This window comes from Heterodontus francisci, chromosome 41 (genome assembly GCF_036365525.1).
Source record: "Heterodontus francisci isolate sHetFra1 chromosome 41, sHetFra1.hap1, whole genome shotgun sequence".
NCBI classification, from domain to species: domain Eukaryota; kingdom Metazoa; phylum Chordata; class Chondrichthyes; order Heterodontiformes; family Heterodontidae; genus Heterodontus; species Heterodontus francisci.
Window position 1 is genome coordinate 37,881,946 of NC_090411.1, and position 144,179 is coordinate 38,026,124.

Sequence of the window (144,179 nt, forward strand, 5' to 3'; positions counted from 1 at the left end):
GAAATACTCAGCAGGTCTGGCAGCTTTTGTGGAGAGAGAGAAGCAGAGTTAATGTTTCAGGTCACTGACCCTTCTTCAGAACCCTTCTGATGCTGCCAGACCTGCTGGGTATTTCCAGCATTTCTTGTTTACATTTCAGATTTCCAGCATCTGCAGTATTTTGCTTTTATTTCAGAGTAAACATCTTCCCACAAAGAAAAAAGGGTGAGATGGCCAAATCTAGAGCTTTATGGATGTCAAGGAGCTTAAAGGGTAAGGTAAGGCAGAAAAGGAAAGCTTATGTCCGACACCAAGAACTCAATACTACAGAAAGCTGAGAGGAGTATAGAAAGTGGAGGGGTGAAATCAAAATAGAAATTAGGAAAGCAAAGCGAGGGCATGAAAAATATTGACAAACAAAATCAAGGTGAACCCAAAGATTTTTTTTATCAATACTCATACATTAAGAGTAAGAGGATAACTAAGGAGAGAGTAGGGTCTATAAAAGACCAACAAAATAACCTATGTGTAGGGGCGGAAGATGTTGGTATTATTCTTAATGAATACTTTGTGTCTGTCTTCACAAAAGAGGGGGATGATGCAGATATTGTAGTTGAGGAGGAGTGTGAAGTATTGGATGTGATAAACATAGGGAGAGAGGGAGTATTAATGGGATTAGCATCCTTTAAAAATTGATACATCACTAGGGCCAGATGAAATGTACCCCAGGCTGTTAAAAGAAGCAAGAGAGGAAATAGCGGAAGGTCTGTCCATCATTTTTCATGGGATCCAGGGAAATGCCACATGGTGGATACAAAATTGGCTCAGTGGTAGGAAACAAAGGGTAATTGTTGGCTGTTTTTGCGATTGGAGAGCTGTTTCCAGTAGCGTTCCGCAGGGCTCAGTACTGGGTCCCCAGCTTTTTGTGGTATATATTAACGATTTGGATGTAAACGTAGGGGGCATGATCAAGAAGTTTGCAGACGACACACAGATTGGCCGTGTGGTAGTTAGCTGTAGGCTGCAGGAAGATATTGATGGTCTGGTCAGATGGGCAGGAAAGTGGCAAATGGAATTCAACCTGGAGAAGTGTGAGGTGTTGCATTTGGGGAGGTCAAACAAGGCAAAGGAATACACGATTAATGGGAAAATACTGAGAGGTGTAGTGGAAGTGAGGGACCTTGGAGTGAATGTCCACTGATTCCTGAAGGTTGCAGGACAGGTCATTAAGGTGGTTAAGATGGCAGATGGAATCCTTTCCTTTATTAACCGGGTTATAGAATATAAGAGCAGGGAGGTTATGCTGGAACATTGGTTAGGCCAATATACTGTGTGCAGTTCTGGTCACCTCATTACAGAAAGGATGTAATTGCATGAGAGGAGATATGAGGGTTTTGCCAGGACTGGAAAAATGGAGCTGTGAGGAAAGATTGTCTCCTTGGAACAGAGAAGGCTGAGGGGAGATCTGATTGAAATGTACAATATTTTGAGGGGCCTGGATAGAGTGGAGCTGAAGGGCCTTAGCAGAGAGGTCAGTGATGAAGAGGCATAGATTTAAAATGATCACCCAGAGGGTGGTGGGTGTCTGGAACTCACTGCCTGAAAGGGTAGTTGAGGCAGAAACCCTAAATTCATTCAAAAGGAGTCTGGATATGCACTTCAAGTGCCGTAGTCTGCAGGGCTACGGACCAAATGCTAGAAGGTGGGAGTAGATTGGGTTTTTCGACCGGCACACATAGGGGCCAAGTGGCCTCCTTGAATTAGAACATTACAGCGCAGTACAGGCCCTTCGGCCCTCGATGTTGCGCCGACCTGTGAAACCATCTGACCTACACTATTCCATTTTCATCCATATGTCTATCCAATGACCACTTAAATGCCCTTAAAGTTGGCGAGTCTACTACTGTTGCAGGCAGGGCGTTCCACGCCCCTACTACTCTCTGCGTAAAGAAACTACCTCTGACATCTGTCCTATATCTATCACCCCTCAACTTAAAGCTATGTCCCCTCGTGTTTGCCATCACCATCCGAGGAAAAAGACTCTCACTATCCACCCTATCTAACCCTCTGATTATCTGATATGTCTCTATTACGTCACCTCTCCTCCTCCTTCTCTCCAACGAAAACAACCTTAAGTCCCTCAGCCTTTCCTCGTAAGACCTTCCCCTAGTAAATCTCCTCTGCACCCTTTCCAAAGCTTCCACATCCTTCCTATAATGCGGTGACCAGAACTGCACGCAATACTCCAGGTGCGGCCGCACCAGAGTCTTGTACAGCTGCAGCATGACCTCGTGGCTCCGAAACTCGATCCCCCTACTAATAAAAGCTAACACACCATATGCCTTCTTAACAGCCCTATTAACCTGGGTAGCAACTTTCAGGGATTTATGCACCTGGACACCAAGATCTCTCTGTTCATCTATACTACCAAGAATCTTCCCATTAGCCCAGTACTCTGCATTCCTGTTACTCCTTCCAAAGTGAATCACCTCACACTTTTCCGCATTAAACTCCATTTGCCATCTCTCAGCCCAGCTCTGCAGCCTATCTATGTCCCTCTGTCACCTTCAACATCCTTCGGCACTATCCACAACTCCACCGACCTTCGTGTCATCCGCAAATTTACTAACCCACCCTTCTACACCCTCATCCAGGTCATTTATAAAAATGACAAACAGCAGTGGCCCCAAAACAGATCCTTGCGGCACACCACTAGTAACTAAACTCCAGGATGAACATTTGCCATCAACCACCACCCTCTGTCTTCTTTCAGCAAGCCAATTTCTGATCCAAAGCACTAAATCACCTTCAATCCCATACTTCCGTATTTTCTGCAATAGCCTACCGTGGGGAACCTTATCAAACGCCTTACTGAAATCCATATACACAACATCCACTGCTTTACCCTCATCCACCTGTTTGGTCACCTTCTCGAAAAACTCAATAAGGTTTGTGAGGCACGACCTACCCTTCACAAAACCGTGCTGACTATCGCTAATGAACTTATTCTTTTCAAGATGATTATAAATCCTATCTCTTATAACCTTTTCCAACATTTTACCCACAACCGAAGTAAGGCTCACAGGTCTATAATTACCAGGGCTGTCTCTACTCCCCTTCTTGAACAAGGGGACAACATTTGCTATCCTCCAGTATTCCGGCACTATTCCTGTCGACAATGACGACATAAATATCAAGGACAAAGGCTCTGCAATCTCCTCCCTGGCTTCCCAGAGAATCCTAGGATAAATCCCATCTGGCCCAGGGGACTTATCTATTTTCACACTTTCCAAAATTGCTAACACCTCCTCCTAGTGAACCTCAATCCCATCTAGCCTAGTAGCCTGAATCTCAGTATTCTCCTCGACAACATTTTCTTTCTCTACTGTAAATACTGACGAAAAATATTCATTTAACGCTTCCCCTATCTCCTCTGATTCCACACACAACTTCCCACTACTATCCTTGATTGACCCTAATCTAACTCTAGTCATTCTTTTATTCCTGAAATACCTATAGAAAGCCTTAGGGTTTTCCTTGATCCTATCCGCCAATGACTTCTCGTGTCCTCTCCTCGCTCTTCTTAGCTCTCCCTTTATATCCTTCCTGGCTAGCTTCCATACTACCTCAAGCGCCCTAACTGAGCCTTCACGTCTCATCCTAACATAAGCCGCCTTCTTCCTCTTGACAAGCGCTTCAACTTCTTTAGTAAACCACGGCTCCCTCGCTCGACAACTTCCTCCCTGCCTCACAGGTACATACTTATCAAGGACACGCAGTAGCTGCTCCTTGAATAAGCTCCACATTTCGATTGTGCCCATCCCCTGCAGTTTCCTTCCCCATCCTACGCATCCTAAATCTTGCCTAATCGCATCATAATTTCCTTTCCCCCAACTATAATTCTTGCCCTGCGGTATATACCTGTCCCTGCCCATCGCTAAGGTAAACCTAACTGAATTGTGATCACTATCACCAAAGTGCTCACCTACATCTAAATCTAACACCTGGCTGGGTTCATTTCCCAGTACCAAATCCAATGTGGCATCGCCCCTGGTTGGCCTGTCTACATACTGTGTCAGAAAACCCTCCTGCACACACTGGACAAAAACTGACCCATCTAAAGTACTCGAACTATAGTATTTCCAGTCAATATTTGGAAAGTTAGTCCCCCATAACAACTACCCTGTTACACTCGCCCCTGTCGAGAATCATCTTCACTATCCTTTCCTCTACATCTCTGGAACTATTCGGAGGTCTATAGAAGACTCCCAACAGGGTGACCTCTCCTCTCCTGTTTCTAACCTCGGCCCATACTACCTCAGTAGACGAGTCCTCAAACGTCTTTTCTGCCGCCGTAATACTCTCCTTGATTAACAATGCCACACCCCCCCCCTCTTTTACCATCTTCTCTGTTCTTACTGAAACATCTAAATCCCGGAACCTGCAACATCCATTCCTGTCCCTGCTCTACCCATGTCTCCGAAATGGCCACTACATCGAGATCCCAGGTACCAACCCATGCTGCAAGGTCACCCACCTTATTCCGGATGCTCCTAGCGTTGAAGTAGACACACTTTAAACCAAGTTCTTGCTTGCCAGTGCCCTCTTGCGTCCTTGTAACCTTATCCCTGACCTCACTACTCTCAACATCCTGTACACTGGAACTACAATTTAGGTTCCCATTCCCCTGCTGAATTAGTTTAAACCCCCCCGAAGAGTACTAGCAAATCCCCCCCCCCCCCCCCCCCCCCCCCCAGGACATTGGTACCCCTCTGGTCCAGGTGAAGACCATCCTGTTTGTGGAGGTCCCACCTACCCCAGAAAGAGCCCCAATTATCCAGGAAACCAAAACCCTCCCTCCTACACCATCTCTGCAGCCACGTGTTCAACTCCTCTCTCTCCCTATTCCTCGCTTCAATAGCACGTGGCACTGGCAACAACCCAGAGATAACAACTCTGTTTGTTCTCGCTCTAAGCTTCCACCCTAGCTCCCTGAATTTCTGCCTTCAATCCCCATCTCTCTTCCTACCTATGTTGTTGGTGCCTATGTGGACCACGACTTGGGGCTGCTCCCCCTCCCCCTTAAAGATCCCAAAAACACGATCCGAGACATCACGAACCCTGGCACCTGGGAGGCAGCACACCAACCGGTGTCTCTTTCGTTCCCACAGAACCTCCTATCTGTTCCCCTAACTATGGAGTCCCCAATGACTAATGCTCTGCTCCTCTTCCCCCTTCCCTTCTGAGCAACAGGGACAAACTCTGTGCCAGAGACCTGTACCCCATTGCTTACCCCTGGTAAGTCTTCCCCCCCCCCCCCCCCCAACAGTATCCAAAACGGTATACCTGTCGTTGAGGGAAACGGCCACAGGGGATCCCTGCACTGCCTGCTGGTTCCCTCTCCTTCCCCTGACGGTAACCCATCTACCTACTTCTTTTACCTGAGGTGTGACTACCTCCCTATAACTCCTCTCAATAACCCCCTCCGCCTCCCGAATGATCCAAAGTTCATCCAGCTCCAGTTCCCTAACGCGGTTCTCGAGGAGCTGGAGTTGGGCGCACTTCCCGCAGATGCAGTCAGCAGGGACACTCTTGGCGACCCCTACCTCCCACATCCTGCAGGAAGCACATTCAACTGCCTTAACCTCCATTCCCACTATTCTAAATTCCCAACAAATCTACTGAAAACCAAAAAAAAAAGTCAAAACTTGTTAGCTTGGCAATCCGACGGACAGATCTTTTTTTTTTGGTTAGAGGAGGAGGATGGGTGGGAGACACTACCCGAGTAGAGGGAAGATAGGAAGGATCAATGCGTGACTTGAAGCATGGTGCAGGAGGGAGGGCCTCAGGTTCTTGGAGCATTGGGACCAGTTCTGGGGCAGAAGGCACCCATTCAAAAGGGATGGGTGAACCTCAACAGGACTGGGACCAATGTCCTCGCGGGGAGATTCACTCGTGTGGTTGGGGAGGGTTTAAATTAAATTGGCAGGGGTATGGACAGCAGCAGTACTCGAAGGGAGTAGTTCCATATTCGATAAGAGCAGATTGAGAAGGACTATGAGGAATATTAAGACAGGTTTACAATGCATGTGTGTAAATGCACAAAGTGTGGTGAATAAGGTTGGTGAGCTACAAATGCAAATATAATGGGAATATGATATAGCGTCAGTAATGGAAACATGGCTTAAAATTAGCCAGGACTGGTTGCTTAATATACAAGGATATATAGTGTGTCAGAAATGATGGAGAAGGAAAAAAGGGAGGTGGGATGGCAGTACTGATTAGGGATGGCATTGTAGTGTCGGAAAGGGAGGATTTTCTTGAGGGGGAAAGGACAGAATTCATTTGGTTAGAGTTGATAAACAAAAAGGGTCTGATCACGATACTGGGGGTATATTCTATAGGCCTGCAAATAGTGAGAGCGAGAGAGATAGAGGAGGAAATCTGCAGGGAAATCACAGATGTGGAAGAACTATAGAGTGGTGATATTGGAGTCCTTTCAGCAATGGGCTTTGTGAAAGGAATCATGCAGTGGTTGAAATGTGACAAAAAATCTTAGCTGACCAGCCAAATTGCAAGTTGACAACTGCCCTGGCATGGGTGGTTCATGCACAGAATTTGCTTTGGATGGTTGGAGGATATAGTCCCTATCTGTTGGTCTATGGGTGGAATCCCAAATTGCCTTCTGTACTTTGCGACAGTCCTCCTGCTCTAGAAGGTAATATAATTAGTTCCATTTCTTTCTACACATTTGAATGCTTTACATGCAGGGAGATGGGCTTTCCTCAAGGCTGAGGTCTCTGAAAAAAATTTGCAGAGCTCTGAGGCATTATATAAAGCCATCTGAAGTGGAATTTAGTTCAGCAGATTTGGTGTATTGTAAAAGAGAGGGCCATTGGGAATGGGAGGGCCCTGGTAAGGTCGTGATGTTAAGACCGTAGTTAACTAGCGTGGAAATCAAACAGTTCAGGTTCACTCCTCACGGTTAATCGGGGTTGATTACAAAATCTCAGAATCTGAGCAATTGATAGAGGGAAAAGAGGCACCTAGTACCTCAAATACTCATGTGTTTTGTGATGAAGGTCCTGAGGCACAGAATATGGTAGATCGAGTTAAATAGTAATGAATCCCAGGAATGCCCAAGGAATAGTTAATAGGTGTTTCAGATGTGGCTCAAAATATCATTATGCAATGAACTGCCCTAAGCAGTAAGTAACACATGATGCGGAGAATTCCGAGGCAGAAGAGATAGATCAAGCGTTGGCTAGTAATGTGAGGGAACATGACGCTCAAGAAAGAGCTATCGCATCCAAAGGACAGTTGCCCTGAGTAGGTACTCGGGTAATATATATTCCAGAGGGGTCGAATAGATGGAGGGTTGCAACAATCGTGGGACGTGTAGGAAAATCTACAGGGAAATTTAAATATTGGTTAAATGTTCAAGATGATGGCCAAGAAGCAAGGGCCATGGACTGGCAGAGTGGGGTGAAAGAGTGGAGGGTAAGAAAGCGCAGTGCAAGTTCTAATATGCAAGGTGATACTTTTCAGAGAGGTGTTTCTGAAACCACCCAAAGAGGCTGCAGATGCAGAAGGAAAACTATGGAAACTGAACAAATGCATCTATGGCCTTATAAATGCTTCTAGGGTATGGTATTTCTCATTGGTTGTGTTCAACTAAAAGCAGATCCTGAAATGTTTTATTGGTATCATAAAGGGAAACTTTCAGGCATCTTCATGATGTACTTTGATTTTTTATGGGGTGGCACTGCAGATTTTGAGAAATATGTTAATATTGGGGCAGAATTTAAAACTGAGAGTCAGGCTTGTGGGGCTTTTAAATATATTGGTTTAGATATTAAGCAGGCTAAGTCGGGAATAACTGAATCAACAATCCTATTTAGAGAGTGTTACTCTCATCCCAGTTAATTGTCTGAGGTCATCACAGAAAGATGATCTGTCTAAAGCAGAGACTGAGCAATTGCAAAGCCTGGTGGGTGAATTAAACTGGTTGTGCTCTCAGACTAGGCCTGATGCTAGTTTTGATGTGCTGGAGTTAAGCATGATGATGAAACGTCCAAAAGTTGAGAATGTCTTAAGGACAAATAAAACATTAAAAAAACTAAATCTGGAGAAATATGTACTGAAGTTCCCATCCTTAGGTGACCCAAAGACCATGAAGCTTATAATTTTTAATGATGCTTCACATGCTAATCTTGCTGATGGGTATTCGAGTGCAGCTGGCTTCATAATATTAGTGATGAGTGAAAATGGGAAATGTTTCCTTTGGCTTGGGAGGCTAAGAAAATAAAATGGGTCGTTAAAAGCACGTTAGCTGCGGAAGCACTGGGTCTTGTGGAGGCAGTGGATATGAGGTTCTATTTGTCAAATATTTTGGGTGAAATTCTGAACAAGGGCCATACTGAAGTTAGGATACCCATTGAAAGTTATGTGGATAACCGTTCTTTGTGGGATGATGTACACTCTGCAAAAAGTGTGAGTGAGAAAAGATTACATATTGACCCTGCTGGTTGGAAACAAATGCTGGAGAGAAATTAAATCTTCAAACTTAAATGGGTAGATGCAAGCCATCAGCTATCCGATTGTTTCACAAAATGAAATGCTAGTACAAAGAAATTGTTCGGGGTGCTAGAGGAGGGGTGTTTCACAACGTAATACTTTGTACCCAATATGGAATTTATTTTTGATTTATTTTGAAATGTTGAGCATGTTGATCCAAGTTGTATTGTAAAAGAAAGAAGGGAATCTGTTAAACTGTTAATTGTATGTCAATGGTTTGAATATATGCAGGTGAAGGAAGTTAATTGGGGTCTTAGTTAAGCACTAATAAACAGACGCTCACTGAGACTGGTGGAGGATTTAAGTGAGGAGCTCCATGTTTGTAATCCTTTTACTCTGCACAATAAATGTGAAACTGAGTAAATATAGGCTCCAGCAGTATCCTTCCATATTGAGCTTTCTGCAATTTAACAATGGTGGAGGTGCCAGAGGATTGGAGAGTGGCAAATGTGACACCCTTGTTCAAAAAAGGGTGTAAGGACAGTCCCAGCAAATACAGGCCAGTTAGTTTAACATCAGTAGTGGGCTAAGGTTATGGAGCCAATAATCAGGGGGAAAAAAATCAATAGACACTTGGAGAGTTTTATGTTAATTATGGAGACCCAGCACAGATTTGCAAAAGGGAGATCATGCATAACTAATCTAATTACATTTTTTTGATGAAGTAACAGAGGTTTGACGAAGGAAATGCAGTGGTTGTTACTATATGGATGTTATGAAAGTGTTTGATAAATTATCACATAAAAGGCTGGTTAACAAAATTTGAGGCTCATGGAATAGGAAGGTCATTGTCCGATTGGATAAAAAATTGGTTTGAGGACAGAAAATAGCGAGTCATTGTAAATGGTTGTTTTTCAGACTGGGAGGTAGTAGATCGTAATGTTCCCTAAGGATCTGTGCTGGGTCCATTGCTTTTCTTTTGGTAGATGTAAATGACTTGAATCTTGGAATCCAGAGTTGAGTTTCAAAATTTGCCGATGATACCAAACTTGGATGTGTGGCAAACAGTGAAGATGATCTGAACTGCCTGCAGCAGAACATTGGCTGGCAGGATGGGCAGACAGGTGGCAGATGGAATTGAATACTGATAAGCGTGAGGTGATGCATTTTGGCAGAAGGAATAGCAAGAGGCAATATATATATTTAATGGCACAGTTTTAAAGAGTGTGCAGAAGCAGATGGACCTCGGGGTGCATGTGCATCAATCTTTGAAGGTGGCAGGACATATTGAGAGAGTGGTTAATAAAGCATATGGAATCTTGGGCTTCATAAATAGTGGCATTGAGTACAAAAGCAGGGAAGTTATGCTGAACCTTTATTTATTTAATTTATTTATTTAGAGATACAGCACTGAAACAGGCCCTTCGGCCCACCGAGTCTGTGCCGACCAACAACCACCCATTTATACCAGCCCTACAGTAATCCCATATTCCCTATCACCTACCTACACTTGGGGCAATTTAAAACGGCGAATTTACTTATCACCTGCAAGTCTTTGGCTGTGGGAGGAAACCGGAGCACCCGGGGAAAACCCACGCAGACACAGGGAGAACTTGCAAACTCTGGTTAGGCCCCAACTGGAGTATTGCATCCAGTTTAGGAAGGATATGAGGGTCCTTGAGAGGGTGCAGAGGAGATTTACTGGAATGGTTCTAGAAATGGGGGATTTTAGGTACAAGGTTAGATTGGAAAGGCTGGGGTTGTTCTCCTTAGAGCAAAGGAGATCGAATGGAGATGTACAAGATTATGACAGGCTTAGCGAAGTTAGAGAAGTGTCAGGCAAACTCCCCCCACCTGCCAAGACTGAGACACACATGATTTCGCCATATGAACATTAAAACTTAAAATTGCAAGACTCTGACTGGAAGGACATTTGCATAGTACTAGCAGAACAAAAGGGACCCAGTTGTTGCTTTACACAATACACAGAAGAAGTGGTCAGACCAATTTTAGTCACATGACTAGCTGGCTGTTGAGATTTGAACTTCCAATAAAGGATTTGAACTCTGAAAGCTCCTGGCTGCTAGTTTGATGAGACCTCTCTCCTGTCTGCCCTCACTAGCTTCGGAAACCATTGAAGACGTGTAAATGCGAAGAGAGAAATGTCTCCTACGTGAACAAGGTTTAAAAGGAACACTAGGCCCCAGTGAAACGCAAGACCATATATTTAATCAAGCTCGAATACAGCGAGCTCGAAGCACAGCAACAAGAGATTGCCTCAAACTGTTCTACTTATTTTTTCTGCTGCTCCTTTCTGTCTCTATTTGCATATGTGTATTGCGTGTGCATGCTAGCGTGGGCGCATCATATATCCGTAGGTGTTAACTGTATTCGAGTTTAAATTTAAGGTTTAATAAATTTCATCTTTCTTCTTTGAACCAAAGAAAGCCTGTTTATGCTAATTTCTTTGCCTTATAATTGGAAAGTTGTGAACAAGGATTCACAAAGGGGGAGCTGAAAACAGTGTGTTTAAAATTAAACCCTGTTACAATAAGACCAGGTGAAGAGAGCAAAAGACTCCTAGACACATTTCTCACCTGGTCGTAACCAGAAAAGGAAAAACTGTTCCCATTAACGAATGATACTAGGACCAGGGGACACAAATTGAAGGTTTTGGGCAACATGTGCAGGGGGAATGCAAAGAAGAACTTTTTTTACACAGCGAGTGGTAATGATCTGGAACTCGCTGTCGACGAGGGTGGTGAAAGCAGAGATAATGACTTCAAAAGAAAATTGGATGGCCACTTGAAGGAAATAAACTCTTTTTTAAGACTGCAGGGATCCAGCAGGGGAGTGGGACTGACTGGATAGCTCCATGGAGAGCTGGCATAGACTCTGAGCTTAATGGCCTCCTTCTGTTCCTAAATGACTGTATGACTCTATGACTCACAAGCTAATTTATTTTTTGACATTGTTGACTGAAAGGTGAATGTTGGGAATGATCTGCAGAGTGCTCATGGCTTTTCTACGAATATTAACATGGGAGTGCAGATTCTTCTCCACGTTCCTGCCTGAAATGGGGTGAGATGGCAATTCTGGCAGCCAGACCTATCACTACCTCTTTCCCAGTCTCTCTCTTCTTGCCGGCCCACAACTAGGACCTCTGCTGGCTGCTTCTTCCCAGCCCATTGCATGCAAATACTGGTGGTGAGTAGCCCCCAGTTCAGCTCCCATCCATTCCAGTTATTGCTACTGCCCAGGACTGCCATGTGGAAGATAAGCCCAGGGTAGTGGTCGGCAATGGAGGGAGATGGCTGAGGAAAGGCTTTCTCTCCCTCCATATACGCCTCCATTCACTTACTTGTATAAGCCTTAGATTCTGCTGAGATACTTTCTTCTTTCTTTCTTTTGGGCCTCCTTATCTCTAGAGACAATGGATACACGCCTGGAGGTGGTCAGTGGTTTGTGAAGCAGCGCCTGGAGTGGCTATAAAGGCCAATTCTAGAGTGACAGGCTTTTCCACAGGTGCTGCAGAGAAATTTGTTTGTCGGGGCTGTTGCACAGTTGGCTCTCCCCTTGCGCCTCTGTCTTTTTTCCTGCCAACTATTAAGTCTCTTCTGCTGAGATGTACATGGCTAAAGCTCTATGGATCTTTGGGACTCAACTGATACTTTAAATGTCTAGGTGTCTCTTCTGATGCTGCAGCAACAGTGCCACTGCAGAACCATTGAGGATTTTCAAGCTGATAGTGGCTAGCTCTCTCTTGCCACAAGTGTGTCAGGAGCCTGTTATGCATTTCCAGTGGTCCTGGACCCAGGGAAACTGGTCAGGGCTGGGGTGGAGTAAGAGTGATGGATGGAGATTCAATTCTTCTTCTACACAACCCCAAGTGGTAAAATCACACACACAATCTTTTATATCCGGCTGAATAGCTAGGTTGAGCCGAGGTTTAATATCTCATTCAAAAGTTGGCATATGCGACAATGCAGCTCCCCTTCAGTACTACAGTGAAGCATTAGCCTAGATTTTGTGGTGAAATTCTGGAGTGGCGTTTGAGCTCCTGACTTTCTGATTCAGGCAAGAGTGTTAACCATTCTTGATCAAGCTTCCAAGGAAACTATTAGAACTGAATCCAGTCATGTCCTCAGGTGATGTCTACACATGCATACTTTCTAATATAGGTCACTGGATGTAGCAACACAGCTTTTTTTCAGCTCTTTAATCCTGAGTTCAGTTGTCATGCCTCTAGTGCCACCCTAGCTAAGATCAGCTAATTCATTAGAGATTGGAATCAAACCTAGGGTCTTCTGATCTGTATGACTTAAATGTTAACGGATTCTGGGGTTAGTAGGAAGTAATATTTTACAGATTTGAGATTATATTCATCTTGCACCATATCCTAGTGGGGAAAGGTGAGAATTCTGTATTTTCACAGATTTGTGTATAGTTGGATAGTTAGCTGGATATTTTTTTCCTTGTGTAATTACTTTCATTTAATGAGACAGTAGGTTTCAGGAGCTCTCTGTTTGTGGAATCCCAGATAGAAGCGTGTGTTAGGATATGGTTTTTAAATACTAATGTTCTACTCCACAATGCTACCTTGCATTCATTTGTTAAAATAATATTAAGTAAGAAAAATAACCATTTTAGTGAGGTACCAGAGGCAAGTCAGTTGCATGGAAATGGACCCTATTAAGGAATCAATGTGGTTTAGACCAGGGTTGTCCAACCTTTCCGCTTGAGGGGCCACGTTACAATTTTTGTCTGACATTGGGGGGAGGGGGGGCCGGTGAGACATTTTCAGAAAACTGAGGGCATTAAAATCTATCTTACTATTAATCAAAACAACAACAAATCTGCAATTTTGTGAAGCTTTAAATGAGAAGACTAATTTATTGACTTACTTCCTGGTCACTATGTTGGATACTGATTTAGTGAGATATCTGGCATTTTTTTGCTTGCACAGTAGTCAGTGTTTGCCTGCACACTTGTAGTGATGCAGAGTATTCTTGATAGATGTCATTTTGTCAGGAGTATTCTTGATCCCCCTCTCTCTCTCTCCCCCTCTCTGTCCTCCGCTCTGCCTCTCCCTCTCGCTCTCTCTCTGCCCCCCCTTTCCCTTTCTCTCACTGTCCCCTCTCTCCTGTTCCCCCTCTTCCCCCTTTCTGTCTCTCTCTCGCTGTCTCTCTGACAGTTGCAAAGAGCGGGAGTGCTCAGCAGATGGTTGATCAGTTTTAAAAAAAAATCTCAAGTCAGTTTCACAGCTGACGGATCCCGACATCGGGATCTGCAGTTTCTGAACTTTAGACCGATTCGGAGTTTTTTTTTTTAAAAGGCCACCTGAAAACCCCAAATCTGTCCGAAGTTCAGAAACTGCTGTTACTGAGGTCAGGATCTGTTAGCTGTGAAACTGACTTGAGATTTTTTTAAAAGCAGGTTTGACGATGTGGAATTTCTCATCTGCATTCATGGATCCCTGGGGAGTATGGAGAACGGCCCCAGGTACAGTTTACATCTGTGGGCTGGATGGAAACTTTTGGCGGGCCGGATCCTGGCCCTTGGGCTGCATGTTGGACAACCCTGGTTTAGACAGTGAGATGAATTGAGAAAATGGGGTGAAAAAGAACTAACAAATGTAGAATATTTGTATTCAACAACAAACATATCCTGTTGGGAGTGAGTGTCTTCAAACATTGCCTTTAGAATAACTTTTAAATTTAACTTTTTTTTTCTCAAGAGAGACAACTGAGCTGATCAACAACATCGAGTGTCTGGAATACACGAACAGGAAGTTGGTAGATCAAAATGCAAAACTACAGAGATCAGTAGAGGGATTTGAGGAAGCAAATGTACGTCTGACTGAGGAAATCTTTGATCTGAAAAGTAAACTCAAAAGGTAGCTTGAAATAGAATGGCTATAAAAAGCTTGTGGTATGGCAGGGCGAAAACGTCCCCTGCCTAAGGCCAGAAAATATCAGTATGAAGAATATGAATAAACATCAGAATTGCAAATGTTTATGTAAGTTTAAAATACAGTCTAACTTCACTATATAGAAACCTGATTCCAATGGCAAGATCCAAATTTTTTCAATGGCAATCAGCCTGACATCAAACAAACAACAACTCAAGCAGAGTTGACTGCACTGACATACATTCAACAATGGAATTCAAGTTGAGGCTGAATGAAAGATAACCAATTGTAGTGTGAATGATATATGCATTTGCTGCCTGATAAGATGTCTTGCAATTCACATACAAACTGCAATGAATCAACAAACGCAAGGAAATTAAAGCCAGGCAACTTGCATGAAGATGGTGAGTAATGTTGTGGTATTGCTTTAAGGGGCATATCTGAAACAGCTGTCCATCACAAGAACACAGGAACAAGAAATAGGAGGAGGAGGAGTAGACCCTATGGCCCATTGAGCCTGCTCCGCCATTCAAAACAATCATGGCTGATCTTAGGATTCAACTCCACCTTCCCGCCCGCTTGCCATATCCCTTGATTCCCTAAGAGACCAAAGATCTGTCTATCCCAGCCTTAAATATATTCAACGATGGAGCATCCACAACCCTCTGGGGTAGAGACAGACATCACTGGGCAGGATGTGATATACAGACTCATGTGATTCCTAAGCACTTGCTGGAAGCAGCCACAGGAACATGAAAAATCACCTTCCCAGTATTGCTGTATATAAATTAGTATCTTCAATAAAAGAGCCAACCGTTCAGATTCACTAATCTTGTCCATGTGATTCCAAAAACACAATATGGTGGCAGCTGGTGATTGTTAGATACTTCAAGTTTCTGCAGATCCTGCAAAGCTGAACCCATCTGCTCGCTACAGAAGCTCCAGAGTGAAATTTTGCTAGTTCATCAGGTTCATCTGCGATCTTTGTGACAGCGTCGAAGTCTGTATAAATGACTGCAATATTGTTGGCGTTGAACACACAGGAGGTCTGTGTCATCGGGACATTGCACATCGCATCAAGATTCTACAGCACCGGAAGCAATCTGTTAAAAGCTGACTCCAAGAGGTGTGCGCTGGACGGGAGTGCCATTTTCGCTGATGGGCCACTGGATCGGGGGCTCGGGGAGGATTGATCTGTCGCTAAAGCTAAAAAGAAAAAAAATTACTATTCCCCCCCCACCACCATTACAAAGCCCTTTTGCAATGGAATTGCACTTTGTGGGCAGGGCTTAAGGATAGTGCATGGACCAGAAGGAGACTGAGTGAGACCGGCGGTGTTTAAAAAGAGCAGCGACAGCGTGCCTGAGTTTTGGGGGAAGAAAAGCCAACAGTGACATCACAGGAGAGCTGCAAGGTGATTGGTTGGTGAGTAGCAGCTGCTAGAATATCTTAAAAAAAAAAAAAATAGGGGTAAGTTGTCTTTTGTTGAAAATAAAACCTCTGGTGATAAGGTGAGTACTACTAAAGTGTTTTTTTTTAAAGGACTTGAGATTGGAGTGGGTAGAACAAGGCCCCTAGTATAATTAGTATTTTTTAATTAAGGCAGTAACTAATTAACCTAAGGGTAAGTCATGGCAGGAGAGCCCTGCCCCGTGATATGCTCTTCCTGCGCTGTGTGGGAAATCAGGGACGCTTACAGTGTCCCTGATGACCATGTGTGCAGGAAGTGTATCCAGCTGCAGCTACTGGGTACCTGCATTATGGAGCTGGAGCTGTGGGTGGATTCACTGTGGAGCATCCGCGATGCTGAGGAAGTCGTGGATAGCACGTTTAGTGAGATGGTCACACCGCAGGTAATGGCTGCAGAGGCAGAAAAGAGATGGGTGACCACCAGACGGAGTAGTAGGCGCAGGCAGGTAGTGCAGGAGTCCCCTGTGGCCATCCCCTCGCAAACAGATATACCGCTTTGAATACTGTTGGGGTGGATGACCTCCCAGGGGAAAGCAGCAACAGCCAAGTTCGTGGCACCACGGAGGACTGTGCTGCACAGCAGGGGAGGAAAAGGGTTGGAAGAGCTATAGTGTCATAGTCATAGAGTTTGTGTCATAGAGAGAGACAGCATTGAAACAGGCCCTTCGGCTCACCGAGTCTGTGCCGACCAACAACCACCCATTTATAATAATTGTACATTAATCCCATATTCCCTACCACATCCCCATCATTGTCCTCCCAACACTAGGGGCAATTTATAATGGCCAATTTACCTATCAACCTGCAAGTCTTTGGCTGTGGGAGGAAACGGGAGCACCTGGCGGAAACCCACGTGGTCACAGGGAGAACTTGCAAACTCCGCACAGGCAGTACCCAGAACTGAACCCAGGTCGCTGGAACTGTGAGGCTGCGGTGCTAACCACTGCGCCACTGTGATAGGAGACTCTATCGTAAGGGGTGCAGATAGGCATTTCTGTGGCCACAAATATCCTGGGGGGGAGATTTGCTAGTGCTCTTCGGGGGGGGTTTAAACTAATTCAGCAGGGGAATGGGAACCTAAATTGTAGTTCCAATGTACAGGATGTTGAGAGTAGTGAGGTCAGGGATAAGGTTACAAGGACGCAAGAGGGCACTGGCAAGCAAGAACTTGGTTTAAAGTGTGTCTACTTCAACGTCAGGAGCATCCGGAATAAGGTGGGAGAGCTTGCAGCATGGGTTGGTATCTGGGATCTCTATGTAGTGGCCTTTTCGGAGACATGGGTAGAGCAGGGACAGGAATGGATGTTGCAGGTTCCGGGATTTAGATGTTTCAGTAAGAACAGAGAAGATGGTAAAAGGGGGGGTGTGGCATTGTTAATCAAGGAGAGTATTACAATGGCAGAAAGTTTGAGGACTCGTCTACTGAGGTAGAATGGGCCGAGGTTAGAAACAGGAGAGGAGAGGTCACCCTGTTGGGAGTCTTCTATAGACTTCCGAATAGTTCCAGAGATGTAGAGGAAAGGATAGTGAAGATGATTCTCGACAGGGGCGAGTGTAACAGGGTAGTTGTTATGGGGGACTTTAACTTTCCAAATATTGACTGGAAATACTATAATTCGAGTACTTTAGATGGGTCAGTTTTTGTCCAGTGTGTGCAGGAGGGTTTTCTGACACAGTATGTAGACAGGCCAACCAGGGGCGATGCCACATTGGATTTGGTACTGGGTAATGAACCCGGCCAGGTGTTAGATTTAGATGTAGGTGAGCACTTTGGTGATAGTGATCACAATTCGGTTAGGTTTACCTTAGCGATGGGCAGGGACAGGTATATACCGCAGGGCAAGAATTATAGTTGGGGGAAAGGAAATTATGATGCGATTAGGCAAGATTTAGGATGCGTAGGATGGGGAAGGAAACTGCAGGGGATGGGCACAATCGAAATGTGGAACTTATTCAAGGAGCAGCTACTGCGTGTCCTTGATAAGTATGTACCTGTGAGGCAGGGAGGAAGTTGTCGAGCGAGGGAGCCGTGGTTTACTAAAGAAGTTGAAGCGCTTGTCAAGAGGAAGAAGGCGGCTTATGTTAGGATGAGACGTGAAGGCTCAGTTAGGGCGCTTGAGGTAGTATGGAAGCTAGCCAGGAAGGATCTAAAGGGAGAGCTAAGAAGAGCGAGGAGAGGACACGAGAAGTCATTGGCGGATAGGATCAAGGAAAACCCTAAGGCTTTCTATAGGTATTTCAGAATAAAAGAATGACTAGAGTTAGATTAGGGTCAATCAAGGATAGTAGTGGGAAGTTGTGTGTGGAATCGGAGGAGATAGGGGAAGCGTTAAATGAATATTTTTCGTCAGTATTTACAGTAGAGAAAGAAAATGTTGTCGAGAATACTGAGATTCAGACTACTAGGCTAGATGGGATTGAGGTTCACAAGGAGGAGGTGTTAGCAATTTTGGAAAGTGTGAAAATAGATAAGTCCCCTGGGCCAGATGGGATTTATCCTAGGATTCTCTGGGAAGCCAGGGAGGAGATTGCAGAGCCTTTGTCCTTGATCTTTATGTCGTCTTTGTCGACAGGAATAGCGCCGGAAGACTGGAGGATAGCAAATGTCCCCTTGTTCAAGAAGGGGAGTAGAGACAGCCCTGGTAATTATAGACCTGTGAGCCTTACTTCGGTTGTGGGTAAAATGTTGGAAAAGGTTATAAGAGACAGGATTTATAATCATCTTGAAAAGAATAAGTTCATTAGCGATAGTCAGCACGGTTTTGTGAAGGGTAGGTCGTGCCTCACAAACCTTATTGAGTTTTTCGAGAAGGTGACCAAACAGGTGGATGAGGGTAAAGCAGTGGATGTGGTGTATATGGATTTCAGTAAGGCGTTTGATAAGGTTCCCCACAGTAGGCTATTGCAGAAAATACGGACGTATGGGATTGAAGGTGATTTAGTGCTTTGGATCAGAAATTGGCCAGCTGAAAGAAGCCAGAGGGTGGTGGTTGATGGCAAATGTTCATCCGTGAGTTTAGTTACTAGTGGTGTACCGAAAGGATCTGTTTTGGGGCCACTGCTGTTTGTCATTTTTATAAATGACCTGGAAGAGGGTGTAGAAGGGTGGGTTAGTAAATTTGCGGATGACCCGAAGGTCGGTGGAGTTGTGGATAGTGCCGAAGGATGTTGTAGGGTACAGAGGGACATAGATAGGCTGCAGAGCTGGTTTGAGAGATGGCAAATGGAGTTTAAAGCGGAAAAGTGTGAGGTGATTCACTTTGGAAGAAGTAACAGGAATGCAGAGTACTGGGCTAATGGGAAGATTCTTGGTAGTGTAGATGAACAGAGAGATCTTGGTGTCCAGGTACATAAATCCCTGAAAGTTGCTACCCAGGTTAATAGGGCTGTTAAGAAGGCATATGGTGTGTTAGCTTTTATTAGTCGGGGGATCGAGTTTCGGAGCCACGAGGTCATGCTGCAGCTGTACAATACTCTGGTGAGACCGCACCTGGAGTATTGCGTGCAGTTCTGGTCACCGCATTATAGGAAGGATGTGGAAGCTTTGGAAAGGGTGCAGAGGAGATTTACTAGGATGTTGCCTGGTATGGAGGGAAGGTCTTACGAGGAAAGGCTGAGGGACTTGAGGTTGTTTTCGTTGGAGAGAAGGAGGAGGAGAGGTGACTTAATAGAGACATACAAGATAATCAGAGGGTTAGATAGGGTGGATAGTGAGAGTCTTTTTCCTCGGATGGTGATGGCAAACACGAGGGGACATAGCTTTAAGTTGAGGGGTGATAGATATAGGACAGATGTTAGAGGTAGTTTCTTTACTCAGAGAGTAGTAGGGGCGTGGAACGCCCTGCCTGCAACAGTAGTAGACTCGCCAACTTTAAGGGCATTTAAGTGGTCATTGGATAGACATATGGATGAAAATGGAATAGTGTAGGTCAGATGGTTTCACAGGTCGGCGCAACATCGAGGGCCGAAGGGCCTGTACTGCGCTGTAATGTTCTAATTCAAAAGAGATCAGTTTCCTTCAATACTGTCATGAGTTTCTTCCCAACCCTTCCGTTTCACAATTGTCATGTCAATTACAGTTTTACATTTACAGCAATTGAGAATATTAACGATACAGTTCGAGGGGTTTCCCATTGATCCAGCCCCTCAGTCCAGCTTGGTGGGGGAACCTTAAACTGTGGTCTTTCCCCATTGAGCCTTTGCTGCGGCTGCCCCAAGCTTTAGTGCGTCCCTCAGCACGTAGTCCTGGACCTTGGAATGTGCCAGTCTGCAACATTCGGTGGTGGACAACTCTTTGCGCTGGAAGACCAGCAAGTTACTGGCAGACCAAAGGGCGTCTTTCACCGAATTGATAGTCCTCCAGCAGCAGTTGATGTTTGTCTCGGTGTGCGTCCCTGGGAACAGCCCGTAGAGCACAGACTCCTGTGTTACAGAGCTGCTTGGGATGAACCTTGACAAAAACCACTGCATCTCTTTCCACACCTGCTTTGCAAAGGCACATTCCAGGAGGAGGTGGGCGGCCGTCTCTTCCCCACCACAGCCAACGCGGGGGCACTGTGCGGAGGGGGCGAGAACGGGTGTGCATGAAGGATCTGACGGGGAGGGCCCTTCTCACCACCAGCCAAGCTACGTCTTGGTGCTTGTTTGAAAGTTCTGGTGATGAGGCATTCCGCCAAATGACTTTGACGGTCTGCTCGGGGAACCATCCGACAGGATCCACCGTTTCCTTTTCCCGTAGGGCCTTGAGGACATTCCGTGCAGACCACTGCCTGATGGACCGGTGGTCAAAGGTGTTTTCCCGCAGAAACTGCTCCACGAAGGATAGGTGGTACGGCACCGCCCAACTGCACGGAGCGTTCCGCGGCAATGTGACCAGGCCCATCCTTCGCAACGCCGGGGACAGATAGAACCTCAGCACGTAGTGACACTTGGAGTTTGCGTACTTGAGATCTACACATAGCTTGATGCAGCCACACACGAAGGTGGTCATCAGGATGAGGGTCACGTTGGGTACATTTTTCCCGCCCTTGTCCAGAGATTTGAACATCGTGTCCCTCCGGACCCGGTCCATTTTAGATCCCCAGATGAAGCAGAAAATGGCTCGGGTGACTGCCACAGCGCAGGAGTGGGGTATGGGCCAGACCTGCGCCACGTAGAGCAACAACGTGAGCGCCTCGCACCTGATGACCAGGTTCTTACCCACAATGGAGAGAGATCGCTGCCCCCACATGCCCAACTTTTGTCGTACCTTGGCTACTCGTTCCTCCCAGGTTTTGGTGCACGCCCGGGCCCTTCCGAACCATATCCCCAGCACCTTCAGGTAATCTGACCTGACGGTGAAGGGGACAAAGGATCGGTCAGCCCAGTTCCCAAAGAACATGGCCTCGCTCTTGCCGTGGTTGACTTTGGCTCCCGAGGCCAGTTCGAACTGGTCGCAGATGCTCATCAGTCTGCGCACGGACAGCGGATCCGAGCAGAAAACGGCGACGTCATCCATGAACATGGAGGTTTTGACCTGAGTGCCTCCGCTGCCTGGGATTGTCACCCCTCTTATGCTCGCATCCTTCCTAATAGACTCGGCAAAGGGTTCAATACAGCAAACAAACAAGACCGGGGACAGAGGGCAGCCCTGTCTGACTCCAGATTTGATCGGGAAACTTTCCGATTCCCACCCGTTGATTGAGACTGCGCTACTGATGTTTGTGTAGAGCAGTTGGATCCAATTGCAGATTCCCTCCCCAAACCCCATTTTGGAAAGCACGTCCATCATGTAGGTGTGCGATATCCTGTCAAAAGCCTTCTCCTGGTCCAGGCTGTTGAGGCAGGTGTCCACCCTCCTGTCCTGTACGTAGGCGATCGTATCCCTGAGTAGCGCGAGACTATCGGAGATCTTCCTGCCGGGTACAGTACAGGTCTGATCGGGGTGAATCACCAACTCCAGAGCAGACTTGACTCGACTGGCTATGACTTTGGACAGAATCTTGTAATCAACATTAAGCAGTGAGATGGGCCGCCAATTTCTGATTTCTGCCCTCTCCCCCTTCTGCTTGTAAATGAGGGTGATGATGCCTTTTCTCATGGATTCTGACATACTGCCGGCCAGGAGCATACTCTCGTATACTTCCAGCAGGTCCGGGCCGACCCAGTCCCACAGGGCCGAGTACAACTCGACCGGTAAGCCGTCGCTCCCGGGAGTTTTACTCGTCTCGAAAGACTCGACGGCCTTTGTCAGCTCGTCCAGAATTAGCGGCTTGTCCAGTCTCTCCCTCCTGCTGTCATCTAAGACCTCTGTGATAGATGACAGGAAGGACTGGGAGGCTCTGCTGTCTGTGGGCTTTGCGTCATACAGCCCAGCATAAAAGGATTTGCTGATCCTTAGTATGTCGGACTGCGAAGACGTTACCGAGCCATCATCTTCCTTCAGGCTGCTGATAACAGAGCTCTCTGTGTGTACCTTTTGGAAGAAGTAACGCGAGCACGTCTCATCCTGCTCGATGGAGCGGACTCTGGACCTGAAGATGATCTTGGAGGACTCCTTGGCAAAGAGCGAGGCCTACTGGCTCTTCACCTCTTGGAGGTCCTCCTTGACCTCGACGCCCATTGACTGCAACCGGAGTAGATTTTGCATAATTTTCTGGAGTCGGGACAGTTCCCTCTGTCTCTCTCTCGCCTTCTGAACACCTTTGTGGATGAAGAACCTCTTGATGTTCTCCTTAATCGCTTCCCACCAGTGAACTGGAGAGTCAAAGAGGGGTTTCACGGTCCTCCAACCTTTGTAATCCCTTTTGAGTTCCTCAACGTTCTCTGGGGTCAGCAGTGTCGCATTGAGCTTCCACGTCCCTCTGCCAACCCGCTGGTCGTCCTGTAAGTGACAGTCGGCCAGTAAGAGGCAGTGGTCGGAGAAGAACACCGGCTTGACGTCGGTGGATCCGACCGTGACAGCACGGGACACAAACAGGAAGTCAATCCTGGAACGGGCAGACCCGTCCGATCTTGACCATGTGTATCTGCGCTGCGCTCCGTCTGCAGGTTTGCTGAAGACGTCGTGCAGTTTGGCATCCTTAACTGTTTCTATTAGGAATCTGGACGTAGCGTCCAGTTTGTTGTCGTCACTGCCGGATCGTCCAGCCGCATCGATGATGCAGTTGAAGTCACCGCCTAGGATGACCGGCCTGGACGTCGCCAGCAGCAGTGGGAGCTGCTGGAAGACGGTCAGCCGCTCGCTGCGTTGTACCGGGGCGTACACGTTGATCAACCGGAGCGGAGCGTTGTTGTACATCACGTTTGCTACGAGGAGGCGGCCGCCCACCACCTCCTTAACTTCGGAGATGGTGAAGTTACCTCCCCGCAGCAGAATACCCAGGCCGGAGGAACGGCAGTCATTACCCCCCGACCAGATCGATGGCCCGTGGGACCACCATCGCGACCACTGCCTGTAGGTGCTGAGGTGTGGTATTCCACACTCCTGCAGAAACAGTAGGTCAGCTTTGACCTTGGCAAGGTAATCCAAGGTTGAAACACATCGCGTAGTAGATTTAATGCTACGCACATTAATGGAAGCAATTCTTACACCCATTTTTTACTAAAAATTAGTTGTTGCTTCCCATACCATTTGTCCTCGCTAGTCCCAGTCCTTCGGGATGTTCCTGCATACCCATCGTGTGCGCAAGCAGTTTCACGTTGGTTGGGCTCAGAAACCCCTCCTGATTTTTCATGCAGGGTTTGTGCCGCTCGGGTGACATCGGGGGGGTCTTGTAGGCAGCGAGGATTGGGTTGTCCTCAGCTGCTTCCATCTGTTCCTCCTCGAAAACATCACAGCTCCCGGTCTCCCGGAGCTCAGGTGCGCCAGACGTGTCTTTGCTCCCGGTGTCTCGGAGCTGAGATGCGTTGGCCACGTCGTTACGTGTGGGGAATTGGGGTTGGGGCACGCCGGGCCCATCACAGCTTCCAGTGCCCGGGGGCTGGGATGCTTTATCATCCATCTCGGAGTTCTGCCGCCTCTTTTGAAGGGGCTGTCGTTCCAGCATTTCCCCGTCCAGTGAAGAGGAGTTGTTGCAGTCTGATTCAGAAGAGAGCCTCCTCTTGCCACTGGTTTGGGTGGTGGCTTTGGGATGTTTTTTCTTTGTGGTTTTCCTCTGGACCACTTGCCACTGACCTGTTTGTCCATCTGCTGCCTCCTCCTCCATTGATTCTGTCTGTGGAGGAGGGGTTTCCGGGCGCTGGGTAGGTGCTGGGTCGTTGGTTTCAGCCGCCTCCCCTTCCTTCTCAGGTTGAAGTTCCTCACTGCGGAGAAGGTTGCTGGTCTCCTTTCGAACAGCGGACGCCTTCGTCGAACCTTCTCCCGGCCTTTCCTTGGACCTTGCCGCCTGAGCATAGCTGAGGCAACGTTTGGGGCAGGTCTTGTAGAGATGGCCTGCCGCACCGCGCAAGTTGCAACACTTAGTCTGCTTACAGTCCTTGGTCTGATGGCCTTCCTCCTTGCAGTTCTTGCAACAACCGTGCTGCAGTTGGCTGCCATGTGACCAGATTTGCCACAGGTGCGGCAAACTCTGGGCTGCCCAGCGTAGACCAAGAAGCCTCGACTTCCCCCGATAGCGAAGCTGGAGGGAGGGTGGATGATGGCTCCACTGGGATCTACCTTCAAGGTCACCTTGACCTGCCGCTTGCTGGTCCAGATCCCAAAGGGGTCCTTGACATCAGTGCTGCTGCCGGCCACCTCGACGTACCTGGCGAGAAAGGTGAGTACATCCACCACCGGAACATGGGGGTTGTAGAGGTGAATGGTCACCACCCGGTCCCGTTGTGACGGAAGCGTGAAGAGCGGCTCCGCTGTGAGGATCGACAGTGGCGCCCGGTCCCCTTTCTCCTTGAACGCCTTCAGGAACTTGATGCATCCTGCCACGTTCCGGAATGTCACGTCGAAGTATCCACTGCTGGGGAAATCCTGCAGGCAGAAGACGTCCGTCGCTTGAAATCCGCAGCAATCGAAGAGAATTTTCTTGATGAAGAAGGTGCGATCGACCGGTGCATCTCCTTCCTTGTCCTTCACGACCACCCGAACGGTGTTGCGCACTCCCTGGCCCGAAGCTCGAAAATTGGTTATAGCCATTTTACTCAAAGCTTCCCCAGGATCAAAAGGCAATGATCATGGTCTCTTCTCAATCAAATAAGCTCTGGTGATGAGGCATTTTTTTTTTCCAAAATATACTTTATTCATAAACATCTGTAAAATTTACATTGCCAGACAGTTTCCAAACAGCACCAAAAAATACAAACATTGCAAGGGAGATCAGTTTCCTTCAATACTGTCATGTGTTTCTTCCCAACCCTTCCGTTTCACAATTGTCATGTCAATTACAGTTTTACATTTACAGCAATTGAGAATATTAACGATACAGTTCGAGGGGTTTCCCATGGATCCAGCCCCTCAGTCCAGCTTGGTGGGGGAACCTTACACTGTGGTCTTTCCCCATTGAGCCTTTGCTGCGGCTGCCCCAAGCTTTAGTGCGTCCCTCAGCACGTAGTCCTGGACCTTGGAATGTGCCAGTCTGCAACATTCGGTGGTGGACAACTCTTTGTGCTGGAAGACCAGCAAGTTTCGGGCAGACCAAAGGGCGTCTTTCACCGAATTGATAGTCCTCCAGCAGCAGTTGATGTTTGTCTCGGTGTGCGTCCCTGGGAACAGCCCGTAGAGCACAGACTCCTGTGTTACAGAGCTGCTTGGGATGAACCTTGACAAAAACCACTGCATCTCTTTCCACACCTGCTTTGCAAAGGCACATTCCAGGAGGAGGTGGGCGGCCGTCTCTTCCCCACCACAGCCAACGCGGGGGCACTGTGCGGAGGGGGCGAGACTTCGGGTGTGCATGAAGGATCTGACGGGGAGGGCCCTTCTCACCACCAGCCAAGCTACGTCTTGGTGCTTGTTTGAAAGTTCTGGTGATGAGGCATTCCGCCAAATGACTTTGACGGTCTGCTCGGGGAACCGCCACCCCTAATTGCCCTTGAGAAGGTGGTGGTGAGCTGCCTTCTTGAATTGCTGCAGTCCTTGGGGTGTAGGTACACCCCAAGGTGTATCTGCCTTCAGAAAATCTGTTAACTTTATCGGGACCCAAAAGTCAATAGCTTATTGACCTGTTCTAATAAGGAGAGTTCAGAAGTCTGGTTTCACAGAGCCACTGGAGCCTTCCATTGTTCCCAGGTGTTAACAACTGCTTGGTCCATTTGCATCTTTCAGAACCACTGACTCCTTGTTTGACGACTCGAAAGTCTGGGAGGGCGAAACCCATTGTTTTTCAGGTGTTACTCCTGCAGTCACTTTTTTTTTTCAAAGAAAGTCTTTGAGCTGACTTGCCCTTCAGCAGAGTGGATGTGAGTTCACCTGACCTTTCACACTCCATCTTAAACTTTTAAAAAGAAACACAATTTTTAAAACATTATAGTATTACAAAGTCCAGCATTCATAACAGTTACCCATAGATGTTAGCAGCAAGGCTATGGAGAGTTACTCAGTATATTTTAAGTGCTTTAATAGAAAAGGGGAGATTTTTCTGTTTGTGATATTGTGCACCCACAGCATGTGATTTTCTGTCCATTGTGGATGGAAATTCCTGATATGTGCTCCTGGTCTGCACCAAAGTAGGGAATTAGGTTCCTGGTGCAGTACCAGAACCTTATTAGCACATTAAAAAGTAGCTTCCATGTGATTTCCTGACTCTCAATCCAGACCTGTCCACTGCTGTTTGTTAAATAATGATGCTTCTTACTCCCTGCAGTTCTCAACAAGTGTTGCTGCATGTAAAATTACTAGAGAATGAACTGGAGGATTTGAAATCCATTGTGAAGACCCTGGAGGACAGAAATTATAAGCTGCATGTTCATAACAGACAACTGGTATGTATCGCGAAATACACATTAGGCTCAAGATTGGTTTTTTTTAAATATTAAGGCTAGGTTACCTTCAGTTTTCTTGCCTGGATTGAATTTATTTGTGGCTAATTTAAAAAAAAAATTCCTTCCCCTCTCCCACTGATTCAGGGGTATGGTACCACAGATAACAGCCATTCTTTATTTATGAGGCTTGATAGTGATTGTCAGCAGGTTATTCAACAGGAAAGAGCATCACAGCTGAACCCAATCTTTTATTTACCCGGCATTCACAGTCATGCTTTCCAGCAGCAGTCACTGGATAGTGTTTGGGTGACTGAACCCTGAAAGATACTTTTTCTCCTTGCTAGCCCAGGTGTTTTGAGACCAGTTGTGGACAAAGATCAAAACCTCAACTGAGATAAGGAACAGAGTACACAAAGAAGACACAGGAGGGAGGTAGTGTTGAGGAAATGTAAGAGGATCTTTGGTAGAAAAGGTGATTAAAACTATGAGAGGGAGAATAGTGTATTATATTTCTCAAATTGCAACTAGAACATAGAACATACAGCACAGAACAGGCCCTTCGGCCCACAATGTTGTGCCGATCCTTTGTCCTCTGTCAAGGACAATTTAATCTATACCCCATCATTCTCCTTTATCCATATACCTATCCAACTAGGTGGACTGAAGTAGTTTCTTCTGAACATATGCATTCCTATGTTCCTTTGAATTCAGTGCAGATTAGGGTATCAAACCAAGTTTCAGATCAGCGTTCCAAAGGTTGAATTTAAACCACAGTTCTTAAGATAGGATTCTCGCTTTTTTTTTATCATTAGATAACATTGACCAGTGATTTGCTCCACCACAAGTTAAAATCCAGCCAAGACAGTTTGAGAATTTGAATTCAGTTTTAAAAATCTGGAAATAAAAAAAAAAGCCGGTGATGGTAAAACATGACAGTAAAGCTGTCAGATTGTTGTAAAACCCTAACTGGTTCATTAATGTCCTTTAGGGAAGGAAATCTGATGTCCTCACCCGGCCTGACCTGTATCTTGTTCCAGTCCCACAACAACAAGAATGTCCCTTATGTGTCCTCTGAAGTGGCTGAGCAATCAACTCAGTTGTATCACCACCTTTTTAGGGCAATAGGGATGGACAGTAAATGCCAGCCTTGCCAGTGATGCCCACCTTCCAAGAATTATTTTTTAAAAATTCGATTTTTATTTCTGAAGTCACAGTTTGTACACTGCTACTGGAATTTTATCCAGGGTTTGTACACTGCTATTGGGAATTCATGCAGGGATTATAATAGCTGAACAGCCCAATTTTCAGACATTAGTGCACTCGTTGAAACGAAAGAAGAGCTTGACCTGCAGAAATGAAAAACAAATTACCGGCATTGGTGGAAGTCAGAATCAAAAATACCAAAAGCTGAAAACTCATAGCAAGTCAGTCAGCATCTGAGGAGAGAATATACAGGTGATATTTCAGGGCTGAACCCTCCATTGGACCTGAAAAATGATTATAGAGACTCGCATGTTAAATAGCCTTAGGGAAAGTGAGGGAAAGAAACCTAAAAATAAGCAACCACAAAGAAAAAATATCTGTGGAATGATTGCTGGTGTCAGGATCTCCCCTCATACAATCTACAACCTACTTTACCCTCACCTCAGACCCATCCCGATGCAAACAGATCCACACCCATCCCCAAACTGTTTCTCTGCCCTGCCACCCCACCGCACATCACCAGTGTTTCCCGCTGCAAAGGAAATGGAGGATGTAGCTCAAGTCTGGGTGACTGAACTCAATGATCAGACCAGAAAGCTATAGGTTAGCCTGGACTGAATTCAAGCACAAGTCCAGTGTTGAAAAGAGTGTCCCAGCTTCCATTACAGACTGGAGATCTCCATTACTTTAGTAATAAAAGCAAAATACTGCAGATGCTGGAAATCTGAAGTTCTGATGAAGGGTCACTGACCTGTTAACTCTGCTTCTCTCTCCACAGATGCTGCCAGACCTGCTGAGTATTTCCAGCATTTCTTGTTTTTATTCCATTACTCGAGTCTTAGCTGTACTTCCTCAGACTTCAGTTTCAAGGACCATGTTCTAATGAACAGCACAACAATAACACCTTCCTTTTATATTGCACTTTTAATGTAGAAGAATGTCTCAAGGTGCTTCTCAGCGTGTATTCAAAAATAATGGACACCAAGCTGAAGAGGAAATATTAGGATAACCAAAATGTAGGTCAAAAAGGTGGGTTTTAAGAAGGATTTTAAAGCAGGTGAGAGAAGGTGATAGGTTTCAGGAGCAGATTTCAGAGTGAGGCCTGGTTGCTGAAGGCACAGTTACCAATGCTGGGCTGAATTTTGTTGTGCTGGCAGGACTCCAGGCACCAGGCTGAAAGGTGGGGAGATTCCCTCAGCCATTTGGAACCCCTGCCCTCCTCCCGGGTGTGATCCTATGGCGCCGGGCCAATTAACAGCCCAACGGTAGGATCCCCGACCCTTTAAAGACGGAATCCCGCCTCCAAGAGCTGCCAGCCAATCACAGGGCTTGCAGCTCAGCAGTATCAGCAGACCACCGGGAGCAGTGGCCACTGCCAGTACTGCACCAGGCCTTGGACCCAGGCCCTCTGCTGGAGACCCGGCACAGACATGAATGAGGCGGGGTCACTGGGGCCAGTCCAACAGACCCTGGCGATTGGGGGTGTGGGGTGGAGCAGGGGAAGGTTTGCTGTGGGGGCCCTCCATAGGCCACAGATTTCCCACGGACGAGGGCTCCCCAAGTCCGCTGGGAGGTCATCTTGTTTACTGGGCGATCTCCCTGTGTGGTGGAGGTCCCCTCCTCCCCTTCTGCTGGCTTAATACCAGTGGCGGAGGGAAGAGGCCCTTAAGTGGCTGCTAATAGACCTCAAGGGCCTCTATTGGCCTCTGGGTGGGAAGACTGTGTTCTGCCCCGACTAAATTTCAGTGTGATGGGAAGGCGACGGGCCCTCCGCCATCCCCCCTGCTTTCTATCACAATTCTATTGACCCCCGCATCCTCGTCTCTGGAGGGGTCATAAAATTCAGCCCGTTGTGTCAGAGAAAGAGGCTGCACAATGAGGCAGAGGAACAAGTGTTTGTGGGTGGGAGAGAAGCGTTTGTGAGGCTGGGGAAAATTTTAGAGATAAAGAGGGGCGAAGTTATGAAGGAATTTAAACTGGAGTCATTGGGTAATATACGATACAGAAGGAGGCCATTTGGCCCATCGAGTCCATGTTGGCTCTCCGCAGAGCAATCCAGTCAATCCCACTCCCCCACTCGTAAAGGCCTGCTCGGGTCTGCAAAAAAAAAAACCCGACCCAAGCCTGACAGAATCACATCCGACCCGGCCCGAGTCCTTCCATGTTTTTTCCCGTGCCCGTCCCGACCTGACCATCAGTTACCTTACATTTTTCACTTTGTTGCTGAACTGCACAAGCTTAAAATAACTAACAAAACCACCTTTCTACTCCAAAAATTAAATTAACAGTGGAGCCACTTACCTGTGATAGAGCGTCTCCGACCTGGCCCTCCCGAGCTCTAATGCCGGACCCGGAAGTACAAACCGAACCGAACCCGACACATGTTGGGTCCCGTCGAGTTCAGGTTGGATAGCAGGCCTTTACCTGCTCGATCCCTGTAGCCCTGCAAGTTTATTTCCTTCAAGTGGCCATCCAATTTCCTTTTGAAATCATTGATTGTCTCCACTTCTATCACCCTTGTGGGCTGCGAGTTCCAGGTCATTACCTCTCACTGCATAAAAATGTTCTTCCTCACATTCTCCCTTTTGTGTCTTGCCCAGAACCTTAAATCTGTGACCTCTAGTCCTAATGGGAACAGCTTTTCTTTGTCTACCTTATCTAAACCTGTTATAATCTTGTACACCTCTATCAAATCTCCCCTCAATCTCCTTTGATTCAAGGAGAACAACCCCAGCTTTTCCAACCTAACCTTGTAATTAAAATATCCCATCACTGGAACCATTCTGGTAAAACTCTGCACACTCTCACATGAAGGAATTTAAACTGGAGTCATTGGGTAATATACGATACAGAAAGAGGCCATTTGGCCCATCGAGTCCATGTTGGCTCTCCGCAGAGCAATCCAGTCAATCCCACTCCCCCGCTCGTAAAGGCCTGCTCGGGTCTGCAAAAAAAAAAAACCCGACCCAAGCCTGACAGAATCACATCCGACCCGGCCCGGCACATGCTTCCTGAAGTCTAGTGACCAGAACTGGATGCAGTAATCTAGTTGGGGCCTAACCAAAGCTTCATAAAAGTTCAGCATAACTTCCCTGCTTTTGTACTCAATGCCTGTATTTATGAAGCCGAAGATCCCATATGCTTTACTAACCACTCTCTCAATATGTCCTGCTACCTTGAAAGATTGATGAACATATACACTGAGGCCCCTCTGTTCCTGCGTTCCTGCACACTCTTAAGAACTTTTCTATTAAGCATAATTGCCTCTCCCTATTCCTTCTGCCAAAATGCATCACCTCACACTTGTCAGTATTAAATTCCACCTACCACCCGTCTACCCATTCTGCCAACCTATCTTTGTCCTGTTGCAGGTGGTTCATATCATTCTCACTATTTGCCACACCTTCAAGTTTATGGTAATAGTAATTTAAGCCAGCAAGGATATGGACAAGTGGAACTTGGTGCAAGAAAAGCTATGTGGAGCAGAGTTTAGGGTGAGCTGATATTTGCAAAGGATGGAGGATGGGGTACCAGCCAGTAGAGCATTGGAATCTTGAGGTGACAATGGTATTTATTTTATTGAGAAACAAAGGTGAAAGAATGATGTCCATCAACAACATTACTATAGTCACTGTTCCTTTGAACGTTTCTGTTAGTCCCCTCAAACTGAAAATATGAAGCCCTGTATGCTTTTCCTTACTATATGGAGGTCAAAACTCATCAGTCACCCACTCATTCTTTCCAAGGACCTCAAAACTATGGAAATCCTGACTCCTATCAGCTAGGCATTCCTCTTAAAAGCTACAGACTTTTTAAAGCTTGGCGTCATCTGATTACTACTTTTTGATTGATTTTCTTCATCTATCCTGATGTTTACTGCCTTGGTGGTGTCCTGTATTATTGGCTTTGCCTTTACCTAGATTTCTCAATTCAAACTTAATTTAAGTATTCAGAATTGGAGTAGATAGGCAAACCTGGCTTGAAAATTACAGATACGATTGAATTTATTCCATAGTATTTTAATAATATATAATGGAAAAACATGGTTTTCTCTGGACAGGAATTTAATGAAATCTTTTTTCAACAGGAAAAGGAAAATCAGAATCTGAGCACAAGGATTTGCCAACTTCAGGAAGAGGTGAGCGCCTGGAAAAGTGGGAGATAGGTCAAGGATATGAGTGTCCTTGAGAGGATGCAGAGGAGATTTACTAGATTGGTTCCAGAGATGGGGGATTTTAGTTATAAGGTTATGTTGGAAAAACTGGGGTTGTTCTCCTTCGAGCAAAGGAGATTGAGGGAGATTTCATAGAGGTGTGCAAGATTATGACCGGCATAGCGAAGTTAGACAAGGAAAAACTGTTCCCATTGACCAATGGTACAAGGACGAGGGGACACAGATTGAAGGTTTGGGGCAAGAGATGCAGGGGGAGTGTGAGGAAGAGCTTTTTTCCATAGTGAGTGGTAATGATCTAGAGCTCATTGCCCACGAGGGTGGTGGAAGCAGTGATAATCAATGACTTCAAAAGGAAATTGGATGGCCACTTGAAGGAAATAAACTTGCAAGGCCACGGGAATCGAGCAGGAGAGTGGGACTGACTGGATAGCTCTGTGGAGAGCCGGCATGAACCCAATGGGCCGAATGGTCGCCTTCTGTTCCATAAATCTCTGACTCACACAATATACAAACAAATCAGCTTGTATCTCCTGTAGTTGGGATGAGTCAGAGGATATGCTATTTTGTAACAATATGGATGGTAGGCCAAATAACACACAATATATTAATAGGGATGCGGATTTTTAGGGCTGGATTTTATAAGCAGCTGGCAGCCCACCTGCACGGACTGCACGTGGCGGCTCATTAACATGCCCAGGTTGCACCGCCTCCCCAAATGACGTGGAGGGGGTGGGCTTGACACCACCGTGATCTGCATCAGGTGACAGGAAAGCAGGTGCTGGCGCCCTATTTAAATAACAGCCAAACCCACATTACTTACAAAACAGAAATACAACCTTGCTGCTGCAGCTGTGAAGTGAAGATTGTTGAGAAACCTGTTGAGACCAAGGTCCCTTGAACATTCAGAAGATGGCAGAGGCGCACTCCAGGGTGGCCCCATGGTTCAGCGATGCCTCCTTGCTCAGTCTCCTCCAGGCTGTGCGGGCATGGCGGGAAGTTCTTTTTCCCAGCGATGGTAAGAAGAGACCCTCCTGCCTGACGAAGCAAGCCTGGGTGAAGGTGGCAGTGAAGGTAGCCGAGGGGCCATTTGCTGGGATTGGGTGCAGTGCCGTAAGAGGGTGAACGATGTCTTGCATTCCGCAAAAGTAAGTGGCACTTTGTTTCATGGCTCTGCTGAACCTGGGTGTCCCCACACAGAGTGGCACATGTGTGCCACTGCCATGCCAAAGACAGGGAGGTCAGGCAGGGAGGAATGACGTTACATGAATGAATGGATGCATGTGTGAAAGAACTACCCTTGTTTGCTGCTCAGAACATGGCACCTACATGACCGGCTCACTCAGTAATGCAGACTGAGCCTTCCTCACCTTTGGGCCCGGCACCCCTGTTGTGACATGTGTTGTGTTGTTGCTATGCTTAATATTTTATTTTTATTTATTTTATTTAGAGATACAGCACTGAAACAGGCCCTTCGGCCCACCGAGTCTGTGCCGACCAACAACCACTCATTTATACTAACCCTACAGTAATCCCATATTTCCTACCACCTACCTACACTAGGGGCAATTTACAATGGCCAATTTACCTATCACCTGCAAGTCTTTGGCGGTGGGAGGAAATCGGAGCACCCGGCAAAAACCCACGCGGTCGCAGGGAGAACTTGCAAACTCCGCACAGGCAGTACCCAGAATTGAACCCGGGTCCCTGGAGCTGTGAGGCGGTGGTGCTAACCACTGTGCCACCTCCTTATCTACCTCCTAGCTCCTCCAGGCAAAGAGGGTCCACAATTCACGTGAGGCAAACAGGACTGGTAGAGGAGTGCTAGATGTACGACCAATGTCACAGGCTGAACAGGAGGCCTTGGAACCTGTGCAAATCCATGTGGACCGTTCCATCGGTGACGTTGAACTCGGGGTTCTGGGTGAACAGACAGCCATTTGATATATACAATGATCATTGTGAAAATTTTATTGTTTGAGACAATGCTGTCAGAATCATTACATGTGCACCATAAAGACTGACATTGTGCTCTTCTCATTGTATCTTGCAGGTCAACACTTCGAATCAACCCGCACCTCTGAGGAAGAGACATCCTCAGAGGATGCACCGTCCCATGACACTCCACACCTTCCACCAATGCAGATACAGTCACCTCGGTGGGAATCCGATCTGCCTTAGAGTCTGGGTCACAAGCTGGTGGGAGAACTGCACACATGCCCGAGCAGCTGACTGAGGCTGAGGCAGTCGAGGCCCCCATCAGTCGGATGGCTGTGGGTGGCCAGGCCCATGCTGAGCCCCGGGCTACTGATGAAACTCTGTTGTCGACAGCACAGAGCATGCTGGAGCTGCAGCAGCAGTCATGGCAGCATAGTGAAGAAGATAGCCGTAGACTCCAGAAAGACATCAATGGTTTGGTTGAGTGGGCAGAAAAGTGGCAAATGGAATTCAATCCAAATAAGTGTGAGGTAATGCATTTGGGGAGGGCAAATAAAGCAAGGGAATACACAATAGATGGGAGGATATTGGGAGGGTGGAAGAAGTGAGAGACCTTGGAGTACATGTCTACAGGTTCCTGAAGGTGGCAGGACAGGTAGATAGAGTGGTGAAGAAGGCATATGGAATGTTTTCCTTTATTGGCCCAAGTATAGAATTCAAAAGCAGGGATGTAATGCTGGAACTGTATAAAACGCTGGTTAGGCCACAGTTGGAGTACTGCGTACAGTTCTGGTCACCACATTACAGAAAAGACGTAATTGTTCTGGAGAGAGGACAGAGGAGATTTATAAGAATGTTGCCAGAGCAGTGGAAGCGCATTTTCAGCATTTCGTTCACCTGCTCAATGGTGGCTCTTCTAGCGCCGTGGCAGACGTTGTACCTTTGCATCACCGGTGGGGTTTCTCACTGGCATCAGGAGCCATGTCTGCAAGGGGTAACCCTTGTCTCCAAGAAGCCACCCTTCTATGTGAGCCAGTTCAGTGAACAGCAATGGTAGCTGGAACTGGCGCAGGATGAAGGTGTCATGGCAGCTGCCTGTAAAGCGGGCACAGATTTGCATGCAGCGCTTACAGTGATCATATACTGGCTGCACATTGAGCGATTGGAAGCCCTTTCGGTTTAGGTATGCAGCAGGTTGCCCGGCGGGAGCCTTGATGGCCATATGGGTGCAGTCTATGACCCCTTGCACCTGTGGGAAACCTGCGATAGAGCCAGATCCGACGGCCCTTTGGACCTGGTTCTCGGGGTCCGTCCTGAGGCGGACATAATCACTGGCCCTCCGGTACAGGGCATTGGTGACCTCCCTGATGCAGCGATGCACTGCTGACTGTGTTACCACACATAGATCACCGGTGGGTCCCTGAAATGATGCCGAGGCGTAGAAGTTAAGAGCCACTGTCACTTTGAGGGCCACAGGTCATCGTTGATCAGGGAACAGAGATATATCACCGCCTCTCTCAACATCCGCAGTCACCTCTTAACACTGGCGCTCAGACATCTGCAGGTATGTCATGCGGGACCTGTAGACGCGTGGCGTTCTATAGTGGCGAGTTCGCCTTGGGGGCTGCTGCTGCTGACGACTGGGGGCTGCCATGTGGGCTGCACCAGTCTCTTAGTTCTGCCTGCGGCGCATATGGCTCCTTATAACAAGTGGATCAGTGAATACAGGGTGTACCACCCCATCTCCAAGTTGCAATTAAAATTGGTTCCGTCACTACTTCAAAGGCATCTAACAGAGCAAAGAATGATGTTGATTAGTACATCAGGTACTTTCATGCATCTGCTATGCGGTGTGGCATGGCATTGCCCGACTTAGCTTCCACTAAGAGTGGTGCAGCATGACCACATTCAGGTTGTATCGGGTTTCAGATTACCTGTAAACGCCTACCATTTATGGCACCCATCCCACACAACGGGTTCCTGGAGTGACATTGTTCCTTCACTCACACAAACATTCAAGGGTGCAGAGTTGCTGCCCCCCCACTTTACAGAGGGAGGGTATGTGGTGCTTCCCTTTATGCCTGCAGAGTTGTGCCCCGGTAATACCATTTCCCCACCCCCCCCCCCCCCACCTCCCTTCATGCATGCAAAGTTGTGCCCCCAGTAATACCATCCCCCTACCACCTCCCTAGACCAATGCAGAGTTGTGCCCTGATAATACCATTCCCTCCCCACCTCCGTACACACGCATGCAGAGTTGTGACCCGTCTTGCAACACTAACCTTCACAGGTTCCAAGCACTGCAACCTCTGTCTCGCCGGCTTTTATTAGTTAGGAATGGGAAGGCACGTGAGAGACGCCTGTTTGCCTGAATATTGGAAAGTGTTTAAGAAGTGGCAGTGGGATGCATAATGCGGCAAGGTAAGTAGCGCTTTGCATATTTAAATTTGTCTTACGTCGCCAAGCAGCGGTGCGGGGGGAGGGGGTGGTGTCGCCACGAGGCTTCGCTTCCGCCGACAATATGGGGCCGGGCCTTCCCGGTGTCGGGTAGTGTGGCAGGCCTCTCCCGGAGGCATTTTCCAGCCGCCAGCACCCACCCCCCCTGCCATGAGCCCCGACATCGGGGGGGTCTGTAAAATCCAGCCCATAATGACTGAATAGATGAAGTGGGATAATTTTGACCATTTCAACATATATACTGTAAGCAGTGGAGGCCAGTTATTTCCCGATGGTGAGTCACCCCTCACTACTTTCATGTCTTTATTAACTAGCCAATTTATCAAAAATGTTTCAATGCTGAGAGTGTTCACCTGTCATTTTGTATATAGGAATAATGCAAATAACAGAAGCAATCTAATCGGGAGTTGAAAATAAGAGGGCCAACATAAATAAAATAACAAGAATTTTTAAAAATTGAGATCTGATATGAGGTTGAAATCTGATATAAAAATATTTAGAAAAAGGTTACACTTTTCTTGCATCTAATGCAGAATGGGAGACTAACAGCTGAGAAAGACTTTGCACACTGGAGAAATGAGGAGCTGGTATCAGAGAAGGTTGAGCTGAAGGTATGTCACTGCAGTGCTAGAAAAAGTGGAAAAAGTCCTTTTTGGTAGTTACTTAGATTAACTTGTTTTTTGTTGCTAGTAAGTCATTGCTGTGCAGTGCCATTTCACTTAAGGGTTCTACTGCTCCTCTGGTGATCCTTGCTAGAAAGTACAAATGTTAGGTGAGGACAGGATTGTTCTGGACTATGATGCTCTGCATGGTCTAATTATAAAGATGTCAAAGCAAGACCCGATCATGTTACAACTTGATAGTCACATTTGTGCACTTCCAGCAATGGTTGCCGAGCAGCAGTTGGGAGTTGGAACCCTCTTCAACTTGTTTTTTTGCTATCTTCTCTGGAAAGGAACTGTAGTGCTGCCCTGGCTGATGCTAATTAACTCAGCAGGTTGAGGATAGAAACTAGTATTTATTTTCTGTGTGGAGTGGTTATAATTAAGATTACTGATTTAGGGTCTCACAATGTCAAATGAATCAAATCAAATCAACAACGAGCACTTTAAAGACTAAAATAAAAATGTTTCTTTTACGCCAGGACTAATATATTGGCTGTTGAAACATTTTGTGACAGTTCAGAATGACAGGTTTGATTAAGACATCTATGAAGGTCCAAAACCAAACTTTTGATCATCCTGTAAAATAAAAATAGAAGATGTTGAGAATACTATTGCTCTTTATCCTTTACAAGTATCAGGGGTTCTCCTGATTGTCCACCATAACTTTGGAAGAACGCCAAATGGCTAACACCATTTCTTGGAGTTTTTCTGGATCACCTGCCTGAACTTGTGGTAAATGATCAGGAGAATGCCCGTGGAAACTCAACCACCATTGTATTCAATTTCTTGACACAAGATGCTACTAGAGAATCTAGTAGGAGTATCTAAAATGTTAATACTCTTGCTTTTAAGGACCAGTTATACGAAGCCAAGAGACTCATTTCTGTTAAGGATGTTTTACTAACCGAGGTGGGTATAATAATGACGTGGGTTTGTTGCAACTCATGTACATTCCCATCGGTTACTTATTATCAAGTTTCCTAAAGTAGATATTGACTAAGTTTATTAATGACGGGAAATAGATTCTAGGAAATCAATATATTGGCAGATACCTGTTTGGCACCTGTAAGATGGAAGTTGGCCGTGGAATTTCGTATTGTGATCTGCTGTGCTTGATCTGGACCGGAAATCTGCCAGTTGCTGTACTGCATTGAGCGACTTTTAGTCATCCAAGCCACATGCTTACAATAGGCACTAGTTTCCTTGGATATGCAAATTGACATCCGATGCTGATTGTAGAATCCCGAATGAGAAATCCAGGTACAAGTAGTGTCGCATATACTCTGCCTGGTTGTATTAGGTCTTAAGCGACCTAACCATCGGTCTTTAAGGAGACTGCTGGAGGCCTCTGAATGAAAGGCCCAAAAAAATGTTACATTTTTATTTTTATGGGCCCAGAAAGTGTGCTCCTCCTGCGTCCACAAAACATTTCCAGCCCTCTACCAGTGCAATCGATTCCTCTCTAGGATTGTCCCTCCCCAGTTCCCAAGACCTGATATCTATGTGAGAACTAGCCAATTTTCTGCCCTACTGAACAGGTGAGCTGGGGTGCCTTAGATTGCTCAAAGCATTTAACTGAAGCCCAAAGCCTTATTTGGTTTGAATCTCAGGCTGGCATGGACTAGCACACAGAGCAATTGCTCTGCTGACTTTGCAAGAACAAGCATGAAAAAAAAAACAGTGGGTAAGCAAACTGAACAAACTAAGATAAAATAAAATAAACACAAATTTAAAAAAGGAAAAAGAAAAAAAATAACTGCATTCGCAGTATTTTGCTTTTATATCAGATTATTTCCATATTAAAACACTTCAGAACCTCTGAAATCTTCCCAAACCCATTTAAGTCCCATGAACAAATCTTTTGGATGCAAGTTGAATTCTTCCCCCAAAATAAATTACTGATGGGGAAAGTGAGTAGAAATGTAGAGAGGAATCTGTAAAACTAAATATTGGATCCACAGATAGAATTCCATTACAGTATTTTTATTATTACCGAAGTTCTACATGTTGCATTTCAGCAAATCAATTGTAAGATGGTTAAATGCATCTGTAAGAGGGTTGCAGGAATGTTTATCAGGTAAGAGGCATGTAAGAATGGTAAGGTAACATTGTATTAATCAGATAAGAGCAGGAGTGGAGAACAATATAGGGATGTGTAAGTTAAAGAATAGAATCAAAGATTTGTTCATGGGACTTGAATGGGTTTGGGAAGATTTCAGAGGTTCTGAAGTGTTTTAATATGGAAATAATCTGATATAAAAGCAAAATACTGCGGATGCAGTTATTCTTTTTTTATATATTTTTTGTGTTTATTTTATTTTATTTCATCTTCATTTGTTCAGTTTGCTTACCCACTTATTTTTAATGCTTGTTCTTGCGGCTGTTCAATTTTTCAGTCCATTAACACCCTATCTGTACTAATGCTTTATCTTTCAACACACCGTTAACATATTGTTTGCCTTTGCTCCACGACCTTCTGGTCAGACATTCTGTGACCTTGTCCTATTTACACCTCCTTTGTTATCTCTTGCCCCACCCCCACTTTACTTGCTTATAACCTTTTACATTTTTAATATTTGCTAGTTCTGAAGAAGGGTCACTGACCTGAAACGTTAACTCTGCGTCTGTCTCCACAGATGCTGCCAGACCTGCTGAGTGTTTCCAGCATTTCTTGTTTTTAAATTGGAAATAATCTGATACCACTTCTTTGACATCTATAACATTGTGTTTCTGAGGCTACTGTCTACTATTATTTTACAGAAAATAAACCAGTCAGAGGAATTGAAATCAACTGTAGATGAATACAATAACATCATTAAGGTAAAATAACACAAAACACAAAGCAACAACGAGCACTTTAAAAACTGAAATGAAAATGTTTCTTTGAAATCAGGACCAATATATTTGCTGTTGAAACATTTTGAGACATGTTCAGAATGACAGATGCCTTAATCAGATCTGTGTAGGTCCAAAACCAAACTTTTGATCATCATCTAAAATAAAAACAGAAAATGTTGAAAGGGTCAGGAAGAGAAAATACATTTTGATAGAGATTATTCATCCGAGTGTTAGACTTCATCCAAATGGATTTAAATGGACCTATTTTAAGTTTGGAAACTTGTTTGGCATTCATCCCGGGTAGAAAATTATTATTTCATTTATATTGCTTTTTTATGTTAGTAGATCTCCCGTGTTGCTGCTCATAGGTAGACTGGGATGTGAACAGCACTATTTCTTGACGATTCGTTTTAATTTACCTGTTTACTTTGTTTTCAGTTCTGAAGAGCATTGTTAGGCACAAACTATCTCTGCTGCCTCTCTTTTACGGGGTGTTCAAGGATTATCTGGGCCAACCAGTAAATTGATTTGCGTAGTATGGTTGAAAATATTTTAATTTTAATAATCATAGAGTTTTTCAACTAGATTTTAAGAACCCACCACCGATCTCGGTGGCGAGCTCAAAAAATGGTGGCCTGTCTCTGCTGGCCACACACCAAAGAGCCACTGCAATCTACTGTGCGGTGGCTCATTTAAATAGCCGGGGTGGCCTGCCCCTACCCATCACGTGGGCAGGCTGTCCGTCCTCAGCAATGGCCTGTGCACAGGTGCTGGGGCCATTTTTAAAAGGCAGCTATGCCCTGCTGGGACATTTAAATTTTTAAAGAGGAAACCTCCAAAGTTAAATAAAGTCACAATGCCTCTTTTCCACCCCCAGTAACAATTACATTATCTATTTGCCCTTTCCCCCCAAAACACCTTTCACATCTGACCTTCCACCCCCAAACTACACAAAGTTTAAGGTTCAACCCTTCACACCATTCCCTAGACCCATTACATTTATTTGACCTGTCTCCCCACCTCCCACACTGACAAACATACCTCCTCCCATCTCCCCGCCAGTGTGGCATCGCGTTTTCCCGGGCAGAGATCTGAAGGCGCGGGAGTGCTGGCCGCCGCCCCGAAGTTCGCGGCGTGCCATCAAGATCGCTGGTAAGTCTATGTTAATTTATTAATTTTATTCATTTGCATACTTAAAGTGTGGTCCTGTTGCCCAGTGGCGGGGTGGGTCGCCACAGAGCCTCGCCACTACCGGGAGGTGGTCCGTGGCTGCCCCCTCCGGAGCCATATTCAGGCCCCCTCCCTGTGCCATGGAACCCGACACCCGGGGGAGAACAAAATCCAGCCCCAAGTTTCTTTTGCCAGTTTTCTTCCGATCATTTTTCTCCTAAAAGTGCTAAATCTTACTGAGATGCAGTTGCACAAATGCCTGTCCCTCTCTTGTGTCTCACCCAATTAACCATGCAGTTCTGTAAATCTGGACCGTGACTATTGTTGGCATCTGTTCTTGTTTTATTTCACTTCAATACTTTAAATATCAGAGTATAGGTACTTGCAGATATAACAATGCAGAATCAGGCCTTTAATGAGACATTATACAATACAATCCTGAATGTGTGTTCAGGACTCACATTTCACAATTCCAGTATGAATACAACTTACAGTGGCTTACTCAACTTTTATACTAATTCTACCTTTGATCTCTACATTCCATGCATACTACTACTAAATCATAGTACATCAAAGGTACATAAAAGTGACATCGGAATAACAACATGGAGCCAGCAAAATGTACTTAAATTTTGTCAATCTATTCTAATTAATTGGTTAGCATAGTTATATTATACTCTTAAACAACTCCATAGTTATCCTGCCCTCAAACTCTTTGGATCATTTTGCTACTAAAAACACAAATATACTATAAAAACAGATTAACATCTTCCAGACCATCAAAGACATGGTTGAGTGAACTTCTCTACTCTCAATCATCAGTAAAGTGATGGAAGGTGTCATCAACAGTGCCATCAAGCGGCACTTGCTTAGCAACAACCTGCTCAGTGATGCTCAGTTTGGGTTCCGCCAGGGCCACTCAGCTCCTGACCTCATTACAGCCTTGGTTCAAACATGGACAAAAGAGGTGAGGTGAGAGTGACTGCCCTTGACATCAAGGCAGCATTTGACCGAGTATGGCATCAAGGAGCCCTAGCAAAACTGAGGTCAATAGGAATCGGGGGGGAAAACCCTCCGCTGGTTGGAGTCATACCTAGCGCAAAGGAAGATGGTTGTGGTTGTTGGAGGTCAATCATCTGAGCTCCAGGACATCACTGCAGGAGTACCTCAGGGTAGTGTCCTAGGCCCAACCATCTTCAGCTGCTTCATCAATGACCTTCCTTCAATCATAAGGTCAGAAGTGGGGATGTTCGCTGATGATTGCACAATGTTCAACACCATTCGCAACTCCTCAGATACTGAAGCAGCCTGTGTAGAAATGCAGCAAGACCTGGACAATATCCAGGCTTGGGCTGATAAGTGGCAAGTAACATTCGCGCCACACAAGTGCCAGGCAATGACCATCTCCAACAAAAGAGAATCTAACCATCTCCCCTTGACATTCAACGGCATTACCATCGCTGAATCCCCCACTATCAACATCCTAGGGGCTACCATTGACCGTAAACTGAACTGGAGTAGCCATATAAATACCGTGGCTACAAGAGCAGGTCAGAGGCTAGGAATCCTGAGGCGAGTAACTCACCTCCTGACTCCCCAAAGCCTGTCTACAATCTACAAGGCACAAAGTCAGGAGTGTGTTGGAATGCTCTCCACTTGCCTGGATGGGTGCAGCTCCAACAACACTCAAGAAGCTCGACACCATCCAGGACAAAGCAGCCTGCTTGATTGGCACCCCATCTACAAACATTCACTCCCTCCACCACCGACGCACAGTGGCAGCAGTGTGTACCATCTACAAGATGCACTGCAGCAATGCACCAAGGCTCCTTCGACAGCACCTTCCAAACCCGCGACCTCTACCACCTAGTAGGACAAGGGCAGCAAATACATGGGAATACCACCACCTGCAAGTTCCCCTCCAAGTCACACACCATCCTGACTTGGAACTATATCGCCGTTCCTTCACTGTCGCTGGGTTAAAATCCTGGGACTCCCTTCCTAACAGCACTGTGGGTGTACCTACCCCACATGGACTGCAGCGGTTCAAGAAGGCAGCTCATCACCACCTTCTCGAGGGCAATTAGGGATGGGCAATAAATGCTGGCCTGGCCAGCGATGCCCACATCCCGTGAATGAATAAAAAAAAAGTTCAGCAGAAAGATGTTTTAAATCATCATTTGCTGATCCCACAATCATCCCAGGTAATGTGAACTCTTGTTCCCATGAGTACTTGCAGAATGGGGAGAAATAGGTAAATGAGTTCCAACAAAGGTAAATGTGAGGTATCACATTTTGTTCAGAAACATAAGGACACCACATATTACTTCGAAAATAAGAAACTAAATGGGGTAGAGGAGCAAAGGTATCTGGGGTACAAATACACAAATCACTAAAAGAAGTGACACAGATTATAAGGCCATTTAAAAAAAAAAAGGCTGCCACAGAAACCATAGAAAAGTTACGGGCCAGGAAGAGGCCATTTAGCATGTAATGTCTGCACTGGCTGAAATAAACTAGCCACCAAATCTAATCCCACCTTCCAGGACCTGGTCCGTAGCCTTGCAGGTTACAGCACTTCAGGTGCAAGACCAGGTACCTTTTAAATGAGTTGAGTGTTTCTGCCTCCACCACCCGATGCGGGCAGTGAATTCCGGACACCCACCTCCTTCTGGGTGAAAAAAGTTTTTCCTCATGTCCCCTCTAATCCTTCTACCAATCACCTTAAATCTCTGCCGCCTGGGAATTGAACTCTCTGCTAGGGGAAACAGGTCTTTCCTGTCTGTCGAGGCCCCTCATAATTTTGTACACAATTAAGTCAACCCTCAGCCTCCTCTGTTCTAAGAAAAACAACCCTAGCCTATCCAATCTTACCTCATAGCTACAGTTTTCAAGCCCTGGCAACATTCTTGTAAATCTCCTCTGTACTCTCTCCAGAGCAATTATGTCCTTCCTGTAATGTGGTGACCAGAACTGTACGCAGTACTCCAGCTGTGGCCTAACCAGTGTTTTATACAGTTTCCAGCATTACATCCCTGCTTTTGTATTCTATACCTTGGCCAATAAAGGAAAGCATTCCATATGCCTTCTTCACCACTTTATCTACCTGTCCTGCCACCTTCAGGGACCTGCACTCCAAGGTCTCTCACTTCCTCTCCCCCTCTTAATATCCTCCCATTTATTGTGTATTCCCTTGTTTGTTTGCCCTCCCCAAATGCATTAGCTCACACTTATTTGGATTGAATTCCATTTGCCACTTTTCTGCCCACTCAACCAAACCATTGATCTCATTCTGAAGTCTACAGCTATCTTCTTCACTATCAACCACTGGCAATTTTTGTGTCATCTGCCAATTTCCCAATCATGCCTTCCACATTTAAGTCCAAATCATTAATATATACCACAAACAGCAAGGGACCCAACACTGAGCCCTGTGGAACACCACTGGAAACTGCCTTCCATTTGCAATAATATCCATCGACCATTTGCCTTTGTTTCCTGTCACTGAGCCAATTTTGGATCCAACTAGCCACATTTCCTGCATCCCAGGGCTTTTACTTTTCTGATCAGTCTGCCACTTGGGACCTTGTCAAATGCCTTACTAAAATCCATGTCGACAACATCCACTGCACTACCCTCATCAATCCACCTTCCTCAAAAAATTCAATGAAGTTAGTAAGACATGACTTTCCCTCAACAAATTTATGCTGACTATCCCTGATTAATCCATGCCTTTCTAAGTGGCAGTTTATCCTGTCTCTCAGAATTGATTCTAATAAATTTCCCACCATCGAGGTCAGACTGACTGGCCTATAATTATTTGGCCTATCCCTCGCACTCTTTTTAAACAATGGTACAATGTTCGCAGACCTCCAATTCTCTGGTACCTCGCCTGTATCTAGTGAGGATTTGAAGATGATCCTGCAAGCATCCACTATTTCCTCCCTGGCTTCCTTTAACAGCCTGGGATACAATCCATCTGGCCCTGCTGATTTATCCACTTCCTCTCTCATTATGCTGATCATATTTAATATTTCACACTCATCCTCTTTAACTACAATGTCTGCACCATCCTTTTCCTGTGTGAAGACAGAGACAAAGTGTTCATGAAGAACTCTGCCCACATCTTTTGCATCCATGTATAAGTTATCTTGTACATCTCTGATAAGCCCTACCCTTTCCTTAGTTATCCGCTTGCTGTTAATGTACTGATCAAACATCTTTGGGTTTTCCTTGATTTTACCTGCCAACATCTTTTCTTGTCAAAGAACAACAAAGAACAAAGATAATTACAGCACAGGAACAGGCCCTTCGGCCCTCCAGATCCTCTCTCTAAACATGTCGCCTATTTTCTAAGGTTCTGTATCTCTTTTCTTCCTGCCCATTCATGTATCTGTCTAGATACATCTTAAAAGACGCCATCGTGCCCGCATCTACCACCTCCGCTGGCAACGCGTTCCAGGCACCCACCGCCCTCTGCGTAAAGAACTTTCCACGCATATCCCCCCTAAACTTTTCCCCTTTCACTTTGAACTCGTGTCCTCTAGTAATTGAATCCCCCACTCTGGGAAAAAGCCTCTTGCTATCCACCCTGTCTATACCTCTCATGATTTTGTACACCTCAATCAGGTCCCCCCTCAACCTCCGTCTTTCTAATGAAAATAATCCTAATCTACTCAACCTCTCTTCATAGCTAGCGCCCTCCATTCCAGGCAACATCCTGGTGAACCTCCTCTGCACCCTCTCCAAAGCATCCACATCCTTTTGGTAATGTGGCGACCAGAACTGCACGCAGTATTCCAAATGTGGCCGAACCAAAGTCCTATACAACTGTAACCTGACCTGCCAACTCTTGTACTCAATACCCCGTCCGATGAAGGAAAGCATGCCGTATGCCTTCTTGACCACTCTATTTACCTGCGTTGCCACCTTCAGGGAACAGTGGACCTGAACACCCAAATCTCTCTGGACATCAGTTTTCCCCAGGACTTTTCTATTTACTGTATAGTTCACTCTTGAATTGGATCTTCCAAAATGCATCACCTCGCATTTGCCCTGATTGAACTCCATCTGCCATTTCTCTGCCCAACTCTTCAATCTATCTATATTCTGCTGTATTCTCTGACAGTCCCCTTCACTATCTGCTACTCCACCAATCTTAGTGTCATCTGCAAACTTGCTAATCAGTCCACCTATACTTTCCTCCAAATCATTAATGTATATCACAAACAACAGTGGTCCCAGCACGGATCCCTGTGGAACGCCACTGGTCACACGTCTCCATTCTGAGAAACTCCCTTCTACTGCTACTCTGTGTGTCTCCTGTTGCCCAGCCAGTTCTTTATCCATCTAGCTAGTACACCTTGGACCCCATGCGCCTTCACTTTCTCCATCAGCCTGCCATGGGGAACCTTATCAAACGCCTTACTGAAGTCCATGTATATGACATCGACAGCCCTTCCCTCATCAATCAACTTTGTCACTTCCTCAAAGAATTCTATTAAGTTGGTAAGACATGACCTTCCCTGCACAAAACCATGTTGCCCATCACTGATAAGCCCATTTTCTTCCAAATGGGAATAGATCCTATCCCTCAGTATCTTCTCCAGCAGCTTCCCTACCAATGACGTCAGGCTCACCGGTCTATAATTACCTGGATTATCCCTGCTACCCTTCTTAAACAAGGGGACAACATTAGCAATTCTCCAGTCCTCCGGGACCTCACCCGTGTTTAAGGATGCTGCAAAGATATCTGTTAAGGCCCCAGCTATTTCCTCTCTCGCTTCCCTCAGTAACCTGGGATAGCTCCCATCCGGACCTGGGGACTTGTCCACCTTAATGCCTTTTAGAATACCCAACACTTCCTCCCTCCTTATGCCGACTTGACCTAGTGTAATCAAACATCTGTTCCTAACCTCAACATCCGTCATATCCCTCTCCTCGGTGAATACCGATGCAAAGTACTCGTTTAGAATCTCACCCATTTTCTCTGACTCCACGCATAACATTCCTCCTTTGTCCTTTAGTGGGCCAATCCTTTCTCTAGTTACCCTCTTTCTCCTTATATATGAATAAAAGGCTTTGGGATTTTCTTTAACCCTGTTTGCTAAAGATATTTCATGACCCCTTTTAGCCCTCTTAATTCCTCGTTTCAGATTGGTCCTACATTCCCGATATTCTTTCAAAGCTTCGTCTTTCATCAGCCGCCTAGACCTTATGTATGTTTCCTTTTTCCTCTGAGCTAGTCTCACAATTTCACCTGTCATCCATGGTTCCCTAATCTTGCCATTTCTATCCCTCATTTTCACAGGAACATGTCTCTCCTGCACGCTAATCAACCTCTATTTAAAAGCCTCCCACATATCACGTGGATTTACCTTCAAACAGCTGCTCCCAATCTACATTCCCCAGCTCCTGCCGAATTTTGGTATAGTTGACCTTCCCCCAATTTAGCACTCTTCCTTTAGGACCACTCTCGTCTTTGTCCATGAGTATTTTAAAGCTTACGGAATTGTGATCACTATTCCCAAAGTAGTCCCCTGCTGAAACTTCAACCACCTGGCCGGGCTCATTCCCCAACACCAGGTCCAGTATGGCCCCTTCCCGAGTTGGACTATTTACATACTGCTCTAGAAAACCCTCCTGGATGCTCCTTACAAATTCTGCTCCATCTAGACCTCTAACACTAAGTGAATCCCAGTTAATGTTGGGAAAATTAAAATCTCCTATCACCACCACCCTGTTGCTCCTACATCTTTCCATAATCTGTTTACATATTTGTACCTCTATCTCACGCTCGCTGTTGGGAGGCCTGTAGTACAGCCCCAACATTGTTACCGCACCCTTCCTATTTCTGAGTTCTGTCCATATTGCCTCACTGCTCGAGTCCTCCATAGTGCCCTCCTTCAGCACAGCTGTGATATCCTCTTTGACCAGTAATGCAACTCCTCCACCCCTTTTACCTCCCTCTCTATCCCGCCTGAAGCATCGATATCCTGGGATATTTAGTTGCCAATCATGCCCTTCCCTCAACCAAGTCTCAGTAATAGCAATAACATCATACTCCCAGGTACTAATCCAAGCCCTAAGTTCATCTGCCTTACCTACTACACTTCTTGCATTAAAACAAATGCACCTCAGACCACCAGTCCCTTTACATTCATCATCTGCTCCCTGCCTGCTCTTCCCCTTAGTCACACTGACTTCATTATCTGGTTCCTTACAGGCTTTTGTTACTGCCTCTTTACTGTCAACTGACCTCAATTGGTTCCCATCCCCCTGCCACATTAGTTTAAACCCTCCCCAACAGCGTTAGCAAAAGCACCCCCAAGGACATTGGTTCCAGTCCGGCCCAGATGTAGACCGTCCAATTTGTAATAGTCCCACCTCCCCCAGAACCGGTCCCAATGTCCCAAAAATCTGAACCCCTCCTTCCTGCACCATCTCTCAAGCCACGCATTCATCCTGACTATTCTTTCATTTCTACTCTGACTATCACGTGGCACTGGTAGCAATCCTGAGATTACTACCTCTGAGGTCCTGCTTTTTAACTTGGCTCCTAACTCCCTAAACTCTGCTTGTAGGACCTGATCCCGTTTTTTACCTATATCATTGGTGCCTATGTGCACAATGACAACTGGCTGTTCACCCTCCCCCTTTCGAATGTTCTGCAGCCGATCTGAGACATCCCTGACCCGTGCACCTGGGAGGCAACATACCATTCGGGAGCCTCGTTTTCGACCACAGAACCGCCTATCTACTCCCCTTACAATCGAATCCCCTATGACTATAGCCCTTCCACTCTTTTTCCCGCCCTTCTGAACAGCAGAGCCAGCCACGGTGCCATTGTCCTCTCTTTGCTTTCCTAATTTCCTTTTTTACTTCACCCCTGCACTTTCTATATTCCTCTAGGCTTTCTGAAGTATTCAGTTTATTGTGACTGTCTTAGCCTTTCTTTTTCGGTTTTATCTTACCCTGTATGTTTCTAGATGACCAGGGGGCTCTAGATTTGGCAGTGCCATACTTTTTCTTTGTGGGGACATATCTACACTGTGCCTGTAGAATCTCGCATTTGAATGCCTCCCAATAGTTTGCCACAGATTTTCCTTCAAGTAACTGTATCCAGTCCACTTTTGCCAGATCACTGCTCAGCCTCGCAAAATTTGCCTTCCCCCAGTTTAGAACTTTTACGCCTGTTGTATCTTTGTCCTTTTCCATAATAATGCTAAATCTAATTATAATGGGCACTATCTCCAAAATGGCCACCCACTGCTACTTCATCCAATTGCCCAGCTTCATTTCCTAAGACTAAATTTGGAATTGTGCCCCCTCTCGTTCGGCTTGTTATGTGCTGGCCAAAAAAGTTCTCTTGAATGCTGTTGAAGAATTTTGTGGCTTCTATGCCCTTCACACTGTTTGTATCCCAGTTGATATTAGGGTAGTTTAAATCCCTGAGTGTTATTGTCCCATTGTTTTTGCACTCAGAAATTTGCCTACATATTTGTTCTTCTCTCTCTCAGTACTTGGGGGCCTATAGTGCATTCCTAGTAGTGTTGCTGCCCCTTTTTTATTTCTGAGCTCAACCCATATGGCCTTATTTGATGATTCATTTAGCATATCATCCCTCCTCACAGCTGTGTTTGCTGCCAATGCTACCACTAGGTGGCGCAGTACTGGCACATGCGCAAATGCAGCCTCATTGACTGAAACGTCACTGTCTGCGACGTCTCTGGCAACTGCCAGTAATAAAGATGGTGCTGCTCAATTTAACACAAAAAAATGAATTGAACCCAAACCCCCTCACCCCTCAATGGCCACAATTGCTGCCTCCATTCCTCCTCCCCCCTCAACAGTACCCCGCTCCCTCTCGCGATCGCCGCTTCTGCTCCCGCTCCCTCCTGCAATCGCCACCTCAATCGCCGCATTCTGTACCCCGCTCCTTCCTGCAATTGCTGCCTCAATTGCTGCATTCTGTTTACTGCACCCGCTTTCTCGCTGCTCCCTCCCGCCGCTCTCAACTGCTCACCGCTCCATCCCGCCTTTCCCGACTCTTCACCGCTCGCTCCCCTTCTCGCCGCCCGGAGAAGCAGCAGAGGGGAGGGAGGGTGGGGGAGTGAGTGGGGTGCTAGTGGTGAGGTGGGAAGCGTGTAGCGGGTTGGAGTGGTGAAGAGTCGGGAGCGGCAAGCAGTCTCAAGCAGGTGGACGTGGGAGAAAACGGCGGGAGGGAGTGAGGAAGAGAAGCGGTGATTGAAGCGGCAATTGCGGGAGGGTGTGGGGTGCTGTTTGAGGGGACGGAGGCGGCGATCGCAGCTGTTGAGGGGTGAAGCAACACTCGGACGTCATTACATGGTGATGTTGATGCGCACATGCGCAGTCCTATACTGACTGGCTAGCAAATGTTTGGACACACTGATGACGGCGATTGCTCTGCATATGCTCTGCGTTGTCAGGAGACCCTCCATAAAAAAAACAAGGATTAAGGTTTATTTTTGGAGGGATAGAATTGAAAAGCAGAGAAGATATAATAAACTTGCATAGAATCTTGGTTAGACTACACTCGGAGTGGTGTGTACAGTTCTGGTTGCCATGTTATGAGTAAGATATAAAGGCACTGGAGAAGATGCAAAAAGAGATATAGAAGGATGATACCAGAAATGCGAGGCTATATCAATCAAGAAAAAAGAGAAGGCTGAGGAGTGACCTAATGGAGATCTTTAAAATTCTGAAAGGTTTTGATGGAGTAGGCGCAGAAGAGACTGTTTTCACTTGTAGGGAAATGCAGAACTGGAGGCCATCAATATGATAGCAAGAAATCCAATAGGGAATTTAGAAAAAACTTCTTTACCAAAATAGTTGTGAGAATTTGGAACTCAGTATCACAGGGAGTGGTTGACATGAATAGTATAGATACATTGAAGAGGAGGTTAGATAAGCATATGAGGGGGAAGCGAATAGATGGTTTTGCTGATGGGGGTAGATGAAGAAGGGTGAGAAGAGGCTTGAGTGGAGCATAAACACCAAGGTGGAATTGTTGGGCCATATGGCCTGTTTCTGTGCTGTATATTCTATTTAATTCTATGTACTATTTGTCAGTGGAAACATTCAAGCCATGTCTGATGTTGTCCACATTCAGCAGCAGTCACGGGGCAGTGATTCGAAGTGAGAACCCTGGGTAATATGTTTCTTTGTCTCGTCCAAGGATGTTGAAGCCCGTTGTAGCACCAAATCTGCAACGTTGGCTGAGACCAGCTAACTCATCACTAACTAAAAGTTGAATTGGGGCCTTCTGATCTATATTGCTCAGCTATTAGCTGGATAAACTCATTGAACCATCAAGGCTGCTCTTTCAAGTTCTAACCTGCCTCACGAGCGATGAGCATCTCCACCTGCAAATGTTGGGACATAATAAACAGTACAATATACCGTACTAATTTCCTGGGAGGATCCTGGATCCCTAATGCTAACTCTTGTGCTAGTCGCGTTCACCACTTAGAGAAACAAAATATTCATGGTGACTGGAAACCTGCCTACATTTACTTATAGAATTCTGTGCCAGGTAACTTGCTTGGCAGACTTTAATTAACAATTAATATATGCTCTTGGTTTTAAATAAATGTTCTTTTACTGAAAACAGGGATTGAAGGAAGAAATAAATAGATTGCAGTATCATCTCACATGTGAAGATTTGACAATGTAAGTTGGACACCATAATAGACATCAGGGTTTGGAAATCCCACAAGGTCAGAGTTTTCACTGTGATGTTTTTTCATTTGCCTTGGAGGTGGGGATGAGTTTACCTGGTGCATATATGCAGTCTAGATGAGCCATTACAGAATATAGTGACCAGAATTGAGCCTTGCAGCAAAGAAAACATGGTCTTAGCAAATAAAGTTTATGGAGTTTACATTTTCAAAGTACTTCCACATTTATAACGAAAATATATCTATCTGTTTATATCTATCCATCTATAATATATTAAAAATTTTCTGTATGTTGTGTTCTTCCTCTTCATTTTGTACTTTGCTTCCTTTTGTGTAATGTTATTTCCAACACTCTGGGGTGTCAAGTCTGGGTATTATTTTAAATCTATGATAGCATTATACCTACCTTTTATTCCTTCCTTCCAATGCAAGGTAACACTACTACTGCTCCAAGTTTCACCTAGGTCTGTTTAGCTGGCGCTACAGCTAAGTTTTTATTTTAAATCTGTATAATTTTCATTTGCAGTCCTATTGGGTAATTTTTATTTGAAATTTATTTAACCCATGCTGCCATTTTAAGCCTGACTACTTGCTGTTCATTTTCATCCCTATGTCTTTTTGTAGGGGGAAGGGAACGGCGGAAATTCCGAGAGGAGTTTGGGTTGAGTGGGGGACAGGGAGTGAATGTAACGGTGGAAGAATAATGTGAGCGGGCAGTGATTGTAATTACAAATAGTGAATGAATATGATCTGAGTGGAGACAAGGGAGGGTGATTTGGAGGGCAGGTTTCCTGGAACCCAGCAATTTGTTTCTAAAAGGGCTTGTACTGCTATAGTTTGGTTATAGTCCTGTAATTGCCTCAAAAAGATGAATTGTCAGTTTCCCATTTTAGTACTTTGGGTTTAGGCAGCTGCGGTGGAATACAAGGGAGGAGAGACTGATGGGAATGGAGACGAGAGTGAGATGTGGTGAGTGGGGAAGAGGATGGGTTGGGATGTGAGAGAGGGGCATGGCTAGACAAGTGATGAGCAGAAGATTATCAAATTAGCATTGTAAAGGAGGAAGTATTGGCTGTATTAGCGGGCTTAAAGGTGGATAAAACCCCAAGCCCAGATGAGATGTATCCCAGGCTGCTACGTGAGGCAGGGGAGGAGATAGCGGGGGCGCTGACATAAATTTTCAAATTCTCTCTGGCCACAGGAGAGGTACCAGAGGACTGGAGGACAGCGAATGTGGTACCATTATTCAAGAAGGGTAGCAGGGATAAACCAGGTAATTACAGGCCGGTGAGTCTAACATCGGTGGTAGTGAAATTATTGGAAAAAATTCTGAGGGACAGGATTAATCTCCACTTGGAGAGGCAGGGATTAATCAAGGATAGTCATCATGGCTTTGTAAGGGGGAGATCATGTCTAACAAATTTGATTGAATTTTTCGAGGCAGTAACTAGATGTGTAGATGAGGGTAAAGCAGTTGATTTAGTCTACATGGACTTCAGTAAGGCTTTTGATAAGGTCCTGCATGGGAGATTGGTTAAGAAAGTAAAAGCCCATGGGATCCAGGGTAATTTGGCAAATTGGATTCAAAATTGGCTTAGTGTAAGGAGACAGAGGGTGATGATAGAGGGTTGTTTTTGTGAATGGAGGCCTGTGACCAGTGGGGTACCGCAGGGATCGGTGATGGGACCCTTGCTGTTTGTAATGCACATTAATGATTTAGACGTGAATATAGGAGGTACGATCAGTAAGTTCGCAGATGACATGAAAATTGGTGGTGTCGTAAATAGTGAGGAGGAAAGCCTTAGATTACAGGACGATATAGATGGGCTGGTAAGATGGGTGGAGCAGTGGCAAATGGAATTTAATCCTGAGAAGTGTGAGGTGATGCACTTTGGGAGGTCTAATAAGGCAATGGAATATACAATGGATGCTAGGACCCTAGGGAGTATAGAGGGTCAGAGGGACCATGGGGTGCTTGTCCATAGATCACTGAAGGCAGCAGCACAGGTAGATTAGATGATTAGGAAGGCATATGGGATACTTGCCTTTATTAGCTGAGGCATAGAATATAAGAGCAGGGAGGTTATGATGGTGCTGTATAAAACGCTGGTTCGGCCACAGCTGGAGTACTGTGTACAGTTCTGGTCACCACACTATAGGAAGGATGTGTTTGCAATGGAGAGGATGCAGAGGAAATTCACCATGATGTTGCCTGGGCTGGAGCATTTCAGCTATGAAGACAGGCTGGGGTTGTTTTCCTTGGAACGGAGAAGGCTGAGGCGGGACCTATTTGAAGTATACAAAATTATGAGGGGCATTGATAGGATAGATAGGAAGAAACTTTTTCCCTTAGCGGAGAGGTCAATAACTAGGGGGCATAGATTTAAGGTAGGGGGCAGGAGGTTTAGAGGGGAGTTGAGGAGAAATTTTTTCACTCAGATGGTGGTTGGAATCTGGAACACACTACCTGAAGAGGTGTTAGAGGCAGGAACACTCACAACATTTAAGAAGTATTTAGATGAACACTTGAAATGCCATAAGATACAAGGCTACAGGCCAAGTGCGGGGAAATGGGATTAGTTAGGACGGGTGCTTGATGGTTGGCACAGGCACGTTGGGCCAAAGAGCCTGTTTCTGTGCTGTAAAACTCTATGACTAAGATAAGCACTAGGGAACAATTAATATGTATAATAATATATAAGATAGCCACCAAGAATTCAAAAAAGGGAGTACCATAGCTGAAGTCAAACTCACTGCACCATGGTGGCTCTGTTATACAGGGGGGAGGAGAAAGATTGTGAAAGCAATAGTGAAAGAGGATTCAATAGTTTGGGGAACCGATGGGCGTTTCTGCAGCTGCAGACGTGATTCCAGGGAGTAATGTTGCCTCCCTGGTGCCAGGACGAAGGACGTCACGGAGTACGAGGAAAGCTTTCTGAGGGTGAGGATGAACAGCCAGAGGTCGTGGTCCATGTCTGTACCAATGACATAGATAGAAAGAAGGATGAGATCCTGCAGTTAAATTTTAGGGTGCTAGGAAAGGAATTAATAAGCAGGGCCTCAAAGGAAGTAATCTCTGGACTGCTTCTATTGTCTTGCGCTAATGAGTATAGAAATAAAAAGATACAGCAGATGAATGTGTGGTGAAGGAGGAAAGGCTTTAGGTTCTGAGGTACAAGGGTCTGAAAGGGTTGATGATTGAGACAATGTAAGGAATACCTCTCACCGTGATGATGTAAGAGATCACATATGAGAGAGACTGGAGGGAGATATAGCGTGGCTTCAGAGAAGTCACACAGACTGGTGTGAAGCTGTACATAATTAGAATGTAATAGAGTTAATATTCAAAGTACTGAAGACTCAGTAATCTCTCTAAACTAGACTAAGTATATTAAGGTGGCAGCAGACAAAGCAAACATACAATATGGTGAACAGCGGTAGCTTTTACCATACAACACCCAAAAGAAATTGAAGGAATACTTAGAAGAAGGCTGACCTGAAAAAGTGCCAAAACTGCAGAACTCGAGAAAAGGCTGTGTGAAAAAGCTCCAGGAGTTGCTCCATGGACGAAGGAGGCACGGAGAGTCGGGAAATCGGATTGTAGAGGCATTCTGGCTGCACCACAGAGGCAGGTAGTCTGTGAAAAAAATTCCAGTCCAGCGATCGCAGGCTTTGAGTCAGAGAACTAAGCAACGATCGAGCATCTTGTGAGCAACCCGTAAAGAGGGTAACAAAAACTTTTGATCCTATCGGCAGTAGACAGGCAGCACAAGGAAAACCAAAAGTCCTTGGTGAGGGCGGATCTGAAATCGACACCATTATACATGGTGACCGGTGTGAACGAAAGAAAAAAAACAAAGAGGCTGCGAATACTCGATACTCTAAGTGAAGGAAGTAAACAGAGTTTAGCAGAAACACTGCAAAACTGCATACAAAACGAGGAGGAAATAAATCCAAAGTCTCATGGCGAGAATTCACAGGGAGAAACTATGACCATAGCGGGAGCCAGTGCGAGGCTCAAAAATGCGGGAAACTTCTGATACTGCGGTGAAAATGTTAAGAAGAAAGTAAACTGCATAGAAAGCCATGGATCTTAAATTCAAATACTAGAGAGGTTTGGCCACATGGAAGGACCAAATAAAACTCAAAATTGGTTACTCTGGTGAAATTTTTTTTGAGATATAGAATTGCTTTCAAATTAGACAGCCAGTCTGAAGCAGAGCAAGTTAACACATTGCTGTGTTTCATTGGAGCAATAGCAGACGATGTTATTGCAAGACAAGGCATTAATGGGACGTCAGCCAAATTTGATGAAGTTTTAAAAGCCTTTGATAGCTATTTCAACCTGAAGAGCAATAAGATTCTGGTAAGGGCAAAATTTAACAAAAGGGTCTAGAAACCAGCTGAAACAGTTGATGCTTTTATTAATGACCTTTACATTCTAGCTGAAGGACCTAAAAGCAGAATTAATAAAAGACTGCATTGTAGTAGGTATTGCTGATGAATCCCTATCAGATTTATTGCAGTCTAAAGAAGACCTCGCCCTATACAAAGCAATTCAGCTGGTGAGACAAGCAAAGGTCTGGAAGAGGAACAGAGCAATCCTGAGAGGTGAAGAAAGACCTTGGTTCAGGAAACCACCGGCCACATTACAGTTCCTTAATCTCTGGTCTGCAAAATAAGCACCAGGAAAGAAGGCACACTGGGGGGGGAAGTGCAAGATGCCATGAAACCCTGCCAGTGCTGTGGTACCAAAAAAGACCCACAGGTGCAAACCGTGTCCTGCAAACAAAGCATAAGGCTTTCATTGTAAGAAAATAGGCCATTTTGGGAAGATTCGCCAGAGTAAAATCTCAAAAAATTTTACCCAATCTAGCACAAGTTACTGAACCCTTACAACAACTATTAATGAAAGCTCAAGAATGGTGTTGGGACGCATATCAGGAGCAAGCATTTCAAAGGATCAAGGAGGTGCTGAATTTGCTGGATATCTTAACACATTGTAATCCTTACTGCCAATCACAGTTGCAGCAGACGCTTCATCTACAGGGATAGGGGCAGTCCTTTTCCAAAAGCAGCCAGATGGATGTTGAAGACTGGTTTATTGTGTATCATGAGCATTGTCTGAGACTGAGACGAGGTACACCGTCATAGAGAAAGAAGTTCTGGCAGTCACATGGGCTTGTGAGAAGTTCTCAGATTATATTATCAGCTTAAAGGTTGTCACAAACCCCTAATTCCCTTACCTGATGAAAAGGAACTCATTAGGATGCCTCCGAGAATCTAGAGATGCCGGTTGATGCTAATGAGGTTCACAGAGGAAATCGGGCAAACAACAAACGACAGCAGATGCATTGTCCAGTGCTCTGTCAACCATCCTACACAACAGGATGTTAACTTTATGAATGAAATTGAATCATATTCTCAGTTCATTGCATCACAATGGCCAGCAAGGTTAAAAATTCTTCAAGAGATTGGCCATGCTCAGATGCAAGATGAGGAGTGCATCCATATCCGCCAATATTGCAAACAAGGTTGGGCGCAGCAGTGTCCCAGTGGTAATAGGATGAAAATCTTCTTTGAGCACAGAAGGCACTTTACAATTGCGGATGATTTACTGATATATAACGAGAGGCTGGTGATGCCGGACACACTCCGGGTAGAAATTTTGGAGAAAATACACCAGGGCTATATAGGTATAATGAAATGTAGAGCACGGGCTCCGTCGCCTTTGTGGTGTCCAGGAATATTGAGAGATATAGAAGAAATGATTTCTAATTGCCAAGTATGCACAGTGCACAGACAGGATCAGAGGGAACCTGTTATCTCAACCCAATTCCCAACCAGATTGTGGGAATGTCTGGGAATGGATCTATTCATGTTTAATGCAAATCCTATCTGATTGATTGTTATTGACTATTTTTCAAGGTAGATTGAGGTCAAATGTTTGTACTCAATGACAATGGAGACAGTCATTTGAGTGTTACAAGAAATCTTTGCAACACATGGTATACCTGACCAGATAGTGTCCGATAATGAAGCACAATTTGCAAATGACTACACCACGCATTTTGCGGAAAACTGTGGATTTGTACATTTTACAAGTTCCCCTAGAATCCTCAACCTAATGGTGAAGCTGAAAGAGGAATCAGAACTATCAAAGCGCTGTTAAAGAAAAATGAAGATTTTCAAACGGCACTCCTATACTACAGAACTACTCCATGGCGATGTGGATTAGCACCATCAGAACTGTTGATGGGAAGGAAGCTTAGAACACAACTTCCAATCCTAACCAAAGAGTTAGGGTAGAAGGGCTAGAAGTCCAGGAGTATCAGAGTTCAAGACAGTGAAAAGTCTTACCGAAAGCAACAAGCCTATCATTATAATAGGAAATACCGTACCAGGGCTGGACTGAAGGAAAAAAGGTATGGGTATGAGACCAAGGCAGAGAAGGAGTAATCGTCCAGAGAGATGAGAATCAACAGAGATCTTATTTAGTGCATAGTTCAGAAGATACTAGAAGAAACAGGAGGAATTGTATTCCTATTCATCAAAGATGTCAGTCGGTCATACATTTGGATGAATCAGATGTTGAACCTGAAATTCAGAAACTACAAACCTCAATGAAGGCCGTCCAAGTCAAGAAACAAGAATTCGGAGAAAGACTACTAATCTTCCGTGTCTGACAACAACATGACAAGGAGAGTTGTAAAACCTCCTGACAGATTGAATCTGTGATGTCAGAGACTTGGGGAAGATGGGGTGGTATGTAAAAATAAAACAAGTGAATGTGTAAATATATATATGGATAAAGACTTGTGGGAGATGTAGTATGAGGGTCTGAAAGGGTTAATAATAGAGACAGTGTAAGGAATACCTCCCACCATAATGATGTAAGAGATCATATGTGAGACACTGGAGGGAGATGCAGCAGGGCTTCACAAATGTCGCACAGACTGGTGTAAATCTGTATATGGTTAGAATGTAATAAAGAGTTAATATTCAAAGTACTGAAGACTCAGTAATCTCTCTAAACTAGATTAACTAGTTATGTTAAGGTGGCAGAAGACAAAGCAAACAAAGATAGGTAGGAAAGTAAGTTGTGAAGAGGATAAAAGGAGGCGACAAAGGGATATTGATAGGGTAAGTGAGTAGGCAAAGATCTGGAAAATGGAGTATAATGTGGGAAAATGTGAAATTGTCCATTTTCGCAGGAAGAATACAAAGCATATAATGTAAACAGCGAGAGATTGCAGAACTCTGAGATGCAGAGAGATCTGGGTGTCCTAGTGCATGAATCGCAAAAGGTTAATATACTGGTACAGCAAGTAATTGGGAAAGCTAATAGAATGTTATCATTTATTGCGAGGGAAAGGCATACTGAAGTTGGGAGGTTATACTTCAGTTATACAGGGCAATGGTGAGACCACATCTGGAGTACTGTGAACAGTATTGGTCTCCTTATGTAAGGAAGGATGTAAATGCATTGTAAGCAGTTCAGAGAAGGCTTACTAGACTAATACCTGGAATGGGTGGGTTGTCTTATGAGGAAAGGTTGGACAGGCTAGGCTTGTATCTGCTGGAGTTTAGAAGAATAAGAGGTGACTTGATTGAAACATATAAGATCCTGAGGGGTCTTGACAGGGTGGATATGGAAAGGATGTTTACCCTTGTGGGAGAATCTAGAACTAGGGTCACTGTTTAAAAATAAGGGGTCACCCATTTAAGAGAGATGAAGAGAAATTTTTTCTCTGAGGATCATGAGTCTTTGGAATTCTCTTCCTCTCAAAAGGCAATGGAAGAGTCTTTGAATATTTTTAAGGCAGATGTAGATAGATTCTTGATCAGGGGGTGAAAGGTTATTGGGGGTAGGTGGGAAAGTGGAGTTGAGGTTACAATCAGATCAGCCATGGCCTTGCTGAATGGTGGAACAGGCTCAAGTGGCCTACTCCTGCTACTAATTTGTATGTTTGTATGTATACAACAGGTTCCTGGGGGATTGGGATCAGTTCTGGGAAAGGTGAGAACTGTATAGGCTAGAGGGGTTGCACATCAACAGGGCTGGGACCAATATCCCTGTGGTGGTTTTCTAATGCTGTTGTGGAGGGTTTAAACTAATTTGGTAGGGGGATGGGCAGAATGATGTAGCATTAAAAAGGAGAAACAAGGTTCACAAAGGATTAAATAAGACAGAGTAAAAAGTAATGTATTAGGTGGGGTCAGGCTAAGAGATAAGGTCTAAATTGGGTTTACATAGATGTAAACACACAAAATATGGTAAATAAGATGCAGGAATATGATGATGTGGCGATAATAGAGATCAGGTTAAAAAAAAGGGCAGGATCGGATACTAAATACTTCTATAGAAGGTGTTCAGGAAAGATAGGGAAGAAATGAAGGGTGGCAGTATTGATTCAATAGAATATTACAATGCTGGAGAGAGCGGATGTCATAGAGGGGTTAAGGACAGAATCTATTTGGTTAAAGCTAAAAAACAATAGAGGTGGCATTACACTTCTACAACTAGTGGGATAGATATAGAGTGTTAATCTGTTAATTGTGTATCAATTGTTTGATTATATGCAGGTGGAGGGTGTTAATTGGGGTCTTACTTGGATACTTATAAGCAGACACTGAGACTGGGGGAGGGTTTAAGTGAGGAGCTACATGTTTATAATCATTTTACTCTGTACAATAAATATGAAACTGAATAAAGATAGGCTCCAGCATCATTCTTCCATAACAAGCTTTCTGGAGTTTAACATGATAGCAGAATGGTTGACCAAAGTTGAAGGTCGGAAAATAGGAATTTTTTTTTCACATAGAAAACTAAAATCTCATGGGCTATTGTGGAAAATATGGCAGAAGGCAAGTGTAAATTGTCAGGGTATGATTACCTTCCAATTGTTCACTGAGTCTGAACCATATGACTTGTGGAAGAATGAAATGGATTTCTGGATACATCTCTACCAAAGAGGAAACAAGGTATGGTCTTAGCATTGTCACTATCTCTCAAAAGTAAAATCAGAAGTAAAGTGGTTTGTGAACTGGATACTCGTCAGTTGGATACTGATGAAGGGTTGGATCTTCTGTTAGAACTCTTGGATGAAATTTACAAGAAATATGACCTATTAAATGTGTATCAGGCATGATTAGACTTTGATAGATTTTGGAAAACAGATAGTTATTCAATGGAGGAATATATCATGGACTTCAACATACTGTATAGAAGATTGAGGAAATTCAATTTGGAAATCTCTGGTTCAGTGCTAGCATTTAAATTGTGAGTTTGTGCTAGGGTATTGCACATGGACAGGCTTCTGGTTCTAACTGGGGTTCGGTTCTTGGACAAAGACACCCTATTAGATCAAATGTCTATGGCCTTAAAGAAATTCCTGGGGAAACAGTCATTTCCGGTAGCCCTGGTAGAACAAAAGGCATTCTGTGGTGACACAAAGAATGGAGGACTTAATGTTTACTAGATTTCGAAATGGTCCAGATACTGGGAGCAGGCATAACTAGAATGGAAGAGTTAAAGACAGAAGGAATGAGGATGAAAGTACCTCTAGCAGATCTATTACTGTGGAAGACAGGATTGGAGCAGCAATCATAGGCGAATGAATCCCAGAAATGCTCAAGGAATAGTTAATAGGTGCTTCAGATGTGACTCAAAATATCATTATGCAATGAACTGCCCGAAGCAGTAAGTAACACACGATGTGGAGAATTCTGAGGCAGAAGTGATAAATCAAGGGTTCGATAGTAATGTGAGGGAACATGACGCTTAAGAAAGAGCTATCTCATCCAAAGGACAGTTGCCCTGAGTAGGTACTTGGGTAGCAACAATTGTGGGAAGTGCAGGAAAATCTACAGGGAAATTTAAATATTGGTTAAATGTTCAAGATGATGACCAAGATGCAAGGTCCATGGACTGGCAGAGTGGGGTGAAAGAGTGGTGGGTAAGAAAGCGCAGTGCAAGTTCTAATATTGGGTCTGAAAGTGACTCTTGCATAAGGAAGCGATCATGTACTGGAGAAAGAGCCTCCAATAATGTGCGAGGGAGATCTTCTAGCAGTAGCCCCGAAAGACATCAAAGTGCGAATGGAGGCCATAACTATGACTCTATGAGGCCATATTTTGAGCAGATTTCACAATTAAACAAAGGCTAGAGAGCATCTCAGAATAGAACTAGAAGCAGAAGTCCTCATGACCATGAAGTTTTAGTGTCCGCCAGTAAACTTGAGGATAAATTAATAAGAGAAGCAAAGCATAAGGAGTTGGAGAGAATTTGGAGTTTATTCTGAGGTGCCAGATAGGGGACAGCCAACCTTGTTACATAGATGGATTTGTACTGAAAAAGTTCTTCCTGTTGGAACTTATAAGGCTAAAACGAGGCTAGTTACAAGGGGTTTTGAAGAGCGACTGGGTGATACCGATGTTAGAGTGGACTTTCCTACAGCTGGAAAAGTAATCTTGAAAATCTTTTTAGCTCTTTTGGTCACATATTCATGGAAGTGTAGATCGATTGACATAAAAGCTGCATTTCTTCCAGGTGATACTTTTCAGAGAGAAGTGTTTCTGAAACCATCCATAGAGGTAGCAGATGCAGAAGGATAACTATGGAAACTGAACAAATGCATCCATGGCCTTAATGATGCTTCTAGGGTGTGATATTTCTCGGTGAGATCTGTTTTGTTGAAAATTGGTTGTGTTCAACTAAAAGCAGATCCTGCAACGTTTTATTGGTATCATAATGGGAAATGTTCAGGCATATTCAAGATATACTTTGATGATTTCTTATGGGGTGGTACTGCAGATTTTTAGAAATATGTTATTAATAAGATTAGGGCAGAATTTAAGATTAGGAGCCAAGCTTGTGGGGCTTTTAAATATAGTGGTTCAGATATTAAGCAGACTAAGTCTGGAATAACTTTAAATCAACAATCCTATTTAAAGAGTGTTACTCCCATCCTGGTTAATCAAGTTAGGTCATCACAGAAAGATAATGAAATATCTAAAGCAGAGACTGAGCAATTGCGAAGCTTGTTTGGTCAATTAAACTGGTTGTGCTCTCACTCGGCCTGATGCTAGTTTTGATGTGCGGGAGTTAAGAACGATCCGAAAGTTGAGTATGTTTTAAGGGCAAATAAAACATTGCACATTTCTCCAGATGTAGTTTTTTTTTTACTGAAATCCCCATCCTTAGGTGACCCAAAGAACATGAAATTAATAATTTTTTGTGATGCTTCACATGCTAATCTTGCTGATGGGTATTTGAGTGCATCTAGTTTCATGCTATGTCCAGACTGGCCAAGAGAGTGTGGGAAAATGGCGCACTGACACGGAACACAAAAGTCCGAGTGTATCAGGCCTGTGTCCTCAGTACCTTGCTCTACGGCAGCGAGGCCTGGACAACGTATGCCAGCCAAGAGCGACGTCTCAATTCATTCCATCTTCGCTGCCTTCGGAGAATACTTGGCATCAGGTGGCAGGACTATATCTCCAACACAGAAGTCCTTGAAGCGGCCAACACCCCCAGCTTATACACACTACTGAGTCAGCGGCGCTTGAGATGGCTTGGCCATGTGAGCCGCATGGAAGATGGCAGGATCCCCAAAGACACATTGTACAGCGAGCTCGCCACTGGTATCAGACCCACCGGCCGTCCATGTCTCCGCTATAAAGACGTCTGCAAATGCGACATGAAATCGTGTGACATTGATCACAAGTCGTGGGAGTCAGTTGCCAGCATTCGCCAGAGCTGGCGGGCAGCCATAAAGACAGGGCTAAACTCTGCAGCACCTGTGGAAGAGCCTGTCACTCAAGAATTGGCCTTTATAGCCACTCCAGGCGCTGCTTCACAAACCACTGACCACCTCCAGTCGCATATCCATTGTCTCTCGAGATAAGGAGGCCCAAAAGAAAAAGAAAGAAGAAGTTTCATAATATTTCTGATGGGTGAAAATGGGAAATTTTGTCCTTTAGCTTGTGAGGATAAGAAAAGAAAATGTGTCATTAAAAGCACTTTAGCTAGGAAACAATGGAGGTAGTGGATATGAGGTTCTATTTTGGATGACATTCTGAACAAGGGACATACTGGAGATAGGATACCCATTGAATGTTACGTGGATTATCGTTCTTTGTGGACAGTGTACACTCTACAAAAAGTGTGAGTGAGAAAAGACTATGCATTGACCTTGCTGGATTGAAACAAATGCTGGAGAGAAAGGAAATCTCCAAACTTAAATGGGTAGATGCAAGTCATCAGCTATTTGATTGTTTCACAAAAAGAAATGACAGTACAAAGAAATTGTTAGGGGTTCCTGAGGAGGGGTATCTCACAATGTAATACTTTGTACCCAATATGGAATTTATTTTGATTTATTTTGAAATGTTGTTTGAACATGTGAATCCATGTTGCATTATCAAAGAAAGAAGGGAATCTGTTAATTGTGTATCAATTGTTCGATTATATGCAGGTGGAAGGTGTTAATTGGAGTCTTAAGCACTTATAAGCAAACACTTACTGAGATTGGGGGAGGCTTTGAGTGAGGAGCTACATGTTTGTAATCCTTTTATTCTGTACAATAAATGTGAAACTGAATAAAGATAGGCTCCAGCATTATCTTTCCAAAACAAGCTTTCTGGAGTTTAGCATAGAGGAGCAAATTTGTAAGGAAATTAGAGTTGCAAGAGCTATAGAGTAATGATAATGGGGGACTTCAATTATCCTACTGTAGACAGGGATAGTAATACTGTAGAGGGGGAAGATTTTCTGAAGTGTTCAGGAGAACTTTCTTGACCAGTACGTTTCTGGCCCAATGAGGAAGGAGGCATTGATGGATCTTGTTCTGGGGAATGAGGTGGATCAAGTGTCAGTAGTGGAACATTTAGGGAACAGTGATCATACATTTAGATTGAAAAGGACAAGAAGCAATCTAGAGTAAAACTACATCATTGTAGGATGGCCCATTTTAGTGGGTTCAGAGTGGATCAGTCCCAAGTAAAATTGGAATCAAAGATTGGCAGGTAAAACTGCATTGGACAATGGTCTGCTTTTAAAGAGGAGTTGGTTTGTGGATAGTCGAAGAACTTTCCCACGAGAGGGAACGGTAGGGCAACCAAAGCCAGAGCTTACTGGACAAAAGAGGGAAAGGGTAAGATGAAACCGAAAAAGGGAAATTATGACAGATGTCAGGTTGTTAATACAAGTGAGAACCAGGCTGAATGTAGAAAGGTCAGGGGGATGTGAGAAAGGAAATAAGAGGGACAAAGAGAAAATACGAGAAGGGACTAGCAGCTAACCTAAAAAGGAATCCAAAAGTCTCCTATAGGTATTTAATTAGTAAAAACGGTAGTAAGAGTGTTGGAACTGATTAGAGACCAAAAAGGAGACCTACATATAGAGGCAGTGGACATGGCTGAAGTACTAAATGAGTACTTTGCACCTGTCTACCAAAGAAGAAGACACTGCCAAAGTCAGAGTGAAAGAGGAGGTAGTTGAGATACTGGATGGGCTAAAAATTGATAGAGGAGGTACTAGAAAGGCTGGCTGCACGTAAGGTTGATAAGTCACCAGGACCGGATGGGTTGCATCTGGGAATGCTGAGTGAACTAAGGGTGGAAATTGCAGAGTTACTGACCATAATATTCCAGTTCTCCTTAGTTACGAAGTTGTGGGGGGGGGGGTGGGGGGTGCAGTGAGGTAGTGCCACAGAACTGGGGAATTGCAAATGTTACATCCCTGTTCAAAAAATGGGTGTAAGGATAAACTCAGCAACTACAGGCCTGAGAGAGCTTTTAAAATGATAATCTGGGACAAAACAGTCACTTGGATAAGTGTGGATTAATTAAGGAACGCCAGCGCGGATTTGTTAAAGAAAAATCTGGTTTAACTAACTTTATTGATGAGGTAACAGAGGGTTGATGAGTGATGCAGTTGTTGTGGTGTATGTCGACTTCCAAAAGGCGTTTGCTAAAGTGCCACATAATAATAGGCTTGTCAACAAAGTTGAAGCCCATGGAATAAAAGGAACATTGGATATGCAGTTGGCTAAATGACAGGAAGCAGAGGGTAATGGTGAATGGAGGATGATATATAGTGGTTTCCCAGGGGTTGGAACTAGGACCACTGCTTTTCTTGATCTATGTTAATGACCTAGACTTGGATGTACAGGGCACAATTTCCAGATTTCCAAAAATTGGATTTATAGTTCACTGTGAAGTGGAGAGTGGTAGACTTCAAGAAGACATAGGCTGGTGGAATGCGTGAACACGTGGTAAATGAAATAAATGTAGAGAAGTGCAAAGTAATACATTAAAGTAGGAGGAATGACCAAAGGATGCAATTCTAAAGGGGATTCAGAAACAGAGATGTGGGGATTTATATGCACAAATCATTTAAGGTGGCAGGGCAGGTTGAGAAAACAGTTGAAAAAGCCATACCGGATCTTGGGCTTTATGAATAGAGGCATAGAGTATAAAAGCAACGAAGTTACGATGAATCTTTATAAAACACTGGTTCGGCTTCAACTGGAATATTCTGTCCAATTCCGGGCACTGCACTTCAGGAAGGATATGAAGGCTTTAGAGAGGGTGCAGAAAAGGTTTACGAGAATGGTTCCAGGGATGAGGGACTTCAGCTTTGTGAATATTTTGGAGAAGCTGGTGGGGTTCTCTTTAGAGCAGAGACGGTTAAGAGGCGATTTGATCGAGGTTTTCAAAATCGTGAGGAGTTTAGACAGAGTAGATAGAGAAAAACTGTTTTCATTGGCGGAAGGATTGAGAACTAGAGGACACAGATTTAGGGTGATTGACAAAAGAATTGAAGGCAATATGAGGGAAAAACTCTTATGCAGCGAGTGCTTACGATCTGGAATGTACTGCCTGAAAGGGGGGTGGAGGCAGATTCAACCGTGGCTTACAGGGTAAGGGTAGGGAAGTGAGACGAGCTAAATTGCTCTTGCAGAGAGCTGGTACTGGCTCAATGGGTCGATTGGCTGTAACTATTCTATGATTCTATGAGATAGGAAGGGGCAAGGTCATGAAAGAAGCGAGATGGAATTGATGGCAAGCACACAGAATTTGTGGTAGAGTTTAAGATAAGTTCAGTTTCTCCAATGTTTAATTGGAGAAAATTGTACTCCATTCATTGGACAATAACGGAGGTAGTCGATGGCTCAAGAAAGGTGGTGGAGATGTGGAGCTGGCTGTCATCACCCTACTTATGGAACAGAAGATGTAGACAAGGGGTTGTATGTAAATGAGGAAGAGGAGGGAGCCAAGGAAGGATTCTTGGGGGACTCGAGGTAACAGTGCAAGAGCAGGAAGCGAAGCTATTGCTGGAGATGTGCTCGCTATGATTGGCTAGGTAAGAGAGGAACCGAGCGAAGGCAATCCCACTGAACTGGGCAGCAGAAGCAAAGTGTTGGAGGAGGATGGTGTAGTCAGGTGTGTCAAAGGCTGCAGAGAGATCAAGGAGGGATAATGCACCAAAGTTACAGTCGTGGAGGATGTTATTTGTAATAGGGCTGTTTCAGTGTTGTGGCAGGGAAGATAAAGAGGCAGAGACATAATTCAGTTCCAATTTTAATGTTTTTCCCCCTATTTTTATATTTCCTTGATAACTTCTTTAGAAATTGCCCATGTAAAACATATCAAGATGTAAATACACCTTTCTACCAGTGGTGGCACTGCAGAGTTTCCACTGGTGCAAGGATGTAATTATAGTGCAACAAGCTTATTTCAGTGTCTTATCTGACACATTAACAGAAAAGTTTTTCTCTTGCTTTCAGGTGTTAAGGAACACAAGCTCCAGCAACTCATGGGTACTTCCAGATTTTTCCTTCCCTTCACTTCCGTCTGACCCCATCCCTTCTTCTAATTTCACCTCTTGCCACGTATTCACCATACCCTCTGACCTTCCCCTTTCTGACTGAACGATTTGTCCTCGCCAAAGGACTCAGTTTTATCCCCTTACGGCCCCACCTCAATGAATTCCGTGCTTGACATGATGTTAAGCTCTTCTTCCGTCACCTCTGCCTCTGGGCTCACTTCTTTGGCCAGGAGTCCTCTCCCTGACCAGTAGAGCCATTCAGCCGACTCCAGTATTCTCCCTCCACCTGGATCTCTCCCCCGGCCTGTTACCCGCTCTTGATTTCTTCATTGAGAACTGTCGGCATGACATCGGTCATCTTAATTTCTCTGCTCCCTACCCCAACCCCCCTCGCTCACTCTAACCTGTCTCCCTCTGAATTTGCTGCATTCTGTTCTCTTGGGTCTAACTGTGACATTGTGATCAAACATGTTGACAAGGGTGGTACTGTTGTCTGGCGAATTTGCAGAGGCTGAGTGTCAACTCTGAGACACTTCTTCCTACCTCCCTTGGACCATGAACCCACCATCGAACATCAAGCCACAGTCTCCAGGGCATTCACTGACTTCATGTCTTCTGGAGATCTGCCCTCTACAGCTTCCCACCTCGTAGTGCCACAGCCTCGAACAGCCTGCTTCTACCTCATTCCCAAGATTCTCACACATGACTGTCCTGGTAGATCCATCGTTTCAACCTGTTCCTGCCCCCACTGAACTTATTTCTTCCTATCGTAACTCTTTTTTTTCTCCCCTTATCCAGTCTCTTCCCACCTACATCCGTGACTCTTCTGATGCCCTTCGTCACTTTGACAATTTCCAATTTCCTGGCCCTAACCGTCTCCTCTTCATTATGGGTGTCTAGTCTCTCTACACCTGCACCCCCCACCAGTACGGTCTGAGGGCTTTCCATTTCTTCCTTGAACAGAGGCCCAACAGAGGCTGAACTTGCTCTCACGTTGAACAACTTCTGCTTCTATTCGACTCGCTTTCTCCAAATAAAAGGTGTTGCTATGGGTACCCACATGGGTCCTAGTTGTGCCTGTCTTTTTGTGGGGTGTGTCGAACATTCCTTGTTCCAGTCCTACTCAGGCTCCCTCCTCCAACTTTTTCTCCGGTACATTGATGACTATTGGTGCCGTTTCCGGCTCTCGCCCGGAACTGAAAAACTTCACTTCCAATTTCCACCCTTCTCTCACCTCACATGGTTCATCTCTGACACACCCTCCCCTTCCTCGACTTCTCTGTTTCCATTTCTGGGGATAGGCTGTCTACTAATGTTCATTATAAGTCCACTGACTCCCATAGCTACCTTGACTACACTTCCTCAAACCCTGCCTCCTATAAGGACTCCATTCCAGTTTCTCCATCTCTGTCGCACCTATTCTGATGATGCAACCTTCACAACAGCACTTCTGGTATGTCTTCCTTTTTCCTGAACCAAGGATTCTCCCCCACTGTGGATGACAAGGTCCTCAATTGTGTCCGACCTACTTCCCGCACTTCTGCCCTCACTCCATCCCCTCCCTCCCAGAACTGTGACAGGGTTCTCCTTGTCCTCACTTTCCATCCCACCAGCCTCCACATCCAAAGGATAATCCTCTGCCATTTCTGGCATATCCAGTGTAATGCCACCACCAGACAGATCTTCCCTTCCCCTCCCTTGTCAGCATTCCGAAGGGACCATTCCCTCCACAGTACCCTGGTTCACTCCTCCATCACCCCCGACACCTCGTCCCTTCCCATGGCACCTTCCCATGCAATTGCAGGAGATGTCCCATCTGCCTCCTTTCTTCTCACCATCCAAGGCCCCAAACACTCCTTCCAGGTGAAGCTGCGATTTACATGTACTTCTTTCAATTTAGTATACTGTATTCACTGCTCACAATGTGGTCACCTCGACACTGGGGAGACAAAATGCTGATTGGGTGACAGCTTTGCGGAACACCTTTCTTCAGTCAGCAAGCATAACCTTGAGCTTCAGTTGCTTGCCATTTTAATTCACCATCCTGCTCTCACACTCACATTTCTGTCCTCAGCCTGCTGCAGTATTCCAGTGAAATTCCAGTGAACATCAACACAAGCTTGAAGAACAGCACAGATTAGCCATCTGGGCTCAACATTAAGTTCAACAATTTCAGACCATGAATGCCATTTTGATTTCTTTTTTACCATGTACCAGTCCGAAGCTTGTTTTTTCATATTTTTGCTTTCGGACAGAGCTGTTCATTATTTAGCCATTAACACACACTCTGGACAAATGTACAGGAAGCCATTCAAGTGGGGGGAGCAAAAAGGAATGTAGTGCTAGTAGGGGATAGTATAGTGAGGGGGATTGACAGAGTACTGTGCAGCCGAGAGCGTTAGTCCGGAAGGCTGTGTTGCCTACCCGGTGCCAGGGTTCAGGACCTCTGCTCAGGGCGGGACAGGAACTAGGAGTGGGAGGGGGAGGATCCAGTTATCATGGTGCGTGTAGATACCAACAACATAGGTAGGACTAGGAAAGAGGTTTTGCTTAGACAGTATGAGGAGATAGGCACCAAATTGAAGAGCTGAACCTCAAGGGTAATAATCTCTGGATTATTACCTGAGCCATGTGCCAATTGGCAGAGGGCACAGAAGATTAGTGAAATGAATACGTGGCTCAAAGACTAGTGTGGGAGAAGTGGGTTTTGGTTCGTCGGGCACTGGCACCAGTACTGTGGAAAGTGAGGGATGTATCGTTGGGATGGTCTGCACCTGAACCGTGCTGGGACCAATGTTCTGATATCTGGACCATTGGGATCTCTTCAGGGACAGATGGGATCTGTACAAGAAGGACGGGTTGCATCTAAACTGGAGGGGCACAAATATCCTGGCTGCGAGGTTTGCTAACGTCACTCGGGAGGGTTTAAGCTAGTATGGCAGGGGGGTGGGAACCAGAGCAGTAGGACAGCAAGTGAAATAAATGAGGGGGAACTAGTAAATAAGGCCAGTAAGACTAAGAGGAAGAGCGGGCAGGGAAATGTTGAGGAGCACAGCGGGACTGGTGGTCTGAAGTGCATTTGTTTCAATGTGAGAAGTATAACAGGTAAGGCAGATGAACTTAGAGCTTGGATTAGTACTTGGAGCTATGATGTTACCATTATAGAGACTTGGTTGAGGGAAGGACAGGATTTGCAGCTAAATGTTCCAGGATTTAGAAGCTTCAGGTGGGATAGAGGGTGTTGTAAAAGGGGTGGGGGAGTTGCATTACTTGTTGAGGAGAATATCACAGCTGTACTGCGGGAGGACACCTCGGAGGCGTCGTGCAGCGAGGCAATATAGGTGGAGCTCAGGAATAGGAAGGGTGCAGTCACGATGTTGGGGGTTTACTACAGGCCTCCCAACAGCCAGCGGGAGGTAGAGGAGCAGATATGTAGACAGATTTTGGAAAGATGTAAAGGTAACAGGGTTGTAGTGGTGGGTGATTTTAACTTCCCCTATATTGACTGGGACTCACTTAGTGCTAGGGGCTTAGATGGGGCAGAATTTGTAAGGAGCATCCAGGAGGGCTTCTTGAAACAATACGTAGATAGTCCAACTAGGGATGGGGCCGTACTGGACCTGGTATTGGGGAATGAGCCCGGCCAGGTGGTCGAAGTTTCAGTAGGGGAGCATTTCGGGAACAGTGACCATAATTCCATAAGTTTTAAGGTACTTGTGGATAAGAGTAGTCCTCGGGTGAAGGTGCTAAATTGGGGGAAGGCTAATTATAACCATATTAGGCAGGAACTGAAGAATTTAGATTGGGGGGTGGCTGTTTGAGGGTAAATCAATATCTGACATGTGGGAGTATTTCAAATGTCAGTTGATTAGAATCCAGGACCAGCATGTTCCTGTGAGGAAGAAGGATAAGTTTGGCAAGTTTCAGGAACCTTGGATAACGCGGGATATTGTGAGCCTAGTAAAAAAAAAAAGGAAGCATTTGTCAGGGCTGGAAGGCTAGGAACAGACGAATCCCTTGAGGAATATAAAGACAGTAGAAAGGAACTTAAGCAAGGAGTCAGGAGGGCTAAAAGGGGTCATGAAAAGTCATTGACAAACAGGATTAAGGATAATCCCAAGGCTTTTTATACATATATAAAGAGCAAGAGGGTAACTAGGGAAAGGGTTGGCCCGCTCAAGGACAGAGAAGGGAATCTATGTGTGGAGCCAGAGGAAATGGGCGAGGTACTAAATGATTACTTTGCATCAGTATTCACCAAAGAGAAGGACTTGGTGGATGATGAGCCTAGGGAAGGGAGTGTAGATAGTCATCTCATTATCAAAAAGGAGGAGGTGTTGGGTGTCTTGCAAAGCATTAAGGTAGATAAGTCCCCAGGGCCTGATGGGATCTACCCCAGAATACTAAGGGAGGCAAGGGAAGAAATTGCTGGGGCCTTGACAGAAATCTTTGCATCCTCATTGGCTACAGGTGAGGTCCCAGAGGACTGGAGAATAGCCAATGTTGTTCCTTTGTTTAAGAAGGGTAGCAAGGATAATCCAGGAAATTATAGGCCGGTGACGTCGGTGGTAGGGTAATTATTAGAGAGGATTCTTCGGGACAGGATTTACTCCCATTTGGAAACAAACAAACTTATTAGCGAGAGGCAGCATGGTTTTGTGAAGGGGAGGTCGTGTCTCACTAATTTGATTAAGTTTTTTGAGGAAGTGACAAAGATGATTGATGAAGGAAGGGCAGTGAATGTTATCTAACTGGACTTCAGTAAAGCCTTTGACAAGGTCCCTCATGGCAGACTGGTACAAAAGGTGAAGTCACACGGGATCAGAGGTGAGCTGGCAAGATGGATACAGAACTGGCTTGGTCATAGAAGACAGAGGGTAGCAGTGGAAGGGTGCTTTTCTGAATGGAGGGCTGTGACTAGTGGTGTTCTGCAGGGATCAGTGCTGGGACCTTTGCTGTTTGTAGTATATATAAATGATTTGGAGGAAAACGTAGCTGGTCTGATTAGTAAGTTTGCGGACGACACAAAGGTTGGTGGAGTTGCGGACAGTGATGAGGATTGTCAGAGGATACAGCAGGATATAGATCGGTTGGAGACTTGGGCGGAGAAATGGCAGATGGAGTTTAATCCGGACAAATGTGAGGTAATGCATTTTGGAAGATCTAATGCAGGTGGGAAGTATACAGTAAATGGCAGAACCCTTTGGAGTATTGACAGGCAGAGATATCTGGGCGTACAGGTCCACAGGTCACTGAAAGTGGCAAAGCAGGTGGATAAGGTAGTCAAGAAGGCATACGGCATGCTTGCCTTCATCGGTCGGGGCATAGAGTATAAAAATTGGCAAGTCATGCTGCAGCTGTACAGACCTTTAGTTAGGCCACACTTAGAATATTGCGTGCAATTCTGGTCGCCACACGACCAGAAGGACGTGGAGGCTTTGGAGAGGGTACAGAAAAGGTTTACCAGGATGTTGCCTGGTCTGGAGGGCATCAGCTATGAGGAGAGGTTGGATAAACTCGGATTGTTTTCACTGGAACGACGGAGATGGAGGGGTGACATGATAGAGGTTTACAAAGTTATGAGTGGCATGGACAGAGTGGATAGTCAGAGGCTTTTTCCCAGGGTGGAAGAGTCATTTACTAGGGGACACAGGTTTAAGGTGAGAGGGGCAAAGTTTAGAGGGGATGTGCGATGCATATTCTTTACACAGAGGGTGGTGAGTGCCTGGAACTTGCTGCCGGGGGAGGTGGTGGAAGCAGGCACCATAGAGACGTTTAAGAGGCATCTTGACAAATACATGAATAGGATGGGAATAGAGGGATACGGTCCCCAGAAGTGCAGAAGGTTTTAGTTTAGGCAGGCATCAAGATCGGTGCAGGCTTGGAGGGCCGAATGGCCTGTTCCTGTGCTGTACTGTTCTTTGTTCTAGTAAACCGTATAACTCGGGAAGTAGAGAGGGCTTTAAACTAAATAAGCGGGGAGAGGGATCAAGCTTGGGTAGATGTGGCAAATCCAGGGGTAGAGTCAAAGCAGGAAAGCAGAATAGTAATATGGGAAATGAAGGTCAGAGAATGGCCGGAAGGGACAGAGAGAAAAAAAACATAAGAGCACACCAACAGTCAAGACTCGATGTTGCAAAGATAACAAAGACAAAATTAAAGGCTCTGTATCTGAATGCACGTAGCATTCTTAACAAAGTAGACAAACTGATAGTGCACATTGAAGTAAATAAATATGATCTGATAGCCATTACGGAGACATGGCTGCAGGATGTCAAGGATTGGGTTCTGAATATTGAGGGGTATATGACATTCAAGCAGAATAGGAAGCTAGGTAAAGATGGCAGGATAGTGCTGTTGATCAAGGATGGCATTGGTGCAGTAGTTGGAGATGGCCTTGGTTCAGGAGATCAGGATGTCGAATCGCTTTGGGTGGAGATGGGGAATAGTAGGAAAAAAATCACTAGTGGGGAGTGGTCTACAGGCCCCTTAACAGCAGTCACAATGTAGGATGAAGTATACAAGAAGAAATATTGGGTGCTTGTGATAAAGGGACAATGATAATCATGGGTGATTTTAATCTACATATAAACTGGAAAAATCAGATTGTCAGTAGTAGCCTGGAAGAGAAGTTCATAGCTTTTGAGAGAGTTTCTTAGAGCAGCACATTCTGGAACCAACTAGAGAGCAGGTTATATTAGACTTGGTATTGTGTAATGTGGCAGGATTAATTAATGACCTCAGATTAAAGGCACCTCTCGGCAGCAGCAACTACAATATGATTGAATTTTACATCCAGTTTGAAAGAGAGGAGTGGGTCTAAGACTAGTATTTTAAACTTAAATAAGGGCAACTATGTGGGCATGAAAACTTGAGCTAGCTGAAGTGAACTGGGTTACTAAGCTAGGAGATAGATCAATAGCGAAGCAGTGGCAGGCGTTTAAGGAGCTATTTCAGAATACTCAGAGTAAGCACGTTCTACTATAAAGAAAAATTCTAAGGGGAGGTCCCACCATCCGTGGTTAACTAAAGAAGTTCAGGAAAAAGCATATAATTATGCAAAGAGGTATGGCAGGTCAGGTGATTGGTCAGAATATAAAGAACAGCAGAGAATGTCTAAAAGGTTAATCAGGTGAAAGAAATTAGAGTATGAGAAGAAGTGAGCTAGAAATGTAAAAATTGGCCATTATAAATTGCCCCTAGTATCGGTAGGTGGTAGGGAAATATGGGGACAGGTGGGGATGCAGTAGGAATATGGGATTAGTGTAGGTTTAGTATAAAATGGGTGGTTGATGGTCGGCACAGACTCGGTGGGCCGAAGGGCCTGTTTCAGTGCTGTATCTCTAAACATAAACATAACTAGAGTTTCTACAGGTATTTAAAAAGGAAAAGAGGAAGTAAAGTGAGTGTTGATCCTCTAGAGACTGAGAATGGGGAGTTAATAGTAGATAATAAGGAAATGGCAGATGAAATGAACAAATATTTTGCTTCTGTCTTCACTATAGAGGATACAAAAAACATTCCAGTAATAGCTGTGAATCAGGAGGTGGAAGGAAGAGAGGAATTTGGTGAAATTACAATCACCAGGGAAGCGGTACTGAGCAAACTGATGGAGCTGCGGGCTGACAAGTCCCCAGGTCCTGATGGGCTTCATCCTAGGGTCTTAAAAGAGGTGGCTAATGAGGTAGTGGATGCGTTGATGTTAATTTTTCTAAATTCGCTAGATTCTGGAAAGGTTCCATCAGACTGGAAAATAGCAAATTTAGCCCCTCTATTCAAGAAGGAGGGGGAGGCAAAAACAGGTAACTATAGGCCAGTTAGCTTGAAGTCTGTCATGGGGGAAGGTGTTAGAAAAATTCAAGGTAATCGGGAATAGTCAGCATGGTTTTATGAAAAGGAAATCATGTTTAACCAATTTATTGGCATTCTTTGAAGGAGTAACATGTGCTGTGGATAAATGGGAGCCCATCGACGCACTGTACTTGGATTTCTAGAAGGCATTTGACAAGGTGCCACAGAAAAGGTTACTGCGCAAAGTAGGAGCTCGTGTGGTAGGGGTAACACATTAGCATGGATACAAGATTGGCTGGCTGGCAGAAAACAGAGTATGCATAAATGGGTCCTTTCCTGATTGTCAGGATGTGACTGCAGGGGTCTGTGCTGGGGCCTCAACTTTTTACAATTTATATCAATGACTTAGATGAGGGGAGCGATGGCATGGTAGCTAAATTTTCAGAAGACGCAAAGATAGTTAGGAAAGTATGTTGTGAAGAGGACATAAGCAGATTGCAGACTGAAATAGATAGGTTGAATGAGTGGGCAAAAATCTGCAGATGTGGAAAGGATGTTTCCTCTTGTGGGTGAGTCCAGAACTAGGGAGTTCCGAAGAAGGGTCACTGACCCGAAACGTTAACTCTGCTTCTCTTTCCACAGATGCTGCTAGACCTGCTGAGTGAATCCAGCATTTCTAGTTTTTGTTCCAGAACTAGGGGGCATTGTTTTAAAATTAGGGATCATCTTTTTAGGACAGTGATGAGGAGAATTTTTCTCTGAGGGTTGTGCGACTTTGAAACTCTGCTTCAGAAGGTGGTGGAAGCGGGGTCATTGAATATTTTTAAGGCGGAGGTGATAGATTCTTAGGCAAGGAAATCACAGGTTATCGGGATAAATGAGAGTGTGGACTTCGAGACACAAACAGATCAGCCATGATCTTATTGAATGGCGGAGCAGGCTCGAGGGGCTGAATGACCTACTTCTGCTCCTAATTCGTATGTTAGTATGTCTTTTCCTACAGCTATTGCTACTCCCTTTGCCTTGTGTTCCATGATATCCTTGTCTTTTAATCTCTGCTACCCTCCGTCCTATCACAGACCTTCCCTTTTGTTCTTCTTTCCCCTCCCCCACCTTCACTTGTTCAACGCCTATTACATTTCTAGCCTTTGCCAGTTCTGATAAAAGGTCATAGACCTGAAATGTTAACTTTGTTTCTCTCTCCATAGATGTTGCCAGACCTGCTGTGTATTTCCATTGCTTTCTGTTTTTATTTCATTTTTTTATTACTTCAGCAGTTCCTCTGTTTCCTACAAAGTAAAGCGAATTATAATTAAAAATGAAAAGAGTAAACACAAATATTTGTAAAATAGATCTATTAAGAGATTCATATTCATGATCAATAATTAATAGAGCACTCGTGACTTATTTGGGTCTTCATTACTCAAAACTCATGAGAATTGAAGAGGTTCTTCTCAAGAAAAAAGAGAAGGACTTGCATTTATATAGAGCTTTTTGATGACCACAGGACGTCCTAAAGCGCTTTACAGTCAATGAAGTACTTTTGAGGTGTAGTCACTGTTGCAATGTTGGAAATCCAGCAGCCAATTCGCACAGCAAGCTCCCACAAACAGCATTGTGATAATGACCGGAAAATCTGGTTTTTTTGGTGATGTTTCTTGAGGGATATATATCAGGATATCGCTTATCTCCTTTTTTCCGTAAACAGAGCCTGTGGCCTGCAGAGTGTAGAATTACAAAGTCCCACTGCTCCTGTAAGAGCTCCAGAACACTCACTACAACTAGAAATAGAAGAGATTCAGCAGGTAGGAATTGTCGATAGAACTCAGAACAATTCACTTTAGACATGTATATTCACTTTAGACATGTATATTTGCCAACCCCAGAACCAAATGGAGGCAGGCCATGGAGTGGGATCTTCACTCAATTTTTCACATTTGGTTGGCTGCACAGAATTTGGTGTCCAGTTTATTTTCTGCACAGTCCAGTGGAAAAACTGGTAATCCAGTTCCAAACCAATCTAGATGCATCTCTCTGAATATGCTAGTTGACGATAACTTGGCTGATGTTGACCTAAAGCTAAAGGAAGATATCTTTGTTTTTCAGAGCACTGGTTGCCTATCTATTTCATAAAGTTTACATATCCATTTTGAGTTTTACATTCCTGGGATTGCCTATGTACTGATGATTGAATTATGCCCAATACAATAGAATTAGAATTAGAATTAGAATATTACAGCGCAGTACAGGCCCTTCGGCCCTCGATGTTGCGCCGATCATCTGACCTACACTATTCCATTTACATCCATATGTCTATCCAATGACCACTTAAATGCCCTTAAAGTTGGCGAGTCTACTACTGTTGCAGGCAGGGCGTTCCACGCCCCTACTACTCTCTGCGTAAAGAAACTACCTCTGACATCTGTCCTATATCTTTCACCCCTCAACTTAAAGCTATGTCCCCTCATGTTTGCCATCCTCATCCGAGGAAAAAGACTCTCACTATCCACCCTATCTAACCCTCTGATTATCTTGTATGTCTCTAGTATGTATAGTATCAGAGCTATAGTACTGCAATAAAACAGAAAATGATGGAAACACATAACGGGGCCCATTAATGTCTGAGAGACAAAAGCTGGGTAATACTTGAGAATTTGGAAGAAATGTTTGCATCTGAACTCTTAAAAGAACGCAATTTGTGGGATATAAAGGCCTAGGCTTTCTGACATTGTCAAAGGCTTTACTGAAGTCCATATAGACAACATCCACTGCCCTTCCTTCATCAATCATCTTCGTCACTTCCTCAAAAAACTCAATCAAGTTAGTGAGACATGACCTCCCCTTCCAAAAACCATGCTGCCTCTCGCTAATAAGTTCATCTGTTTCCAAATGGGAGTAAATCCTGTCCCGAAGAATCCTCTCTAATAATTTCCCTACCACTGACGTAAGGCTCACCGGCCTATAATTTCCTGGGTTATCCTTGCTACCCTTCTTAAACAAAGGAACAACATTGGCTATTCCCCAGTCCTCTAGGACCTCACCTGTAGCCAATGAGGATACAAAGATTTCTGTCAAGGCCCCAGCAATTTCTTCCCTTGCCTCCCTCAGTATTCTGGGGTAGATTCCATCAGGCCCTGGGGACTTGTCTACCTTAATGCTTTGCAAGACGCCCAACACCACCTCCTTTTTGATAATGACATGACCCAGACTATCTACACTCCCTTCCCTAGACTCATCATCCACCAAGTCCTTGTCTTTGGTGAATACTGATATAATAATTACTTTTACATAATACATAGATTTGTTATTAGTCTCAGCCTTGGTACAGTGGTAACGTCCTTGCTTCTGAGTCAGAAGATCTTGATTCAAGTCACACACCAGAGATTGGAGCACGTAATCTAGATTGACACTTCAGTACTGAGGGAGAACTGCCCTATTGGTCCCTCAGCTAGATAAAAAAAAATCCCATGACACTATTTGAAGAAGAGCAGGGGAGGTCTCCTTATGGCCTGACCAACATTTAACTCTCAAGCAACATCACAAATACAGATTATCTGGCCATTTATCTCATTACTGTTTGTAGGATCTTGCTGTGTGCAACTTGGATGCTGCGTTTCCCAACATTACAACAGTGACTGTACTTCTTTGGGATGTCCTGAGAACACAAAGGGCAATATATAAATACAAGTTCTTTCTTAGTGAAATAGGAAAACAAAAAGCAGTTTGGGCAGAAGAGAAGTAGCGTTCGTTGGAGTATAGGAGCTTCTGTTCAGTACCAGCTGAGTGGATAGATGCAGAATTAAGAAGCTACAGCTGCACTATAGTGGAAGGGTGTCATTACAATGTTATAAATCTGTACATAGAAATTAAAATGAAAAAAAGTTGACACAGATGTTTGACAGAGCAGAATAAATGAACTATCCTTCATTCTTCATCAACTTTGCCATGATCCCTAACTTGGTATCATCAGGAAACTTCATTTCCATTGTGTTTGTATAATGTACATTCTGGAATCTTGTATACTGTACACATATATGAATACATATATATAAAACCTTGTACTAGGTTATGGCCATGGCCTGATCTCAACCTGTTGTCTATGTGCCTGGAATGAGAGTTCTAGACACAGAAAACTTCACTTATAAATTCATGAAAGGAAATTATACTCATCGATAACAAACTTGATACAAAGGCTGAGGGATACACCACATCATAGTTGTTGAGCTTAGTTATATGGTGATCAGCACTAGTCTGAATTTTGTGTCACAGTGGCTCTTTTATTACCTCATGTCCTGCATTCTGTGAACTTTACCAGTTTACAATAACTTTCATCAGCTCAGCATTCCAAATATTTGCTGTCACAGTGGTATCAGTAGATGAAAGTTCCTTGCAAGTTAAAAATCTAACCCATCTTGTTCGAGATGAGGATGAAAAATCTCGCCCCCAGCCAGAACTTTTTTTTATTAATATAAATATAAGCATTGGTTCTGAATGTGATTGTTGATTTCTGTACTCCAGAAACATTAGCAATCTAAATACAGCAGTTTGCAATGCTATGACAGCCAATCGCAATGTTGTTAGTTTTATCACAATGATCTGATGCAGGTTTTCACCCTGTCCCAGATTAATCCCTATCACCAATTAAAACTGTTTTTATTCCCCTGGCAGAAGACGGACCTTGCTGCAAATAATTTACCCACACCCCTGTGTGGCATGGCACCGCTTCATGACTCAGCAGGACAAATCAAAGACATTCTGTATCACGTATGTTCTCAACTAAACTGGATGGATTTTCAGGCAATCACTGAGGAACTGGTAAGAATTACTGTCACCTCTGATCCTCCGATTCACTATATAGTGGCCTCTATTGGAAAGTGCACATGTGGATGTTGAGATTGGCTGAAGTCCATCTTATTGTTGTTCATCTTATTGTTACCCACCTCTATGAGCTAATAGCCTGCTCACACTTGTTACGACTGAGGTGGGAGGAGTGCACTGTTCATTCTATTCCCACTTCTCCACAGGTCACAACATATATTTAAATTTTCCACTTACCGATACGGTCAATCATATACTCTATTTTTCCCAAAATAAAACACACTAACCAGGTTTCTTTAAGAAACAATAAAATTATCAGTTTATTAGAAAACAAGCCTTATCCTGCAATAAAGTAAAGCATAAACACCAGATTGAAATATTATAGTTCTATTTTTTACCTTAGCCCCTCACATACACACATACACCGGTTAACTGGAAAAATAAAAGGGATTGTTGTTTAGAGCTCTGTTCCAAAAAAACCACTTAGGTCGAATACTTGCTCATTCTTGAAGAAAAAACAGATGAGATATGTTGTGTTCCAAAACTGGCATACAGTCTTGCCTCCGAATACACTTAGACAGGTCACTGGGATCTTTTAGAACAGTTCTTTTCAGGTGACACTGAGAATTAATTTAGCAGGCTTTTCTTCAAAGACAAGAGACGAGATGATTTGACGCAGTGGACTTCTCAAGGGCTTTTAGAGAGGTGCTGGAAAGCTGAAGTGGTTTGTGGTCTTCTCTCCTTCCTTGGGAATTCTCTTCTCTCCTTGGAAGTTCTCTTCTTCTGCAGGCTTTTTAAAGAGATGGAATGGGCTGGGCCAATCTGGGTTTCTGTCTTTCAGTTTTTTAAAAACTCCAACCCCTTTTAAACTGTTCATTCCCAACTCCAAACAATTCAAAAGTGAAGCCAGAAACAGAAAGTCCACGTTCTGACCTGTCACTTCTTAGCACACACCTTCCCCAGTTACCAGGGTTTCTGTTCTGTTTTTAACCGGAGTCATGTGCCAACCAGTAAATGTTATCAAACAAGTCCTTTCAGTGTCCTCTTGATGACCCTCTCGAAAAAAAAAACTGGTCCAACATTTCTTCAGTTTGACTATGAATGCTCAAAAAATATTTTTAACAAAAACAGAAGTACATTCGTAATACGCTCGTATAGACTTTCACATGAGGCAAAAATATTTGGTTGAACTCCAAGAGAGCTGCTAGCACATATGGAAGCATGCACCAATGTGAGTGAGTAAGGGGAGAAAATTGGGGAAGTATGTCCTTTAGGTATCAAATTCTTTGCTGGTAAAAGCCAGAACTTCCCCACTGTTGCTATTGCTTTGCTATTATTAAACTCCCCAATCCATATTCACGGCCATCCCGTTGACTTTGCCATCTCACGTGGTCTTGCTCGTCCCATCGTATCAATTACAGGTAAGGCCATCTCTGATAACTTCCTTGTATCATTTATTACCCACATTCCCCTTTCACTCCCCAACCCTACCTTCTTCTGTATCTGTCCCTGGGGAAAAAAAATTTAGCCCTCAATTCACTTCCAACTGCACTTACAAAATTCCAACTGTCTAGCATCTGGCCCTCCGTTTGCCTAAGCATTTCTGCAGGTACTGATTTGCTCAACCACACCCTCCCTTCCACCTTTGATGCCCCAGTCCCCAATAAAACCCTGGCTGTTCCCTTGGTACAGCCCTCGTCTCTGCTCCCTTAATTGCATGGGACACAGACTGGAGAGGATATGGCGGACAACTGGTTTAACTAGTAGTGTACCATCTACAAGATGCACTGCAGCAACGCACCAAGGCTCCTTAGACAGCACCTTCCAAACCCGCGACCTCTACCAACTAGAAGGACAAGGGCGGCAAATACATGGGAACACCACCACCTGCAGGTTCCCCTCCAAGTCAAACACCATCCTGACTTGGAACTATATCGCCGTTCCTTCACTGTCACTGGGTCAAAATCCTGGAACTCCCTTCCTATCAGCACTGTGGATGTACCTACCCCAAATGGACTGCAGCGGTTCAAGAAGGCAGCTCACCACCACCTTCTCTAGGGTAATTATGGATGGGCAATAAATGCTGGCCTGGCCAGTGACGCCCACATCCCATGAATGAATAAAAAAAAAACTATCCACTGCTAGATCTGGCTGGACCACTTAAAACACTCTTGGGTCCTGCTCTCATCTGTTAAAACTGTTCACTTTTCCAGAATCATCCTGGAATGCAAAGATAACCCTCGGCTTCTTTGCTCTGCTGCAAACTGTCATCGTCTTAAAACCCTCTCCCCTGTTTCCTCCACCCTCACCTCCAACAATAAGTGCGAAGTGCTCATGGACTTCTTTGTAACTAAGGTGGCGACCATTCAATCAGCTGCTTCTGCCACATCACTCCCTTCAACTAGCCCACCTGGCCAAACTTCCTGTAATGTTCTCCCCTGCCCTAGCCCTGAACTCACATCTTCAGTTCCTCTCCTATCTCCCTTCATACCTTCTCTGGGAGAGAGAGGGAGGAGCGCAGCCCGAGGAGCGAAGGTTCAATAAGCTTGCTAAACCAAACCAGAATCGGAGAGAGAGGAGCACAGCCTGAGGAGCAGAGGTTCAAAAAGCGTGCCAAACCAAACCAGAGTCGGAGAGAGAGAGGGAGGAGCACAGCCTGAGGAGCGGAGCCAGGGAAAAATCGAAAAGTGACGCCACATTCAACAGTGAGAGCAGGGAAACAGAGAGCCGCTGGGGTCAGTATTCAGGTAAGCTTTTAATTTAATTTAAGACTTGAACGATTTATTAGTATATAAACTAAAAACTAAAGCGGATTAAAAAACTAAAGACCAGTCGGAAATTTAAAAAACAAATTAAAACCTAATTAAATAAAATAGATATGCAGGGCCAGGCGATGTGTTGTACCTGCATGATGTGGGAGCTGGTGGACCCCATTGTGGTTCCTAATGACCACATCTGTAGCAAGTGTTGGTTGCTCGAGGAACTCTGGCTCAGAGTTGATGAGCTGGAGTCTGAACTTCGGACACTGCGACACATCAGGGAGGGGGTGAGTTACCTGGACACTGTGTTTCAGGAGACAGTCACACCCCTTAGATTAACTACCTTGAATTGGGCCAGTGGTCATGGACAGAAGGGTGTGACTATGAGTGAGGCAGGTAGAGGGATCCAGGAGGTAGTGTTGCAGGAGCCTCAGCCATTGTCCTTGTCCAACAGGTTTGAGATTCTTGCTCCCTGTGTGGACAAGAGCACAGACTGTCGGGAGGATGAGCAAACTGACCATAGCACCGTGGTACAGGGAGCCATTCAAGTCGGGGGACAAAAGAGAAATGTAGCCGTAATCGGGGATAGTATAGTTAAGGGCATTGACACTGTTCTCTGTGGCCAGGATCGAGAGTCCCGAAGGCTGTGTTGCCTATCTGGATCCGGGGTTCAGGATATCTCATCTGGGCTGCAGAGGAACTTGGAGTGGGAGGGGAAATATCCAGTTGCAGTGGTCCACTTAGGTACCAACGATATAGGTAGATTGAGGATAGAGGTTCTGCTGAGGGAATATGAGCAGCCAAGGGTTAAATTAAAAACCAGAACCAAAAAGGTAATAATCTCCGGATTACTACCTGAGCAGCGAGCTAATTGGCACAGGGTCAATAAGATTAAAGAGGTAACTGCGTGGCTCAGAGATTGGTGTGGGAGAAATGGGTTCTAAATCATGGGGCATTGGTATTAGTACTGGGAAAGGAGGGAGCTGTTCCAATGGGACGGGCTCCACCTGAATCATGCTGGGACCCGAGTCCTGGCGAATCGCATAACTAGGGCTGTAGATAGGCTTTAAACTAAATAGTGGGGAGGAGGGTTCCGTTGCATGGAAAATTAGGAAGTCAAAGTTAAAGGAGAAGGTAGGAGTGCAGGTTAATGATGAGGCTGATTGTTACCAGAAAATAAAAGGAAGGGACTGAATATGTGAACGTCATATTGCATCAAGGAATCATACAAGAGTAGGGAAATTTGGTAATAGAACAAACTTAAAGGCTTTGTATCTGAATGCACGAAGCATTCGGAATAAAATAAATGAGTTAACAGCGCAAATAGAGACGAATGGGTATGATTTAGTGGTGATTACTGAGCTGTGGTTGCAGGGAAACCAGGTTTGGGAATTGAATATCCAAGGGTACTCAATATTTCTGAAGGATAGGCAGGAAGGAAAAGGAGGTGGTGTAGCCTTGTTAGTAAAGGAAGAGATCAGTAGTTCCGCAGTGGGGCACAGTATAAACCAGGAAATACTGGGGGCTTGTAAGAAAGGTACGGCAATAATCATGGGTGATTTTAATATACATATAGACTGGATTAATCAAATTGGCAGGTAGCCTCAAAGGAGAGTTCATTGAATGTATTAGAAATTGTTTCTTGGAGCAATATGTTATGGAACCAACCAGGGAGCAGGCAATTCTAGATTTGGTATTGTGTAATGAGGTGGGATTACTTAATCTCATAATTAAGGATCCTCTAGGGAAGAGTGATCATAGCATGCTAGAATTTCAAATTCAGTTTGAGGGCGAGAAACTGGAGTCCCACACTAGCGTTCTGGAGTTAAACAAAGGTAAGTACATAAGCATGAGGGCAGATTTGGCCCTAGTGGATTGGGCAGGAAGACTAAAAGGTATGACAGTTGATAAGCCGTGGCAGATATTTAAGGAGATATTCAATTCTTCCCAACTAGAATATATTCCAGAGAGGAAGAAAGATTGTAAGAGGGGGAAAATATCCATGGCTAAGCAAGGAAGTTAAGGATAACATAAAGACAAAAACTAAGGCATACCATATTGCAAAAGCCAGTGGCAGGCTGGAAGATTGGGAAACTTTTAAAGATCATCAAAGGATTGTTAAAGTAATGAAAAGAGCAACGGTAAATTATGAAAGAAAACTAGCGCAAAATATAAAAACGGATAGCAAAAGCTTCTATAAGTATATAAAAGGTAAGAGAGTAGCTAAAGTGAATGTTGGTCCTTTGGAGGATGAGACTGGGGAGTTAATAGAGGGGAACACAGAAATGGTGGAGACACTAAATCAGTATTTTGCCTCAGTTTTCACGGTGGAGAACACTAGTACCATCCCAATAGTAACAGGTAACGCAGACGTTATAGAAAGGGAGGAACTTAGAACAATCCTCATCACTGGGGAAAAAGTACTGAGCAAACTATTGGGATTGAAGGCAGACAAGTCCCCAGGGCCTGATGGCCCTCATCCTAGGGTCTTAAAAGGAAGTGGCAGCGGAGATAGTGGATCCATTGGTTATAATATTCCAAAATTCCCTGGATGCGGGAAAGGTTCCAGTGGATTGGAAAAAAGCTAATATAACGCCCTTATTCAAAAAGGGAGGGAGGCAGGAAGTAGGAAACTATAGACCAGTTAGTTTAACATCTGTCGTTGGGAAATTGTTAGAATCCATTATTAAGGAAGTAACAACAGGATATTTAGAAAGTCAAAACGCAATCCATCAGAGTCAGCATGGTTTTATGAAGGGTAAATCGTGTTTGATTAATTTGCTAGAGTTCTTCGAAGCTGTAACAAGCAAAGTGGATAATGGGGATCCTGTAGATATAGTATATCTGGACTTCCAGAAGGCATTTGATAAGGTGCCGCACAAAAGGTTAATACACAAGGTAAGATCACGTGGGGTTAGAGGCAATTTATTAGCTTGGATAGAGGATTGGCTAACCAACAGAACATAGAGAGTTTGGATAAATGGGTCTTTTTCTGGTTGGCAAGATGCAACAAGTGGGGTGCCACAGGATTCGGTCCTCGGGCCCCAACTATTTACAATCTATATTAATGACTTGGATGCAGGGATAGAAGGTAATATAGCCAAATTTGCAGATGTCACTAAAATAGGTGGGATAGTAAGTTGCAATAAAGAAATAAGAACTTTACAAATGGAGATGGATAGGTTAGGTGAATGGGCCAAAACTTGGCAGATGGAGTTTAACGTGGATAAGTGTGAGGTTATCCATTTTGGTCGGAAGAATAGAAAAGCAAGTTATTATCTAAATGGAGAGAAACTTCAGAGTCCTTCGGTGCAGTGGGATCTGGGTGTCCTCGTGCATGAATCGCAGAAAACTAGTATGCAGGTAATAAGGAAGGCAAATGGAATTTTGACATTTATTGCTAAAGGAATAGAATATAAAAGTAGGGAAGTGTTACTGCAACTGTACAAGGCATAAGTGAGACTGCACCTGGAGTATTGCATACAGTTTTGGTCCCCTTACTTGAGGTGGGATGTAGTTGCATTGGAGGCAGTTTCGAGGAAGTTCACTAGATTGATTCCAGAGATGAGGGTTTGTCTTATGAAGAGAGATTGAGCAGTTTAGGCCTTTACTCTCTAGAGTTTAGAAGAATGAGAGGAAATCTAATTAAGGTATATAAGATGATTAAGGGGATTGACAAAGTAGACGTGGAGAGGATATTTCCTCATGTCGGGCAATCTAGAACGAGAGGTCATAGTTTTAGGATAAGTGGTAGCAGATTTAAAACAGAAAAGGAGAAATTACTTCTCTCAAAGGGTCATGAGACTGTGGAATTCGCTACCCCAGAGTGCGGTGGATGCTGGGACATTGAGTAAATTTAAGGAGGAGATAGACAGATTTTTAATTAATAATGGGTTGAAGGGTTATGGAGAACAGGCAGGAAAGTGGAGTTGAGGCCGAGATGAGATCAGCCATGATCGTATTGAATGGCGGAGCAGGCTCAGGGGGCTGAATTGCCGACTCCTGCTCCTAGTTCTTATGTTCCTATCTTGTCCATGAGATCCACCTCCTGCTCCTTCAATATTATTCCCACTAAACTGCTGACCACACGACTTCCCCTCCTGGTCCCAATCTTAGTCGATATTATTAACGGTTCTCTCTCTCAAGGTGTTGTCCCTCTCCCCTTTAAATCTGCTGTCATCCCTCTTTAAAAAAAAACAACCCTTGACCCCACCGTCCTTGCATACTACCGTCCTATCTCCAACCTCCCTTTTCTCTCCAAAGTCCTTGAAAGTGTTGTCGCCTCCCAAATCCATTGCCCTCTTTCCATCTTTTAATCCCTCCAATCGGGTTTCCAGCCTGCCACAGTACCAAAACAGCTCTAATCAAAGTCTCAAATGCCATCCTATGTGATTATGACAAAGGTAAACTTGCCCTCCTCATCCTTCTCGACCTGTCAGCCTGTGACATGGTTGACCTCACTATTCTCCCCCAACGCCTCTCCACTGTTGTCCAGCCTGTTGGGATTGCTCTCACCTGGTTCCATTCTTATCTATCTAATCATAGCCAGAGAATTACTTGCAGTGGCTTCTCTTCCTGCTCCCGCACCGTTAAGTCTGGTATCCCCCCCCAATGATCTATCCTTGGCCCCCTTCTACTCATCTACATGCTGCCCCAGATGACATCATCCAAAAGCACAGCGTTAGTTTTTCACTTGTACGCTGATGACACCCAGCTCTTCCTCACCACCATATATAATTTAAGCACCCCATTTGTTTAGACTTTGAGGTTTCAGAGATTGTCCTCCTATCTGGTTTAAATAAATGGAGAGTCTTCTGACAACGCAGAGCATGCCCAGTAGAATCGCCAATGTCATCAGTGCGTCTGAACATTTGCCAGCTTGTCCGTATGAATCCGCGCGTGTGCTTGGCGATGTCACCATGTAATGACGTCAGAGTGTTGCCTCACCCCTCAATGGCGGTGATTGCCGTCTCCATCCCCCCACAACAGTACCCCACTCTCTTCCGTGATGCCGCCTCAATCACCGCTTCTTTTCCCCTCACCCTCCCGCAATGCTGCCTCAGTCACCGCTTCTCTTTCCCGTGATTGCCTCTTTCCCCTCCCTGCCGCGATGCTGCCTCAATACCGCTTGTCTTCCCCCCCCCCCCCTCCCGTGATTGCCTCTTCTCTTCCCCGCTCCCTCCCGCGATGCCGCCTCAATCGCCGTTTCTCTTCCCTGCTCCCTTCCGTGATAGCCGCCTCAATTATCGCTTCCCTTCCCCGCTCTGCTCTATCCTGCTGCCGACTGCTCGCCACACACTTCCCGGCCCACTGCTCCCCCCCACACCGCCGCTTCTCTGAACGGCGAGGCGGGGAGTAAGTGGCAGGAGGAAATGGCGAGTAGACAGTCGCGGGAGAAAACGGCGGCGAGCAATCTGCAGCGGTGAAAGGAAGCGGTGATTGCAGGAGGGAGAGGGGTACTGTTGGGGGCATGGAGGCAGCGATTACGGGCATTGAGGGGGTTTGGGTTCAATTCAGTTTTTGTGTCAAATTGAGCAGCGACATCTTTGTTACTGGCAGCTGCCTGAAACATCGCAGACAGTGACATTTCAGTTCGTGAGGCTGCATTTGAGCATGAGCCAGTACTGCGCCACCTAGTGGTTGTATTGTTAGCAAAGCAAACGTAGCCTTAAATAAAACACAACAAGCTTTTGAAATGCATTTTCGTTTCTCCCATAGACCTTGTCTGAAGGCAGAGAACATCTTTGTATCATCATTTGGCTAAGACAGTGTAGTGTTGAGAAAACCCAGGCCCAGGAATTTTAAATTGTCTCAGTTTGAGAGAAAATGGAAAGTGGGCAAGCAACCCTTGTACCATACTATACTATATTTGCTGTATACAGCAAAATTCTTTATAATTTGCTAGTGTATCCATCTGGCTGTCAATCCGGTAGCCTATCTGTCCATTAGTCAACCTTTTTAGAGCTATCTTATTTTCTTGCATTCTGTGTTGTCAGATCATTTACTTGTTTGCTAATCTGTTTGTTGATCCATTTCTTTCTGTTGATCCATTTCTTTCTGTCTGTTATTCTGGCTATCATGCCTGATTTGTCTGTTAGTTCATTTGCTATCTGTGCCTGTCTACTTACTTATCATCTTTTACTTGCAGGTTATGCAGCAAGAGGTTGACGAGCAAGCAAAAGGATTTCTGCAGAAAATCAGTGGCCTGTTTCACAATAAGATTGTCTGGGACATGTCAGAGGAGAACCTGGCTCCACAGAAGGAGATAGTGCTGTGTGACTATCAAACAACAGAGAGGGATTCACACATTAGGTACCTAGGTTAATCCATCAAGGCATGAATATTAATGTGGCTCAGTTACATTTTGCTTATGAGAGAGCAAGACCAAATGAGACTCATGATTAATACCTCACTTATCGAAAAACCTGTGTCAAAGACCTCTAATATAACAAGGGAAAAATACTGCGGATGCTGGAACTCTGAAATGAGAACCGAAAGTGACGGAAATACTCAGCAGGTCTGGCAGCATCTGTGTAGAGAGAAACAGAGTTGAGTTTCAGGTGTTGTTGGAGCTGCATTCATCCAGGCAAGCGGAGAGTATTCCACCCCACATCACACTCCTGACTTGTGCCTTGTAGATGGTGTACAGGCTTTGGGGAGTCAGGAAGTGAGTTACTCGCCGCAGGATTCCTAGCCCCTCTCCTGCTGTTGGAGCCAGGGCATTTATATGGCTACTTCAGTTCAGTTTCTGGTCAATGGTAGCCCCTAGGATGTTGATAGTGGGGGATTCAGTGATGGTAATGCTATTGCATGTCAAGGGGAGATGGTTAGATTCTCTCTTGTTGGAGATAGTCATTGCCTGGCACTTGTGTGGTGCACATTGACTCCAGACCCCATGAAGCCTCATGGCATCAGGGCAAACATGGCCTTACCAGCTACTGTCCGTCACCGCGCCCCCTCCCCCCCCCCCCCCACCCCCTTGCCCTTGGCTGGTGAATCAGTGCTTCTCCATGTTGAACATCACTTGTAAGAAGCACTGAAGGTGGCAAGGGCACAGAATTATACTTTGGGTGGGGGACATCATGTCCATCACCAACAGTAGATCGGTAGCAGCACTACTGACCAAGCAGGCTGAGTCCTGAAATAGATATCTGCCAGACTGGGCCTGTGGCAGGTGGTGAGGGAACCAACAAGAGAGAAAAACCTACTCGACCTTGTCCTCACAAATATACCTGTTGCAGATGCATCCATTACAGCATTAGTAGGAGTGACCACCACACAGTCCTTGTGGAGACGAAGTCCCGTCTTCACACTGAGGATACCCTCCATCGTATTGTGTGGCTAAATGGGATAGATTTAGAACAGATCTGGCAGCTCGAAACTGGGCATCAATGAGGCGCTGTGGATTATCAGCAGCAGCAAAATTGTATTCAAACATAATCTGTAACCTCATGGCCCAGCATATTCCTCACTCTGCCATTACCATCAAGCCATGGGATCAACCCTGGTTCAATGAGTACAGAAAAACATAGGAGCAGCACCAGGCATACCTAAAAAATGAGATGTCAACCCAGTAAAGCTACAACATAGGACTACTTGCATGCCAAATAGCGGAGGCAGCATGCAGTAGATGGAGCTAAGCAATCCCACAACCAACGGATCAGATCAGAGCTCTGCAGTCCTGCCACATCCAGTCATGAATGGTGGTCGACTGTTAAACAACTAACATGAGGGAGAGGCTCCACAAATATCCCCATCCTCAATGATGGGGAAGTCCAGCACAATAGTGCAAAAGAAAAGGCTATTCGCAACCATCTTCAGCCAGAAGTGTTGAGTGGATAATCCATCTGAGCCTCCTCCTGAGGTTCCAGCATCACAGATGCCAGTCTTCAGCCAATCCAATTCACCTGACATGATATCGAGAAACAGTTGAAGGCACTAGTTACTGCAAAGGCTATGGGTTAAAGAACAACAAAAAAACAAAGAACAAAGAAAATTACAGCACAGGAACAGGCCCTTCGGCCCTCCAAGCCTGCGCCGATCCAGATCCTCTATCTAAACATGTCGCCTATTTTCTAAGGGTCTGTATCTCTTTTCTTCCTGCCCATTCATGTATCTGTCTAGATACATCTTAAAAGACGCCATCGTGCCCGCATCTACCACCTCCGCTGGCAACGCGTTCCAGGCACCCACCACCCTCTGCGTAAAGAACTTTCCACGCATATCCCCCCTAAACTTTTCCCCTTTCACTTTGAACTCGTGTCCCCTAGTAATTGAATCCCCCACTCTGGGAAAAAGCCTCTTGCTATCCACCCTGTCAATACCTCTCATGATTTCGGACACCTCAATCAGGTCCCCCCTCAACCTCCGTCTTTCTAATGAAAATAATCCTAATCTACTCAACCTCTCTTCATAGCTAGCGCCCTCCATACCAGGAAACATCCTGGTGAACCTCCTCTGCACCCTCTCCAAAGCATCCACATCCTTTTGGTAATGTGGCGACCAGAACTGCACGCAGTATTCCAAATGTGGCCGAACCAAAGTCCGATACAACTAACATGACCTGCCAACTCTTGTACTCAATACCCCGTCCAATGAAGGAAAGCATGCCGTATGCCTTCTTGACCACTCTATTTACCTGCGTTGCCACCTTCAGGGAACAGTGGACCTGAACACCCAAATCTCTCTGGACATCAATTTTCCTCTGGACCTTTCCATTTACTGTATAGTTCACTCTTGAATTGGATCTTCCAAAATGCATCACCTCGCATTTGCCCTGATTGAACTCCATCTGCCATTTCTCTGCCCAACTCTCCAATCTATCTATATTCTGCTGTATTCTCTGACAGTCCCCTTCACTATCTGCTACTCCACCAATCTTAGTGTCATCTGCAAACTTGCTAATCAGACCACCTATACTTTCCTCCAAATCATTGATGTATATCACAAACAACAGTGGTCCCAGCACAGATCCCTGTGGAACACCACTGGTCATACGTCTCCATTTTGAGAAACTCCCTTCCACTGCTACTCTCTGTCTCCTGTTGCCCAGCCAGTTCTTTATCCATCTAGCTAGTACACCTTGGACCCCATGCGCCTTCACTTTCTCCATCAGCCTGCCATGGGGAACCTTATCAAACGCCTTACTGAAGTCCATATATATGACATCGACAGCCCTTCCCTCATCAATCAACTTTGTCACTTCCTCAAAGAATTCTATTAAGTTGGTAAGACATGACCTTCCCTGCACAAAACCATGTTGCCTATCACTGATAAGCCCATTTTCTTCCAAATGGGAATAGATCCTATCCCTCAGTATCTTCTCCAGCAGCTTCCCTACCACTGACGTCAGGCTCACCGGTCTATAATTACCTGGATTATCCCTGCTACCCTTCTTAAACAAGGGGACAACATTAGCATTCTCCAGTCCTCCGGGACCTCACCCGTGTTCAAGGATGCTGCAAAGATATCTGTTAAGGCCCCAGCTATTTCCTCTCTCGCTTCCCTCCGTAACCTGGGATAGATCCCATCCGGACCTGGGGACTTGTCCACCTTAATGCCCTTTAGAATACCCAACACTTCCTCCCTCCTTATGCCAACTTGACCTAGAGTAATCAAACATCTGTTCCTAACCTCAACATCCGTCATGTCCCTCTCCTCGGTGAATACTGATGCAAAGTACTCATTTAGAATCTCACCCATTTTCTCTGAGTCCAAGCATAACATTCCTCCTTTGTCCTTTAGTGGGCCAATTCTTTCTCTAGTTACCCTCTTTCTGCTTATATATGAATAAAAGGCTTTGGGATTTTCTTTAACCCTGTTTGCTAAAGATATTTCATGACCCCTTTTAGCCCTCTTAATTCCTCGTTTCAGATTGGTCCTACATTCCCGATATTCTTTCAAAGCTTCGTCTTTCATCAGCCGCCTAGACCTTATGTATGTTTCCTTTTTCCTCTGAGCTAGTCTCACAATTTCACCTGTCATCCATGGTTCCCTAATCTTGCCATTTCTATCCCTCATTTTCACAGGAACATGTCTCTCCTGCACGCTAATCAACCTCTCTTTAAAAGCCTCCCACATATCACATGTGGATTTACCTTCAAACAGCTGCTCCCAATCTACATTCCCCAGCTCCTGCCGAATTTTGGTATAGTTGGCCTTCCCCCAATTTAGCACTCTTCCTTTCGGACCACTCTGGTCTTTGTCCATGAGTATTTTAAAGCTTACGGAATTGTGATCACTATTCCCAAAGTAGTCCCCTACTGAAACTTCAAACACCTGGCCGGGCTCATTCCCCAACACCAGGTCCAGTATGGCCCCTTCCCGAGTTGGACTATTTACATACTGCTCTCGAAAACCCTCCTGGATGCTCCTTACAAATTCTGCTCCATCTAGACCTCTAACACTAAGTGAATCCCAGTCAATGTTGGGAAAATTAAAATCTCCTATCACCACCACCCTGTTGCTCCTACATCTTTCCATAATCTGTTTACATATTTGTACCTCTATCTCATGCTCGCTGTTGGGAGGCCTGTAGTACAGCCCCAACATTGTTACCGCACCCTTCCTATTTCTGAGTTCTGTCCATATTGCCTCACTGCTCGAGTCCTCCATAGTGCCCTCCTTCACAGCTGTGATATCCTCTTTGACCAGTAATGCAACTCCTCCACCCCTTTTACCTCCCTCTCTATCCCGCCTGAAGCATCGATATCCTGGGATATTTAGTTTCCAATCATGCCCTTCCCTCAACCAAGTCTCAGTAATAGCAATAACATCATACTCCCAGGTACTAATCCAAGCCCTAAGTTCATCTGCCTTACCTACTACACTTCTTGCATTAAAACAAATGCACCTCAGACCACCAGTCCCTTTACATTCATCATCTGCTCCCTGCCTGCTCTTCCCCTTAGTCACACTGACTTCATTATCTAGTTCCTTACAGGCTTTTGTTACTACCTCCTTACTGTCAACTGACCTCCTCAATTGGTTCCCATCCCCCTGCCACATTAGTTTAAACCCTCCCCAACAGCGTTAGCAAAAGCACCCCCAAGGACATTGGTTCCAGTCCGGCCCAGGTGTAGACCGTCCAATTTGTAATAGTCCCACCTCCCCCAGAACCGGTCCCAATGTCCCAAAAATCTGAACCCCTCCTTCCTGCACCATCTCTCAAGCCACGCATTCATCCTGACTATTCTTTCATTTTTACTCTGACTATCACGTGGCACTGGTAGCAATCCTGAGATTACTACCTCTGAGGTCCTACTTTTTAACTTGGCTCCTAACTCCCTAAACTTGACTGTAGGACCTCATCCCGTTTTTTACCTATATCATTGGTGCCTATGTGCACAACGACAACTGGCTGTTCACCCTCCCCCTTTAGAATGTTCTGCAGCCGATCTGAGACATCCCTGACCCGTGCACCTGGGAGGCAACATACCATTCGGGAGCCTCGTTTTCGACCACAGAACCGCCTATCTACTCCCCTTACAATCGAATCCCCTATGACTATAGCCCTTCCACTCTTTTTCCCGCCCTTCTGAACAGCAGAGCCAGCCACGGTGCAATGAACCTGGCTACTGCTGCCTTCCCCTGGTGAGCCATCTCCCTCAACAGTATCCAAAACGGTATACCTGTTGTGGAGGGAGATGACCGCAGGGGACTCCTGCGCTGCCTTCCTGCTCTTTCTCTGCCTTTTGGTCACCCATTCCCTTTCTCCCTCAGCAATCCTAATCTGCGGTGTGACCAATTCACTGAACGTGCTATCCACGACCTCCTCAGCATCGCGCATGCTCCAAAGTGAGTCCATCCGCAGCTCGAGAGCCGTCATGCGGTCTAACAGAGCTGCAGTTGGACACACTTCCTGCACGTGAAGGAGTCAGGGACATCAGCCATGTTCCTGAGCTCCCACATTGAGCAAGAGGAGCATGACACGGGTCTGAGATCTCCTGCCATTTTTAATCTTAAGCTTAAACTTAGTTAAATGAAAAAGGAACGAAAAGTTTTTACCAATCACGATAAAACCAGAGAAATAGAAAAAGCCTTACATTATATACACCCCACCGAGACCTTTTTTTTGGTTAGAGGAGGAGGGCGGGTGGGAGACACTACAAGTGTGGTGTCTCGGGTTCAGAAACCACCCAAATATATAGTGTTTTACTTACCCAGCAGCCCCCTGGCCTCTGCCGAAAACAAAAGGAAATTAAATTTACTTTCAAACTGACCTTCCCAGCTGCTCACTCGCTCGCACTCTGCTCCCGAAAAAGCTGCTGCAATGAAAGGAAAGTTATTTTAAACCGCCCAAATATATAGTGTTTTACTTACCCAGCAGCCCCCTGGCCTCCGCCGAAAACAAAAGGAAATTAAGTTTACTTTCAAACTGACCTTCCCAGCTGCTCACTCGCTCGCACTCTCTGCTCCCGAAAAAGCTGCTGCAATGGTTCTGACAATATCCGGCTAAGGTACTGAAGACTTGTGCTGCAGCACTAGCCGCACCCCTAGCCAAGCTGTTCCAGTACAGCTACAATACTGGCATCTACCCGATAATGTGGAAAATTGCCCAGATATATCCTATCCACAAAAAGCAAGACAAATCCAATCTGGCCAATTACCGTCCCATCAATCTGCTCTCGATCATCAGCAAAGTGATGGAAGGTGTCGTCGACAGTGCGATCAAGCACCACTTAAACAGCAATAGCCTGCTCACTGCTGCTCAGTTTGGGTTCCGCCAGGGCCACTCAGCTCCTGGCCTCATTACAGCCTTGCTCCAAACATGGACAAAGGTGCTGAACTCAAGAAGTGAAGTGAGATTGAATGCCTTGGGTATCAAGACAGCATTTGACTGAGTGTGGTGTCAAGGAGCTCGAGCCAAACTGAACTCAATGGAATCGGGGAAAACTCTCCAATGGTTGGAGTCATACCTAGCATAAAGGAAGTTAGTTGTGTTTGTTGGAGGCCAATCATCTCAGCCCCAGGACATTGCTGCAGAAGTTCCTCCGGGTAGTGTCCTAGGCCCAACCATCTTTAGCTGCTTCATCAATGACCTTCCTTCCATCATAAGGTCAGAAGTGGGGATGTTAGGTGATGATTGTACGATGTTCAGTGCCATTTGTAACTCCTCAGATACTGAAGCAGTCTGTGTCTGTATGCAGCAAGACATTCATGTTTGGCTGATAGGGGCAAGTAAAATTTGTGCCACACAAGTACCAGACAATGACCATCTCCAGTAAGAGAGAATCTAACCATCTCCCCTTGACATTCAACGGCATTACCATCACTGAATCCCCCACCCTCAACAGCCGAGGAGTTACCATTGACCAGAAACTGAACTGGAGTAGCCATATAAATGCCGTGGCTACAAGAGCAGGTCAGAGGCTTGGAATTCTGCGGCGGGTAACCCGCCTCCTGACTTCCCAAAGCCTGTCCACCATCTACAAGGCACATCAGCAGTGTGATGGAATACCCTACACTTGAGTGGATGGGTGCAGCTCCAATAACACTCAAGAAGCTCGACACCATCCAGGACAAAGCAGCCTGCTTGATCGGCACCCCATCCACCAGCTTTAACATTCACTCCCTCCACCACCAATGCACAGTGGCAGCCAATACAAGATGTACTGCAGGAACACACCATGCCTCCCTCGACGTCACCTTCCAAACCCGCGACCTCTTCCACCTAGAAGAAGAAGGGCAGCAGGCGCATGGGAACAGCACCACCAGCAAGTTCCCCTCTAAGTCACACACCATCCTGACTTGGACATATATTGCTGTTCCTTCACATTCACTGGAACAAAACCCTGAAACTCCCTCCCTAACAGCACTGTGGGTGTCCCCGCCCCAGATGAACTGCAGCGGTTCATGAAAGCAGCCCATCACCACCTTCTCAAGGGCAATTAGGGATGTGCAACAAATGCTAGCCTTGCCAGTGATGTCCACATACCATGAAAGAATAAAAAAAACTGTCCCTTTTGTCCACGAACTTGAACTTTGCTGGCAAACTTTTGTGGCACTTTATCAAACGCCTTTTGGACATCCACGTACACCACATCAATCGCATTGCCCTCATCAACCCTCTCTGTTACCTCATCAAAAAAACTCAATCAAGCTAGTTAAACATGATTTGCCTTTATAAAATCTGTGTTGGCTTGCCTTAATAAATGCACACTTGTCCAAGTGACTGTTAATTCTATCCCGAATTATTTCTAAAAGCTTTCCCACTACCGAAGTTAAACTGACTAGTCTGTAGTTGCTGCAGTTTTTTGACCAAGGGTGTAACATCTGCAATTCTTCAGCCCTTTGGCACCATCCCTGCATCTGAGGTGTTTTGGAAGATTATGGCGAGTGCCTCCACAATTTCCATCCTTACCTTCTGCAGCATTGTCGAATGCATCTCATCTGTTATCCTGGTGACCTATCAACTTTAAGTACAGCCAGCTTTTCTAATACACCCTCTCTATCATTTTTTAGCCCATCCAGTATCTCAACTACCTCAGATAGCACCATGGATTCTATCAAGTATGGTGCTTAGAAATAAACATGAAATTGAGGATAAATACTTTAGTACTAAAAAAACATACAATTATTATTACTTCAACTCAATTTGTAACCAAAAGTAATTTTTAAAATGTATATTATATTTGACTTTCAGAAATGGTGCTGCAGAAGAAAATGAACATCCTGCAGCAGAGAAGTGTTCAAATGCTATACTGCATCTAAAGATATTAAAAGAACATCAGTGCAATGATATGTTTGCCACAGAGCAAGAGTCTGGAGAAGGCATGAGCGTTGCAGGAAGGCTATTTAAGGAAATAGAGGTTCTGAAAAAAGGAACTCACAGAAGCTCACTTGATAGGCAAATGTTTGTGGAAGAGGGCAACGTAAATAAAAAAAGCACTGGAGCTGTGCAGGAGTCTCTGAGTGTTACCGTGGAAAATGCTGCAGGCCAAGCAACGGAAACAGAATGGCAGGTGATGTTAAAATGGTACTCGGTGGGAATGGAAATATTTCTCATCAGAGTGAAAGATTTTTATTTTACGTAGAATGTGTAGCATAGGCCATTCGATCCTATCAGTCCATGCTGGTGTTTATGGTCCTCCCATCCTTCCTCATCGAACTCAGTCTGCATAACCCTCTATTACCTTCTCACTCATATGCTTATCTAGCCTCCCCTTAAATGCATCAGTACTATTTACTATATTCTCACCACTCTCTTGAGGATAAAAGGTTCTTCCGAATTCTCTCTTTGATTTCTTATATGGATGGCCTCTAGTTTTGCTGTTGCACCCAAGTAGAAACACCTTTTCTGTCAATCCTATCAAAACCTTTTATAATTTTAAATACTTCTATGCTAAGGGAGAAGGTGGCATAGTGGTAATGTCATGGGCTAATAACCCAGAGACCCAGGCTAATCAGGCGGCATGACTTCAAATCCCACCATGGCAGCAGGTGGAATTTAAATGCAATTAATTAATAAATTCAGTTAATTAATTTGACAAAATATGGACTTGGTGACCATGAAACTACCATTAATTGTCGTAAATAACCCTTAAAATACAGAACGGATCCCCAGGCGAGGCGGAAGCGGGTTCGCCACTATTATGTCGGAGGTTGGCTCCTGTCCACCCGCTGTAAAATTCTGGCCTTTGTGTCTTTCTTCACAGTAGAAGACACAAGTGCCATACCAGAAATAGACAGTAACCTAGGGACTAAAAAGAGTGAGGAAATTAAGGAAATTCATATCAGCAGAGAAAAAGTATTGGAGAAACTTAAGGGACTAAAATCTGACAAATCTCCAGGACCTGATGGCCTACACTTGAGGGTTCTAAAAGACTTAGCTGCGTTTTCCAAAATTCTTTAGATTCGGGAACAGTCCCATCAGATTGGAAAATGTTACACTGCTTTTCAAGAAAGAAGGGAGAGAGATCAGAACTACAGGCCAATGAGCCTAACATCAGTTGTTGGGAAAATGCTGGAATCTGTTATTGAGGAAGCCTTAACAATGCACTTAGAAAAGCACAGAATGATTGGAACAAGTCAACATGGTTTTACAACAGGGAAATCCTGTTTGACAAATTTGTTAGAGTTCTTTGAGGATGTAACTAGTAGGGTAGATAAAAGGGAACCAGTAGATGGAATATACCTGAATTTCCAAAAGGCATTCAATAAGGTGCCACACAGAAAGTTAATTGGCAAGATAAGGGCTCAAAGTAAAGCCTGGCTACCCGACCCGAACCTGACTAGACCCGACTACGTGTGTCGGGTTCAGTCTCTGGTCGGGTTGAAGTTCCGAGTCCAGCATTCGGGCTTGGGTCTGGTTGGGCTGGACGCTGTTTCCGGGAAGTCACGGGATCAGGCTTACCCATGATTCCCCATAACTCCAGCTGCAGGAATAGTCTGCTGCCGGAACAGATGAAGGAAATGCGTGTCGTGTCGGGTGCGAAAAAATTAAAGGGTTCGGGTTGGCTGTGGTTGGGTTTTAATTTTATACCTGAGCCAGGCTTTAGTTCATGGAGTTGAGGGTAATATATTAGCATGGATAGATGATTGATTAACAGCCAGGAAGCAACGAGTGGGCATGAACAGGGCATTTTCAAGTTGGCAGGCAGTAAATAGTGGAGTGCTACAAGGATCAGTGCTGGGGCCTCAGCTATTTGCAATCTATATTAATGACTTAGATGAGGAGACAGATAGTAATGTATCTAAGTTTGCTGATCATACAAAGGTAGGTGGAAAGGTAAGCTGTGGGGAGGACACAGAGAGGTTGCAAAGAGATATAGCCAGGTTAAGTGAGTAGGAAACAAGATGGCAGATGGAGTATAATGTAGGGAAGTGTGAAGTTATGCACTTTGGTCATAAGAATAGAAAAGGCGAATATTTTTTTAAACATGTGAAACTTGTAAGTGTCGATGTTCAAAGAGACTTGGGTGTGCTTGTACAAGGAATGCAGAAAGTTAACATGCAGGTACAGCAAGCAATTAGGAAGGCAAATGGCATGTTGGCCTTTATTGCAAGGGGACTGGAGTACAGAAATAAGAAAGTAATTTTACAATTGTGAAGGGTTTTGGTGAGACCACATCTGGAATACTGTGTGCAGTTTTGGTCTCCACACATATGAAAGGATGTATTTGCATTGGAGGCAGTGCAGTAATGATTCACTAGATTGGTCCCTGGGATGAGGGGGTTGTCATATGATGAGATACTAAGTAAATTGGGCCTGTATTCTCTGGAGTTCAGAAGAATGAGAGGTGATTTCATTGAAACATATAAGATTCTAAAGGGGCTGGGTAGGGTAGACACTGAGAGATTATTTCCGCTGGTAGGGGAATCTGAAACACGAGGGCACAGTCTCAGGGTAAGTGGCCGATCATTTAGGACTGAGATGAGGAGAAATTACTTTACTCAAAGGGTTGTGAATCTTTGGAATTCTCTACCCCAGAGGGTTGTGGATGCTCCATCGTTGAATATATTTAAGGCTGGGATAGACAGATTTTTGGTCTCTCAGGGAGTCAAGGGTATGGCGAGCGGGTAGGAAAGTGGCGTTGAATCTCAAGTTCAGCCATGATCATTTTGAATGGCAGAGCAGGCTCGATGGGCCAGATGGTCTACTCCTGCTCCTATTTCTTTTATCCTTGTGATGGATCTCTAGATATTAAAGAAATTAAGGAATATGGGGATAGTGTGGGAAAACGGCATTGAGGTAATAGATCAGCCATGATCTAATTGAATGGCAGAGCAGGCTCGAGGGGCCAAATGACCTACTCCTGCTCCTATCTTCTATGTTCCTATGCCCATCACCATTCCTGGGTATGTCCTGTCTCACCAGCTTGACAGACTCACCAGAGGTGGTGGCACAGTGGTATACAGTTGGAAGGGAGTGGCCCTAGGAGTCCTCAACATTGACTCGGGACCTCACGACATCTCATGGCATCAGGTCAAACATGGGCAAGGAACCCTCCTGCTGATTACCACCTACCACCCTCCCTCAGCTGATGAATCAGTACTCCTTTACGTTGAACATCACTTGGAAGAAGCACTGAGGTAGGGGACTTTAATGTCTTTCACCAAGAGTGGCTCAGTAGCACCACGATTGATCAAGCTGGCTGAGTCCTGAAGGACATATCTCCCAGACTGAGCCTGTGCAAGCAATTAGAAAGGCAAATGGTATGTTGACCTTCAGCGCAAACGGTTTTGAGTGCAGGAGTAAAGAAGTTTTGCTGCATTTGTATAGAGCCTTGGTGAGACCGCACTTGGAGTATTGTATACAGTTTTGGTCTCATCATCTAAGAAGGATATACTTGCCATAGAGGGAGTGCAACCGAGGTTCACAATACTAATCCCTGGGATGATGGGATTGTCTTATGAGGAGAAATTGAGAAAATAGGGCCTGTATTCTCTAGAGATTTGAAAAATGAGAAGTGATCTCATTGACACCTACAAAATTCTTACAGGGTGAATGTAATTAGGATGTTTCCCCTGGTTGGTGAGTCTAGAACCAGGGGACATAGTCTCAGAATAAGGGGTAGGCCATTTATGGCTGAGATGAGGAGGAGTTTTTTTCACTCAGAGGATGGTGAATCTGTGGAATTCTCTACCCCAGAGGGCTGTGGAAGCTCAATCATTGAGCATGTTCAAGACAGAAATCCATAGATATATGGGTATTAATAACATCAAGGGATATGGGGATAGTGTGGGAAAGTGGCATTGAGGTAGGTGATCAATCATGATCTAATTGAATGGCGGAGCAGGCTTGATGGACTGAATGGCCTACTCCTGCTCCTATGTTCCTATGCAAAAGATGGTGAGGGAACCAACAAGAGGGAAAAACTTACTGGACCTTGTTCTCACCAACAGATGCATCTATCCATGAAAGTATTGGTTGGAATGACCACTGCACAATCTGTATGAAAACAAAGACCTGTCTTCACACTGAGGATACCCTCCATCGTATTGTGTGGCACTATCACAATGCTAAATAGGATAGATTCAGAACAGATCTGGCAGCTCAAAATTGGGCATCCATGAGGCGCTGTGGATCATCATCAGCAGCAGCAGAACTGTTGTCAACTACAATCTGTAACCTCACGACACAGCATATTCCTCATTCTACCATTACCATCAAGCCAGGGGATGAACCCTGGTTCAATAAAAGTGCAGGAGGGCATGCCAGGAGCAGCAACAGGCATACGTAAAAATGAAGTGTCAACCTGGTGAAGCTACAACACAGGACACTTGCATGCCAAACAGTGGAAGCAGCATGCAATAGACAGAACTTAGCGAACCCACAACCAACAAATCAGATCAGAGCTCTGCAGTCTTGTCATATCCCATCATAAATGGTGGTGGATAACTAAACAACTAACTCCACGATTATCCCCATCCTCAATGATGGAGGAGCACAGCACATCAGTGCAAAAGGCAAGGCTGAAGCGTTTGCGACCATCTTCAGCCAGAAGTACTTAGTGGATGATCTATCTCAGCTTCCTCTTGAGGTCCCAGCATCACAGATGCCAGTCTTCAACCAATTTGAATCACTCCACGTGATATCAAGAAACAGCTGAAGGCACTGGATACTACAAAGGCTATGGGTCCTGACAACATCCCAGCTGTACTATTGAAGACTTGTACAGCAGAAGTAGCCGCATCCTAGCCAAGCTGTTACAGTACAGTTACAACACTGGCAACTACCCGATAATGTGGAAAATTGCTCAGGTATGTCCTGTCCAGAAACATGGACAAAAGGGCTGAACTCGAGGTGAGGTGAGGTGAGAATGATTGCCCTTGATATCAAGGCAGTGTTTGACCGAGTATGGTCTCAAGGCCAAATTAAAGTCAATGGGAATCGGGGAAAACGCTCCACTGATTGGAGTCATCCCTAGTGCAAAGGAAGATGGTTGTGGTTGTTGGAGGTCAATCATCTCAGCCCCAGGAAATCATTGCAGGAGTTCCTCAGGGTAGTGACTTAGGCCTATGCAACTTCAGCTGCTTTATCAATGACCTTCCCTCCATCATAAGGTCAGAAGTGGGGATGTTCGCTGATGATTACACAATGTTCAGCACCATTCGTGACTCCTCAGATATTGTGTTCATATGCAGCAAGACCTGGACATCATTCAGGTTGGGCTGATAAGTGGCAAGTATCACAAATACCAGACAATGACGATCTCCAATAAGAGAGAATCTAGCCATCTCCCCTTGACATTCATGGCATTATCATTGCTGAATTCCCATTTATCAACATCCTGGGGGTTACCATTGACCAGAAACTGATCTGGAGCAGCCATATAAACACTGTGGCTACAACACCGGGTCAGAGGCTGGGCATTCTGTGGCGAGTAACTCACCTTACTCCCCAAAGCCTATCCATCTTCTACAAGGCACAAGTCAGGAGTGCGATGGAATACTCTCCACTTGCCTGGAGGAGTGCAGCTCCACCCACACTCAGGAAGCTCAACACCATCCAAGACAAAGCAGCCCGCTTGATCGACACACCATCCACCACCAATGCACAGTGGTAGCAGTGTATGCCATATACAAGGTGCACTGCAGCAACTCTTCATGCCTTCTTCAACAGCATCTTCCAAACCCACGACCTCTTCCACCCTAGATCAAAGTCATCAGATGCATGGGAACACCACCATCTGCAAGTTCCCTTCCAAGCCACACAACATCCTGTCTCGAACTATGTTGCTGTTCCTTTACTGTGAATGGATCAGAATCCTGGAACTCACTCCCTAACAACACTGTGGATGTACCTGGGCATCAAATTCTGGCCTTGCCAGCGACAACTACATCCATTTTAAAACTTACTTTCGTATGATGGGAAAAGCTTATAATAGGATGTTCAGTTTGGCTATCGATTCAGTGACCTCCAGAATGGAAAAATACTAAAGGATGATATAATGGCCACAGTGAGAAAGGATCTTGGTTCAGAAGATCAGGAAATAGAATCAGTACGGTTGGAATAACAAAGGTCAAAAAATGCTGGTGGGAGTAGTTTATATACTCCCTAACAGTAGTTATACTGCTGGACATAGCATTAAGCAAGAAATAATTGGAGCTTGTAACAAATATAATGTGAAAATCGTGGGGGATGTTAATCATCATATGGACAGGGCAAATGAAATTGGTAAAAGTAGTCTGGATGATGATTTTGTAGAATGCTTTTCATTATTCATAAATCAAGGGATATGTGGAGCTGGCTGGAAAGTGAATTGAACCAAAAGAATAGCCATGATCATAGGGCAATTAGGGATGGGCAGTAAATGCTGGCTTAGCCAGCGACTTCCACATCCCGTGAAGGAATAAAAAAACCTTGAATTGGTGGAGCAGGCTTGAGCCGCCTTATGGTCTACTTCTGCACCTATTTCTTATGTACTTAAGAGATGCCAAGTGGAGAAATGAGGTGCCTGCCACAGCTAATTTTTTTCTATTCTTTCATGGGACATGGGCATTGCTGACAAGGCCAGCATTTGTTGCTAATTGCTCTTGAACAAGTGAGTGGCTTGCTAGGCCATTTCAGAGGGCAGTTGAGAGTCAACCATATTGTTGTGGGTCTGGAGTCACATGTAGGCCAGACCAGGTAGAGGTGCAGATTTCCTTCCCTAAAGGACATTAGTGAACCAAATGGGTTTTTACAATCGTGATTGTTCAATGGCACCACTATTGAGACTAGCTTTCAATTCCAGATTTTTATTAATTAATTGAATTTAAATTCCACCAGCTGCCATGGAGGGATTTGAACCTATGTCATTAGTCTGGGCCTCTAGATTACTAGTTCAGTGACATTACCTCTACGCCACTGCCTCCCCCTTTGGCTAGGTTGATGTGATGTGTTCCTTGTTCTGGAACTCATGGCCACAATCGCACTTTAGGTTGTCCCTCACTTTTCTCTTATGGAGCAGTTGGCTGCAATGTGCATGCCCTGTGCAGATTTGGCTGAGTGCTGTCCATTGTCTTCGAGGTTCTTTATGCTGCATGTGTCCCATAATTCCGTCCATCTGGATAGTGGGTTAATACCAATTGCATAAATATTAGCTGCTGTTTCCCAGAAGGACTGGCGAAATTTTAAGTGCTTTCTTGAGTTTTTCAGGTCTTCGTAAATGGGAAGGTCGATGTTGCTTATGACTTTTTCCATTTCACAGAACATAATGGTTTTGCAGCAGATAGCAAATGGGAAAATGTGGGACAGTGCTGGGAGCCACTCAGTTGGAGTGGACTTAAGGGACCTAACCCCATCATCATGGCAATCTATTAAGTCACCCCTCAGCCTTCTCTTTTCAAGAGAAAAGAGATCCAGCCTGTTCATCCTTTCCTGATAGGTGTAACTTAACATTTTATTTTTAATTTCTGTTTTTGAGGATAGTTTTAGCTTGATTTCCACCTTTTATAAATTTATCCCCAATGCCTGTCCATCTGGCTTGATGTATCTACAGCTGAAAGGGTGGAAATGGCCAGTTTCTTGGCTACTGCTTAACCTCAGTAGCAAAGCCACTAGAAGGTGCACAAATTGAGAGTCCCCACAAATAGAAGCTAGGCTTACTTCCATAGCTTAATGTGTGGAGCACTGTCATATTTGATTCTCTTTTTCCTTCCCATTCCTCCTCTCCTGGTGACATTAGATCTTTACTGGGTTATGGTTCTACAGGTTCCTGTTGTCCTCTGATATCTTGTTGAAGTGAATTTTTAATCTGTTAGGATAAACCTCGGTACTGGGAAAGCTTTTAGAAACGATAATCCTGGACAAAATTAACAGTTACATGGACAAATGTGGATTAATTAAGGAAGGCCAGCATGGATTTGTTAAGGGCAAATTGTGTTTAATTTGATTGAGTTTATTGGATGAGGTAACAAAGAGGGTTGGTGAGGATAATGCAGTTGATGTGGTGTACATGAACTTCCAAAAGGCGTTTGATAAAGTGCCACATAACAGGCTTGTCAGCAAAATTGAAGCCTGGCAGCATGGACACAAAGTTGGCTGAGTGACAGAAAACTGAGAGTAGTGCTAACAGTTGTTTTTTGGACTGGAGGAAAATATATAGTGGGGTTCACCAGGGGTTTGTGTTAGAACAAAGAACAGTACAGCACAGGAACAGGCCATTCGCCCCTCCAAGCCTGCGCCGATCTTGATGCCTGCTGAAACTAACACCTTCTGCACTTCCGGGGCCCATATCCCTCTATTCCCTTTCTATTCATATATTTGTCAAGATGTCTCTTAAACGTCACTATCGTATCTGCTTCCACCACCTCCCCCGGCAACAAGTTCCAGGCACTCACCACCCTCTGTGTAAAAAAAACTTGCCTCGCACATCCCCTCTAAACTTTGCCCCTCTCACCTTAAACCTATGTCCCCTAGTAACTGACTCTTCCACCCTGGGAAAAAGCTTCTGACTATCCACTCTGTCCATGCCGCTCATAACTTTGTAAACCTCTATTATGTCGCCCCTCCACCTCCGTCGTTCCAGTGAAAACAATCCGAGTTTATCCAACCTCTCCTCATAGCTAATGCCCTCCAGACCAGGCAACATCCTGGTAAACCTCTTCTGTACGCAATATTCTAAGTGTGACCTAACTAAGGTTCTGTACAGCTGCAACATGACTTGCCAATTTTTATACTCTATGCCCCGACCGATGAAGGCAAGCATGCCGTATGCCTTCTTGACTAACTTATCCACCTGCGTTGCCACTTTCAGTGACCTGTGGACCTGTACGCCCAGATCTCTCTGCCTGTCAATACTCCTAAGGGTTCTGCCATTTACTGTACACCTCCCACCTGCATTAGACCTTCCAAAATGCATTACCTCACATTTGTCCGGATTAAACTCCATCTGCCATTTCTCTGCCCAAGTCTCCAACTGATCTATATCCTGCTGTATCCTCTGACAATCCTCATCGTTATCCGCAACTCCACCAACCTTTGTGTCGTCCGCAAACTTACTAATCAGACCAGCTACATTTTCCTCCAAATCATTTATATATACTACAAACAGCAAAGGTCCCAGCACTGATCCCTGCAGAACACCACTAGTCACATCCCTCCATTCAGAAAAACACCCATCCACTGTTACCCTCTGTCTTCTGTGACCGAGCCAGTTCTGTATCCTGGTTAGGAGCAGTACTTTTCTTTTTCTTGATTTATATTAATGGCCTGGACTTGGGTGTGCAGGGCACAATTTCAAAATTTGCAGATGGCACAAAACTTGGAAGTACTGTGAATTGTGAGGAGTTGTAGAGTCATTAGGACACAGAGGAGGCCATTTGGCCCACCGAGTCCATGCCGGCTCTCTATAGAGCAGTTTAATCAGTCCCATTCCCCTGCTGTATCCCTGTAGCCCTGCAAGTTTATTCACCTCAAGTGCCCATCCAATTTTTTGTTGCAATCATTTGTCATCTCAGCTTCTACCATCCTCTTAGGCAGCGAGTTCCATGTCATTACCACTTGCCATGTTAAAAAAATTCTTCCTCATGTCCCCTCTCTTGCCCAAAACCTTAAATCTATGCCCCCTAGTCCTTGTACCATTAGCTAATGGGAACAGCCTTTCTTTGTTTACCTTATCTAAACCTGTCATAATCTTGTACACCTCTATTGAATCTCCCATCAATCTCCTTTGCTCCAAGGAGAACAACCACAGCTTCTCCAACCTTGAATCATAGAAACATTACGGCACAGAAAGAGGCCATTCAGCCTATCGTGTCTGCGCCAGCTGAAAAAACTAGCTGTCCAATCTAATCCCACCTTCCAGCACCTGGTCCATAGATTTGCAGGTTACAGCACTTCAGGTGCAGGTCCAGGTACCTTTAAATGAGTTGAGGGTTTCTGCCTCCACCACTGATCCAGGCAGTGAATTCCAGACACCCTCCACCTTCTGGGTGAAAATGTTTTCCTCATGTCCCTTCTAATCCTGCCACCAGTTATCTTAAATCTGTGCCCCTTGGTAATTGACCCCTCTGCTAGGGGAAACATGTCCTTCCTATCTACTCTATGTAAGGCCCCTCATAATTTTGTACACCTCAGTTAAGTCACCCATCAGGCTTTCCTGTTCTAACGAAAACAACCCTAGCCTAGGTTAAGTGAGTGGGCAAAGACCTGGCAAATGGAGTATAATGTGGGAAAGTGAGAAATTGTCCACTTTGGCAGGAAGAATAGAAAAAAAGCTTATTATCTAAATGGTGAGAGATTGCAGAGCTCTGAGTTGCAGAGGAATTTGGGTGTCCTAGTGCATGAATCGCTGAAGATTAGTATGCAGGTACAGCATGTAATTAGGAAAGCTAATAGAATGTTATTGTTTGTCACGAGGGGAATTGAATACAAAAGTAGGGAGGTTATGCTTCAGCTATACAGGGAATTGGTGAGACCACATCTGGAGTGCTGTGTACAGTATTTGTCTCCTTATTTAAGGAAGGATGTAAATGTGTTGGAGGCAGTACAGAGAAGGTTTACTAGACTAATACCTAGAATGGGCGGGATGTCTTACGAGAAAAGATTGGACAGGCTAGGCTTGTATCCGCTCTAATTTAAAAGAGTAAGAGGTGACTTGATTGAAACATAGAAGATCCTGAGGGGTCTTGACAGGGTGGACGTGGAAAGGATGTTTACCCTTGTGGGAGAATCTAGAACTAGGGGTCACTGTTTAAAAATAAGGGATAGTCCATTTAAGACAGAGGTGAGGAGAAATTTTTTCTCTTAGAGGGTCGTGAGTCTTTGGAATTCTCTTCCTCAAAAGACGGTGGAAGCAGAATCTTTGAATATTTCTAAGGCAGAGGTAGATAGATTCTTGATAAGCAAGGAGGTGGAAGTTTATCAGGCATAGGTGGCACTGTGGAGTAATCAGTTCAGCCATGAACTTATTGAATGGCGGAGCAGGCTCGAAGGGCCAAGTGGCCTACACCTGATCCTAATTCGTTTGTTCATATGTATGTTCATATCCAATCTTACCTCATAACTACAATTTTAAAGCCATGGCAACATACTTGTAAATCTCCTCTGTACTCTCTCCAGAGCAATTATGTCCTTCCTGTGATGACGTGACCAGAACTGTACGCAATACTCCAGCTGTGGCCTAACCAGTGTTTTATACAGTTCCAGCATTACATTCCTGCTTTTGTATTCTATACCTCGGCCAATATGCCTCCTTCACCACTTTATCTACCTGTCCTGCCACCTTCAGGGATCTATGGACATGCACTCCAAGGTCTCTCACTTCCTCTACCCCTCTCAATATCCTTCCATTTATTGTGTATTGCATTGTTTGCCCTCCTCTGATGCATTACCTCACATTTCTGCGGATTGAATTCCATTCGCCACTTTTCCGCCCACTCAACCAAACCATTGATATAATTCTGGAGTCTACAGCTATCCTCTACACTATCAATCACTGCCAATTTTTGTGTCATCTGCCAATTTTCCAATCATGCCTTCCACATTTAAGTCCATATCATTCATATATACCACAAACAGCAAGGGACGCAACACTGAGCCCTATGGAACGCCACTGGAAACAGTCTTCCAATCGCAAAAACATCCATCGACCATTTGCCTTTGTTTCCTGTCACTGAGCCAATTTTGGATCCAATGAGCCACATTTCCTGCATCCCATGGGCTTTTACATTTTTGACCAGTTTGTCATGTGGGACCTTGTCAAATGCCTTTCTAAAATCCATGTAGACAGCATCCACTGCTCTACCCTCATCAGTCCTCCTTGTTAATTCCTCAAAAAATTCAATTAAGTTAGTAGGAAATGACCTTCCCTTAAATCCATGCTGACTATCCCTGATTAATCTGTGCCTTTCTAAGTGGCAATTTATCCTATCTCTCAGAATTGATTCTAATAATTTTCCCACCATCGAGGTCAGACAGACCAGCCTATAATTATTTGGCCTATCCCTTGTACCCTTTTTAAACAATGGTACAACGTTCGCAGACTTCCAATCCTCTGATACCTCGCCTGTATCTAGTGAGGATTTGAAGATGATCCCCAGAGCATCCACTGTTTCCTCCCTGGCTTCCTTTAACAGCCTGGGATACAATCTATCTATCAGGCCCTGGTGATTTATCCACTTTCAAGGATATCAAACCCTCTCGTACTTCCTCTCTCATTATGCTTATCACATCTAATATTTAACACTCCTCCTCTTTTACTACAATGTCTGCATCATCCTTTTGCTGTGTGAAGATGGAGGCAAAGTACTCATTAAGAACCCTGCCCACATCTTCTGCGTCCACGCATAAGTTATCTTGTACATCTCTGATAGGCCCTACCCTTTCCTTAGTTATCCTGTTGCTGTTAATGTACTGATAAAATATCTTTGGGTTTTCCTTGATTTTATCTGTCCTCTCTTTGCTTTCCTGGTTTCCTTTTTTACTTCACCCCTGCACTTTCTATACTCCTCTAGGCTTTCTAAAGTATTCAGTTTTTTGTGACTGTCATAAGCTTTCTTATTCTGCTTTATCTTACCGTAAACGCTTCTAGATAAGCAGGGGGCTCTAGATTTGGCAGTACCAGCCTTTTTCTTTGCAGGGCATGTCTACACTGCTCATAGAATCTCGCATTTCAATGCCTGCCACTAGTTTGCCACTGATTTTCCTTCAACTAGCTGTATCCAGTCCACTTTCGCTGGATCACCTCTCAGCTTCGTAAAATTTGCCTTCCCCAATTTAGAACTTTTATTCCTATTCTATCTTTGTCCTTTTCCATAATAATGTTAAATCTAATGTAATATGATCACTATCTTCAAAATGATCACCCACTGCTACTTCATCCACTTGCCCAGCTTCATTTCCTGAGACTAAATCTAGAATTGCGCCCCCTCTCGTTGGGCTTGTTGCATGCTGGCTAAAAAAGTTCAGTTGAATAGAGTTGAAGAATTTTGTGCTCTCTGTGCTCTTCACTCAGTTTGTATCCCAGTTGTTATTAGGGTAGTTCAAATCCCTAAGTATTATTGTCCTATTGTTTTTACACTCAGAAATTTGCCTACATATTTATTCTTCTATCTCCCTCCCACTATTTGGGGGTCTATAGTATTACGACCGAGTCAGTCCCACTTCTCCATAGGTCACAACATCAATAAATTTTCCCACTTACCGGAACAGCCACTTAGATGCTCTATTTGTATCCAGAATAAAGCACACCAACCAGGTTTCTTTAATAAACAACAAAATTATCTGTTTATTATAAACCAATAATGAAGTAAATATATACGCGAATTGAGATATTAAAGCTCCATATTTTTATCCTAGCCCTCATACACATTTATATCTAAAAACAGGTTAACCGGGGGGGGAAAAAAAAGATTTTTGTTCACAGCTGTTACAAAGAAATAGAAGGAATAAAAAACATAGTCTAGAAAGATATGGAAGTTCTTTTTTTTGGGGGAGGTATCCCAAAGTCAAATAGGTGGCTGCCAATAGGAATCTTTCCAGCTGAGGTTGATGAACAGTCTGTTTGGGTAGGCGTTCAAAGAAATTCATCTGCAGATGGCTTCACATAGGCCTTCCATCAGGTGTACAGCAATAAAGGGTTCAGTTCCAACACATTCGATGCAAAGGTTCTGCAATCATTCAGGGTTTCTTCAAAATACAGGAGGCAACAACAGTACAACTTCATGTAATCTTTTGCTTTTCAAGAGCAGGGATTCTTCAAAGAGAGATGACAGTGGCCTGGTTTTTCTCCTGATCTGGCAATCCATATGCAGATTCCAACTACAAGAAATGCTGGAGTCACTCAGCAGGTCTGGCAGCATCTGTAGAAAGAGAAGCAGAGTTAACGTTTCGGGTCAGTGACCCGAAACGTTAACTCTGCTTCTCTTTCCACGGATGCTGCCAGACCTGCTGAGTGACTCCAGCATTTCTTGTTTTTGTTTCAGATTTCCAGCATCCGCAGTATTTTGCTTTTATTATATTATTGCAGATTCCAACTGCCTGTTTTAGTCCAAAACCCAGCATCTTTTAACCATTCAATATGAAACTAAACTTTTTCCAAGCAAGTCCCATGGTAATCATAAATTCTGTCTTGTCACAACAAGAATCAGCTCTTAAGTGAAACCCCCCCTACTATGTTCACTTGAAATCACAATGTTTTCCAGTAGTTGTTTATTGGTCAATCCTTTTGTTCACCTTCCTTTTAAAAAAAAACACACAAAATTCAGCAATCTCCAGATGATTCAATGTCCATGAAATTCTTTTCATTGTAAAACTTGGGAATATATATTTTTTTAACACAAAATGGAAATTCTCTTAACAATAGTACGCTCCTAGTAGTGTGGCTGCCCCTTTTCTTATTTCTGAGCTCAACCCATATGGCCTCATTTGATGATTCATTTAGCATATCATCCCTCCTCACAACTGTAATCGATTCTTTAACCAGTAACCTTGTCGCTAAAATTGCCCATCCACTCAGGTAAATGTCCTCTGCATCCTCTTAAGGACCCTCACATCCTTTGTGAAGTGTGTGACCAGAACTGGATGCAGTACCTTAGTTGTGGCCTAACTGGAGGTCTGTACAAGTTCAGCATAACTTCCCTGCTTTTGTACTCAATACCTCTATTCATTGAGCTCAAGATCCCATACGCTTTGCTAACTACTCTCTCAATAGGTCCTGCCACCTTCAAAGATCTGTACACATGAACCCCCAGGTACATTCTTTAGAACTTGCAATTTAGTCTGTATTTCCTGTCCCTTAAAGGCCTGCTCAGGTCTGCAAATGAAACACGACCCAAGCTCGACAGAACCACATCCGACCAGAGCCTGACCTGGCCCGAGTCCTTTCATATTTTTCCCGCGCCCAACCCGACCCGACCACCGGAATATAATCAGCTTTATTGAAGAGGTTGTGCTCTACCTTGGATGGAATCGCTCACTGAAGACTAATGTGGAATGTTTCCCGCCATGACGTCCTGGCTGTCACTGTGTCCGACCCGAGCCCGAATGCCGGACCTGGAAGAGCAACCCAACCCGACCTGAACCCGATACGTCGTCGGTCCCGTCAGGTTCGGGTGGGATAGCCGTGCTCTACTGTCCCTATCACTTCTGCCAAAATGCCTCACCTCAGATGTGTATTAAATTCCATCTGCCACTTGTTTGTCATTCTGATAGCCTATCTATGTCCTGTTGCAGTTGATTGGTATCAACCTCACTGTTTGCTACACCTCCAAGTTTGTATCATTGGCAAATTTTGAAATTTTACTCTGTATTTCAATACCCAAGTCATTTATATATATCAGAAGAAGCAGTGGTCCTAGCACTAAGCTCTGGAGAACACGGCTATCTACCATCATCCAGTCTGAAAAACAACCATTTACCAAGCATGACTTGCTGTTTCCTGTCCTTAAGCCAATTTTTTTTATCCAAACTGACACTGACCCTCCTATTCCATGAGCCTCAATTTTGTTAGCCAGCCTTATATATGGTACTTTGTCAAACAGTTTCTTAAAATCCATATAGACAACATCAGTTGCTTTCCGTAATCAAAATTCTCTGTTATTACATCAAAAATTCAATTAGTCAAGCATGATCTGCCTTTTAAAAAGGATAGTGATAGACTTCAAGAGGACATAGACTAGTGGAATGGGCGGACACGTGCGAGATGACATTTAATGCAGAGAAGTGTTAAGTGGTACATTTTAGTAGGAAGAATGAGGAAAGGCAATATAAAATAAAGGATATAATTCTAAAGGGGGTACAGGAGCAGAGGGACCAGGGGTATAAATGCACTAATCATGGAAGATGGCAGATTGAGAAAGCAGTTAATAAGGCATTTTAGTTTCTGCGCTTTCTAAATAGAGGCAGAGAGTACAAAGGCAAGGAAGTTACGATGGCTGGACAGAGTAGATAGGGAGAATCTGTTCCCATTGGCGGAAGAGTTGAGCACCAGAGGATACCGATTTAAAATGATTGGCAAAAGAACCAGAGATTACATGAAGAAAAACATCTTTACACTGCAAGTGGTTAGGATCTGGAATGCACTGCCTGAGAGCGTGGCGGAGGCAGATTCAATCGTGGCTTTCAAAAGGGAATTGGATAATTATCTGAAGAGAAAAGATTTGCAGGGCTACCGGGAAAAGGTGGGGGAGTGGGACTAGCTGAGTTGCTCTCATAGAAAGCCAGCACAACCATGATGGGTCAAATAGCCTCCTTCTGTGGTGTAATTGTCGTCAGGCAAACCCCCACCTGCCAAGAGTGAGGCACACATTATTTCACCACATCAACAGAAACTTAAAATCGCAAGCCTTGAGTGGAGGTATATTTGCATAATACCAGACAATGGGGGCCCCAGCAGTTACTTCCCAATACACAGAAGTAGACAGACCAGTTTTAGCCACATGACTATGGCTGTTGCAGAGAAGTTGCACTTCCCACAAAGGATTTTTGAAGATGCTGATACATATAAGGAGCTAGTCACATGACTAGCCTGCTGGGCAACTTGGGAGTTTTTTTTGAATTTGAACACCCAAACAAAGGGATTTGAGGCAGAACACCATGTGCGCTTGGAACTGAAGCAAGAACATCTTTCTCCTGCCAAAAAAAAATCTCTCTCCTGCCAGTCTGCCTGCTCATCTCTCAGGGAACTGAAACCATTGTAGACATGTGAAACTCAAAGAGAGAAAGGTTTGCCACGTGAACAAAGTTTTAAGAATATTACTGGGCCCCAACGAAACGCAAGACTATAACTTCAATCAAGGACTAAAGTGAGCTCGAGAAACAGTAACAAGATATGCCTCAAACTGTTCTACCTATCTTTTCTTCTCTTTTCTGTCCCTATTTTGCATGTTTAAATCGTGTGAGTATGCTAGCGTGAGTGTGTCGTATATCCGTATTAAAGTTAAGTTTAAGATTTAATAAATTTCATCTTTCCACTTTAAACCAAAGAAATCCTGTTTACGTTCAATTATTTGCCTTATAATTGGAAAGTTGTGAACAAGACTTCACAAAGGGGGATCTCAAAACACAATGTGTTTAAAATTAAACCCTGTTACAATAAGAGCAGGTGAAGACAGCAAGAGACCCCTAGACAGATTGCTCACCTGGTCGTAACAGAAATTGGGTGCTAGCATCCGGATTGTTACCCACAGACAAACAAGTTACATTGAAGTGGGTAGCCAAATTGTTCCCAATCAAAAAGAGCAAATCAATTCAGGTCTTCTTGTGATTGTGTGTGATTGTATAATAACATGGCTACAACTGAAACGATTGGTCTCCAACCCAGGGTGAAGTAACTTGGGATAAGTTAAAAGCACTGTCTCTGGAGGAGTTGAGGAAAATGGCTGAGCAATGTGGGATCACTATACGTGGCAAGGCTAGGAAATCTGAACTCCTAAGGCTAGTGGCCCTCCATTTTTCCCTTGAATCTGAAGAAGTAGAAACAAGCTTAGAAGCTTGCCCAATCTGAAAGTGAAGCAGAGGGAGTCCCTGACTGTTACTTTTTAAAGAATGAGGTACTGATGAGGAAATGGAGTTCTCCTCACAGACCTGAGGGCCAGGAGTGGACAGTAGTTCACCAGTTAGTGGTGCCACAGAGGTACCGGGGAGAAATATTAAGAAGGGCCCACGAGACTACAGTAGCTGTACATGCCGGTAGACGAAAGACCAAAGCCCGCGTAAGATAGCATTTTGACTAGACAAAATTCCACAAGGATATGGTGGAGTACTGCAGGCGTTGCCACATGTGCCAGGTTGAGGGGAAACTCCAACCTACAGTGAAACCTGCACCCCTAAGTCCTGTACTGGTGTTAGTAGGACCCTCCAGCAGAGGACTGGTGAACTGTAAGGGATTCCCCCCCTCCCTCCGCCAAGAACAAAAGAGGACAGGCAGGCACAATGCTGGAAGAAGTTTAGAAAGAGAAGGGGAAAAAGTGATCCAGAGGGCAGGTTAAAGGAAGTCTGGGAGGAATCCCGGATGAAAACCCCTACCGCCCAGACAACCAAACCAGAAAAATGTGAAAAATTAGACCCCACATCCTCCGATTGTAAATACAGACTCTAGAATCACCCCACCAGAGTTGGTATAGCATTTAGAGGAACCTGCACAGACAAAGAGAGACCTCTAGGGGACATCGAAACTGTGAGGGTGATGCCTCACCTCGTCAAAGGGTCACCTGAAAATGGAGTTAAGTCTACACAAATACCTGCAGGTAGGAGTTCCCAGAGAACAAAGGAGAGAGTAACAGCGACTCCTCCCGCACAGTCAGAGGAAAAGGGAACCACCCATCCCCTGAAGCCAAAAATCTTTGCATGAATCAGGGAGTTCAGGATAGACCAGCCCCCCTACTCACTCTCCTGGGGGGAAAAAAGGGGGAATTAAAACAGCCCTGGCCGCCTAGAACCCACCATTTTTAATGAGCTTCAAGAGTGGTGATTGAATGAAAATGAGTGAGAGAAATACTTGGTTTTCTTTCTGTATCTTATATTTCTCTCAAACGCTATAATGAAATGCGCCGTTTTCTTCAAATCGTATTTCATCCCCCTGGGTGTGGAGGTGTCAGGCAAACCTCCACCTGCCAAGACTGAGGAACACATTATTTCGCCACATAAACAGAAACTTAAAATCGCAAGCCCTGAGTGGAGGGATATTTGCATAATACCAGACAATGTTGAAACAATGGGGGCCCCAGCAGTTGCTTCCCAATACACAGAAGTGGACAGACCAGTTTTAGCCACATGACTATGGCTGTTGCAGAGAAGTTGCACTTCCCACAAATGATTTTTGAAGAGACTGATCCATATAAGGAGTTAGTCACATGACTAGCCTGCTGGGCAACTTGGGAGTTTTTTTTGAATTTGAACTCCCAAAGAGATTTGAGGCAGAACACCATGTGTTCTTGGAACTGAAGCAAGAACATCTCTCTCCTGCCAGTCTGCCTGCTTATCTCTCAGGGAACTGAAACCATTGTAGACATGTGAAACTCAAAGAGAGAAAGGTTTGCCACGTGAACAAAGTTTTAAGAATATTACTGGGCCCCAACGAAACGCAAGACTATAACTTCAATCAAGGACTACAGCGAGCTCAAGAAACAGTAACAAGATATGCCTCAAACTGTTCTACTTATCTTTTCTTCTGCTCTTTTCTGTATTGCGCTCATTTATTTGCCATATAATTGGAAAGTTGTGAACAAGAATTCACAAAAGGGGAGCTCAAAACACAATGTGTTTAAAATTAAACCTTGTTTCAATAAGAGCAGGTGAAGACAGCAAGAGACCCCTAGACACATTGCTCACCTGGTCATAACACTGTTCTATGATTCTATAAACAATGAGGTTAGCATGCCAGAAATTGCAAAGAAAGTAATATTGAATAGGACAGGGACTCAAAAAATTAACATAAGCAAAATAACAGTCATGAAGAAAATAATAGCACTAAAAAATGACAAATATCCAGGACCTGATGGTTTCCATCTGAGGGTTTTAGAGGGAGTAAGTCCGAACGTTGCAGATGCCCTAACTATAATCTTTCAAAGTTCTGTTGATTTGGGAACCATTCCATTTGATTGGAAAATTGCATGCCACTCCACTATTTGAGAAAGTTGAGAGAGTAAGCAAAATACTGTGGATGCTGGAACTCTGAAATGAGAACAGAAGGTGGCGGAAATATTCAGCGGGTCTGGCAGCATCTTCGGAGAGAGAAACAGTGTTAATGTTTATGTCAGGGTGCAGGCCCCACCTGCCAGCCAGACAGTTGGTAGTGAGCTCGCCTCAGCCGGGCCTGGAAGTCACGCAGTGATTTTACGTGACCCAGGCCCTTAATTGGCCTCGGATGAGATTGCCATCCCTCGGAGGCAGGAAGTCCCGCCTCCGAGCTTTCGGCCAATCAGTGGACCAGCAGCTGTCAGTCACAGCAGCACCACCGGGACAATTGGCTGGGCCCTGGTGAGGCAAGGGGAGTAGGGGGGTTGGTGTCGGTTGAGGAATGGGGAGTGGTGTGCAGGAATGAGCTGAAATGGGGGAGGCTTGTGCTGTGGAGGGACCTCTGTGGGGCACAGGGTGCCTGATCAGGAGGACCCCCCCGCCAAGCCCACAAGGAGGCATTTAGGTTTTACTGGATGGCCTCCTGAGCTATTGAGGCGCCCATCCGCTGCTGGTAATATACCAGCGATGGTGGGAGGAGGCCATTAATTGGCCACAAGGGCCTTAATTATCCTGGGGTGGGACTGCCATTTGTCACCTCCCCTGCCGGTCGTAAAATTGCAGCGGGGGCGGGAAGGCATTGGGAATGGCACCCCCTGCCTCCAGACCGCTCCCGCGGGGCATAAAATTCCAGCCATTAATTCTGTTTCTGTCTCTACAAATGCTGAAAAACCTGTTGAATATTTCAGGGAATTGTAGACCAGTTCGCTTAAAATCTGTTGTCGGGAAATTACTGGAGTCTAATTAAGGATAGGATGGCGAAACACCTTGAAATTTTTCAGGTGATCAGAGAGAGCCAACATAGATTTGCAAAGCGTGTCATACCTGATTTAATTTTTTTGAAGAGGTGCTAATGTAGTGGATAGGGAAATTTCTATGGATATTATTTATCTTGATTTCAGAATGCATTTAGTAAAGTCGCTCATAAGAGACTGTTAGCAAAAATTGAAGCCCATAGAATTGAAGGCAAATTATTGACCTGGGTAGGAAACTGCCTGAGCTGCAGGAGACAGAGAGTAGCGATAATAGGCAAGTTCTCTTAATTGACAGGATGTGAATTGTGGTGCCCCACAGGATCTGTGCTGGGGTCTCAACTATTCACCATATTTATTATCGACTAGATGATGCGATAGATAACTACATATCCATATTTGCAGATGATGCAACAATAGGCGGCAGTATAAGCAGTGTAAATAGAAGCATAACATTACTAAGTGATATTGAAAGGTTAAGTGAATGGACAAAACTGTGGCAAATGGATTTCAGTGTAGGAAAATCTGAGATTCCTCCTTAGACTTGAAGAGGAGAGAACAGAATACTTTCGAAATGGTGAAAAGAAAATGGTGAGAGAAGGTCCAAAAAGACTTGGGGGTCTGGGTACACAGATCATTAAAATGCCACGAAAAGGCTACAGAATATAATCAAAAAGGCTAATGGAACGCTGGCCTTTATATCTAGAGGACTAGAATACAAGGGGGTAGAAGTCATGTTGCAGTTAATACAAAGCCCTGAGTAGATCATTGCTGGCGTACTGTGAGCAGTTCTGGGCACCACGCCTTAGGCAGGATATATTGGCCATGGACAGAGTGCAACATAAATTTACCAGAATGATTCCTGGACTCCAAGAGTTAAATTATGAGGAGAGATTACACAAACTAGGGTTGTAATCCCTAGAATTTAGAAGGTTAAGAGGTGATTATTGAGAATAGCAAGAGTGTATAAAGAGAAACTATTTCTGCTGGCTGGGGAGTCTAGGACTTGGGGATAGTCTAAATGTTAGAACCAGACTTTTTAGGAATGAAATTACTTCGAACTGCAAAGCGTGGTTGAAGTTTGGAACTCTTCTCCACAAACGGCAATTGATGCTAGATCAATTATTAATTTTAAGGCTGCATTTGCTGACAACACAACCAGTAGGTGGCACAGTACTGGCACGTGCGCAAATGCAGCCTCATCCACTGAAATGTCACTTCTGTGACATTTCAGGCAGCTGCCAGTAATAAAGATGGCGCTGCTCAATTTATCACAAAAGACAATTTAAACCCAAATCCCATTAATTGCTGCAATTGCCGTCTCCATCCCACCCCCAACAGTATCCCGCTCCCTCCTGCCATCGCGCTTCTCTTTGCCGCTCCCTCACACGCCCATCTGCTTGTTGCTCGATCCCCGCCTTGCCACTGCCTTCACTCAGCCACTCGCTGCCACCCTAGCCGCTTACCCCGCCCTGGCCACTTGCTGCCCGCTCCGTTCCCTCATGGCTGCTCACTTCAGGTCTCACTGCTTCCTCTCGGCTACTCGCTCCTGCATCGCCCTGTAACCGCTCAGCCGCTTGCTCCCTGCCTTGCCACTTCATGGCTCGTTCCCCCCACCCCCCACCCCCCGCCGCTTCTTCCGGTGGCTCAGCGGGGAGTGATCGGCTGAGGGGGGGAAGTGGCAAGACGGGAAGCGAGTGGCCGAAGGGGAAGTGGCGAGGGTGGGAGCGAGTGGCTGGGGGGGCGGGGGGGAGGTAGGGGGAAGTGGCAAGAGCGGGAACGAGTGGCTGAGGCAAGGCAGTTGCGAAACCAGGAGCGATCAGCTGAGAAGGGGAAGTGGCAAGGCTGGAAGTGGGCAGCCAAGGAGGAAGCAGCGAGGACAGGAGCAAGTGGCTGAGGGGGGAAGTGGGAAATTTAAAGCGGCAATTGAATCGGGGATGGTGGGAGAGAGTGGGTACTGTTCAGGGGAATGGAGGCAGCGATCATGGCTCTTGAGGGGTGAGGACATCATTGCGTGGTGATGTCACCACACGCATGCGCACATTCATACTGGCAAGCTGGCAAATGATGCCATGCACTGATGATGTCCGCAATCACTCTTTGCATGCTTTGCGTTGTCAGGAGTCACTGTGTAATTTTAAATCTGAGATTGATGTGTATTAACCACAGCTATTAAGGGATATGGGGCAAAGGTGGGTATGTGGAGTTAGGTTGCAGCTCAGCCATCCTGCATTAATTTGTTTGGGGGATGTGGGCGTCGCTGGCTAGGCCAGCATTTATTGCCCATCCCTAATTGACCTTGAGAAGGTTGTGGTGAGCTGCTTTCTTGAACCGCTGCAGTCCTTGCGGTGTAGGTACACCCACAGTGCTGTTAAGAAGGGAATTCCAGGATTTTGACGCTGTGACAGTGAAGGAATGGGGATATAGTTCCAAGTCAATATGGTGCATGGCTTGGAGGGGAACTTGCAGGTGATGGTTTCCCCATGCATCTGCTGCCCTTGTCCTTTTAGGTGGTGGAGGTTGCGGGTTTGGAAGGTGCTGTTGAAGGAGCCTTGGTGCTTTGCTGCAGTGCATCATGTAGATGGTACACACTGCTGCCACTGAATGTTTGTGGTGGAGGGAGTGAATGTTACAGGTGGTGGATGGGGTGCCAATCAAGTGGGCTGCTTGATGGCGTCGAGCTTCTTGAGTGCTGTTGGAGCTGCACCCATCCAGGCAAGTGGAGAGTATTCCATCACACTCCTGACTTGTGCCTTGTAGATTGTGGAGACGGTGAGCTACTGGCCGCAGAATTCCCAGCCTCTGACCCGCTCTTGTAGCCACAGCATTTCTGTGGCTGGTCCAGTTAAGTTTCTGGTCAATGGTGACCCCCCCGGTTGTTGATAGTGGGCGATTCAGCGATGGTAATGTCATTAAATGGCAGTACAAGGGGCTAAATGTTCATGGCGAGCAACTGGTTTAGTCATTCATCATCACCGCGTAAAGCACTATCAGATTTTTCCTCTGCAAAAACTGCTCACTATTCCAGGATTGTCCTGGAATGCAAGGATAATCCTCCCTTCTCTACTATAAACCATCTTCTTAAACTCCTCTCCCCTGGACACTGCACCATCAAGACCAATATTAGATGTGAGGAGTGAATGGACTTCTTTGTCATTAAGATTGAGCCCCCCCCACCCCTTCCCTAGCCCACTAAGCCAAACTTCCCCTAAGGTTAACTTTTTTTTATTCTTTCATGGGATGTGGGTGTCACTGGCAAGGCCAGCATTTGTTGCCATCCCTAATTGTCATTGACAACTGAGTGGCTTGCTAGGCGATTTCAGAGGGCAATGAAGAGTCAACCATATTGCTGTAGGTCTGGAGTCACATGTAGGCCAGACCGGGCAAGGATTGCAGAGTGTCTTCCCTAAAGGGCATCAGTGAAACAGATGGGTTTTTACGACAATTGATGATAGTTTCATGGCCCTATTACTGAGACGAGCTTTCAATTCCAGATTTTATTTGAATTTAATTGAGTTTAAACTCCACCAGCTGTCGTGGGATTTGAGCCTGGGCCTCTGGATTACTAATTCATTCACATTACCACCACACCACTGACTTGTTTCCGAGCTCTGAACTTACATTTTTCTCTAGTTTCGCTCCTATCAACCCTCATGCCTTCTCCAATCTTGTCCATAAGACCCACTTCCTACTGCTTTGATCCGATACCCACCAAACTGCCAAACACTCAACTTCTCTTCCTGGCCCCCATGTTAGCTGATATTTTTAATGATTTCCCCCTCCTTAGGTACTGTCCTCCTTCCCTTCAAATCTGCCATCAACATCCCCCTCCTCAAAAAATCCCCCTGGCCCCTCTGTCCTTACAAACTACTGCCCAATCTCCAGTCTCTCTTTCCACTGTAACATCACTCACCTCCACTTATGCCTCAGCTCAGCTGCTGCTGAAAACGTCATCCATGCATTTGTTACATGTGACTGTTCCAATGCTCTCCCAGCTGGACTTCCACTTTGCAATCTCGCTAAATTTGAATGCATTCAAAACTCTGCTGCCTGTACCCTAACTCACATCATGTCCCATTCATCCACCACCCCTGTGGTTGCTGGCCTACATTGGCTCTCGGTCGGAGAACACCTTGATTTTAAAAATTCTCACCCTCAAGTTCAAATGGCCTCGTCTTTCCTTATCTCTGTAATCTCCTCCATCCCTACATCTGTTTGAGATTTCTGCACGCCTCCAATTCTAGCCTCTTGCGCATCTCCAGTTTTTATCGTTCCACCATTGGCGGCTGTGCCTCCAGCTACCTAGGCCCTAAGGTCTGGAATTTCCACCCTAATCCTTTTTCCCTTGCTACCTCTTTCTCCGTTAAGATGCTCCTTAATACCTACCTCTGACCAATCTTTTGGTCACCTGTCCTAATATCCCCTTATGTGGCTCGGTGTCAAATTTCATTTTGTTACTGCTCCTGTGAAGTGCCTTGGGACGTTTTGCTATACTCAAGGTTAGAAAAATAAATGCAAGTTGTTGTTGACGGTAAATATCTGTGGGAATACTCAGACCACGTCCATTCTCCGAGGGCAAACAGCTCTGCGGGCCGGTACCTAATGATACCAATAAGGAAACACGTGTGGGCTGAGCAGATAGCGGTGTGCGGGGCTGTCTGCCATGGGGAATCGGAATTGAAGCAGCATTACACAAACACATTTTTCCCCTCCTAGTCTTTTAAATAAGTTACATTGTATTTATGTGAAGATTGCCATTAGCAATTTCTGCTGTTTACTCGGACCGGTCCTTCTAGCTAACTGTATGTTCTTCTTGCTATAGCTTGAGTTTGAGATGTCTCCAAAGCACTGTGCTCTTCATATAGATGAATCCAGTCAGAAAGAGAATAAGACAAGATGTGCCACCAGCTCCATGCCTGTGCGACTTCAGAGAGCTTGTCAAGGTTTGAGTCACAACAAAGGTCAGCAACAAAGTATGTAACCTGACAATAGGAGTTGTGCAATGACTCATGAATATCTCATAAAGAATAATGGAGAGAGTAACAGAAAAATATCAAATACTGAAAATCTGAAAGAAAAAGACAGGTTAACAATTTAGGTGGCACAGTTGAAGTATCCCTCTTATGCAAGGGTTCAAATGAGATATTAACTTGTCCTTTTTAGATGAGCACTGGCAGTCTGCATTTCTAGCTTTTTTTTATTTTATAGAATAATTAGTACCTAAGAAATACAAACAATAATCTCATACTTGGTTCATCTAAACTCCACTGGCAGATTACAATCTTCAAATCACTCTTGTCTATATGCTTAACTGTCTTTCTATATATCAGATGTCATGTGGAGTTAGTGGTAGTACTTATGCCTCGGAGTCATAAGGTTTTAGAATAATGCCTCATCCCCGAATGATCATATAACTTAGGCTGACACTGGCAGTGCTGTCTTTTGGATGAGATATTAAACAGAGTCCCTTTCTACCTGTTCAGGTGGATATAAAAAGTCCCATGGTATTCACAGTTTTCTTCTCTTGACTGTTGTTTACCCCTCATCATACACCACCAAAACAGAATAGTTGGTCATTTATACAATAAAAGCAAAATACTGCAGATGCTGGAAATCTGAAATAAAAACAAGAAATGCTGGAAATACTCAGCAGGTCTGGCAGCATCTGTGGAAAGAGAAGCAGAGTTAACATTTCAGGTCAGTGACCCTTCATCACAACAGTTGGTCATTTATCTCATTTTGTTGTTTGTGGACCTTGGTGTACATAAAGTTGTCACAATTGCCTACATAAAAACAGTGACAACATTTCAAATAAGTAATTTATTGTATGTAAAGTGTGTTGAAATGTCCCAAGGATGGTAGTTGATCACACTTGATTGCACACAGGAAGTATAGACCAGGTTGCTTTCAGAGGAAGTGAAGTTAGAGGCTGTGGGACACGAACATTTGGACATTTGGGATATTTGGACCAAAGCATACAGATGCAATTTAGCCTCCATTATATTTTCTAAATAAATTTCTATGTACTCGCTGACTCATATTGGTTCTAGTGTCCTAGTGAGTAACACTTTAAAATTCATCTGTGTGCTTAAATCCCTTAATGGTCTTGCACCCTCCCTATCTCTGTAATCTCCTCCAATGGTACATCTTCCCTTTCCCTCCCCCCAACCTGACTCTCCATTCCTCTGACTCTGACCTCTTGTGGATCTCTCACATCATTCTCCTCACCAATAAGTGGCTGTGTCTCCAGTCACCTAGGCACCATCCTATGAAATTCTTTGTCAAATTGCTCTGCATTTCTATTCACATTGCACGCCCGCCCCCCCCCCCCCCCCCCACCCCAACCCTAAATCGTCCTTAAAACTCATCTGTGTAACAAGGCTTTTGGTCACAATCTTAGAAACATAGAAATTGTAGCAATTTATGGTACATAAGGAAGCCATTCGGCCCATTTTGTCCTTGCTGGCTGAAAAAGAATTGGGTGGGATGGTGGTGGGAGGGTTCCCACCACATTCCTGCCTCCGCCAAAATTAAGTCCAGGGTGGGCAGGCCTGTGAACTGCCTTCCCGCCCCGCCGCCAGTTGAGGCCCTTAACTGGGCAATTAATCCCCAATTAAGGGCCTCATCCCACTGCCCCGCATTTAGCCGTGCGGTAGGCAGTCCTGTCACCACATGGGAAGCACGACACGAAAAACCGTGTGGCTGCTTCCTCCTCCAAGGGGTCTTCCTCATTAAAAGGCACTTAGTGCCTGAACAACAGAACCGGCATCAGGAAGGGGTGGCAGCTGTGAGGCCTTGCTACCGACCCTCCCCTACATGTGTCGAGGCCGTCAGCTTCATGGAGGTGACTTCCCAGGAGTGACGATTGCATCTGGTGGCTCCATGGCCTAAGATGGGGGCCGTATAGCTGTGACACCCCTGCTGGAGGGAGTTGCAACTCTGATCGCTGGGGCCTGCCTGCCTGGACCTGGCACAGGAGCAAATTTTTCACCTCCCCTGCGAGGGCGCTGTAGAGGCTGCAAAGCTGCTGGCCCTCAGCTAAAATTCTCCAGTCATGGCAACATCCTCATAAATCTTCTGTTCACCCTCTCTGGTGTGATCACATCTTTCCTGCAACTTGGTGCCCAGAACTGTATGCAATACACTAGCTGTGGTTTAACTAGTGTTTTATATACTTCCAGCATAACCTCCCTGCTCTTATATTCTGTGCCTTGGCTAATAGAGGAAAAGTATCCCACTTACCATCTTGACCACAACGATCTGTAGACATGCGCTCCAAGGTCCCTCTGTTCCTCCACACTTCTCAGTAACCTACCAATTATTGCATATCCCCTTGCCTTCTTTGTCCACCCCAAAAACATTACATCACACTTCTCTGGAATGAATTCTATTTGCCACTTTGCTGTCCACCTGACCAGTCAGTTGAAATCTTCCTGCAGTCCACAGCACTTTTCCTCACTATCAATCACATAGCTAATTTTTCTATCATCTGCAGACATCTTTATTATGCCTCCTACATTCAAAATCATTGATGTATCCTACAAAAAGCAAGGTATCCAGTACTGAGCCCTGAGGAATCCCCTCTGGAAACAACCTTCCTCTCATAAAACACCCGTCCACCATTACCCTTTGATTCCAACCACTGATCCAATTTTGAATCTAATTTGCTACTTTCCTTTGGATCCCATGGGCTTTTTTCTGACCAGTCTGCCATGTGGGAGTTTGTCAAAAGCCTTGCTAAAATCCATGTACGCTACATCAAATGCGCTACTCTCATCGACTCTTCTTGTTAGTCAGACATGATATTCTCTTAATGGAACTATACTGACTGTCCTTGATTAATCTTTGCCTTTCTAAATGATAATTAATACTGTCTCTCAGAGTGTTTTCCAATAATTTGCCCACCACTGAGATTAGGTTGACTAGCCTGAAATTACTCGGTCTATCCCTCTCTCCCTTTTTAAACAATGCTACAATTTTAGCAGTTCTCTGGCACCACATCTGTAACCAGAGAGGATTGGAAAATGATAGAGCATCAGCTATTTCCTCCCTTGCTTTTCTGAACAGCATTTCATCCAAGGCTGGCAATTTATCTACTTTTAAAGATTCAAAACTCCTTAGTATTTTCCTCTCTCACTATGTTTATACCATGGTGACGGAAACCACACCTGCCAAAAATGAGACATATTAATTTCGTCATATGGAACATTATCTTTGAACTGTTACTGGACTTGAAATAACTTGTTTAAAAAGACCACATCAGTGGCTGAAAACATGGCTGCACATTTGCATTCTAAAGGGCAGTGGCTGAAAACATAGCTGCACATTTGCATTCTAAAGGACAGTGGCTGAAAACATGGCTGCACATTTGCATTCTAAAGGGCAGTGGCTGAAAACATAGCTGCACATTTGCATTCTAAAGGACAGTGGCTGAAAACATGGCTGCATATTTGCATTCTAAAGGACAATGGCTGAAAACATGGCTGCACATTTGCATTCTAAAGGACAGTGGCTAAAAACATGGCTGCACATTTGTATTCTAAAAGACAGTTGCCTGAAGAAGACAATAGAAGACCTCCCTGTTTCAATTAGCCAGATGGTTTTTGATCAAGAGACATTGGATGTGTAAAAGCCAGCACTCCACCTGCCCACCCCCCCAACTGAGAGTGTCTAGTAAGATAGATACAAACCTCGCCAGAGAGGTTGTTCCAAATAACAAGCTAGTCACATGGCAACCTGGGAGTTTTCTGAAAAGGAAGAGACTGCAATTTGACGACCAAAGAGAAGGAAGGTCTCTCCCTGCCTCTCTCTCTCCAGCAACGTTCCAGGGACCCACGGAAATAACTTAAGCCTCAAGATAGAAGATCAACGAAACAAGTGTGAAAGTGTGCACTGAGCCCCAACGAGAAATGCAAGACTTCACTTCAGTCAAAGACTTTACATCAAACCCAAAACCAGTAACTGAACTCCAGCTATTGCTTTAAACCCTTTCCCCTTTAATTCTTTCTCTTTCTCTGTCTATTTGCATGTGCGTTTATCGCGTATGCATGCTCACGTGGTCGCTTTGCGTATTTTTCGTAGTTTTGAATGAATTTGAGTTTTAAGGTTAATAAACTTACACCTTTCTTGTTTAAATCATGGGAAAACCTGTCTGTGATTTCTTTGCCAATACAATTAGAGAGCAATGAGCAAGGACTCACTGAGAGGGAACCTAAAGCACCGTGTTTTAAAAGTTAAACCCTGTTACGGCCAAACCAGGAAGAGGCTGGGAGGGTGAGCCCTAGACCCCTTTCTGACCTGGTCGTAACACCATGCAGTATTTTACACTCCTCCTAACTACAATGTTTGCAATATCCTCTTTTATGAAGACAGACACAAAGTATTGATTGAGAACTATGCTTGTGTCTTGCACCTGCACACACAGGTTACCCTTTTGGTCTCTAATAGGCTTTACACTTTCCTTAGTTATCCTCTTGCTCTTTATGAATTTATAAAACATATTTTGATTTTCCTTTATATTACTTGACAATATTTCTTGATGCCCTCCCTTTGTTTTCCTAATTTCCGTTTTAATTTCACCCCTGCACTTTCTATACTCCTTTAGGCTTTCTGCAATATTGAGCTCTTGATTTCTGACAGAAGCTTTTCTTTTTGCCTTATCCTACCCTGTATTCTCCTTGACATACATGAGCTCTAGATTTGAGAGCTCCACCCTTTTTCTTTGTGGAAACATATTTGCTCTGGACCCTCAGTATCTCCTTACATGCTTCCCACTGCTCTGATATATCTTCAGGTAGTTGTTTCCATTCCACTTTTACTAAATTACACCTCAGCTTAGTAAAATTGGCCTTTCCCCAATTTAAAACCTTTACTCTTGGTCTGTCTTTATCCTTTTCCATAACTACTCTAAATCTAACTGAATTATGATCACTACCATTAAAATGCTCTCCCACTGATACTGCTTCCATCTGCCCAAGTTCATTCCCTAAAACTAAGTCAAAACTGACCCTTCTCTTATAATAAAAACAAAATATTACAGATGCTGGAAATCTGAAACAAAAAAAGTGCTGGAAATACTCAGCAGGTCTGGCAGCATCTGTGGAGAGAGAAGCAAAGTTAACGTTTCAGGTCTGATGAAAGGTCACAGACCTGAAATGTTAACTTTGCCTCTCTCTCCACAGATGCTGCCAGACCTGCTGAGTATTTCCAGCACTTTTTGTTTTTGTTTCTGCCCCTTCTCTTGTTGGGCTTGCTACATACTGGCTAAAAAGTTCTCCTGAATGCATTTTAAGAATTCTGTGCCCTCTACATTTTACACTGATTATATCCCAGTAAATATTAGGGTAGTGGAAATTTCCTACTGTTACTGCCCTATTTAATTTTCACTTCTCAGAAATTTGCCTATTTGCACCTCTATATCCCTATCACTATTTGGAGGTCTATAATACACTCCCAGCAGTGTGATTGCCCCTTTTTTGTTCTTCAGTGCAACTCATATAGCCTCATTCAATGACCCTTCTAGCATGCCATCCCTCCTCACAGCTGTAATTGTTTCTTTAACCTCACAACTTGAGTATTGCATACATTTCTGGTCACCACGTTACAGGAAGGATATAATTGCTCTGGAGAGAGTACAGAGGAGATTTACAAGAATGTTGCCAGGGCTTGAAAATTGTAGCTACGATGAAAGATTGGATAGGCTCGATTTGTTTTCCTTAGAACAGAGGAGGCTGAGCGGTGACTTATTTGAAGTTTACAAAATTGTGTGGAGCCTAGATAGAGTACACAGGAAGGACCTGTTTCCCCTAGTGGAGAGGTCAATTACCAGGGGGCACAGATTTAAGCCGATTGGTAGAAGGATTAGAGGGGACATAAGGAAAACAATTTTCACCCAGGGATGGTGGGTGTCTGGAATTCATCGCGCGGATCGGGTGGTGGAGGCAGAAACCCTCAACTCATTTAAAAGGAACCTGGACCTGCACCTGAAGTACTGTAACCTGCAAGGCTGTGGACTAGGTGCTGGACACCCGACAATGATATTGGTCCAGTTCTGTTGAGGTGCAACCTGACTGGCTTGTTCATGCCCCACCTCCTCCCGAATCTGTCTCAATACCCCAGAAATCTAGCGCCCTCTCTCCTGCGCCATCACTCCAGCCATGTATTCGAGTGCACTCCTATTTCTATACTAACTAGCATGTAGCTGGGAGTAATCCGAAGATCACTACCTTTGAGGTCCTGCTTATTAATTTATTTTCTAGCTCCCTAAAATCTAGCAGCTAGTTTTTTCAGCCAGCTCAGACACGATGGGCTGAATGGCTTCCTTCTGTGCTGTAACTTTTCTATGGATTTATTGTGACCCTGCCCCCTTTGTTTATACCCTCTCTATCTCATTTGTAAACCCTGTAACCAGGAATGTTGAGCTGCCATTCCAACCCTTCTTTAAGCCATGTTCCAGTAATAGCTCTGAGATACTTCCACATGCTCTCAGCTCATCTGCCTTTTTTCACAAGACTTGTTGCATTGAAGTATATATCATTAAGCACTGCCAAACTCCTTTGTAATCTATTTTCTAGCCTTTGTTCCCCCCATCTTCTATACTCGCTTACTAATTTTTCTGTCTTCCATTTCCAACTTTGCTTCTGTTCCTTCTGAATCTATGCTCAGGTTTCCATCCCTCTGCCAAGCTAATTTAACCCCACTACAACAGCACTAGCAAACCACTCAATAATAATATTGGTCCCAGCTCTGTTGATGTGCAACCTCTCCGGCCTGTACAGGCCTCACCTCCTCCAGAATCTGTCTCAATGCCTCAGAAATCTAGTCCTTTCTCTCCTGCGTCATCTCTCCAGCCATGCATTCATGTGCACTCTCCTATTTCTATACTCACCAGCACGTAGCTGGGAGTAATCCGAAGATCACTACCTTTGAGGTCCTGCTTATTATTTTCATTTCTAGCTCCCTAAAATCTGCCTACAGATGTCATCTCTCTTTCTACCTCCATCATTGGCACCGAAATGGTCCACGACCTCTGGCTATTCACCCTCCCTCCTCAGAATGAACTGCAGCCACTCAGTGACATCCTTGACCCTGGTACCAGGGAGACAACATACCATGCTGGAATCATGTAGGTGGCCTGTTTGTTCGTCCAGCTATTCAATCCCCAATCCTTATTGCTTTCCTGGCCTTCCTCCTCCTCCTTGGAAAGCTGAACCACCCATGGTGCCACAGACTTGGGTCTGGCTGTAATCTCCAGAGGAACCATCGCAACCATCAGTATTCAGAACTGAATACCAGTTAGACAAATGCACTCAGGGAACTCCTGCACTACCTGCATGATCCTCCTTGTCTGTGTGGTCACTCATTCCCTCTCTGCCTGCACACTCTTAAGCTGCTGGGTAACCACCTCCTGAAACTTGCTATCCACATATCTCTCAGCCTCATGGATGCACTGCAGTGATACCAACAGCTGCTCAAGCTCTAAAACCCAGAGCTCGAGCTCCTCCAGCTAACGACATTTCCTGTGCATGAGTTTGTCCAGGACATGAGAAGTGTCCTAGAGTTCCCACATGGCACAGGATATGCATTCGATAGGAATGAGGTGCCCTACCATGCCTCTATTTATTAAACTAATATCTACACTTACCAAAAATAAAATTAAGATTGTCCCTGATCTGGACCAATAAAACACCAGTTACTCACCAGTCGGCTCCTCCCCTTGTGCTGATGTCACTTTTTTTAACCTTTCTCCCTGATGCTCACGCTTCTTTACTTCTGGGCTGTCCGATTATCTTCCTAATATCTTCTTTGTCCCAGCATCCATTTTTCCCCTATGCCTCTGTGAAGTGTTTTGGGATGATTTTCTACAATAAAGGCTATATAAGTAGCTGTCCACATCTATAATGGAAACTAACTGTGTCAATATATAATTTGTAATCAGACCCTCTCACGAGTGGGGGGAGATAAAATAGGAGAAATGTCTTTATTTCTTTATGCATGGGCTGTTGGAACGTGGAACGCTTTGCACAGGAAGTTGAAACAGAGGCTGTTGAGCATTTTCAGGGAAAAGTGGTTAAATATTTGAAGTAGAGGATGATACAGTGTTATGGGGAGAGAAAACAATATGAAAGGCACAATTCACCATGGTGGCTCCTCATCAGAGCCCTTTCCTATCCTGAGTGGCGTGAAACAGGGCTGTGTTCTCGCACCCACACTTTTTGGGATTTTCTTCTCCCTGCTGCTTTCACATGCGTTCAAGTCCTCTGAAGAAGGAATTTTCCTCCACACAAGATCAGGGGGCAGGTTGTTCAACCTTGCCCGTCTAAGAGCGAAGTCCAAAGTATGGAAAGTCCTCATCAGGGAACTCCTCTTTGCTGACGATGCTGCTTTAACATCTCACACTGAAGAGTGCCTGCAGAGTCTCATCGACAGGTGTGTGGCTGCCTACAATGAATTTGGCCTAACCATCAGCATCAAGAAAACGAACATCATGGGGCAGGACTTCAGAAATGCTCCATCCATCAATATTGGTGACCACGCTCTGGAAGTGGTTCAAGAGTTCACCTACCTAGGCTCAACTATCACCAGTAACCTGTCTCTAGATGCAGAAATCAACAAGCGCATGGGAAAGACTTCCACTGCTATGTCCAGACTGGCCAAGAGAGTGTGGGAAAATGGCGCACTGACACGGAACACAAAAGTCCGAGTGTATCAGGCCTGTGTCCTCAGTACCTTTCTCTATGGCAGCGAGGCTTGGACAACGTATGTCAGCCAAGAGCGACGTCTCAATTCATTCCATCTTCGCTGCTTCCGGAGAATACTTGGCATCAGGTGGCAGGACCGTATCTCCAAGACAGAAGTCCTCGAGGCGGCCAACATCCCCAGCTTGTACACACTACTGAGTCAGCGGCGCTTGAGATGGCTTGGCCATGTGAGCCGCATGGAAGATGGCAGGATCCCCAAAGACACATTGTACAGCGAGCTCGCCACTGGTATCAGACCCACCGGCCGTCCACGTCTCCGCTTTAAAGACGTCTGCAAACGCGACATGAAATCCTGTGACATTGATCACAAGTTGTGGGAGTCAGTTGCCAGCGTTCGCCAGAGCTGGCGGGCAGCCATAAAGACAGGGCTAAAATGTGGCGAGTCGAAGAGACTTAGTAGTTGGCAGGAAAAAAGACAGAGGTGCAAGGGGAAAGCCAACTGTGCAACAGCCCCGACAAACAAATTTCTCTGCAGCACCTGTGGAAGAGCCTGTCACTCTAGAATTGGCCTTTATAGCCACTCCAGGCGCTGCTTCACAAACCACTGACCACCTCCAGGCGCGTATCCATTGTCTCTCGAGATAAGGAGGCCCAAAAAAAAAGAGGATGATACAGTGTTATGGGGAGAGAAAACAGAGCAGTGGGATTAGTCTTGTTTGCTTTAACAAACAACCAGCATATATATATGACAGGCAGAATAGCCTCCTTCTATCCTGCAAACGTCTATGATTCTGTTGCTTCCTTTTATTTCTTCTTCCCTCATGGTCCCAGCTTCCCCCATCTATGGCTCATCCACTCCCATTTCCTGCTTGCCAATGCCCTTTTCTGGCACCAACCTATGCCACATTCTCTGCTGCCTCCCTCTTGCCATGGTCTTGGCCCTGGCCAAGAACCTGACCTCATCACTGACCTCGGCCTGATACCAGCCCGCGCTTTCTTTAACTTGCTACTTGCCCTCCATCTGGGCCCTGACTTGTGCCACTCTTTCTACCATTATACACTCCCTCTTGTCAGGACTGACCCTACCCCAGCACAACTCCAACCGTATCTCCAACTCTAGCCATTCTTTGCTAGGCTTTTGCCTGACTTCGACCTTGGTCTGAGCTCACCACTTCCTAGCAATAAGGAGAGAATTGGTCATTTGTTTGTAAAGCACATTAATGCTATCATATATTTATTGGACTATAAGAACTTTAAGAACAAATTGCCACTACCTTAGTGCTGTGAACCAGTTTTCTTTAGGGTACTATGGGGGGATGGATAGGATGGGGAGTGGCAGGGAGAGCAAGGAGATGTAGGGAGAGAATAGATAGGGCATGAAGGGTATTCTGCTTCCTGTTTCCTTTGCTCAGCCTTATCTGACTGTTCACTGCTATGGTTACTGCCTGCTCCCACATCTGACATTATATTTACAGTAATAAAAACAGAAAATGCTGGAAATACTCAGCAGGTCAGGCAGCATTTGTGGAGAGAGAGAGAAAAAGAGCTCACATTTCAGGTCAATAACCTTTCATCAAAATCAACTCTTGTATTAACAGCACTCATTCCTCCCTTCATGATCACAGTTCCTCAGCCACAATCTGCCTACTGCCACTGCCATTTGCTACCAAGATCTCCTTTTCTGGCCCTAACAAATACTGTATTCTTTCCCACCTTTTCTTCACCACCAATGCTGTCTTTAAATATTAAATGAATTAACTTTCATATCCTTTTTATTTTTGCACCTATTTCTTTTCAGACAAAATGTAGTTTGTTTTAAATAACGCCATCACTTTTGTAAAAAAAAGCGAATGAGTGAACTGATGGCAAATGCTTTGAGGTTTGATTTGTAAAAGAACTTGCATTAATATAGCAACAGTCACATTCTCAGGATATCCTGAAGTGCCTCACAGTGAAAGAATTAGAATTGAAGTGTAGTCAGTTGTGTTTTTGGTGCAATTTCAGCATATAATCAGGGCAACTAACTTTTGGCAGAAGAATGTAGCAAAAACCATTAATGCTAGCTTTCTACCCCAAAGTTGATCCTCCTCCAATTTCATTCATGTCTTTTGGCCAGTCCTGTGCCCTCATTTACATAAATGATATGAGGGTCAGTGGCGTTGCAGCTCAGAGTTTCCAGCTTTTATGCTGGCAAAGTACTTTAGGTTAGGCAAGAATTATAAGGCACGGTTGTTGCCAGGATTAGCAGAGACAGGTGGAAGTGAGGAATTTGTGAGCCCAAAGAGTGTGGAGAGTTTCAGTAGTGCTTTTTGCAGCTGGAGATGGGTTTTTGCACTGTTTTTTCTTTTGCAATACTGCCTGTACAGTCTTGGATTTGCTTTTCATTGATTGGAATATATTACTATGTTAAAGGTGCTATGTAAATGTGAGTAGTTGTTGTTGCAAGACCACCAGGGGGATTTTCACCCATCACCCACAATGAGAGTTTCTCAGGAGCAGGTATGCATCCCCGATGATCATACCTTTGTACGCTATTAACATACAGGAGCTGCACAGGATGGAGCAAAGAATAATCAAGCATTTTTTATTGGAGTGCACCCCATCAGATATTACTCCTTCCCATAGCAACATGGATCATATGAGGAGCTATGTTTAAAAAGAGTGCACTTCACCAAAGTCTAATGGGGCAGTCCTGCTACCAACCTGCAGCACAGTCATCTACCCGCACTGCTCTCTCTGTCTATGAAGGTGATGACTGCACTCAACTTCTATGGTACAGTCGTAGTACAGAGATGCTCCCTGTTTGCCTGATATATCAGTCAGGCTGCAGTACGGGAATGCATTTATCAGGTGACTGATGTACTTTACAGAAGAGCAGATGAATTGATTACGTTTAGCAGCTCAGCAAAGATAGCAGTGAGGTAAAGCAATCCAGTTTTACAAGGCTGGCGGCTTTCCCAAGTCCAGGGTGAAATCAGTTGAAAACAAATTACTTTGCAAGCTCTGATGGAAAGTGCTGGTAACTACTTAAGGGCTTTCACCTCCTGAATGCAGATTACATGTGACAGCAGCTAAAGCATCTTATACATCAACATGGGATATGTAGGAATCTGTCATGACGAATACAGCCTCATAAATTCGGCCCTCCCTGAAAATCAAGTCAACAAATGGCTTGTGCATGACAAACCCTATCCTGAACTCCCATGGATAATGCCCCAACTAAGACTGGCTGCAACAGCAGCAGAGGAGAAATACAAAAAATCATTTGGCTATACAAAATTGGTCATCTTGAGAACCACTACAGTTTTAACAGTACACCTTCACTGCCTGGACAGATCAGGGGAGGCTGCAGTATGTTCCAAATCATGTGACATGCCTAGTTGTAGTATTATGAAAGTGATTCTGTTTTCTTTGTGAACAAATATTTTGAAAGGAATTTATGGGTAAGCTTAATAAATGTTGTACTATGTTCTTTTAAAAAGGAAGTCATCAAGGGGGCACTGAGGGAGTTGGTGGCAACAATGTTGCTGGTTGTCACATGGCTCAGCTGAGGCTTGGAACAGAAACCCTGGCAACAGGGGCAGAAAAGTGACAAGTGCTCCTTTGATTGGACAAGCCCAGTAGTAACAGAAAGCACCTGGATGGGCAGAAAAACTGACAGGCTTTTTGGTTGTGTGTCAGTGTGTGTGTATTTTACCTTCTGGAAGGAGTTAAAGTCAAGTCTGAAGAAGTGGTCAAGAAAGAAGAGAAGACCACACCCGGCTTCATTTTCCAATATTTCTGAAGGATCCTGTGAAGTCCACTGTGTTGATTCATTTTGTTTCCTGTATTTGAAGAAAGCCCACTAAAAATAATCCTCAATGCCACCTGAAGAGAACTGTTCTGGAAGATTCTAGCGACCTGTCTGCGTGGGTTCAGAGGTTGGACTGTGTGCCAATTTGGTGCAGCATGTCTCATCTGCTACATTCTTCAGGGATGGGCAAGTGATCTGCCCGGGTGTGTTTTTTTGTCTGTGATAGAGCTCTGATTCAAAAATCCCTTTTTTATTTCCGTCAGTTCCAAAGAAGGGTCACTGACCCGAAACGTTAACTCTGCTTCTCTTTCCACAGATGCTGCCAGACCTGCTGTGTGATTGCAGCATTTCTTGTTTTTATTTCAGATTTCCAGCATCCGCAGTATTTTGCTTTTATTCCCTTTTTTATTTATCGGTTAACGTGTGTGTGTGTGAAGGGACTAAGGTAAAAAGGGACTTTAAAATTTGGTTAAGGTAGAAAGGAGTCTTTTAATGTTGGATTTTTAAAAATTTGATCTGTGTGATATTGTTTTACTTCATTACTAGTTAAGACTTGTTTTATAATAAACTGTTAATTTTGTTGTTCAGTAAAGAAACCTGGTTAGTGTGGTCTATTCTGGGGAAAAATAGTGTATCTGATTGACTGTTTCAGTAAGTGGGAAAATTTTAAAGAATGTGTTGTGACCTGTGGAGAAGTGGGACTTAATTAACAGTGCACTCCTCCGCCTCAGTCATAACAGTAGCCTGCTGTCTCCCACACAGTTTTGACATACAGTTAGGTCTGGAACTTGACATGGTGGAGAGGCAGCCTTGGCTGTGCTAGAGGCAGAACAATGACCCCTTAGTCACTCCTTTTCTGTGTAACATCATTTATTCATGGGATGTGGGCGTCGCTGGCTGGGCCAGCATTTATTGCCCATCCCTAATTTCCCTTGAGAAGGTGGTGGTGAGCTGCCTTCTTGAACCGCTGCAGTCATGTGAGGTAGGTACACCCACAGTGCTGTTTGGAAGGGAGTTCCAGGATTTTGACCCAGCGAGAGTGAAGGAACAGCGATATAGTTCCAAGTCAGGATGGTGTGTGACTTGGAGGAGAACTTGTAGGTGGTGGTGTTCCCATGTATCTGCTGCCCTTGTCCTTCTAGTTGGCAGAGGTCGTGGGTTTGGAAGGTGCTGTCGAAGGAGCCTTGGTGCGTTGCTGCAGTGCATCTTGTAGATAATACACACTGCTGCCACTGTGCGTCGGTGGTGGAGGAAGTGAATGTTTGTGGATGGGGTGCCAATCAAGTGGGCTGCTTTAACCTGGATGGTGCCAAGCTTCTTGAGTGTTGTTGGAGCTGCACCCATCCAGGCAAGTGGAGAGTATTCCATCACACCCCTGACTTGTGCCTTGTAGATGGTGGACAGGCATTGGGTTTCAGAAGGTGAGTTACTCACCCCAAGATTCCTAGCCTCTGACCTGCTCTTGTAGCCAGGGTATTTATATGGCTACTCCAGTTCAGTTTCTGGTCACTTGTAACCCCTAGGATGTTGATAGTGGGGGATTCAGCAATCGTATTGCCATTGAATGTCAAGGGGAGATGGTTAGATTCTCTTGTGTTGGAGAAGGTCATTGCCTGGCACTTGTGTGGCACGAATATTACTTGCCACTTATCAGCCCAAGCCTGGATATTGTCCCGGTCTTGCTGCGTTTCTGCATGGACTGCTTCAGTAACTGAGGAGTCGCAAATGGTGCTGAACATTGTGCAATCATCAGCGAACATCCCCACTTCTGACCTTATGGTTGAAGGAAGGTCATTGATGAAGCAGCTGAAGATGGTTGGACCTAGGACTCTACCCTGTGGAACTCCTGCAGTGATGTTCTGCGACTGAGATGATCGACCTCCAACAACCACAACCATCTTCCTTTGTGCTAGGTATGATTCCAACCAGTGGAGAATTTTCCCCCTGATTTCCATTGACTTCAGTTTTGCTAGGGCTCCTTGATGCCATACTCAGTCAAATGCTGCCCTGATGTCAAGGGCAGTTACTCTCACCTCACCTCTTGAGTTCAGCTCTTTTGTCCATGTTTGAACCAAGGCTGTAATGAGGTCAGGAGCTGAGTGGCCATGGCAGAATCCAATCTGAGCGTCACTGAGCAGGTTATTACTAAGTAAGTGATACTTAATGGCACTGTTGATGACACCTTCCATCACTTTACTGATGATTGAGAGCAGGCTGATGGGGCGGTAATTGGCCGGGTCGGACTTGTCCTGCTTTTTGTGTACAGGACATACCTGGGCAATTTTCCACATTGCCGGATAGATGCCAGTGTTGTAGCTGTACTGGAAGAGCATGGCTAGGGTGTGGCAGGTTTTGGAGCACAGGTCTTCAGTACTATTGCCGGAATATTGTCAGGGTCCATAGCCGTTGCAATATCCAGTGCCTTCAGTCGTTTCTTGATATCACACGGAGTGAATCGAATTGGCTGAAATCTGGCATCTGTCTGGATGGGTGCAACTCCAACAACACTCAAGAAGCTTGATACCGTCCAGGACAAAGCAGCCCACCTGATTGGCACCCCATCCACAAACATTCACTCCCTCCACCACCGACGCACAGTGGCAGCAGTGTGTACCATCTACAAGATGCACTGCAGCAACGCACCAAGGCTCCTTAGACAGCACTTTCCAAACCCGCAACCTCTACCAACTAGAAGGACAAGGGCAGCAAATGCATGGAACACCACCACCTGCAAGTTCCCCTCCAAGTCACACACTATCCTGACTTGAAACTATATCACCGTTATTTCACTGTCGCCAGATTTCAGGAGGACGTTGAGATGGATCATCAACTCGACACTTCTGGCTGAAGATTGTTGCAAATGCTTCAACCTTATCTTTCGCACTGATGTGATGGGCTCCCCCACCATTGAGGATGGGGATATTTATGGAGCCACCTCCTCCAGTTAGTTGTTTAATTGTCCACCACCATTCATGGCTGGATGTGGCAGGACTGCAGAGCTTAGATCTGATCCGTTGGTTATGGGATCGCTTATTACGACCTCAGCTGAGACTCTAAACTTTAAAACAAGAGATATGAACACCTAAGACCGATTAAAGAACTACATGACATTTTTTAAAAATTCTTTCATGGGATGTGGGCGTCGCAGGCCAGGCGTGCATTTATTGCCCATCCCTAATTGCCCTTGAACTAGTGGCTTGCTGGGCCATTTTGAGGGCATGTAAGAGTCAACCACATTGCTCTGGATCTGGAGTCACATGTAGGCCAGACCAGGTAAGGACAGCAGATTTCCTTCCCTAAAGGACATTAGTGAACCAGATGGGTTTTTACAACAATCGACAATGGTTTCATGGCCATCATTAGACCAGCTTTAAATTCCAGATTTATTAATTGAATTCAAACTCCACTTTCTGCTGTGGTGGGATTCGAACCCATGTCCCCAGAGCAATACCTGGGTCTCTGGGTTACTAGTCCAGTGACAATACCAGTACGCCACCGCCTCCCCTACTACATGATTTCAAGTTTTAAGATTTTTACCATAACAACAAAACTAAAAAAAAAATGTTAATTAAACAGTACTTAATAAGTTGCCAACACATTAAATTACAGAGAAAGGCATTTCCCATTAACTTATTAACACAATTGAAAACCCCACGCCACATTTATACATTACACAGTGTTCTCATCGAAAAGGTATCTTTGCAGTTAAAAGTCCCAAACTCCTCCCAATTGCAATGGGTTGGATCTCAAAGTGTCCTTCTCAAAACCAATGTCCTCTTTGCTCACTTTTCTGAGCACATTTGACTGGTCTTCCCTTAATAAGGCAATCTCTGGTGACCCTGTTGGTCTTTTTTCTCCGCAAATCTCGAGCCTATGAACCACATTCAAATCTTTGCCTTTTTTTCTGTATTAGTGATCTGACAGCAGCTGTTTCTCTTCCTTTCTTGCTTTCAGCCTCCAGACCTCGGAAAGCCTTTCAAATTTATCCAGCTCAAAAATCAGTAGTCGTTTGTCTTTTACAATTCTCAAAGACCATGGGCTGGATCTTGTTCTTCCCCAGGCATCGGTTCTGTGGCGGGGGGTTCTGAAGATGGCTCCGGATGTGGCCTGACATGGACCTTGGGCCCGGCCTGATCCTCCCGGTGGTGGCGAGGCTTCATGGCAACCCCCCATGCCACTAGGCGATGGGACCACAATTAAAATATTGAAACAATAAAATGAATGAATTAACATTCACTTACCTGCGATCTTGAGAGCTGCTGGCACTCCTGCGCCTTCAAATCCCCGTCTGGGGAAAGGCAGCGCCACACTGGTGGGGAGGGTGGAGGAGGTAATATTTTCAGTGTGGGGGAGAGGGGGTTACGGGATTAAATAAACGTAATAGGTGTAGGGGATGGTGGGAAAGGTTGAACTGTGAACTTTGTGCAGTTTGTTGGGGGGGGTGGGTGGTTAAGGTCAGATGTTAAAATTAAGTGGAGGCCTGTCTTTAAAAATTCATATTAGGTGGCAGGGCTGGCTGCCCTTTAAAAAGGGCACCCGTGCCTGCGCACAGGCAGCTGATGCCATTGCCGGGGACAGGACAGCCCCCCCCCCCTCCTCACCCCCCAACGAGATTGGTGGGGGGGCAGGGGGCGGAGCACCCTGGCTATTTAAATGATCTGCTTTGCTTAAGATTGCGGCAGCTCTTTGGCATGTGGGCGGGCTGCCATTTGAGCTCGCCACCGAAATCGGCAGCAGGCTCCTAAAATCCAGCCCCACAGCAAAATCACCCAGACCTTCCTTTGTTTCCAGGTGTTAAAAATTGCAACTCGAATTTGCATTTTAGAGTCCCTGGCTCCCTGCTTACAATCTGAGAGTCTGGGAGAGCAAAACCCGTTATCCTTTAGATGTTAGAACCTTGCACCCTACTTTCAAAAGGGTCTTTGATCTGGGTTCCTGGTTCTTATGGCCACCAAGACCCCTGGCTTGTCTCTGGGCAGACTTTACACTACATTAAAGATCACAGCTTTTAAAACATAACATTCTGAAGGGGGAGGGTGAACAGTCATAGGTCGTGATTCACATTGGTACCAACGACAGTAGAAAGCGGGATGAGGCCCTGCAACAAGAATTTAGGAAGCTAGGTAGCAGATAAAGAGCAGGGCCTCAAAGGTTGTAATCTCTGGATTACTCCCAGTGCCATGTGCTAGTGAGTATAGGAATAGGAGGATAGAGTAGATGAATGTGTGGCTGAAGACATGGTGCAGGAGGGAGGGCTTTAGCTTCCTGGATCACTGGGTCTGTTTCTGGCGAAGGTGGGACCTGTAGAAGTTGGACGGGTTGCACCTGAACTGGAATGGGACCAACATCCTTGCTGGGAGGTTTGCTTTTGCTGTCGTGGAGGTGGGTGGTGGGCTGGGGGGGGGGTGGTTAAACTAATTTGGCAGGGGCATGGGATACAGAGTGGAGATACAGTAGGGGATGCACAGCCAAATATAGAAGGGAAATTAAGTCAATCTGGAAGGCAGAGCAAATATAGACCTGTTAAGGCACAAGATGCAAGACTGGATTGCATCTATTTTAACGCAAGGAGTCTTACAAGTAGACCAGATGAATTGAGGGCGTTGATTAACACATGGGAATATGATATTATTGCTATCACAGAGACATGGTTGAGGGAGGGGCAGGACTGGCTGCTCAATAATCCAGGATATGGAATCTTAAGGCGTGACCAGGGGTGGCGGTGGGAGGGGTGGGGGGGATGTAAAAGAGGAGGTGGCATTGCACTATTGATCAAGGAGTCAATTACTGCAGTAAGGAGGGATGATATCTTAGAAGGTTCCTCAAATGGGGCAATATGGGTAGAACTTAAAAACAAAAAGGGGGCAATCAATTGGCTGGGAGTGTACTACAGGCCTCCAAATGGTCAGGGAGAGATAGAGGAGCAGTTATGTAGGCAAATCGCAGAGGTGTAAAAATAATAGTAGGGGATTTCAACTTCCCCAATATTAACTGGGATAGTCTTAGTGCAAAAGGCTTAAAGGGGGCGGAATTCTTCAAGTGCATCCAGGAGAGCTTTTTGAGCCAGCATGTAGAAAGTCCTACAAGAGAAGGGGCGGGACTGGACCTAATCCTAGGGAATGAAGCATGACAAGTGGTAGAACTGTCAGTGGGGGAGTATTTTGGGGATAGTGACCATAACTCTGTAAGATTTAAGGTAGTTATGGAAAAGAACAAAAATGGACCAGAAATAAAGGTACTGAATTGGGGAAAGGCCGATTTCAATATGATAAAACAGGATCTGGGAGCAGCTACTTGTAGGAAAGTCTACATCAGACCAGTGGGAGTCATTCAAAAAGGAAATAGTGAGAGTTTAGGGCCAACATGTTCCTGTAAAGGTGAAGGGTAGGACCAACAAGTCCAGGGAACTCTGGATGTCAAGGGATATAGGGGATTGGATAAGGGAAAAAAGGACCCTTATGGAAGATTCAGAGGGCTGAAAACATTGGAGGCACTAGAGGAGTATAGAAAGTGTAGGGTGGTACTTAAAAAAAGTAATTAGGAGAACGAAAAGGGGGCATGAAAAATCACTGGGGGCCAGGATAAAGGAAAATCCCAAGGCATTTTATAAGTATATTAAGGGCAAGAGGATAACCAGGGAACAAGTAGGGATCATTAGGGTCCAAAGTGGCAATCTGTGTGTGGAGCTGGAGGACATGGCTGAGGTTTTAAATGATTACTTTTCATCTGTGTTCACGATGGAGAAGGACAATGTAGGTGTAGAGATCAGGGAGGGGAATTGTGATACATTCCAACAAATCAGCATTGAAAGGGAGGAGGTTTTAGCAGGCTTAAAAGTGGATAAATCCTCAGGCCCAGATAAGATGTATCCCAGGCTGTTATGTGAGGCAAGGGAGGAGATAGCAGGGGTTCTGACACAAATTTTCAAATCCTCTCTGGCCACAGAAGAGGTGCCAGAGGACTGGAGGACAGCGAATGTGGTACTATTATTCAAGAAGGGTAGCAGGGATAAACCAGGTAATTACAGGCTGGTGAGTCTAACATCAGTGGTAGGGAAACTATTGGAAAAAATTCTGCGGGACAGGATTAATCTCCATTTGGAGAGGCAGGGATTAATCAAGGATAGTCAGCATGGCTTTGTCAGGGGGAGATGTCGAACAAACATGATTGAAATTTTCGAGGAGGTGACTAGATGTGTCGATGAGGTTCGAGCAGTTGATGTTGTCTACATGGACTTCAGTAAGGCTTTTGATGGTCCCGCATGGGAGATTGGTTAAGAAGGTAACAGCCCATGGGATACAGGGCAATTTGGCAAATTGGATCCAAAATTGACTTAGTGGAAGGAGGCAGAGGGTGATGGTCGAGGGTTGTTTTTGCGAGTGGAAGCCTGTAACCAGTGGTGTACTGCAGGGATCGGTGCAGGGACCCTCGCTGTTTCTCGTGTGCATTGATGATTTAGACGTGAATATAGGAGGTATGATCAGTAAGTTCGCAGATGACATGATAATTGGTGGTGTTGTAAATAGTGAGGAGGAAAGCCTCAGATTACAGGATGATATAGATCGGCTGGTAAGATGGGCAGAGCAGTGGCAAATGGAATTTAATCCTGAGAAGTGTGAGGTGATGCATTTTGGGAGGACTAACAAGGCAAGGAAATTTACAATGGGTGGTAGGACCCTAGGAAGTACAGAAGGTCAGAGGGACCTTGGTATACTTATCCATAGATCACTGAAGGCAGCAGCACAGATAGATAAGATGGCTAGGAAGGCATATGGGATACTTGCCTTTATTAGCTGAGGCATAGAATATAAAAGCAGGGAGGTTATGATGGAGCTGTATAAAACGCTAGTTAGGCTGCAGCTGGAGTGTTGTGTACAGTTCTGGTCACCACACTATAGGAAGGATGTGATTGCACTGGAGAGGGTGCAGAGGAGATTCACCAGGATGTTGCTGGAGCATTTCAGCTATGAAGAGAGACTGGATAGGCTAGGGTTGTTTTCCTTAGAGCAGAGAAGGCTGAGGGAGGACCTGATTGAGGTATACAAAATTATGAGGGGCATAGAATGGGTAGATAGGAAGAAACTTTTTCCCTTAGCGGAGGTGTCAGTAACGAAGGGGCATAGATTTAAGGTAAGGGGCAGGAGGTTTAGAGGGGATTTGAGGAAACATTTTTTCAGAGGCCCTGAGAGAATCCCCTTCACCAATGTGCATTT